Below are 137,581 nucleotides of genomic sequence, written 5' to 3' on the forward strand. Positions count from 1 at the left end.
TTGTTATTAGGAAGTAGCAAAAACATTGTAGGAAACATGGCAGTACAAATTGATAAGGAGTTGTTGGGAAAGTTATTAAGGAGTCCAAGATATTATGAAGACTTAGAGAAGGAGATAATTAGGGACAAATAATCTTGCATTATCCCACTCCGAACAGCTGAGAGCTAAAGAGGAGGAGAATATACGGGAAATATGGAAAGAAGTAATTTGGTGATTTTAGTGTTTACAGGGAACCACGACAAGATTTTGCCACATGATTATTTGCACGGGTTGCGAAATTATTAGAATGTTATGGAAATTTCGGATATATCTTTGTTGAGAAAATTCTTGTTGTTTCCCTCATGCATTCTACAGGTGGTTGGATTGGATTTTTTTACGTCCGTTTGAAGATTATTTCCAATGCTTTTTTTTATTTATTTCTTTCTTATTTAAGGAGAATACTATTCCTTGGATTGTAATAACGAAATACTGAGGCTGATATAGAATAATTTCAAATGAAGGAAGGGCACTAAGTACTGTATAATCGTCGTAGGAGGTAACTTTGTTCTATGAGGGTACTCTCCGATGGTACAGAGCTAGCATCGTCGCCTTGTAATCAAGGGGTCCCGGGTTCGATACCCGGTGAAGGCACATTGTGATTTGAATCCCACTTTAAACTGTGGGTTCAGTCCCGATTAGCCTTTCTGTAAATCAGATGAAGGAATGTTGTAGCTGTTATTTTTATTCTGTAAATTTAGCCTTCAAGTTTATGAGCAAAATACATGTAGTGTCTACTGTCTACTGTTACTAAACACATTTCACAAAGTAGTTTTATCGAACTTCAAATAGAAGCTGACAGCAATGTCAGTGTGGCGGGAGCTTGTTTACGACCAGGGTGTATTCCGAGACTATTTTTCGCCGTTCCCCACTGACAGAGGTTTCGCTTTGAACAATGGACACCGTTGCTTCAGGGGGCAAACACCAAACATAGGGCGAGGTTGACCTGCAGTAGCGGGTACGTGCCATAAATCCAGGCCTAAAGTAGGAATGAAAGTTGATGCAAGGGAGGGGCAATAAAAATTCTGTAATTTGGTTTGCTTGCTGACAGGAAGTTTTGCAGGAAAAGCTGAAAAGGAAAACGGCAGACTTTGAATGAAAGACGGACAGTGAACCCAAGTTCTTTGTATTATTCGCCGACACACAAGCTTCCATTTCGAAGCTGAGGTTATCAGCAGCGAAGTTGTTAGAGGGTTGGAAGCAGTGACGACGCCAGAGGGGGGCAGGGGGACGCCCCATGTCAGACACTTCGTCCCCCCGGGCCCCCCAACTGAAATTAAATAAATATTGAATAATAAGAGAGTTCATTTATAAGAGTATGACGATTTTCACCTTTTCAAAGTGCTGTATTCTGCATGATATCACTTTCCTGCTTATACATAATACCAACTTGATTAACAAATATTAATTTGTTTCGTCCAAGATTCGAGCGCCGACCTGGGCATAGGTGATTTCTCATTCATTTATGTCCTGTAATAGCCGAGATTAACCTAAGTTTTAACCAGTCTTAAGAACTGGGAAAAAGTGTTGAATGTGGATGGTTTTAAAACATCACGAATATTTTCAGGACCACAAGACATCATCTGTAGTACGCGCAAATTATTCTAATCGTGGTCGTTAGTGACAACGCTAATTATTAAAAGACATTCAAAGTTGATTCAAGATTTGGTTGGTTGGTTGATTTGATGTTTGAAGTCCACTTTATGCACAGTAAAGTGGACTTCAAAGCATTCTCTTATCTTCCCTTCAAGACATACTCTTCGAAGCATTATTTTCATCATTTATATTATTATCTTATAACTTAAATATTTATATCAGTAGTTTCATCTCAAGAAAGACGATGAATTATAAAATTATGAATGTCTTTCAATACTTAAATAGGCCACAAGAGACCACGCAACTTACCAATAAAAAAGAATTAATGTCTTTATTAAAACGAATCATGTGGAGATAAACTCGTAATCAAGAAGTAAATTTAGACAGTAAACGTCCACTCTAAATAAAAGACAAACACAAAACACTATACATGAATATAATAATAATTATTATAATAACAATTATTATTATTATAAGTATTATTATATAAGTATATATATGTGTAGTATTTTCGGGCGTTTTAATGTGACTGCCCCCTTACAATATTTTGTTGCCAGCCTTCCCCCCACCAGTCATATTTCCCTGGCGCCGTCACTGGTTGGAAGTAAATTTATTAGGACGAGGAAAGTAACATTAGCTGTTGACAGTGTTGCACCAAAGGACGTGATATGTGCTACTGTTTGTATAAATGATAGGAAATTTAAGCAAAAATTTATAATTGATGAGATTTGAGAGTTGTTTCCTTCATTTGATCGTAGGAAGAGGTTTTCTGAGACAGAGTGGGATTATTTTACACATACATTAGAAAGGGTGGTTGTTTAAAGATAGATACGTATTTTGCACATTTTTTAAAGGTTCAGATAAAACGAGAATTTAGCCTTACTGTTATGAAAAGAAATAACGCAGTACAAGGAAATAATAACTTCACATTTCTCGCACCTGGTGGGATGCAACACAAGCGTATTGCATGAAGTCTATGAACGAAGATGAAGAGGGATATGTGAAATTTGACTTACCTGCAGGTGAATTAGTGGATTCTAATATTCTTAAGGTTGATATTGTTTTTTTAAAGTTTTTTTTAAGTCCACTTGATTCAAAAATAGGCTAAATCGCGAACCGACCTACAGTTTCAAGTGCGACCCGATCCACTTTGTGCATCCATTGGGTTATCGAACGGGAGGGACCCTTGATAACAAGACCTCAACGTTATTACTACGAAATCGGGGAAGCACCCAATTTACACAAATATGTTGATTCCAATAACACGTTATATGCATAATCTGATAATGATGCACTTTTGGTGCATCTAAACATATTTTTTTTAAACTATAGCATGTCTAAAAGAATCATTGAAGTTGGGATTTTTATAACTTCAGGAGGCACGGCTCTGTAAATGTGCGATATAAAATAAATGCAGGTTTGCCTTCCATACGTGGTGGTTTTGTCACGGTTCTTCGCTTCGTAAAACATACACTTTTGCAGGAACGGCTTCTTGCATCCTCCTGGGGCCTTGCTCTAGCTAAACAAAAAATATATTTGTTTAGCATAATCGAGGGTTACATATTCCTGCCGAACTTACTAGAAAACAAAAATTCTATTGGGATCATACTGCTTTGAATGAAGATTTATATACGCTACTACTTATAATAATGAGCATAAAATATTAATCAGGAACTTTATTTTTCGTCAACTGGATGTAACATATTTTTTGTTATTCAGCAAATATTCAATTCATCACCTTTTTTGACAAATTTTCTTGCCAGGACAGCTGTTTTTATGCAGATTTTGACGATCTTAAATTCTTAACTACACAGCTACACAGCTAATATTCGTGCTGTTATATTACTATTCTTCTACCATCTTTGTAACATTTCATGCAATAACAATAATAGAATTGATTAATTTACATATTCAAGTGAATAGACCTATGAATTATATTAATGTATTAATTTAAACATTTGCTTCATTGTTGTCGTTAATGTTATTATTATATTTTTTCTGAAACACTTGGCTCGAACACCCTCCCCCGACATATATTTCTAGATGCGTGCCTGCCGATGGATAAATTAGATCAAGCGGTGGTGGTAGCTACCGGACTTAGAGGCTAAAGGGAAAACAAAGAAGTATGTGCGTCATAAGCTGAGCATAAGAAACAGCACAATATAACAAAGAAACAATTTTTGAAACTTATGTCATAGAAGATGTTTAACAATATTAAGAACAATAAATGCTATTTGTAATATACTAAATATTGAAATTTTAAATAGTCTTTTGTGTTCGTACTACATATTTAAAAACTTTCTTGTTGCTCCCCAGCGCCAAGTTTAGAATTTAAAGAAAAAATGTACATTTTCATAGTGCACGGAAGTTCGACATTCAGAAAGAAAGATGGTCTATTGGAAAACATTTCAAGACTTCCAAAAGGTATAGCAGTAATGAAAAAGAGCACTCACTTATACCGTGTTTGTTACAACCTGTCCCGCTTCCCACGCTAGCTGATTGCTGGTTTTTCTAGCATAAACCAAGCGGTGTTGCTGCTGAAGACCGCCTGAACTCCGTGCTGGGGAAAGCCAAAGCTAGGCAGCAAATTAAAATACGCAACGTGACAACAGCGTCTACGTAAGCTCCTCTCTTCTGGCTTCCATTCACTCCTCGCTGCTCAGCAGACGACTTTTCTCTCGTTTCTCATTGGCACCAAAACTGTCGAGCGATCGCTAGCGCGGGAAACGGGACAGGTTCTAACAAACTCGGTATAAATGTACGATGGATAGACAGTTGTATGAAGCGAGAAAAAGCACAATATAGATTTCATAAGATACCTAGCAATCAGTAACCAACAAACTGCATTTTTAATATTAATGTCCTCATGATTAACGAACCTTATTTATTCTCACCACGCAATGGGTAAAATGTTTGGAGCTTTATCCCATTTTCCGGAAGAATATTTCGTGTTTCTGCTACTTTTGACTCTTGTTGGCATGATATCCCGGATCACATTTACGAGACGAGACGAGACAAAACGAGACGGGACGAGACGAGACGAGACAGAACCCTTCGAGACTGGACACAAGACGGGACAAAGGAATATTTTCGAGACGAGACACGAGACGAGACAGCATTTTCACGAGACGGGACGGGACAGACCAAAGTCTCGTCTCGTCTCGTGGGCAACACTATGCAGCAGGGAGTCGTAACGTAACGAAATGGAACGGTATTTTCAATTACGTTTTCCGTTACGTTACAACCAGAAACAGAATAACTTTTTTCGTGAACAGAAACGTTACCTCAGGTATATGAACATTACGTTACAGGTGTGCATAACGGTACCGAACCATAACTGATCTCTAAAGGAGTAGGTCTTCACGTGACACTTTAACGTTACATCCATTGCCGGCAACCAGTAACGTTACAGAGTAAGAAAGAGGTTCGTCACGTATTGACTAGTAACTTTAGTGTGTGTGGAAAGTGATAGTAACGTTACAATTAACCAGTAACTTAATTGAGGTCACGGCTGTAAAAACGTTACACTCCTTTTTTCAAAGCAACAACGTTATTTATAGCTGGTATCATACAGACGTTCCGATGTGCAATACCGTGTCCGATGCCGTGTTCCGGAGAGAATAACATAGGTCTCTCGTATAATTGTGCTCGTTACTTTTGTAACGTTACAGTTCTTTTCCTCCACAAAAGTCTGTTTCGAAAAAGTGATACACATATCCGTTACGAATAGCAAATACCGTTATCGAAGGCGTTTTCGAAGAAGCTTCATAATTATGATCGGCAGCATATTAACATTACAGTACTTTGACCCCTTGAAAGTCACTAAGTTATAATACGTATTTTCGTTTTGGATGTCAGTGAAAAAATTAAATTCTAAAACAAAACGTTTGAAAACATCAGTAAACAAGATTCGGCGTGACTAAAGTTCTGGTTATTGAAATTTACTTATTAACTATGTATTTATCACAAATATATTTATTTTCTGCATACTTAATCGCTTTATGTGAATTTGTTCTAATTTGATTATTTATGCTAGATGAATTTTAACATGTACGTTCACTTTATACGATAGCAAAGCAAACGTTTGTTGAGGGAAAACGTTTATATCTATCTATCTATCTCTCTCTCTCTCTCTGTTTACATGTATTACATAATTTTTTTTTAAAAAAATACAGTTGTTTGGCGATGAGAATGATTCGTGCTTAGATTAAGTTGCTGAAGGACGAAACATAAAGGACCAACCATGGTCGAGCCAAAAAATTAACCGTGCCACGCGTTCGTCCACCTAAGCGAGAGTCAAGCTTTCTCCTATCGGAAGACGAAAAATAATTGATTGCTGCGCGACCTTGAGAAGGCGAACAGAACTGATAGCAGCAGCACCACGCAAAATCGGAAAATCTGAATCCTACGCTATGTCCAACGTGGATACGGGCAGCGCGGTGCGTGCGGTGCGATGCGAGCAACGCGGCAGTCGTATCCGATCAAACCTGTAGTCAGCAATGAGCCCGTCCTACGTGGACACGTTACGCGTGCGATTCGTCCGCTCGCAACGCACGCAACGTTTGATTTTCAAACAGGTTTGTTTTGTATCGCATTTGCCGTCCGGTGGCGAGTCGCCGAGAAAGATGGAAGGGCTTATTGCAGAAGTGCAAAGAAGAAATGTGTTGTGGGATAAAACAAACCCTCGTTACAAAGATCGTTTAATTGTTGATAAGGAGTGGGATTCCGTAATAGTTTTCACGTTTTAAGTATTTGAAAGTCGTGAGTGGATGAACAAAAACATCAAATTGTATTCACTGAGAAGGAATCACAGAATACGGTTCATACATTTTCTGCTGCTCTCGAAGCGCGGTTGTTTGCCTTCGAGAGCTGTAGTTCCTGTCCATCACATTTTCGTCCAAGACGTTTACAAGAGAATCTTTTTCTATGTCAATTATAACATTATGCAGAATGCGAATTGCTTTAACAATATGAACAGCATGCTGTACACTACTTTCAATTGGATTCAATAGGATCCTAAATTTCGCAGAACTTATGCCGAAAGCACACTCCACTGTCATTCGAACACGCGATAAACGATAATTGGAATATTACGCGGCTGCATTATTTGAACTCTTCTTTTAGAAAATGGACTCATAAGATATGTTCGTAATGGAAATGCTTCGTCTCCTACAAACACAAATGGGTCTTTTTGATGGAAGTTGGACAGCTTCAAATCTTTTGGTAAGAAACCATTTTCGACATTTTGATAAAGTGCTGAGTTAGAAAATACTCCTGCATGACTTTCTTTGCCATATGCACCCACATTGATCATTAAAAATCTGCACCTTGCATCAACAACGGCCAAAAGCACCGAACTGGAAGCCATGTTCGTCGCAACTGCTCATCACAATCGCACGCAGTAACGTTGGACACTCCCTGCGTTCACGCACACATCTGCGGTGCGGCGCTCGCATCACACCGCACGCACCACGCTGCCCGTATCCACGTTGGACATAGCGACGTGACCTTCGATCACAAAGCATCCGAGTAGACAACGCCTTGGGGCTATATGAAAGGCACTTTTGGCAAGTAGAAATTGCGTAGAAACGAAATGTTAGATGTAATTGTTGTACGAAACAAACGACACCGCGTTTGTGCAACTGGTCTGTAGCTAGACAGGGCCATTGGACTCTCAAGAAGGCAAGAATTGTATGGAAAGTGATTCTCAAAACTAAGCGAATAAAAGGACAGTATATTTATAATTTACAAGGGGCCTCATCCGCTTACAATTTTGAAAATTACTTTCAGTAATTCTTGTCTTCTTGGACAGGAGGTGCATTAAACTTTTTGGTGTAGAAACAGACAGAACGCCCGCCTACCTACCACGTTTGAAAGAAGGGCATAGACAGACAAGAAAGTAATTTTCAAGAACGCAAGAACGGCAGTCGACATGGACATTGAGCAACGTGTGACTGAGAAATACAATCGGAACAAAGGACAAGATTATTCAAGAAACAGTAATTTTATAAAACTTCCTATCATTAACTCAAACTCAGTTCATCCTTTTATCCTCTTTTGTTTGTTATACTTTTGTATTATTCATGTTTTATATAGTTTTTCTGCCACTTGTAGATAATCGCGACGATGAAGATGAATGATGATCATATTAAATCTATGAAGGGATGCTTACAAAAAAAACAGCCATGCCCAGATGTGTACTCGAACTTGAAATGTTTGGTACCGAGTGTATGAGTGGATCACTAAACGACTTCGGCCTTCGAGGCTACGGTTTCAGTTGCAACATGCAGTATAATTACGTTTCTACTACTCTGAATTGACCAAAGCATGTGGTATGTATCCTTCATTTTACTTAAAAAGCCCCCTTGATACATGAGATACTACAAATAATTTCAGGCATACCCTCGAATTCTGATTGCCTGGTACTTTTTTTTAAACTAAGTAATGAAGTGACGTTTATATTGATATTAGGCCTACGACTAGCTCGAACTAAAAACTCTTGTGAAATACTGTGTATATGTTATCCTTGTGAAGTGAGGAACTTCATATTTTGCTAACAAAATATGTATGAAAAATTATATTTGTAGCTACTACTTGAAGAATTCAAATTATTATTATGATGGAATTTCAACTTACGTATACTCTGCATATAATGTGTTATCGGAGAGGAGTTTTTGTCTCGCAGTCAATATATTTTTAGTTGAGGAACTCGAGAGTAAGTTGGAAATATATAATGACCCACGTTGTGGTGTGCTGTTCGATTAATCAGAATTGGAGTGAGAGAAATCTGTAGTTAACTTCATTCAACACGTCAATTTGTAACTGTGAATGCAAGTTTTCTTTGATTTAGCAGGAAATCAGTCTGCTATTGTTGTAAGTAATAAATGGAAATATATATATTTTCTGCTCGAGTAGGAATCCGCAGCCGTTATCCAATCAATCAGTTTCTGTGCGTGAAACTTCTGTCTAGGAAAGCTACATACAATTTGCTTTTAATAACAGCAGCTTCAAAATAACCTATCCATTCTTGTCATGCCAAGTAATGTTTGATTTTGATTTGTTATATTTAACTTTGGTTTTATGCCACTTTTGGCTAATCGCGAAGACGAGGATGGGTGATGAAATGACAAAATTGATGAAAGGACATCACAAAGAAAATAATGCACAGGCTGTGATCCGAACTCGGAACCTGTGGCGTCGTATTGCACTGTGCTAACCACTCCGCCACGGAGCTCAAAGTAATGTTTGACCATACATTGTTCATGAAATAAAAACATAACATATACAGTGGCTCACATTAGTAATCAAATACGTAGCATCTTGCTGCATTTCTTCACAATTTTTGAAAATTAACAACATGTACATAAATATAAACGATGGTGAAATATTTATACTCATTTCTTAAAGTTATATGTAACTTTTTTTTAAAATTTTGGGTGCGTCAGCACTTAGGCTATTTTGCACCCGCTACGTTATACGGGGTGCAGCCCCTTACCATAACAAATAACATAACTGCAATGTCGCATAACAAAAATATTAAAATATTCTGACAGGTTAAAAGCTGAGGGTGTAAAGAGGCACTCAGCGCATATGACAGAAAGCAGGAGAACACACAGAATTATACTGGCCATAGGGCCAGTCGCCAGAGTCTCGTTAGTCTGCAAAGAGCAGTCCAGGATGTACTACGTGGAATGAAGTTGAGGATTGGATGTAATACGTGGAAGGTCACCCCTTATACCCCTGTTACGTTTTCAAATCTGAAAATAGTTATTTATGTTTGGGTGTGAAAAAAGAGATCACTTTAATATTCAGACAAATCGTGAAAGCCTTCTGTTTCTGTTAAGCTACGTTACCATTCTGACAAGTTCCAGACCCATGACGCGCAACATGTGCCGGCGCATGTTGGGCGTCATTCAGTGCACTGTTTCCAATTCAAAACTACTTCTGCAAAATACGCCCGCAACAGCACCGGAGTGCAGGACTTGAGTGTAGCGTTGTTCCATTGTGCTTTAGAGTAGTCAGTGTTTCTTCTCTTGTATTGTAATAATTTGGTAGGGATTTAACTTGTGTAAAGATGAACAATACAACTATGGCGGGTTTTGTGGTTATGGCAGGCGCGTACCATGAACTTGTAAAAATAAGAGGCGAAAACGACCTAGATGGTGGATTAGAAGTTTTCTAGCGAAAAGAAATTCGGAAGGAGCATATAACTCGTTGATGAGAGACTTACGTCTTCAAAGTGGATACGAAAACTTTGTAAGAATGACTGTAAGTGATTTTGCATTGTTATTAAATCTTGTTGGACCACAGATTGTAGTCGCGTCGTCTGTTTCTACTCTAGTGCGCATGCCCCAGGAACTTGCTGCAGGCTGTTTCCATTGTCCGCGGCGCATGTTGTGTGTCTTAATCGTTGGGGCAATTTTGTCCCCGGCACTTGCGCCGCGGCATGTTGCAGACAGTTTCCATTTCAACAAATGCTTGGCACATGCAGCGTCGCATGCCGCGCGTCATGTTGCACGGCAAATTTGTGGTAATAGAAAGGAGACTTTACATAGTTTTTTTTTACTGGTCAACTACAGTGCGGGGAAGAAACAATTGATGCTACTTCCTGACTACATTTGTTACCAGTAGCTGCATTGCTCCCTGACTGAAGTACGACAAAAATGGGTAACAAAAACAAAAATACAACATTTGACGAATGGCAGCTATTTATGTTTACCGTACCTAACCAAAGGGTACAGGGAAATTGAAAATGTTAAGTAGTACATGTAAGCGTACCGTGGGTGATGCAATAAAACGTAATGAAAAGCAAAATGAGGTAGATTCCGTATCTCAGAAAATTCAACCAAGAGAAATAGGAGAACGAAATGAACGAGCTTCAGTATAAAAATCAAGACCCTTTCCTCATCCCCACCCCCTTTCCAAACCAAGAGCTCCGAAAGCAGCTGTGCAACTTGGAGCAGGCATTGGGACTGCTGTACGGTTCAGTAGCGTTTCGTCCGAAAGCGAAATTTCTGGAAAAATGCTACAGTTCGTCTGCGACGGTTTAATGAGTTGCGTTTCGTTCTAGCCTGGCTGATGATGAGTCACACCTTGACTAACCACTGGCAGCGATGGAATTGGTGACTAGTATACCTCGGTTTACAACTTTTAAAACTACATTGCATAGACAGCGGAGTGCAGACTCAAGACAAATTGTCGAGAGAGAGGTCCCGGGTTCGATACCCGGTGGACGCACAAGTGGTTCGGATCCCACTTTAAACTGTAGGTCCAATCCCTATTAGCCTTAATGTGCATAAAGTGGACTTAAAACATCAAATCAAAACAAATCGTCGAGAGGAAGTGAACTTGGATCTAGAAATTTTAGTCATGTCAGATGGCAACACTTTCTTACTATCTGACAACTATGAAGGTGAGATTTGCAATTTCCAGAGGGAAAGAAATATTAAAACAACAAAAAGATATTTTCTTGGATGGAGCATTTAAGAGTGTTAGCAAGAGTTTGCTTCATTAAACACTATTAGGATGGTAGCCCTCGGACGAAACGCTACTTGGTCAGGTAACCGTAAGTTGCCTGTTCCTGGAATTCGGACGCGAAACGCTACGCCACGTGCTGTACATCTGGCGGTTCAGAAAGCGAAGATGAGCATGAGCGACGAATGCTGAAACTGATGAAGGGACACACACAGAGAACACTCATGTGCAGGTCGGGATTCGAAACCGGGACCCCTGGCGTCGTAGTGCGCTGTGCTAACCACTCTGCCACGTAATATTTTTATTTACTCATTTTTAGCTACTTCCTTTTAAACTTACTAACTAACTAACTCTCTAGCTTTCTTAAACCCGAAGGTTCATGGCTGCAGCAACACCGGCCTTCCATCTGTCCCTATATTGAGCAAGATCTATATACTCTTTTCCATCCCTACCGATTTCCTTTAGGTCCATCTCAACGTTGTCCCTCCATCTTGGTCTTGGCCTTCCTATAGGTCTCTTACCATCAGGTTTCCCAACAAGAATCGTGGGGCGTCATTGCCTTGTAATCAAGGGGTCCCGGGTTCGATACCCGGTAGAGGCACAAGTGGTTCGGATCCAACTTTAAACTGTAGGTCCAGTCCCGATTAGCCTTACTGTGCACAAAGTGGACTTAAAACAGCAACTAAAATAAAAAAAACAAGAATCGTATAAACTCCTTTTTCCTCTCCCATTCGTGCCATACGGCCTGCCCACCTAAGTCTTCTTGATTTAATCATTCTAATAACATCTGGACATGAATAAAAATTATGTAGTTCTAAATTATGTAACCTTCTCCACTCACCTGTCTCCTCATCCCTCCAAATATTTTCCTAAGAACCTTATTTTCAAATACTCTCAATTTATGTTCCTCTTTCAATGTAAGGGACCAAGTTTCACACCCATACAATACGAGTACTGCATACAAAATTACTGTTTTGTATATTTTAACTTTTAGTTTCTTAGTTATTAAACTAGAAGACAAAAGTTTATGAAGAGAGAAGTAACATGCATTTCCTGAATTAAGCCTTCTTTTTATTTCCTCTTTAATATAATTTTCATTGGTTAATATTACTCCTAAGTATTTGAATTTGGAAACTGGTTCAAACGAGTTGTTATCAATAATTAGATTTTGATTATTACCTAACCCTTGGTTTCGGCCTGTAAGCATATATTTAGTTTTCTCTTTGTTAACTTCCAAACCTATGTCTTTAGCAGTTTTGAAAAGTATTTTAGCATTATTCTTAATTGTATTTATATCATCCCCTAATAAGTCTACATCATCTGCATATGCTAACAACTGAGTCACACCATTTAATTTTAGTCCTTCGTTAGTTTCTGTTACCTTCCTAACAGCATATTCTAAGGCAAAATTAAAGAGCAATGGATATAATGCATCTCCTTGTTTCAACCCATCATGAATTGTAAATTTGTCAGACACATAAATACCCACACGAATTTTACTTTCTGTTTCACTGGTGCATACTTTTATCATATTAACAAGCTTCTTAGGTATTCCAAATTCGACTAATATATTATATAATTTATCTCTTTTGACCGAATCATATGCTTTTTTGAAATCAATGAATACCTGATGGACATTTTGATTATATTCCCACTTTATTCAAGTGACTTCCTTTTACCTACGCTAAAAAAAAAGAAATTAAAAAAAATGAATATATCTTTTTTTCAACATGTCCATTGAGAATGTAAATGATCTGTCCATTTTTTTATTTTGTCAGGAAATCTTTAAAGTTTGACATTATAGTTATTGCACCTTTGTCGCCATTGCACTGAAAGTTTACATCATTGCAAAGGTTGATATATCTATCTACCAGATAGAACACTGGAATTGAATAGATTAGGTAGTTGTTCTGTAATGGAGGTAACACAATTCCGTTATAACTTTGTCATTCGGTAAAACAATCGATTACTTTGATTTCACTATTATTCAAAATGTATCTATCTGTTAAAAGCAAAAGTAAGAACCGAAGTCCACCATGCCAGCAACGCTACTACTTCTAAGCAGCTCCCACAATTGACTGAGGTTAGAATGAAAGTTTGTCTTGTTTTAAGTTCAGTTGTATGCACAGATAGGCTAATTGGGAGTGGGCCTACAGTTTAAAGTGGGAAATGAACCACTGTGCCTCCACCAGGAATCGAACCCGGTTAGAATGCAAGTGGTTTCTTATACTCAGATGGGAATTGTAGTTGATTGAGGGAAATTGTAGGCTGCAATTGTTTCATCTCTTATCGTCTGATGTCTACATACAAGCAATTTGGTATATTGAGTGTGTTTTTCGTTCATCTACGCAATATGGCAGCAGCCACGAGAATGCAAACTCAAGACAGGCGCACAAATTTGGAAGTAGTAAATACTGTATAGATGAATGAACAGGGCAAAATTTAAATTAACACACAAGTATTGCTTTCGAAAATCTTAGCATGCTGTGGAGCAAATTGTGGTTTTGCATTAAAGGGAAGACACGCGAATACCACTACTCACTCGTGGATGCAGTGATCGAAGTGGTAGTTTGTAGCTAGGGTGAAACGAGCCTTGGAAATCGGTCGGGAAGTTGTTTGTTATTGTTTCACATAATTTGTAGGTAGTCACACGTAGTGATGGGCACCATCGACTAATTTCCACCATCGACTAATTAGTCGTTAGTCGAAACAAAATATCGACTAATTAGTCGAAAAAATTAGTCGACTACTTTTTCGACTAATATTAGTCGAATTAGTCGTTCGACTAATATTAGTCGAATTAGTCGTTCGACTAATATTAGTCGAATTAGTCGTTTGACTAATATTAGTCGAATTAGTCGTTCGACTAATATTAGTCGAATTAGTCGTTTGACTAATATTAGTCGAATTAGTCGTTCGACTAATATTAGTCGAGAAAGTAGTCGACTAATTTTTTCGACTAATATTAGTCGAATTAGTCTTTCGACTAATATTAGTCGAATCAGTCGTTAACGACAAATATTAGTCAAAGTGGAACTATATATTTTTCTTATTATTTTCAAATTCCTCCACTCTTGTGCTGAGCTGAGCCAGGCTAAATTGGACTGTTTATAAACGAATGTTTACACACACACACATATATATATATATATATATGTGTGTGTGTGTGTGTGTGTGTGTGTGTGTGTGTGTGTGTGTGTGTGTGTGTAGGCGCACAGAGAATAGACCCGGGATCTCTTCATTACAAGGTCACGCATGAGAACATTGAGAACAGTCTATGTGGCCCGAAACGTTGAGTTGTGTACTCACGATGTCAGTCACCATCAAGGTTCCGGCTTCAAATAAAGACGTAAAGAAGACATAGGCAGGCCCATAGACGGGAATTATCATGTGTCTTGGGTGGGGGGGGACAAATCCTAATTGGAACAAAGAAAAGATGCGAAATGTTGTTTGTTGGAGTGTCAGATGTGACCGATAACTTTACTATAGTAGTATTACAGTTAGACATACAATTATAGAGATGCTACATTAAAATCTAAAGTAACGGAACAAATCAATCTCACTGATAGATACCTCGCATACGTCGTACAGCTTCATGTTTGATGTTTACATATATTCTTAGAAGTATTCTAATGGTATTCTAATAGTACTGTATTCCTTAACAGTGTTTTCAAATTTCCTTTAATCAACAGTGGAGGCGAGTTCTTGCTCCAATACTATCCAACACATATTGGTCGAAATTTTTAAAGGGGTGTGACCATTATGTGAAGCTTTTAAAAATATAGTTCTGATCAGTTAAAAATTATTTATTACGATGTAAACTGCCTTTGGTGCAATATTAGGATGAATGAAATACTAGCGAATAAGTTGAAATTGAATAGTCTAAAACGACAAACATAATTTATTTGTGACAGTAAGCCTTTTTTCGGTATGAAACAAAAAAGTAAGACATTAGTTGTTATTGATTTGTGCATTATAGTCGAAATATTACACCTGAGAAAATTTACCAGAGTATTGCGAAACTGTGTCGAAAGATCATGCGCCGCTATAATTGGTTTCGTTCTCTAACGCACCAATGCGACGATTACGAGATGAGAGATTATAAACCATTTTTTTGACTGAAAAAGCAGGGTGCGACGGTTAGTTAGAAGAAACTCGGGACAGGGATTAAAAATATTTGACTGTCCCAAAAAATGTGGATGTCTGGTAGACTTGCATCAATTGTTATAAAACTACCTGGGTACAATTACCAAATATGGCAGACTGGAGCCTGCCTCTCTCTGCGAACAACCCATTCATTTATGCAAGGACGAAATAGAATTCATTATATTCGTAAATTTTTATAGCTTCACATTAAAACGTATCATAGTTCTAGGAAAAAATGGCCCCATTGCTGACGTGGCTGGACATGAAGTTCTTTATCAGTCAAACCTCTAATTCACTCCTTTCCTAACTAATAAAAGTTGAACTTTTATTATTATTTGAGATTCTTTAATTCTACGTTTATACTCATGTAGGCTCAATGGGGCAGTATAAAATATGTAGGCCCCAGCATATAAATCCAGCGATCTATTGATTACAAAATGATAGTGTAAGACAACGCATTGTCATGGCAGACTCGGTGGACGAACGTGTTGAGTTCTGGATTAACGAAGTTACCACCGAAAGTTCCTGGTTCAAATAAAATCCATATCTTTTCATGACACTTTGCGATAGTATCTTCATCAAAATTCATCTGATCATGACTCATCCTCATCGTCGCGATTAGCCAAAAGTGGCAGAAATGCAATGCTAATTATCAAAACTGCAAATACAGGCAAAATTCGACACAATCCTTTAGAGTAATGAATATTCATTGATAGGAAAACAAGGGTTATAGGGAACGGATTGATATGTACCAAAAAATGTTCGTTATAAAGGTAAAGTGCTCCCCTGTGCTTAGCAACACGCCATAAAGGCGTATAGGGGGTGTGGGGCTAACGCCCCACACTTTCTTGATCCGGTCGTGAGTGGGGGTGATGTGATCAGCATCACGCCCCTGATCGCCTTTAACCCCCAGGCCCCAGGTACCCATGTCATTCGACGCTGGGTGGGCGCTGGGGCCGCTTCCAACGTTAGAAAGGTTCCCGGATTTGAACCGGCTGGGGAACGCACCCCGGACCTTTTGCAGGGTGGTCAGACGCGTTACCGACTGAGCCACCGAGGGCACAAATGTTCGTGATTATAATCGAAATATGAGGGAGTTAAGTATGGATTTATAATTGTGAAAAATGGCACTTTCAAGCAGCTCATCTTACTGAATAAAATGCATTTGGCCTACACGAAATTAATTTTGATGTAAAATTGAAATGCAAATGTGCTTCATTTTCTGTTAACAAATCAAGGATCTTACTTTTTTTGAGTGAGGAAACGCGTATCTCATCCTGTTGTGCCTAAAACAGATTAATATTGACTGAAACTGTGTTCAATATCGCATGAAGTGATGGGAGTATATTTAAAATAATTAAGGGATTTAATCGCGAAGTCTTAATCTTGTATTCTCTATTGTTGGTAAGAATGTAATTCTAAAAAAATGCATTTTCGATTGTCAAGATTCAAAATAAACAGAGACTATAAAACAAATACAAATGAACGGAAAACTTTAGTATTTAATACAAGAATGGAAAATGTAATAATTGCATCAATGGAAAAATGTTTGTAAAATTGAAAATTATATGTAAAAATAACAAAAATATGTAAAATGTGTGCCAAATGTAAGTATGTAAAATAAATATAGCCCTTCTCGATTCGATTTCCGAGATTCGAAAAGATAATAGAGAATGATTGATTGATTGATTTAGTTTATTTCACTTCGCGTTTTGTGCCTCTTGGCTATTTGGCGAAGATGGGGATGAGGGATGAAATGATGAAATTGATGAATGGACATTTACAAACAACCAAGCCCGAGCGGGATACGAACCCGGGACCCCTAGCGTCGCAGCGCGATCTGCTAACCACTCGGCCACGGGGTCCGGCATAATACAGAATGACATTGATTTTAGCATCATATGTAGATATGTATTTCCATGTAAATCCGTTCCCTTAAAGTATGAAAGTCTTTATTTTGTGAAGTGAAATATCAATATCACAATAATTTGATTGAACGTTTTGAATCACGATTAAGCTACTTGAGGAAACTTCGAGAAATACGAAGATAAGTAATTTTTGTCGCAATTCCCTGCAATGATATATCTCTCTATTCGTACATTTCTTATTTTACGCCACAGTTTTGTCTCCCTAGACAAATCGTGACGATGGAAATGAACGGTGATTAGATTAAATTGATGAATGGAAACTTACAAAAGAACATCCATGTATACACTGGGACTCGAACTCGGAAACGTCGGTGGGGAGAATGTGAATGGAAATTTCAATAAATAATTAAATGAAAAAAAAATACATTTTTTCATCGTGAATGCAGTTCGAAGAAAGTCGGGACGGGGATTTAAAACAAGGACACTCTGGGCTGAATCCGGGAGTCTGATAGATATGCATCAATTAAACCTTTAAAGGTTATAATACTAAAATTATAAAATAACCAAATATTGTAGACTGCAGAGTCCTGGAGCCTATCTCGCTTCGCGAACAACCCATTCATTTATGTAAGAATAAAATCGAATTTCTTGCAAAATCTGAAAAATCGTCAATGTTATTTTCGTAGGTTTTACAGCTTCATATTAAAACATTTCATAGTTGGAGGGGGTAAATGACCCCATTGCCCCACCCCTTGAGTATTAGGCTGGACATGGATGTTCTTTTTGATCAATTCGTCCTCATCGTCGTGGTTACCCAAAGTGACATACATCCTCTATCTTTCTTTATTATTATCCTCATTTGACATCGCTTTTATGCCTCTTTAGGCTAATCGGGATGATGAGAATGAATTGTGATTACAGGAAATGGATGAGTGGAAACTTACAAGAAACACCCATGTCCACCACAGGATTCGAACCCGGAGCCGTAAAAGGCGTGAATGTGAATGAACCACCCTGCGCGCTCTGCCACCGATGTTGCTGGCAAATTTGTACCCCATAAGGGGCAGAAAGGTAAATTAACATCTAGCGACTGCAGCAAGTTTGAGATCGTTCTGGATAGCGTATATTTTAGTATTTGCCCCACGAACATAATTAATGTTTATTTTTAATTAAATTAATTTTACCTTACCTTGCATCAGAGCTGGTGGATTGTAAACTCTCTTCTTATATTCGACCGGTTTTTTAAGTTTAAGAATATTTCCATTCCAGTAAAATGCATTTATCATAAACCCTCTAATCCATCTGAAGGTCAGAAATGGATAGTTTTGCTTTTAAAATGTTGCGGTGTCTTTCTTGCACCAACAATGTGCACTGGCCTGTGAATACCAAGAAACTCTCGGAACTATGAATGTGTATCCCTTCAGAGAAAACAAAAATAGCGACATGAATGACGGTAGGCATCGATCGCCCCCTGGAGGTAGGGGGCGATAGAGCTACAGCAGGGTCAGCTTTCCCTTTGCATACCAGCTCTGTCGCGGCATCAAGGGATAAAAGATTCCAGTCACTGACCTTTCCAAGAAATACCTACCTGCTTTGCTTCCCTTCTTGACAATAAGCCCTCTGCTCAAGTAGTCGATTGTTCGTCTGGAAATGAGACATGTTCGGTCATTTCGACTAATATTAGTCGGAATGTTCCCGACTGAAATCAGTCGAAATGTTTCCGACTAATATTAGTCGAAATGTTTCCGACTAATTTTAGTCGGAATGTTTCCGACTAATATTAGTCGGAATGTTTCCGACTAATATTAGTCGAACGACTAATCCGACTAATATTAGTCGAACGACTAATTCGACTAATATTAGTCGAACGACTAATTCGACTAATATTAGTCGACTAATTTTCATTAGTCGATAATTTTTTCGATGGTTTTAATAATCGACTAATCGACTAATATTAGTCGACTAATGCCCATCACTAGTCACACGTAGTCTGAGAAACAGAAAAGTCACACATACAAGAACCTTGCTTGCAGGCCACGGATAATAATCCTGGGGAAGTGGCGCTACCAGCTCCTATTTTCCAAAATTTGGCACGTTAGGTATTACACCAGATGTGTCATTTGGGTATGATACATTTTTATTATATTCCTGTGGAGATTCGAACAGTGTTCTCGGCTTGCGAGCCAGCTTAAATCGGCGTTAGCGTCCAATGTTTCGAGCGCATACATTGCTCCCATCATAAGGTAGAGAGCATCCTGCTTAGAGCAATGTATGCACTCCATTAGTTTGAGAAAATCTAAAATAAGAGGAATTCCTATCCCTGTTCTCGTGTTGATATTTCCTGGCAAATAAGAGGCTGTCGCGGTCTATTGCCGCGCTATACATTGAAGAAACAATGCTTTCTAACGACCGCCATGTCGGGCAGATTTCAGTTGTATATTGGCATTTATCTTATTCGTATATTTTCAAGTTTAGAACTTGGATTAAATTATTTATAGTTAATTGTTTTTATAATTCATGTATATATTACGTTTCTTTATATTTTATAATATCATTCACGTATTTTTTTTTTACTTTCTTTTTCGCGTATTTTTGCAACATTTATTCAGAATTTATAGGATCCCAAATAATATATGCAACGTTTTCATTGTTTTTGAAGCACAAGTTAAATACATTCTTTCTTAATATCGATTTTTGTTCAACAATGTACAAGATTGAAGTAATTTGTCTTCCTTATAAACTAAATCTTTATTTAATCATTTTTTTATGTACAAGGGCAAATATGATTTATTTGATAAAATCAGTTTAGTTATTTCTATATAGTTTAATATTGTAATATTATAGCAAAGTATTTCTCTCTCGTTTTCAATAAAATATCGTATTCCTATTGGCTGTTTATGTTAGGAGTAGGGGAACCACGCTTCGTGTTCTTTGCGATGTAAAAACTTCCACGTTGGCATTTTTAATTGTTGCCAACCTTAACTTTAGCTTACTATCGCTAATTAACATTGATGTGTTATATAAATTATCAGTTTTTCTTGTGTTATTTTATGTTATGAGTTTGTAGTAGTGGGATTTGACCTATAACCAGCACCACTTACAAGTGTAGAAAGTATGAACCCCCCTCAAGCAGAATTGGCTACACTTAAAACAAGCTCAACATGCCCATATGAGTTTTTTGCTCAAGTGTGGAACCCTGTCTAATCCAAGATTTTTGTAAAAAAGCCCTCATGGATTCCATGAGAAAGTATGACCCCCCTCAGATTGATGTGCCTATACTTACAAAAGGCACTTCTGTGAGATTGTTGTCTATAAATTTGTTAAAAATATGCCCCTCTTGATATTTTTTTTGGCCACACTTAAAACTAGGCCAAGACACACACACATACATACATATATACACATACATACACACATATTTACTTCTGGTTTAAGTTCAATTGGATACCAGCTTCAATTTGTTTATCTAATATTAAAACAATGTAATATGCAGAGACCCTCTAGAATTGCTCTGTGACCCTCTCATTTCTTACATCATAAACATATGATTTTTCTCCTATGAGAATAACACTACATATAGTGTCATCAGGTAATGCCTCATGGAATTCACAGATAATTTTAATATTTGTTCTGTCATTCACCACAACCTGCTTTCTTTTTGAAGTGTTGATTACAAACATGGGTCTCTGTGCTTTGAATTCATCTGGTGTGTAATACATGTCAGTATTGCCAGTAGTGACTCTTTTGTATGCTGTAAATGCTTCATATAATTTCAGGAAATCATCCTTGGACATGTCTAAATTGTAATTTTCTCTAGGAAAAACCTCATTTCTGCCATTTTTAAGATATATGTTCTTGATGTTGCAGCTATCAAATTTGCTTGAATTTTTTTCCTGATTGTTGTGTCTTCCAGTCTGAAACAGTACCACTACAAAATCAGGCATGTCATATTGAATACTGGAGAATGAATTTGTAGCATCAAACTCATAATAGGTACCAGATGCGGGCTTCTGTACGCATTGATATGTATAAAATTGCAGAGGAATCTGTGGATTTTTTATTATATCAGCTTTGTATTTAAGAGCATAACTGGCCTCATACTCAACAACAGGGATTCTTAACTCCATAGTCTGAATAATGCATTTGCCTGCATCAGGTAGGGTATTAGGCAGAGCTTCCCCTGTAGAGTTTATTGCACTGTACCTCATCAAAGCATTATTATCATTTGCAGCTCTTCTAAATGTGATTCTTAACCCACCCTTCCACATAATATCTTTGAAATCTGAGAAGAATCCTGGCAATAGGCGCATAGGGAACAGCACTGTGTGGTTCTTAGATAATATCTTATCACCAGCCTCAAATCCCCCGATTTTGTAATATGAAGCCTCGGTTTTGGATAATTTTAATGTGGCCAAAGCTGTGGAGGTAATGCCGGGATAATCCACTCTGTTTATAACAACGCCATGCTTTCTGATCTCAATTTCAGAGAATAGATGTGGCACAAAATTATCAACCAATCTTATATTTGAATTTGCCGGATAATCTGTACCATCGAGCTTTACAACATCAAATTTGATATATAGATCTGCTCTGTGGGGGTGTATAAAGCCATCCCCTACATCAAGATCAACCTCAATCTCTGTGTTGGGTTGATTTAAATTTGCAAATGTCCTCCTGTTTGGAGGGAATGATTGAAGCTCATAACTCTCAATATTTTCCATTTTCTTCTTGTATGTATTTTTATTTAAATATTAATCTCTATGATTGCAGTTGTTGTGGCTCCAGCAAAATCAACTAATTCTTCTTTTTCATTAGTGACCATCAATTCAATATAATCTATTCTATTATGACACACAGGAAAATATAATGTTGGGGATGGATTGTAGATGATGGGCTCCATGAATTCAGAATTAGGTTTGAATGTTGCAATAATGCCGGTTTGTTTGTGAGTGCCTATGCCATTTGATTTGGTGATCATACCCTCAGCCACATTACAGTGAATATTCAGAGTCTCTATAGCCAAGAATTTAGGTATATTCATAACAGTGTGTTTGATGCCTGGTTCAAGTTTTGTGTTGTTCTCAAAGCCTAACAGCTCTCCTATAGTAGCCAGATCCACTGTTTCTGTAGCAGATACAATCTCTACTCTGTGAGTGACAGAATTTTGACTTAACACTACACCTCTGGGTAATTGAGCATTTAGAGTGGATAGATTATACTGTCCTGGAGTGATGACAATTTTTTCATCACCAACTGCAATTGTGTTGTTGTGGTGTGTAATATTGGGGATCAGGTACATGCCATAAAATGCCCTGAGAGCTATTGTTTTGGGATACACTATGTCATCATGTAATTTGAGTTTCAATATTGAATTTTGGCTGGTGAGATGAAATACCCCCATGATGTTTCAGATACCACAAGGCTTTTTGAAAATCTTCAATTGATGGTTTATTTATTTGAGACGTATCTAAGAACTGATAAACACAAATGTCCGCAATTAACATCTTTGAAGTTTTGAACACGGGCATTATTGTAATAAAGATTAAGTGATTTTAGATATTTTATTAAATTTTCAGGTGGAACACCTCCAAATGAATCAAACACAAATGCCTCATTTTTTAAATATTTAAGATAACAGATCCAGTGAGTGCCCTGATTTTTGTACTTATCCAAATTAACAATGCCACACTCTTTGTTGAGTGGTTGTTCCGGTAAAGAATCAGACATGTACACACCTCTAAAATGTTTGATGCCCAGTGGCTTGATTAAAGCTTCAATATCTTTGTTTGTAAGCGGCTCTTGTTTTTTTAAACTTATTCATGGCTCTCTTAACACCTTTGCCTTGTTTCTCCATTGCCAGGTTATGGTGCCTCTGCTCATCTAATTCTGCCCTATTTTTCTTGGCATCTATTACTGTTTTTGCTATTGCAGCTGAACCCCTAGCCAAGCTCCCCACAGCCCCGAGAGCAGCTAAGATGGCAGGGATGGTAAATATAAATCCCCCCACATGTGATTTTTTTCTTGATTGCTGTAATTTTTTTAATTGGGGGGTACTAAGTAACAATTTCATACCATGCCCTTTTGCAATAGAAGAATTTTTTTTCTTGCGCTGCTTTTTGGTCAAAAGACTGTCAATAGTTTTAAGAGATTTGAGACCTGCATAAGGTATTTGATACATAACACCCTTGGCCTTCATTGTAGGTTTATTATATATATATTCACAACCCCCACCCCAGTTTATGTTTGGTGCTCATAGCTATGGTGGTTCCCAATGCTGCTATTTTTTCACTCAAAGATGCATCTTTACTTACAAATCTACCAAATGCAGCCTCTTCTAATTTCTTGTCTGCAACATGTCTCTTGTCAAGATCAGAATGTGTGTTGTATGCAATATCATGGTCTCTACAAGCAGCATCTAGGGGATTAACACCAGGATCACCTCTGTTTAATCTATGGTCCAATTTTGTACCGGGACCACAATATTGATAGCCTGGAATGTGTAGTTCAAATGGCAGCTTGTTTATAATGTCATTAACCAAGCCCCGACCCTCAGAAATATTCCAAAATTTAGGTGGTAGAGTATTAATAATTTTTATGAGATATCCAATCCCCTTAGTGTCATTCACTATAAAATTAGACAATTTGGTGCTTATCATGTCCATAATTCCAACCTTTTCATTGTAAAAATTGTGGTTCCCAGCATTTTCCTCCCCAGCTATCACCAATAGCCTATCTACAAGTTTCCTGACATCATCAACCCACACAAATTCTTTAGGCAGGGTGTTGTATTGTTTGATTCCACTGCCAGTCTTGATTTGAGACCATATGGGCTTGATTAAATTATTGTATTTTGCCCCACTGCTCGACTTAACCCTATTTTGTGTGGGATCATTGTTCTGGTATAGAGCATCTGATTTTATTAATATTTCTTTGTAATCCTCATAATCTTGATCTGTATAGCTGCCAGGCCTTTTCCTGGTCATCAATTCCCACAATCCAGGCGTGCCGGTGTACTTAACAAAAGCACCTTTTTCTCCAAGTCGAGATTCTGAATATACAATTATATCATCTCCCATAAATGTTACTCTGAAATTGCCAATTCTATGTATGATGCTGCCATCAAGCTCTGTGTCAGCATATAAGCCAAAAACCTCATCTTTATTGTCTTTAGGTGTTGTTAAATATTTTTGAGCAAGAAGCCCCAATTCAATAGGATCCTGACTAGCCTCAATTCTTCTAGGAGCAATAGGACTAGGTGTATGAATACTTGAAAGTGGGGTGAATGGATAATCTAATATGTTCCTTGCAGCTACAGGTACAAGCTCTGTGAGCAAATTTTGATTTTGCTCTGTAACAGTTTTGATATTCTTACCTAAATTATTAATAGCATCAATTACAGGCTGTTCTGTTTGTTTGTGTTTTTCATAAATTCCTCGGTTCTCTGATTTCCATCCCTTAAATCTTTTTACAAGATAATCTCTTAACTTAAGATCATCAATGATTGGCCTTTTCATGGTTATTTATTTATGTTTCAATGTCTAGAAAATTGTTGATTTTATTTCTATATTTGCCACTATTGGGTGTTCTTGTCATATCAATTGTGACAAACCCATAACTGTCTTGGTTCCAGCACCTGCTGCAAAACTTGGAAAAATCATTGTAGCTCAGGTCCCCACCTACATATTCATCATGTATGTGTTTGAGGTTGGTATGGTCTTGATGAAATATACATATAAAATTGCTGTTGTCTCGGATCAGCTGCTTGGGTATTTTTGAAAAAGTCTGTGCCAGGTAGAAGCAATCAATGTTTTTGTGTCGGCCCTGTGTAAAGAAGTTTCTAACCTTGTTTTGATTATCCAGTATAATGTCATCAAACACAACAACAGAATTATCGAGACAGTCATGAAGTGGCTTAACATCTGGTTCAAAAGTGGCAATATCTAATCCATCATATAGCTTCATCAGCTGCTGATATTTTAATTGTTCCAAGCTCTTAGAGAAGATATACAAGTGCCTGTTTTTCCAGTCTAACCAGTTGGGTGCCAATAAAAAATTATCAACCATTAGTGTAGTTTTACCACAAGCAGATGGCCCAACAATAAGACACCTAATATTTTCAGGCAGCAACTTCCCATTTCTCTTATTCTGTTGTTCAGGTTCTGGCAGCCTTTTTATAACATCCCAGGTGCTCATATTATTATTTTGTTTGCATCGATCCAGCTGTGTTCTGGGAGTCCTAGCCATTTGACAAGTAACTTGTTGCCTTTTCTGCGGATGATTTTTTCTATGAGATATGTGTCAGGCTGTTTAGTTTTGCTGAGCTCTTGTTCATAGAACCTGCCTTTGAGAATTTCTCCTCGGTGATCCTTTATTATATATGTGTTAAGGGTCCCAGGTTTAATTTGAGCCACTGTAAATAATTCAGTGCTCCAGTTTCTTGTAAAGCCTCTCTTGAATAAGTGCTTATATTTGCTGATTCTTACTTGATCACCCACCTTGTATTTGGCCTTTCTTGTTGTTGGCTGATATTTAGGATAATAAACAGTGCTGATCAATTTTTGCTCATCAGATGAAGTTACTTCAGAGGGTTTCATGTTGATTGTGGAATGGACAGAGTTGTTATATTTATGTAGAAGTTCTGGAAGAATATTAATCCATTTATAATTACCTTGCAGTGTAAATTGTTTATACATAAGATTTTTTAAGGTTCTGTTGAATCTCTCTACAATTGAGGCTTTGAGGTCACTGTAACTCGAGTAATGTTTTATTGCCTGGCTTTTAATAAATTGTTGAAACACTGAATTATAAAATTCTTTGCCATTATCTGTTTGCAAATAGCGCGGGGATCTTCCACTCTGATTGATGATTGTTCTAAAAGCTTCTGTAACACATTTTCCAGTCTTGGATTTGAGTGGCACAGCCCAGGCAAATTTTGAAAATGTATCTATGATAGTGAGTAGATACTTGTAGCCCTTGTTGATTTTGTCTAAGTTTTTCAACTGTCCACTTGCCATTTCAATCAAGTCGCTCTGCCATAAATCATCTATGCCTTTTGTGACCACTGGGAGTCTCTTAAAATTATGTCGGGCCTGTCTGTGTAATTCATCAACAATAATTTGTCTAGACATAATATGTAAACAAGAATATTGCAACTATGGGGTGTTCAGCAGCTGATACTGCAGGATTTTCTAAATATAATTTGTCCCCTATTTGTATTTTAAATTCCAGAGTGCCATCATCTTCAGTATAGGCTGTTTCTAATGTATTGGGATCTGTAAAATCCTCCAATTCTACACTGGTGATTTTCACTTTGTTCTCAGCATTTGTTATTGATAAGGTGGGGAAGTGGTGTGCCTGTGGTTGAAGCCAATATTTGATCTTGATTGGTCTCAATGTGCCCCCAACAAAAAATTGATAATAAAATTGTGCAGGGGACAGCATATATATTTTGCCACCTGGTGTAAATGGAGAATCATATTCTTTGTTGGGGATGCTGTACAATTCAAGAATTACTGAATGTTTAGGATTTTCAATTATGCCTGTTATTTCCTTTTCTGCTGTGAGCAATCTGCTTGTTACAGATTCAAGGTGCTCATTGATGGTTCTAACAACATCATCATGGCCTGGCTTGATTTTTATGTCCACAACAAGTTTTTTGTATTGTTGCACAATTTCTTGTAGCTGGGTGGCAAAAACAGACAGAGCATTTGCTTGATTGGATTCCATGGTTCCTAGCTGCTGCTTGATATTAGCTACAATTTGTTGCAAATTTTCAACAACTGCCAATTTTGAATTTTGAGCTGTAAGATCATGGACCTGTCTTCTGATATCCTCAAACAGGGCATGCAATTCATTAATATGTTGATTTGTTGGTAGAGTGGCCACTGTCTGTGTGAGATGTTTGATCTCTGCTTGGATATTCTTGATATCTTCTGATTTCAATATCCTATTCACTGCTCTCTTAATATTTTTAAGTTCCTGTGATGTGGGCAGATTTGATACTGTATTTTGCAAAAATTCAAGTGCCAATTTCACATTGTGTAATTCAGAAGCATCAGCCACATTTTGCATAGCATTTTGGAGCAGGGCTATATCTGCCTGAGAGGGTGTGGATTGTTGTAAAATTTCAAGCTTTGTTTGGATATCATCTATCAAGTGATGAAAATGAGACAGTTCAGATTCAGTGTTGAGGTTTTCAAGCTTTGTGATTTGTTGCTGGACACTGACAAGGGTATCTACAATACCAGGCAATCTGGATTCTAGTACATTTGACAAATCACTTTGCACTGCTGCTATTGTACCTTCAAGATGAGTTATGGAACTTTGAATTTTTCCAAAATCTTCATATGTTTCAAGTTGCAGCTTAATATTTGCAACACTCCGAGTTATTGCATTCAAAGCATCAGAAGATGGCAAATTGTTCATAAAATTTTCAAGTGTCTCAATTTTTTCTTTAACCTCGGCTATGGCATTGTTCAAGGGGTCCAGATTAGGTATTTGGAGTGACTGAATCTGTTCCTTTAGAGTGGAAATCACGAGATCAAAATCTTCTTGTGATTTTATGCTTTTGACAATTGTTTGGAGCTGTGCCTGGACATTATTTATCTGCTCTTCCAATTGTTGTTTCAATTGCTCCGAGTTGTTAGCCTGGGTCTTAAATTTGGCTTGAAGAGCTGCTACAGCCTCTTCTAAACTTTGAAAATTATCTAATGTAGCCAGGTCAGTATATTTCTGAAGCAGCAATTTGAGTTCAGAATCAATTTTAAGAAGAGGGTCCATGCATTGTGATTGCAAATTTGTAATTTCTAATTGAAGACTGGCATTGAGTGTTGTTTGTAAAGCTTGTAAATCACTTCTTAATTTCTTGACTCTGACATCAAGCATCAGAATCTCATCACTGTGATCTTCATGTCTTGTATGGCCAAAAATATCATTAGGCATTTTGTTTAGTAGTTATTTATTATAGAGTATCTGATTCTTAATTCTATAAAAAAGGGTATAAGCTTGTCATAAGATCCAGGGACTTCAATATATAAGCAGTCACCAGCAGAAACAGTATAAACAGTGCCAGAAACCATGTTTGAGTGCTTAATTCTGTAAATATTTCTCCCTAATGAAATTTTAACATCACCCTCAGGAGTTGTAATAAATTGCAATTGCCCACCTACAGGTAATTGGTAATGATTTAAATTATTGTTAAATATGTACAATATTTTGCCTGTTTCATCATCAACATCTGTAAATATGCTGTTCAGATGAATAATTAAGAAACCACTCAGTTTAGATATGATATCAGAAGAGGGTTGTGGTGTTGGCAGCTCCATAATACCTTGTTTTTTGAACCCAAATAAGTTCATAGGCATGTTTATTTATTTCAAATCATGCTCTGTGCTTGGGCATTGATTGCCATTTTTCAAATCACAATGACCCCATGGTAAAGTATGTATGCCACATGATAAAATGCATCTCTTATCATCATGTGGGTCCAGAGCCACTTTTCTTACAACATTTGAAGTCAATAAGTGATCCACACTCTGAATTCTGGATTCTGATGTTTTGATTAAATTCTGGGATTTGAGGCAATTTTTATAATCTTCAAATTGGAGCTCTTTTTCAACAGTTACTCTGCCAATGCCCTTGGCCTTTTTGACAACAGCACTACATGTTTTAAAACTGTACATCTTGGCACTTAACCCAGTAAATTCCACAATAACATCACCAAGTGTCTCATCTTTTAACTTGCCAGGCACTTTTTTGTTGTGGTGTTGTTGAATCTTTTTATGTTCACTGGTATCAAAGTATTTAAACAATTCAGGCTGGGACATATCTTGATAAACATCTTCTGTTTTAATATCAAGAATAAAACTATCCGTGTCCATGTATATCAATTTTACTCTATCACCATAAAAAGGTTTCAACACATCATAATACAATATTAACATATGTAATTTGGCCAATTCCAATATCGCAGCCCCTACATAAATAGGTTTATCAAACTTAATCTTTGTTTTTTTCATGTTGAAAAGTGCCATATTTTCATCATAAATTCTTCTGTAATTGAAATTAGGCTTTGCAACCAATTTTTTGCTCAGGCTGGGGTCAGTAATTATTTTAACATCGGTATGTTTTCTGACATTTTCAATTGTTTTGCCATATACTGAATTCACCATCAATTTAAACAAAGATTTATCAAATTGGCTGTTTGCAGATGTTCGAAGCTCTGTATTTGTATCAATGTATGGTTTCAACCATCTTGAGTGCCTGAACCTCAAAACTTTTCTAAGTTTGGTCACTTGAACACCATGTTTCATCAGGAACTGGAGGTTCTTGTAATATATGACATAGCCCTGTTTTGCCTCCATTGTCATCATGAGCTTCTTCTGTTTAGAGCCAGGTGAGCACTGAACCTCGGGAATTGGGGGCAGATCAGAAAATTTTTTGTGGAATTTTTTTGGAATTATCAGATCAACCTCTAAGATGAGGCCATATTCACGGTCATCATAGTTCTGAAGATCCTCAATATTGAAATCTTTGACCCATTCAAGCCCTGCATATGGCAATTTTTGCATCATAGCGTGACCATAGAGGCTGTTGGCATCTACATACACTATATAATTTGATGGCAATTCTGGATTATAATCACGCATATATTTGTTATTTGCTCTGGCATATCTCTGAGAACATTGCACCATACCTCCTTTTATACTTTCCTCCATAAACAGATACATATCTTGATCTTGGATCAGATCCAATGGCATTTTGGTGTTTAAAAACATTGCAGCCCATGCTAGGCCCGGGGCACTGTAAAAATACACTGGGTCCAGTTTATAATTTTGCATGGAGGATTTTCTGAATGCCTGCAATATATCAGCTAAGAGGGTCACATCAAGTTTCAAATATGCCATGTGATAATCACCAAATGTCTTGCATTTTAAATTGTTCCACATCAATTGGGCATGGTGATAATCATCATCAGTGATTCCAGATGCTCTGATTTTGCTGTAAAACTCTTCCTGTGGTGGCAGGGAGCACTCATCAAATTTAGAAAAATCTGTAACATAATCATATGGATATACACCCTTCCGCCTAATTAATTTCAGGTCCTGATTTGGAAACAAAGCACGTGTTAATTTGAATTGATCATCAGATAATTGAGTGGCCAGTGTGGCCAGGCTAGCAGATAAAATTCTGTAAGAATCAAGAAATCTTATGTGAATAGGAACACCATTAACTTTAATTATTTTGCTAATAGATATATATTTCTCATCATTTTCAGCTAAAATATTTAAATTCTGCTTGTCAAACCCCTCATATCTGATCAAATGATGGAAATCATAATTGGATGCTCCATGGCAAAATATGGGGACAAATCTTGGTCTCTTGATCTTAATATTACAGCTATTACACAGGGCCATTAAGAATTTACCATCTGTATGAGAATGGTGTTTCACCTTGATATTTGTATCTGAAAATTCAGAATCACATACCGGGCATTTTTCTGCATTGTTGAAATCTTCAATCTGTTTCTCTGTTAAAGGCAACATGGGTTTTGATTTTAATAAGATGTTAGATGCTATGTCACGGCACTCATTTTCTATTCTATGTGCAAATATTTTGATGACATCTGGCCCCATGTATGAATCTTTTTTGGTAACAACACCATCCTGTACAACCACATAATAAAAGCTGGAAGGTTCATGTAGCTGGTATGGTGTAATTGAAGATTCTTCAGGATCTGGATTGCAGGATGCAAGAGATTTGAGGATTGATTCAAAATCATAGACAATATGTGCTGGGTGTTCCAACAAGGCTTCAAACTTTTTGAATTTGCAATTCTCACTTGGCATTGGCATCACCATATGAACAGGTTTATGATTGCCACAATATTTCAGATGCTCAATTAACTTGTTTTTTGCAATTTCTGCATTTTTTTCCTGAACCCCATTCACCATTTTCCTACCATCAAATACACTTAAACATCTTCTGCACAACTTGAATATTGTATTGGATTTGTCTAGTTGTGTTCTCACTAAAGCTTCAAGATTATGTATCAGAGTGTAATGATATGTGCCTTCCCCTTCAATTAAAAGCAGATCAATCGGAACAGCAGAATCATCATCAAATGTACTGATTCTGAGAGGTTCTATCAAGCAATTGCTACGGCCAGTGGAACAAATAAATACATTAATAGATAATTGTTTATTATTGATATTCCTGGCCTTTTTTCCAAATTTATCAATATTCTGAACAGACATTGGATATTCTAAACCCTCCATTGCTTCATCAAAATCATGTTCATGTTGTTTGTAATAATTTATTCTCTGAGGATTCCTTGAAACTGGAAACAAAGCAGCTAATATACACCACAAAAAGCATTTCTCATCATTATTTTTTTATATTAACCACGGCTTGTTTGTTTTTTATATTGGCAGGTAATGGCAGATATGTAGATCCTTGTAATGGGCTGAATTCAGAAATATTAACATATAACCTGTGTGGAGAGCCGCATAGGCTCCATCCAGACTCTTTTGCTGCAAATTCAGAGTGTTTAATGTTCAATTGATCTATCAACCTGCTTATTATTGTGTCTGAATTTGCATTTGAATATACCGGTACAGTTGCTGTTATGTGGGGCTGTGTAAATTTTGTGCCATTTGGTTTCTTATATTGAGTATACAATTTGAGGGACAGCTTATAAGAGCCATTTTGTGCATTTAGAATTGGCTGTATATCAGGATTTACACTGTTCAAAAAATTGTTAATACCGCATCTTGGCTCTGATACAAACCGATAATCCCTAAGTTGGGCATTAAAACTGCTATGGATAGGTTCATAGCGTGGCTGCTTTGCTGCTCTGGCATTAACAGGTGCTTCATGCTTCCTTTTCAGACCAGATGTGGATGGTTGTGGGGGCAATTTTGATGACTGTGCAGAACAAGTATCTTTATGTGTATATGTGAAGTATTGCATGTTATATTTTCTATTGCATTTGGGGCATATTTTTGTGGGAGTTCTGTATTTGTCTGGGTCACAAATCTTTTGGTGCTTGGCCCAATTGGGGCTGGATATATTCTTATTGCATTGATTACAATATTTTTGACTTGGCATTTTTGTTGTTGTTTATTATATACAATTTCCTGGGATTCAAATCAAAACTTTATACTGAATAAAAAATATAAGTTGGGTTCAGCAGTGTGATTTGTGTGTATATATATGTGTGTGTGTGTGTGTGTGTTAATATTTTTGGCCTTGGTATTTTTGTTGTTGGTTTATTATATAAAATTTCTTGGGAATCAAATCAAAATTCTATGCTTAATAAAAAATATCAGTTGGGTTCATTGCAGACAAAAAAACTGCATAGCTCTATGTCAATTAGTTCTTGAGATATTGTATTTAGGAACCACTTTGGCCCCCCTGCCAAAAATTGGCTTTTATTGCATCAGTGTATATTGTTTCTATGATCAAAATTCTATGCTTAATAAAAAATATCAGTTGGGTTCAGTACAGACAAAAAAAACTGCATAGCTCTATGTCAATTAGTTCTTGAGATATTAATTATTTTGTATTTAGGAACCACTTTGGGCTTTCCCCCCCCTCTTCCCCCCCCCTGCCAAAAATTTGGCTTTTATTGTATTAGTGTATATTGTTTCTATGACCTTACTTGGGTTATTCCGCCAAATTATATGCTTCAAGTCTCCTATACTTTGGTGGAGCCTGTTCAGGTTCTGCCCCCCACTTGTGGGTTCCACTGCCGATCCAGCAATGGTGAAGAATCTGCACTGTGCCCTGGCTTATATAGATTTACAGAGCCAATAGAAACACTGCTTATTTAAACCAATCAGGAAACACCACATCATCACATTATGTCATAAGCATTTAATCAATTAATATTGCACAACATGATGCAATAGAACTGGACTGGGAAGTAAATATGTATGGATGTGGGTAGGTGTGGGTGGGGGGGTGTGGGGGTGGGGGTGGGTGGGGGTGGGGGTGGGGGTGTGGGGGTGGGGGTAGGGGTGGGTGGGGGTGCATCTTGGCTTAGTTTTAAGTACTGTGTTCAAAATAAAAATATAATAGCTGGTAGCTGTATCCAAGCCCTATTATAATTTTTGTTTCTATATTCTGTCACTAATTTTGATCCTAGGATAATTATATTTATGGGGGTGACTCTGCATGGCCCCCAGAGCAACATACTGAAATTTTGAAAAAAATCGATTATTTTTTTTTTTCAATTTTCACTAGTTTTGATCCTAGGCCAATTATATTTATGGGGGTGACTCTGCATGGCCCCCAGAGCAACATACTCAAATTTTGAAAAAATCGATAATTTTTTGAATTTTGATTATCTCTGGAACCATGAATGCTAGAGACATGGGGTTTGTTGCTTTGACCTGGGCATGTCAAGATGCAACTTTTTGATCTCTATAAATTTTTCAAAATATCTTGTTGTTCTCTAGATCTTAAATAACTTGCCTATTTTTCAAGATAGGAGCATAGGAGTTGTTTATTTGAAATCTAGAGGCTGTTTAGAAGTTTTGTTAAAAAATCGATAATTTTTTTAATTTGAGATTTTTTCAAAAACTATCAGTACTAGAGACTTGAAATTTTGTAGGCATATTCTATTCGAGATTCTCTACATTTTATGTCTCTATAATTTTTCTGATATTTACAATATTTAAGCTGTAAATCTCTGATTTATGTCTGTTCTATAAATAGAATTTTCTGAAAAATGCAATATTAACAATAATTTTGACTATCTCTGGAACCATGAATCCTAGAGACATGGGGCTTGGTGATTTCTCATGGGCATTTCAAGATGCAACTTTTTGATCTCTATAAATTTTTCAAAATATCTTGTTGTTCTCTAGATCTTGAATAACTTGCCTATTTTTCAAGATAGAAGCATGGGAGTTGCATATTTGAAATCTAGAGGCTGTTTAGAAGTTTTGTTAAAAAATCGATATTTTTTTTAATTTGAGATTTTTTCAAAAACTATCAGTGCTGGAGACTTGAAATTTTGTAGGTATATTCTAGGCATAATTCTCTACATTTTTTGTCTCTATAATTTTCCTGATATATGCAATATTTAAGCTGTAAATCTCTGATTTTTATAAATAGAATTTTCTGAAAAATACAATATTAACAAAATTTTGAAATCTATACCTGCTAGGGCACTATATCAGTCACTATACTTTAAGATATGATAAAATATCAAGAGGGGCATATTTTTAACAAATTTATAGACAACAATCTCACAGAAGTGCCTTTTATAAGTGTAGCCTCATCAATCTGAGGGGGGTCATACTTGCTCATGGAATCCATGAGGGCTTTTTTACAAAAATCTTGGATTAGACAGGGTTCCACACTTGAGCAAAAAACTCATATGGGCATGTTGAGCTTGTTTTAAGTGTAGCCAATTCTGCTTGAGGGGGGTTCATACTTTCTACACTTGTAAGTGGTGCTGGTTATAGGTCAAATCCCACTACTGTTTGTATTGTAAGTTAGAACAATCTGTTATGCTGCGCCTCGCGCTTGAGGTAGCAGTTGAGGTTTTGCTATTAACTGTGAAGGCGGTGCGCGGACTCTCGTGTTAAATAAATTGCTTATGACTGCCTGCGAGCGTGCATGACCCAATAAATTATAACTTTTAACTTGTGCGAATCAGTATGTACGCGCGCGATTCGTGATTAAAGATTTGGACATTTTAATTATAAAGTATTTGCAATTTTTTTTACTGTCACGTGTCGCAATTCGGTGGTTTCCTTCCTGGAGGAATGTGGATCGTCTTAATCCCGATCCCTGAGTGAGAACTGGTGCTCCCAACTGACCAGCCGGAACAAGGAGCGGTGTGTTGCCAATTCGGCATACCCTGGAGTTACGAGTGGTGGCACGTTGCAGCTTTATACTCCGAAGTCGATACCAAAGGTTCATGGACGTCTGCAGGATATTTTTTTTCCAGGGAGGGGCAAGCAAGGTAGTTTTTTTTTCCAGGGGAGGCAAACAAGGTGCATGTTCCCCCATAACAGTGTTGTCTCCTCAAAAACCATTGCTTTAATTTGAAGTTATCATGTTCATGCAATAATTAACATTATTATTATAGCTAAAATGCAATTGCGCGATATGTATAATTTTTGGTTGACTTTCCTTTTCCAGGTGGGTCGTGTCCTTGCCTCTTTTTCGGACATTCATGCAAAAGTTCTATTTTTATTTCGCGTCTACCACTTTCGGTTAATCGCGATGATAAAGGATGTGATAGGTGATGGAAGTGGTATAAAGACAAATGACCCATCCATATTTTCTAATCTGACATTAGACTTCGCAGTGTATTACGCTAACTAATTTGCCACGGGATCGGCTTCTTCGTGTCTGTCTGCTCATCAAATGATTGATTAGTTATTCAAACTATATAGGTAGCAAAGCTATATAAAATAACGAAACAGAAAAAAAATCCACTTGACGTCTTGTAGTACTATCATCAACCTACAATTTCATGCTCTCAAATACACACAGAAAACTTCTTGTGGCATTAGTTTTACGGAATGGCCTTCGGGAATAAAGATCGCACATTTCCTGGTTCAGCTCGAAACAATTCAGGTGCCTTATCGAAGCTGCTCTTGAGCACGCAGGGTTTCTAACCTACTTCGCCGTAATTCAGTTGTTGTATCTTGTTTAATATGATGTATTGTAGAGCCAACCGCAGATTAAATAGGAGGAAAAAGACTTTTTCCGACGGAAAATAAGTTGGCAATGCTGCGAACACCGAGGCATTCTTGATAAGACGCTTGACGAGGGTCGAGAAAACTTTCCTGAAAAAGCGCAACCCCAGTATCGAAGGATATCGTGGATTGGCAACTTTCGGGAGCATGCTGTCTGTCTACGCAATTCTACCCAAATACCTGTTTGAAAATGAATCTTCTGCTCGCATTTTATTTTTCAAATGTAGTTCTGACATTCTAGTCATTTTGCAATTATTTTTATTTGTTCTTATTTTGCTTTGCTTTTATGTCACTTTTATAATTAATCGAAACTATGAAGATGGATGATAAATAGATTAAATTGATGAAGAGACACCTAAAAAAGATATTTACAGACCAGGACTCGAACCCGGAACCTAAAGCGGATAGGTTGGGGGGGGGGGAGACCGTCAATAACTCCCGGTCACGAACTGGCTTATAATTTTTGTAATTTCTCAGGAGTATTTTTTGTTCTGTTCATGCATAATGCCTGCTTTCGGAAACTTAATTTATAAGTGACACACTTCGTTCGGTGGGGACAAGCCACGAATTGTTTGAGAGGAGGGACAAATCTCGTTCATATACTAGATACGATCATGGGCTATACTTGAAATGGCCTCCCCGATGGCGCAGTGGTTGCGTCGTCGCCTAGTAATCAAGGGGTCCCGGGTTCGATACCCGGTGGAGGCACAAGTGGTTCGGATTCCACTTCAAACTGAAGGTCCAGTCCCGATTAGCCTTACTGTGCATAAAGTGGACTCAAAACACCAAATCAATCAATCATATACTTGAAATGTGACGTGCTAAACACTACTTTCGGAGATCAGATGGACATGGCAATTTTGATATACAAGTTGCATTTTTTCTACTTAGATTATTTATGTCCAAATTTTATCCTAATAGATAATCTCGCAACAACGCAAAATGTTTAAATTAACTCGAATTCACAATGGCTCATATACAGTGTGTTTATAAATGAACGGTGCGGCTTCAAAAATTAATAATAAATCTATTTATTACCTTACACGGGCAAAACTTACACCGTAATCAGCAGCAACTGTCCAAGTTTATATAACTATTTTTAAATAAGTATAAAGATAGAAATCGAGAGGGGGCAATTGCCCCTCTGTGCCCCCTTGCAGGTGCTCTTGGCCGTCTGGAAGAAATAGTGCACGAAAGACGTGGAAACTAAATCCATCTTGAGTATCCTTTTGTCTTGCTACTCTTAGATTCTGCAACCTTTCTTTCTATAGTCCAATGTTTGCCTTCCTTACCTCCTAGAATTGATTTCTGTACAAGTTTGAGGGCTAATCTCCCCTGCCCCCTGTGGTTGTGCCACTGCATCTTCTTCCACCATTGTTGCTTTGTGAACTTTCATCGGCTTCAAAATACTTCATTTTCTTCAAGAGCACAATATCGTTTAATAACCGGCGATATGATTCCTCTACCCTAAATTTCTGGAATAAATTATAATAAAATAGGGGCATGGAAATCTGGAAGGGGGGCGAGGATGGCCACCTCTTCCCTTTAGAAAACGAATGTCAGCTAAAAGTATATATTTCACACGTATAATTTGATTTGTCATAGTAATTTACATTAATTATTATAATGGGGATGCAGGAATGCGATAATTTCGAATTCAAGTGGTGTTTCTTGAGGGGGCAACACTATTATCGGGTTAATATGCAATTGCATATGGCATATTTCCCTGCGTCTAAAATATCGAAAGATGTCCATGACGAGGGGGGGGCATTTGCCCCCCCCCCTTGCACCCCGTGCGCACGCCTATTGCTACTCATTTCTACACTAGTTGGAAGCTTTATTCAATTTCGAGTCAAAAATGTAATTTAATATCAAATCAGGGTTGTTAAACGTCCACGAACCCATAAATTCTAATGGGTTCTTCTATTGGGTTCCGCAACAAGACCGGAACCTTTTTTATCGCACAGTTTAAATTCGATCCAAGTTGCGTATTCTTTCATTTCAATATGGAACTTAGACCGTCTTTAAATTGATCCGGAAAGAAGGTCCCTGTGCCGTATTTCAATTGATCAGGAGAAAATGTCCCTGGAACGAATTGAAATACATAAAGAGGCTCTTTACAGTCCAGATCCATTTATGCTTGCTAATATTCCCTGCTGAACCGGAATTGAATTGATTTAAAATTCCTGACCCTTTAACAACCCTGGTTGAAATTCATTTTTTTACAAACAACCATATTTTTCACGGCTATTTCACATTAATCCCATACGATATACTGAGTTATTTTTCGCAATGTTCCAATGAAAGGTAAGAGATTTTGGCTATTCCTTTTTCTTCCTTGATGTTAAATAGATTATATTCGTCACGCGCCTATAACGTTACTAGCTAACATTTGTGAATTGTTCTTTCCTTGTAACGTTAACATCTACCATACTGAATTTATTTACGTTCCTTATGCAGATGGTATGTACCCAACTGCATTTTGTTCCGTTCCGCTACAGTGGTTTACATTTTGTTACATTCCTATGTAACGTTAGTTAACCATATTGCCTTTCACTTCATTCCGTTACGGAGGATTGCATTCATTACGTTCCTATGTACCGTTATTTACTACCATGTTGCATTTCGTTACGGTTTTGTAACGCTAGTATATACTATATTGCATTTCGTTACTACGTTCCTTGTAACGGTAATATATACCATATTGCATATTACGTTATGTTCCAATGTGCTCATTTCGTTAAGTTCCTTTATAACGTTAATATCTACCATAATACATTTTGTTACGTTCTCTGTAACGTCAGTCTATAACATATTGCATTTCGTTACGTTACATGGGTACCAGCAGCTGAACCATACTCTTCCTCCTACAAAATGGAACGTAACGTGTAACGCAAATTGGGTACGTTACGACTCCCTGCTATGCAGGGACAAACGTTGGGGGTAATAGCCGCCCTTTTTCCGCCACTGCTGAAGTAGGTTAGGAATCATATTCATCTAAATTTCTACAGTAAAGCACGCGTGTTTCTTGTCGCACAACAGTTTTGCTACCTTGTGCATACATAGCTAGCTTACCTAACCTAACAACGTAATTGAATATATCTAAACTTTCGTACGTTTTGAGTTTTCGTGCGTGTACATGAGATACTTGTATGTAGTATGCTACAAAATTGGCGGCCACAAAGACACGACATATTTTAATAATCTGCTCTGCAGTTGACCATCCGACGGATTCTAGACGTCCACCCCTTCATAGTAGAACTCTAACAAACTTCTCAGTTTATGTAGACAAAAGAAAAACAATGCGTACGAAGCATTGTTCCCAGCCAAGTAGGATTATTCTTTTGCATCTGCTTCCTCTGTTCTCCTCGTCAGTCGTCACGTCATATATAGACTGTGTTAAAAATGTAAACATAAACATTAGCGAGGTCTTGCCCGGTCCCCCCGGAACTTCCGGTTTGGGCCAGTCCCCGTTGTTGCCAGTGCAGATTCACCGGCATACGAAGTAAGAAATGGGCGTTTGTTTCAGTTGTGCGACGTAGGCATTTAGCCTAAAGCCCGCATCACACGGAACTGGATTTCCAGTAGGTATGTCCTAGTTGGCGCTGGACTGGCTACCAATTTGCTAGTTTTCGCCTCACACGATACTTATCAATGTACTTGTCGATAGACTTTTGTTCCCATACGAGGGAAGTTGTAATGGCAGCCGCGTGAGATGTAAACAATGTATCACTTCACATTTCTAAGAGCCGATAACTATTCAACCGAGAGGAATAACGTTTCGTATAAAACGTTATTAGGTACCAAACAATGGCGCTGCTTAAATACATACTTTACAACGTTTACTGTTCACGCATGGAAGAATTTTTTAGTTGATTCAAATGTAAACACCGTGCACTCAGCATAATAGATGGTGTAACTCAACGCGCCTTTCATGCTGTATACGTTATACATAGCTGGAGTAACACTTGGAAACCACAGATACAGCTCCTTGACTAACGTAGTGTGCAAAACGCACACGGTTCTGCGCTCTCTGGCTGGTTCCACTCGAAAATGATCCGCTAGAGGCGCTGGTGTTGACCCCGGTGCTTGGTGTTCGACTGCTTATAATGGAAGTAAATGGAGTTTTCGCTTCAACGTCTGATTCTTTTACATTAAGCATTTCTATGAATGTGATAATTGCTATGATATTTGGTACAGTGGTCGCGAAGATATTAACGAACATTCTAGACAGTCGACCACGTCCTGTTATCGTCATACTTTCGTTAATAATACGGGTGAAAAAAAATCCGCGTGGAATGCTCTTGGCAACTAAATTTTTGTGTATGAATTAGGTTCATTATCATCATCATTTCTTTTAAATATATACACACTGAAGCATTTGTATTTTTGATATTTACTGTCTCTTTTCTTCCGCTTTAAACTAATCGCGGCGATGATGATAATGATGATTGCATGAAACGACAAACTTTCTTTGTGCCATCGACATGAGTGTAAGGAAACTTTCAAACCAATGGGACAAGCGACACGGGATGTTCACACTGTCACACTAGTGACACACACTTCCAGACTGTAAAATAGCATTCATTGCACATGAGGGTCCAAACAGCAAACGACACGTTCATATGGCGTATTCGCCTGCTACTTGTTACTTCGGTCGGAAAGCTCCTTAAAGGAAAGGTGCTCAGACCGAAGCGACGCGCTACAAGGGGAGTTCCCAACTAAGTGACAAGCGACATGGTGCCTTCAGTCTATTGGCAAGCGTTCGCTGCTAATTGTGCGAACAACAGATAGGCGACACGAAAAACCGCACATTACAACAATAGATCTAGGCGACACGATAAGTCACACGTGTCGCTTTGTCGCTCAAACTGGGCCATTTACTCAATAGCTTGCAACATGTTGCCGTGGTTTGTTGTTCGCGCATGCGCGATGCAATGAGTGTCTTGCTTTAGGGAGATTGCGCACCAAAGCGACAAGGGGCACGCGACACTTGTCGCTTGAGGATTTCACCAACCGAACGCTGGCCTGTGCTTCCCGTCATGCCGCTACGATGTGAAATGTTGCTCTTGATTGGCTCGTTTCCAAGCAACATGTGTCGCTTTGGTGTGAAAGTTGCCTTGGACCGAAGGACCCGTGTCGCTTTGGTGTGAAATCCTCGTATCGTTTGCACTTGTGGTTTGTCGCCCCGGTATGAAATATCTCTTAGGATATTATTTATATTCTAATAACATAGAAAAATAAACTCAAATACACAGTCCAAGACCTGACGTCGGGAATCACATTGCGATGTTTCTTCTTGTGTTACGCACGCATGCTATTTATTTATTAATTTTATTTTACTTTTCTTTCCAAATTAATGCCATTTCGTGACTGCAAGTCACTTCACAAATATAACTGTTTCCATCAATTCACGTACCGCCTTTCAAGACAAACAAATCTACATCATATATTCAAAAAACTAACTAAGCCGCATTACTTTCATAAGAAAATTAGCACCGACATTGATCGCACTGCCATCTATGTTTCTCATCCGTCGGGGGAACCAGTTTCTTGGGTCGTTTTCCACACTACGTTATTCTAGGCGCTGTACCACAGATAAAAGAGCTCCTTTGCACACTCACAGATTATCTTCACATGGCGAAACTTTGCTCTGATTAGCTGTTCCACCGAATCCAGTCGAGGAAAGCAAGTAACAATTAGAACATGTCCTATTTCTCCAAACCAGTCAAGCAGTCAACCAGGCGGCCGTCATTGCTGCCTAGAAAGTTAGTTCAGCGCCAAGTAGGGCATTCCTACTAGAAATCCAGTTCCGTGTGATAGGGGCTTAAAATTAAAAGGCAATGTCTGCTGTCACGTCCTTTTTCTGCTGGAATCTCAAAAAAGATGCGCGTGGGAGTAGACTCTGTCTTTGTTTTATCGTGATTTCATCATTCTATGTATGCAATTACGTCTGTAACACATACTGTAAAGTTGTAGCGATTTATTTCACAAAAATGTTTTAAGATTAGGTCCATCAGCATTCTTCTAATAATAAACCTAAATGCTCTCGTAGTTAGGTTAGGTTAGATTTGTAACATAATCTTAGCAGACGAATTACGTGGCAGGAGCAAATTTGACGCTTATTCTTACTGCTGACACGTGCGTGGCAGCAGACTCGGCCAAAAACTAAATATGCTGACCAAGGAAGGTTTGGAATAAGGAGTATGGGGAAGACCACAGAAAAGATATGCAAAGTGCTTAGGAAAGCGGGAATTAAAACTTACAGGAAGGGAGGGAGAAGCATCTTAGGAATAGCGAGGAATGCAAACAAGAAAAAGGAAAACATAGAAGAGGAAGAGGAAGGGATTATCTACGAAGTGAAATGTAAAGAATGTCAGAGTGTGTACATAGGAGAAACGAAAAAAAGGCTGAAAGACAGGTTGAAACAACATAGGGATGATGTACGACTTAAGAGAGAGAGAAATGCAATATTTAAACACACGAGAGAAACAGGACATGGCATAGAGTGGGATGAGGCTAAGCAGATAGGAAGGGAGAAGAGAATGCTAGTGAGAAAATGGAAGGAGGCCAAGGAAATTGAGAAGAAAGGTGAAGAAGACACAATGAACTGGAATGGGGGACTGAAGTTAAACAAAGAATGGAAGAAAATGTTAGAAAGAGTGGAAAGGACAAGAGAGAAAGGGGAGAGGAGAAGGAAGAAAAATGAAGGGAAAAGAGCGAGAGATTAAAAGTACAACCACATTCTATATGGAAGTAATTGTGTTTAGCCTTTTAGGTGAAAGTAAAGTTGGCAAGTGAAAGTCACCTGCTAGAAAGTTCCAAACAACTTTCTAAATAGTCTGGAGGGAGTAATGTTTGTGTATATATAATACCCTGTTTTTGTATCTTGTTGCTTTTATACTTGATACAGAGTCTGAAGAAGACCTTGCTAGAAAGTTGAAACGTTACGTTTAGTTTATATTTTTAATAAAATAAATTACTGCCTTGGTCAGCATATTTAGTTTTTCATAATCATGGAAACAAGGCTTAATTGTGTTATAACTCAAGAGATTGTCAATTTTTTCCCTCTGCAATCCAAAAACAGTGTGAAATGGGAACTCTTGGGAAAGGGAAGGCTAGCAACCTGTCTCGATATTCCCTCTTGACATTATGGGTCCGTTCCGAAAGTCTTTACGAAACGAACGCATTCAACGAATATGACTGGGCTCGTGAATCTGGTGAAACCAGTTATTTTACAGACTTATGGGACACTCTAGGCGAAAGCGCAGGCGCAGCGTTTTGTTTAGATAAAGTTTCCGCATGGCGTCAGCGGAAGGAATGTCCTTATTTTTTTATTTGATTTTTTTTAAATTTTGGGTGCGTCAGCACTTAGGCTATTTTGCACCCTTCACGTTTTACGGGGGCCAGCCCCTTATCATTACAAATAACAACTCTAACGTTGCATAACTAAAAATCTTAAAATCTTCTGACTTCTGTTAAAAGCTGAGGCTGTAAACGGGCACTCAGCACACACAAGGACAAAAAACAGGACAACACAAAAACTTATACTGGCCATAGTGCCAGTCGCCAGAGCCTCGTTAGTCTTCAGTCCAGGGTGTACTATGTGGAAGTGAGGTTGACTTTTGGGCGCCTACGTGGAAGGTACCCCTAACACCCCGGAATGTCCTTATGAGAAAAATAAACTCTACTGTGGACACTGTTACTCATTTTAATCACATTCTAAGAACGGTCAAGGCATACTCATTGTGCATGTTGCTTCAAATCGGTCTCGGTTAAAATTATAATACATTTTCCGAACTAGTGCAGTTTGAATCCATCAGCACTCGCTTTGTCTGCAAGGAGCAGACGATTCTCACGGAACAAACCAGCCTCCTGGCCTGTGCGTTTGGTCAGGGTTGGCATGTTTACAACAAAAGTGTTTAAAACACTTTGTTTTAAACGTTTAAAAAACACACGGCTTTGTTTTTTTACAAATGTCTTAAACGTTTAAAACAATGAGTTTTTAACATGTTTTTTGGTAGTGTCTGCTGCCACGTTCTTTTTCTGCTGGAACCTCAAAAAAGATGCGCGTGGCAGTAGACTCGGTCTTTGTTTTATCGTGATTTCATCATGCTATGTATGCAATTACGTCTGTAACACATACTGTGAAGTTGTAGCGATTACTTTCACAAAAATGTTTTAAGATTAGGTCGCTCATCATTCTTCTAATAATAAACCTAAATGCTCTCGTAGTTAGGTTAGGTTCCCATTAAAATAATATCGCTAAATGCTTTCTAAAGAAAAAGGTTCTAAATTACCTTTATATTCATTCCCCCTAATCATAAACTTGCATTTCTCTCGTTTTAATATGTTCTTAAGATTTGTAACATCCTCTTAGCAGACGAATTACGTGGCAGGAGCAAATTTGACGCTTATTCTTACTGCTGACACGTGCGTGGCAGCAGACTCGGCCTAAAACATTTATGTTAAAGTAATCGCTACAACTTCGCAGTATGTGTTACAGACGTAATTGCATACATAGCATGATGAAATCACGATAAAACAAAGACCGAGTCTACTGCCACGCGCATCTTTTTTGAGGTTCCAGCAGAAAAAGAACGTGGCAGCAGACACTACCTTAGTTTTTCACAATCTCTTGAGTTGTGCCATCTCCCTGAGTTGGCAATACTGCAAGGACCATGCGGAAATGACCCATTAAAATCAGAAAACGATATCAACTCAGAAAATATGAACGATGCCACACCCGTGAAAATTTGATTGAACTAAAACGCTTCTAAGCGAAAGCAAGGAAAACATATCTCCAGCCGAAGAGAGCAGCATTGCAACATTTTTGCAATACATTAGATCGCAGCCATAGTTTAAGCTCCATCTGGCACAAATTTAATTCCCTTCGTAAACCCACCCAAAGTAAGCTGAAAACATTAGACCGAACTTGGGAAAATGACTTCATATCTTTCTTAACACCCCCTTCGGTTAGCTCGGGTTACAAACACGACGAAAGATTCATTAAATTAGGCACACACAAGATTACATGCAACATTCACAGATGACTTAATTTCTTCCTGGAAAAACTTGCACTTTGCAAACTTAGATGTTGGGCGAAATACATAAAATTGCCTTTCTATGTGCCTTAAAATTGAAACTTGTTATTACGCTTTTCAGAGGAAAAATAACCTTTATTTACTAATTAGATACATATTTAATTTTTTACAAAATAAATACTAATGTGCGCACAACTGAAATCATTTTTTTTATTGCGCGTGATGACGAATTCACACTTTAAATTGAGCCTATAATTTTTTGCGACCTACAATCTCAAATAATATATAGATTTTATGTAAATTGTATCAGTTTCTCGAAAAAAATATGGTAGTTTTGGCACTCGAAAGTGGAATTCCTGTACAGACCAAACCACAATGAACAATTACATTTAATATACTTACATTTAATATACACTCACAAACAGCATAATAATACAACCGTTTTGTTTCAAATTTAATTTTTTTGTTTGAAAGCTTATGCGAACATCAGAAAAATCAAGTTTTGATCCGACCAAAAATGGACAGATTTTTTTGAAAAAGTAAAGAAGGCAAGAGCAGGAATTCTGACATTTACTCCTTGGTGAAAATGTCTTAATTAATGAAACTAGACTTGTCATAAAAACACAACTTTTGTGTATATTTGTAAACAGGCTTTTGAAAATCATTTCACATTTTTGTGTTTTGAAGGAGATCAATTATTTTCCATTTGTAATAATTCGTTCTGGTTGTTTTTCATGGCGATAAAGAGCCTATACACCCACGCTCGGGTACATTTCAATTTCATGATAATTTCTGGCGAACCCCCTCCGAAATGTTTTCCTCTCTACGGCCATGATGTATATCCTATAATAATTCACCACACACATTATCCCCGCACCAGTCTTCAATGATTTCGTACCTTGGTCTACATACACGATTAGTGAGAAAAGTATGTATTTAAAATATACCATATGATAAGGTCGGATATCACATTTTTAAAACACGGCTTCCTATGTAGTCAGCAACAATGTACTTAGTTTTTCAAGTGTCATTTTAAGCAGTGCCGTAGCAAGGGGTGGGCGACCGCCCGGGGCCTCGCGCTTGAAGGGGCCTCGCGTCCTATGGGGTTCATACGAAAAATGTAATAAATAGAATTGAGAAAAATAGATGAAAATGGCTAATAATGATAAAATGAGAACAGTCTGTTTTTAGCTGGATTTAAATTTTAGTTTAACGTTATAATTTGAATGAATGCGTCAAATCACAGGCGTAACCTACAGGCCTAAGCCTAAGGGGGCCCGAAAAAAAGTAAAAATTATTTTAGTTTTTGTCATGTGAAACAATACGCAAAAATTGACGATAACTTGCTTGGACATTTTCATGTATTTAATATTTTCTTGAAAAAAACCCAAAAAAACACAAGATTTGTTTATATTAAAACCGATTGTGTTGAGGAGCCAGCCTATTTCTTAGCTACATATTTTGGCGCCCTAGGCAGGATTGTGGTTTAGTGCCCCCCCCCCCCTTACCCCCGCTTTACCAAACACCGACAATTTGTGTGTGTCCTTCGATATTTTCTTCCTTCAAATTCGGGCCCCGGGTTCGATACCCAGTACCCGGTAGAAGGTAGAGGGTACCCGGTTCGGATCCCACTTTAAACTGTAGGTCCAGTGCCGATTTTATTAGCCTTACTGTGCATAAAGTGGACTTAAAATACCAACTCAATCAATCAATGAAAAAAATCTTTCTTCAAATTTTGAAATGAGGAAACGAAGAAAAATTCATTAAAAATATTATAGGTTATATTTAAAGATTGCTAGTTTGCATTTCTGATTTTTTTTTTAAAAAAATACGACATTTATGGATATTTCAGTTATGTTAGTGCCTGAAGAACATCTTTAGGAACGTACTATTAATACTACTTTGGTTATAGAAAATTCCAGCAGTGTGTTACAAGAACATATCTCTGCCAAGTATAACTTTTTATGTCGCATCCATTTTTGTCAGTAATTTATTATTATTATTACAGGGTATGACTGAATATGATAGGACCCCTCTCAGATTTTCTTCATATTTGGCATACTTACTAATTGAGGCCTGCTAATGATGAATCTGAAGTTAAAATTTGTCGGAAACGTCTAGAAATTGCAAAATAATTGTGAACCATTGACGCTAGCCCCACGAACCATTGGTGCTAGCGCCCCACGAACCATTGGTGCTAGCCCCACGAACCATTGACGTGTGGTTAGGTTAGTTTCGGTTAGGTTAGGCAAACATAGTTAAAATTTCGTGTCGTGGTAGTTCAGGATCTAGAAATTGCAAAATAATTGCGAACCATTGACTCTAGCCCCACGAACCATTGGCGCTAGCCCCACGAACCATTGACGTGTGGTTAGGTTAGTTTCGGTTAGGTTAGGCAAACATAGTTAAAATTTCGTGTCGTGGTAGTTCAGGATCTAGAAATTGCAAAATAATTCCGAACCATTGACGCTAGCCCCACGAACCATTGGCGCTAGCCGCACGAACCATTGACGTGTGGTTAGGTTAGTTTCGGTTAGGTTAGGCAAACATAGTTAAAATTTGGTGTCGTGGTAGTTCAGGATCTAGAAATTGCAAAATAATTGCGAACCATTGGCGCTAGCCCCACGAACCATTGACGTGTGTTTAGGTTAGTTTCGGTTAGGTTAGGCAAACATAGTTAAAATTTGGTGTCGTGGTAGTTCAGGATCTAGAAATTGCAAAATAATTGCGAACCATTGGCGCTAGCCCCACGAACCATTGACGTGTGTTTAGGTTAGTTGCGGTTAGGTTAGGCAAACATAGTTAAAATTTCGTGTCGTGGTAGTATATTTGCTTGTGAAACAAAAAAAAAATCGCGAAAATGGACGGTTTCCATTCCGAAAACTAACGCCTTATTTTTGCTTATTTTGCAATTTCTAGACATTTCCGACAACTTTTAACTTCAGATTCGTGATTAGGAGGCCTCAATTAGTGAGTATGCCAAATATGAAGAAAATCGAATCCGGTCATCTTCAGTCGTTCCTTATTTAAACATGATAATCTGCTGACATATCCCTGAATACTTTGTATCAATTCACATTGAGATTTCAAATTCCTCGCATTCTAATCTCGCCAAGGGCCTCGCGATATGTTGCTACGCCACTGATTTTAAGTTCCCCAAACGGTCTATGTTGGACCCATTACTGATGACCGGATGTAGCTGCAGTTGAAGCTAGGTATGCACGTTAAACTGGCTTGTTTTATGCATACGAACCTTGAAGTAAGCGCGCAGTGGAAGATTTTCGACTTAAAGGTCTACTTATTTGCTATGGGGCAGCTATGCTATTCGAATGTACAGATACAACACAGATACAACACTGTTCCAGATTATGCGAGTTTATTTACACAATGTGCGAGCACAATTAGACTACATAAATAAAGTTTGTTTGACGATATCGCTGAAAGAAAAACATTGTCTTCTCACTTAGGCCAGTTTGATGGATATTCGTTTAACTAATTAATAATGAACTAAATCTGCCTTTTGACTGTCAAGTCACTTCTTCACGTAGTGTAGAAGAGAAAGATTATGAACAAAAAATAATTGAGTGAGTGAGTGCAAGATCGGAACTTGAAACATTACGGAAAGTACTTATCCTTCTCCTCCATATCGTGTTTCCTCGGACACCTTCACAAAGTGTCTACCTTGAGGAAAACAACTTCCTCTCTCTGGGTCAGAATCCAAATTGCGCTGCCTGAAGGGCTGCGAGGTCGAACCGAGGCACCGAGGCTTCCTTATTACGTCATTGCGTAACCGATTCTATTGACCTCTGGTGGCAAAATTAACAATGACTCCATCAATCTGGCACAAATCAAACAGAAGTATAAGAAAATAACGGCTCCGCGCGCACAACGGTCCATACACTTCCCCCCTTCCCCATTGGAAATCAAAAACGTTGACTCACTACGGTTCATATAGGCAGGAAAAGGATGGAACAGCTTTGGCAACCGAACATAAACGTTAATTTCATGTTCCATACGAACGCATACGGTCCAAACCCCCATGATCTAGGACACAGTCTTAGGTGTTCTAAAACAACTTAACGACCTCTATGGTGCAGTGATAAACGGTGCGGAGGTCCCGGGTTCGAATCGCGGCCTGGGCGTAGGTGTCCGTTTATCAGTTTCATCATATCATCACTCATCCTAATTTTCGCGATTAGCCAAAAGTGTAAGAAAAGCGAAGTAAAATAAACAAAATGTAACAAAATTTAGAATTATGTGCCACGATTGAACTGCACTAGAAAAGTTCTTGTTTTGATGTCTGTGTAAGCATCAGAAATTCCTGTTAACTTCAAAACTGTGAATAGTAAAGTTCTTTTATCACAACATATTTAAAAACTGAATTAAGAAACAATTGATGGTCTGCACACAAACACAATCTGGAGCAATTGGAACATAAAGGCAAACCATAAAAAAAATTGAACCAAATTCCGACATTTAAAAGTTATTTGTTTTTAACGATAATTGCCGGTGTGGTAGTTTAGCTCTTTCAAGTAATTTACGCTCTAGGAGACAACAATATGCTCTCCAAACATAGTATGTGAAACATATTTGGTGTGTTGAGAGCAGTGGTGTCTCCTCATCCTGAACTTAAGGCGTTGGCAAAGAAGGAATGTTAACCCCCCCCCCCCCCATCTCCTTTCTGTGAACAAGTATTACAAATTTTCTCCGAACATTTTTGGTGTAAATTTAGAAATATTTAGAAAAATATTAAATTGCATAAATTATTTTAAATGCAGTAAATACTTCATTTAAAATATAATTCAAATGACCATCGTATGTCTGGGCAATTCATTTATCCCCACACTTATATTTATCCATTATTTCATTCACGTGACTAAAAAGACCTCCTGCAATTTTATCGGCGCTCATGTCATGAAATCCAAAAAATCTTTGAATAACTTTTTTCTGAGGCCAAAGAAGAACGTAAGACGGTTGACACTTGAGATTTATTGCTAATGTCTGATGTTTCATCGACCATGAGAGTCACAAAGTCTGTGTTTTGAATTTCATTGTAGATTTCCTCTCTCAAAACATCCGAAACTGAATTTATTAAATCATTTTGAATGCTTGCCGAAGTACCGCGAAAAACTGTAGAATTTAATAAATGTTCTTTTAATGAGGGATCAAACTCTGCACTTGAAGTAAGGAATTCCATCTAATTGCCCTTATTTAGAAATGCTGCATTTTCCTTATGGCCTCGGAATGGCAGTTCTTGCTTTGCTAAATAGCAGACGGCGTTAATCAACCTCTTTAATATTTTCTTGTTCTTTTTTACTTTTTCATTGTGTAGCTCTATTTCAGCTTTTCGTTGAGTATCCAAAAGAACGTCAATTCTAGTAGGGGTGGCAACAAAACTACTAAATTTAAAGAAACTAGAAAGATGCAATTCAGACTCATTGTGTTTTTTCACTCCAGTATTGAGATGATTCAAATCCGCATACCCTTGATAATCCCAAACACTTTTTTTTATTCGAGAATAATAAACATGTCCAATAGCAAAATTTATTCACCACATCACACCCGCAAAGCCAGTGTGAAATTTCATAGAGTTCTTTTCGAAAATGTCTCTCAAAACCTTTTCCAGCACCACTTTTTCCTTTAACACATGTTGACATCGTGAGATTCGGACATGGTTGACCATTGACAATCACTTGTTTCTTTTCTGAATACGAAAGCGAAGAAAATGAATTATTTAAATACTTTTGCACAACACTTTCACTATTCTTCATCTTAAAATAACCACATCACCTCACACCACACGTTTAAAAAATAATGCACAACAAAACAACACGGAACGCGGGGTGAATGAAAGCCTAATGGTTGGGGAAAAAATACAACTCCACGAGAAGCTAACCATGGTGGGGGTGGCAGGTGCGCATGTGCGGTCATCCTATGTTTTGCCAGTGGTAAGACGTTGGATTTCCTCGCCAACGTCCTGCCCGTCCTGAACCGATCTGCCTGTCTGACAACCACTGCGCGCTGCGAGGCGTTCGAAAACTATCGGGCGCTCGAAACTGACAATTAAAGAAAAACGCTCAAAATCGTAATTTATAAAAGTACAGATACTTTCTTCTTTATTTCATTTTCCTTTGGGCGTTGACACACGACTTAGACACCCAGAGAAATCGCCACTGGTTGAGAGCTTGGCAACGCTGGGCGACTTAAAATGGAGCGCCTCTATCGGCAAATGTTTAATCTAATCTCCGAAGTAAATGACCATCCTTCGTACTTAAAAAAATTCTTCGCTTCCATGCGGAGAAAAACAATCATTGGCAGGTATCTTCCAAGTGTCGGTTTTCATCCAAATAAGAAGTCCAGTAGACGGTAGAACAGATGAAAAACGCGGAAGGAAACAAAACTATGGACACCCTGTCTTCTTTGGGCCACTGATAAATGCCTTTGGCTGGCATCCGAATATTGGAAACCATTTTCTTCATCCAACGCCGCACTTTATTTGCTTTTGTGGACTTGACCTGCAAGAGATGGAGATAAACTTAACAACATTACAACGTATTGAAATATTTACACCTGCTCAGCAAGTTTTAATGCAAATTCAAGTTGGAGGAAATATATTTTGCTGATGTCCCATCAATTGAAATGAAACACAAGCGGAAACCAAGGTAATTGGAAGGGAGGGAAATGAAGAGCGAATTATATATTTTACGTATGTACACACACACACACACGCGTACATATATTCATTCATTCACCTTTTCTGCCAGGCAGTTTTTTTTTCACCTCAACCTCCAGGATTCATGTCAGAGTCAGCGTAGGATCAATTTAATTTATTATCACTAGAGCCCGGAAGTTTGGCAAAATGCCTCTTTTTATCTACTGCATATATTGATAATTTTTTTCTGGATATACGTTTCTTACGTTGTTTCGAATGTTTTAGAAGCCTTTTCATTTTGCCTATTTTGCCTATTTGGGACTTCACTGCCTATTTTTAATTATAATGCCTTTTTTTGCCTTTTTCAATGAAATTTGACAATTTTTTTAAAAAAAATGTGTATATAAATTATTTTTCTCCCAAAAAACGTTGTTGGTATTTATTTTTCTTCCGTTTATTATGTGAATAATTTTCGCCTTATTTAAGTAATATTGAACTCACGCATGTTTCAACATTGCTGAAGGAGAAAAGTGTGAGAAAAAAGTATTTCATGCTGAGTTAGGATATTGCCTCTCGGTTAACATTTCCTTGTGCATGATTGACTGCTGAAGTGGACAGGTTGATTTCGAACACAAATAACATATTTGTGAAATCTCCCTCTCGAACCCGAAAATTTCAGGAAGTTGCGCCTGAGCTTAGTTTACCTCCGCAACCAGTCTTGACGAGATGGGGAACCTGGATATCAGCAGCTATATATTATGCTAACAACCTTGAAAAAATCAGTGAGGTGATCGATGCTCTTCCAGAAAATGAAGCGGCTTCAATTCGTGAGTAAAAAACTCCTGTGCTATTCAAGTTTACTTTTGCACATTATGATGCATAGCCAGAGACAATTACAATTATAGCATCCATGAAAATCTTCGAGGAATCTATGCAGCAGATGATGGAAGTGCCAGGAGAAAAGGGGTCAGCTGTTGCGGAAAAGTGCAAACGGGTAGTGAGTGCAAATGATGACTTGAAACAATTAAAAACAATTTGTGATATTCTTAAAGGTGAAAATGCTGTTACCAAAATGAGTTCAGCTACATTAGCTTGTTTTATGTATGCTCCAATAACTTCTGTCGAAGTAGAAAGATCATTTTCTATTATGAAAAATATTCTCTCTGACAAGACGACTATCAATGAATGTTGAGAACTTAAAAGAAACACCTTGTAGTTATGTGCAATCAAGACGGAGAAAATTGAAATGCTCTTCCCAATGTAGATTTTAATATTTTGCCAGAAATTATAGATAAGAGTAAGCGACTTCCATATGTGCCTTTTTCGGTTTATTTTGCCTTTTTTCATTTTTAGTGCCTATTTTCCACATTATAAATGCCTTTTTGCCTGCCTATTTTAATGAAAATAAATGCCTGAACTTCCGGGCTCTAATTATCACGTATAGATTGATAGAATCTTCCCCAGATCTGAAAATATGGAACAAAGAGAAGATCTGAAATGTTGTTGGATCGACTGAATTAAGTTATTTTACATCGCTTTTCTTCCACTTTTGATTAATAGCGACGATGAGGATCATATTATCACGCTGCGTCGAGCTTGGATTTTTAGACGACAAACAACGATTTCTGCAAGTACAGAACGTACATGTATATGTATATATGTATATGTATATATATATATATATGTATATGTATATATCTATATGTATGTATGTATATATATATATATATATATATATATATATATATATATATATATATATATATATATATATATATATATATATACAGGGTGATTCTAAAGGTATAGTACAAACGAAAACCACAAATACCTCCCATGAAATAGAGACGAAAGTTCCCCTTCCACTTTGCCGAGAGATGCCTCCGTGAGGAGCTAGACAACGCCGAAAACGTGTGAAAATGAACTTCACACCTCTGTACAGCCAGTACCAGTGAAGATAGAAAGGCGGAACAAACGAAGTCAAAAGGAACACCAAAGTCGCCCATCCGAAAAACACTAGGCGGCAGCTGCGCAACGCATGCGCATGGGGTTCCACAAAGGAAATAGGAGTGTCCCGCAAGACAAGTGAAGGGAAAGGGTAGCGATCGAGAACGGTAGGGAGAAAAGAAGCTATGAAGCATGAAGTAACAATTGCACAGCGGGAAACAAACACATGCAGCGCGTGGGGAGTCCCCAAATACAGTGGGGAGACACCACAGCAAGAACAAAGCACGGTTCAACAAAAGAGAAAGAGGACCGGACGGGGAATGGTACCTGTCAAGGAGACAACAAATGCGGGACGAGGGATTCCCCGTAGCAGCACCGAGGGGATGTCACACAGAGGTCGTGCGCCAGCAGGACAAACACAGCAACTACGGGCACAGGAGGTTTATTGCCACGCAAAGGTGCACTTACAGATAGGAATAGTACGTAGTACGTAGTCGTACCCCGGACTGACGTTGTTACAAAAGTTGCTCAAATTGACGACCACCACATTCAATGCAGGCATTGCAGCGTCGCAGGAAATTCTGGCGAACCCTATCAAAAATCCCTGGCATGGTACACACCTCGGCCGATGCTGCAAGTATCCGCGCTACCAATGTTTCCTTGTCAGGCACCGGGGTCTCGTAGACGAGTGTTTTCACATGGCCCCACAAGAAGAAATCCATTGGTGTGAGGTCAGGCGAACGGGCGGGCCAGGGGACGGGGCCCTCTCTGCCGATCCAGCGCTGTGGGTAGGTATGGTGCAAAAGGGTTCGCACTGTGCCATCAAAATGTGCAGGCGCTCCATCTAATTGAAACCACATACGATGTCGCACGTTGAGGGGTACATCTTCTAGCAGCTCTGGAAGGTCTGATGCAAGAAAGGTGCGGTAGAGGCGGCCATTTAAACGTGGTGGCAGCAGGTATGGACCGATAATCTGTTCATCGATGATACCTGCACAGATATTCACTGCAAACTGGGTCTGATGGTGCACCTCGACTGCTGCATGTGGATTTTCATAATCCCACACATTTTCTGTTTCCGCAATTGAAGATGCCCTCACGGGTGAATGTTGCCTCGTCCGTGAAAAGCACATGGCGCAAAAAACGGGGAACGTCGGTACAAAACTGCAAGAGTCGTTGACAGAATTCCACACATCGTGGGTAATCCCCAGCCTGCAACGCGTGGACACGCCACACTGTCGACTGTGATACTCCCATTGCACGTGCAATGCTACGGGTCCTAGTGGACGGTGTGTCGTCCACGCGAGCAAGTACGTCCTCCTCGACCGCCGCGGTGCGCACATGTCTTGGGTGACCGACATGATGGCCTGCACGTAACAAACCCGATTCACCAAGGGTACGGTGCACGTTCGAAAACAACCTGCTGTCGGGTTGTCGCCTCTCCGGATACCGTCCGCGATAAAGGCGTGCAGCTGCTCGGCCATTGCCATCTGCAAGGCCGTAGACAAAATGCATGTCCCTCAGTTATACAAATGTGTAGCGTTCCATGGTACGGTGAGGATAGTGCCAATTATGGAATACTGTACTGCAGTGCACAGGTGGCACACACACACACACTGGTCACAACGGCTTCGAAACAACGTACTCAATTGTCGTACGTCAAGCACACCACCACTGCACCGGCTCTTTCACTGACACGCTCCCTGACGCTGCACTTCCAATCAGCCCACACGTCCGCACGGCGCTGTGGTACAATCAGCTGACGTTCCTGAGCCACCCGTGCCTGTGCTCTTCACTACCTGACCACTGCCGTCAGGTGGGGCCATGTACTCTGGGGCCTTGTCATCGTGGAACACATGTAGCGTCCTTCATTCTTGCCCTATTCACCCACAACACGTACTTCGTCCGTCTTGCTCGAGCCGACGGGGAGCACTACGTACGATCGTGTGGTGTTTGTGTACACCAATGTGGGGTAACCCAGCAGTTGAACAGACGTGCATACCCCCACGTAGCTTCATTACACGATTGTCCCACGCAGTTTATCTGTCCAACCTTGCTCGGCCCGTTCTCACACCCACGCGGCAGTGTGCGGCTGCGGTGGTGTGAGGCCACGCTTGGTTTCGGAGCGGAAGGCTGCGGCCGAGGAGGGACTCGAGTTCTTCGCTGGGGTTGCGCTCGGAAGCAAGCAGCCGCGTCAGGTCTGGGAACGGTGGACCTGGTGATCGGGATGGAAACATTCCGACCTCGTCCATTAGTGTCGTCCACCGTACGGAGTGGTGGGGTCCGTACGACACTCCAGCAGCCTTTCGCCCGCTCCCACCCAGCGATGTGCCTCCGGCTTCATTTCTAAGAGGCTGATTGGGCCCCATCACGACGTTTATTACAACGTCAGTACGGGGTACGTGGTCCTATCTGTACGTGCACCTTTCATTAGCAATAACCTCCTGTGCCGGTAGTTGCTATGTTTGTCCTGCTGGCGCACGACCTCTGTGTGACATCCCCTCGGTGCTGCTACGGGGAATCCCTCGTCCCGCATTTGTTGTCTCCTTGGCAGGTACCATTCCCCGTCCGGTCCTCTTTCTCTTTTGTTGCACCGTGCTTTGTTCTTGCTGCGGTGTCTCCCCACTGTGTTTTGGGGACTCCCCTTGCGCTGCACCGCCAGCGCCGGCATTTCTGCCCCTAACCATGTACGCGTCTGTTGCCTGTCGAGTGTCACGGACCACTTTGCTTGCATTCTCGGTGTGTTTTTGCATCTTACGTCGTCCTCCCGTGGTTCTGCAACCCCGCACTACTTTTCTCGACTTCACTGCTTCAGTCATGGTGTTTGTTTCCCGCTGTGCAATTGTTACTTCATGCTTCATAGCTTCTTTTCTCCCTACCGTTCTCGATCGCTACCCTTTCCCTTCACTTGTCTTGCGGGACACTCCTATTTCCTTTGTGGAACCCCATGCGCATGCGTTGCGCAGCTGCCGCCTAGTGTTTTTCGGATGGGCGACTTTGGTGTTCCTTTTGACTTCGTTTGTTCCGCCTTTCTATCTACACTGGTACTGGCTGTACAGAGGTGTGAAGTTCATTTTCACACGTTTTCGGCGTTGTCTAGCTCCTCACGGAGGCATCTCTCGGCAAAGTGGAAGGGGAACTTTCGTCTCTATTTCATGGGAGGTATCTGTGGTTTTCGTTTGTACTATACCTTTAGAATCACCCTGTATATATACCGCGTGAGGCACCTAAAAGTACCACCTGAAATAGCGAAGAAACCAGAAACAGTACCGATGTGAGGTTTGCGGGAAACAATAATATCGAATGGGGCTCGTAAATCGGAGGTATAGGGTGTGTCGAAAAATATCGACAAATGGAGCATCTGGAGCAAAGTCATATTTTTTTAAATGGAACGATATACAATAACATGCATAATATAAAAGAGCACACGCAGAGAAACACAACGCCTTTGGTCTTATGCATCTACTGCACATAGGAACGAAGATATGGCCATGTGAAAATATGTAAACAAACTAACAAGTGGCCCACTTGACCGTCAGTACCACGGCATGTACAAGTATGAGATATCGGAAGCCATTGGACAAGATGAAGACAGAACGTGTTAAAGGAAGAAAAAATACAGTAGACATCGTCAGCACCATGTATTTGACAGTGTTACAGCATACTGAAAATGACCATGACAATATGTCGAAGAACCACTGCGTAAGAAGCGAAAACCTGTCAAAGTGTGTGTTCAAAGTGGTGGCCGTCAGCTGCGATACAGGCAACGAGGCGCCCACGCAAAGATCGTTGCACAGAATGTACCATCTCGTAGGGAATGTGCCTACAGGCCGCAGTAATGCGGTGTTGCATATCCTCTGGAGTTGTTGGCACATCCCGGTAGACAATGTCCTTCAGCTTTCCCCACAGGAAAAAATCTAAGGGTGTCAAATCTGGGGAACGAGCCGGCCATTTGACAGGCCCTCCACGTCCAATCCAACGATTTGGAAATGTATTTTCCACACATGCTGTAACGTGTCTTGCACTGTGAGCTGGGCATCCGTCATATGGGTACCACATTTCCCTCCTTGTCTGAAGTGGTATGTCCTCCAATAGTACAGGCAGTTCATGTTGTAAAAACTGTATGTATCGATCAGCATTCAGTGTCCCTTGTATAAAAAAAGGGCCAATGAGATGTTCACCCTCTATACCACACTCACGTTCACACTCCATGGGCGCTGGCGTTCCACTTGGCGAGGCCAATGTGGATTTGTCAAAGACCAATAGTGCATGTTCCTTAGGTTGACATTTCCATGATTGGTAAAAGTTGCCTCGTCAGTGAAGAGGATACGTGACAAATCGGGTGTGTCGTGTCGTAACATCCATGTGCAAAACCGAACACGGCCCACAAAATCATTCCCGTGAAGTTCCTGATGGAGGGAGATATGATATGGGTGAAACTTGTGTGTGTGCAGAATGCGCAATACACTTCGCTGACTCATCCCAGCATCCCTGGCAATTTCACGGGAGCTAACGTGCGGATTCACAGCAACAGCGGCGAGAACATTTGTTGCACCTGCCTCACCTGTAGTTGGCTTGTTCCGCACACGTGCTCGTGGTGTTACACTTCCGGTGTCTCTTAATTTAATAAATAACTTACCAAACAGACGTCGAGATGGCTGTCGTCTGTCCGGATATCTCTCTGCGTACACACGGTAGGCTTCTGAGGCATTCTTTCGGCATTCCCCATAAATCAGGATCATGTCCGCTTTTTTTGTTTGTGAACACCATAATCTTTGCTCTAACCACTACGACTGCTTGCTATGAACTAACACGATCTCGTGGACCTGCTATCAAAACTTGCTCTGCGTAAAGGCAGTTCTGTCAGGCACCTGAGAAGTCTTACATGCCGTGGTACTGACGGTCAAGTGGGCCACTTGTTAGTTTGTTTACATATTTTCACATGGCCATATCTTCGTTCCTATGTGCAGTAGATGCATGAGACCAACGGCGTTGTGTTTCTCTGCGTGTGCTCTTTTATATTATGCATGTTATTGTATATCGTTCCATTAAAAAAAATATGACTTTGCTCCAGATGCCCCATTTGTCGATATTTTTCGACCCACCCCATACCTCCGATTTACGAGCCCCATTTGATATTATTGTCACATCGCTACTGTTTCTGGTTTCTTCGCTATTTCAGGTGGTACTTTTAGGTGCCTCACGCGGTATATATATATATATATATATATATATATATATAGGCTTCAGGTAACTGTGATGTCTGTTGCTGCAATGATCGAGAGAATCTCCAGCATAGCTTGCAACTGTAAATCGTCCACGGGTCGGTTCTATGAGCATTTATCATGTTGCATGCAATGCTGGCTGGCTATTCGTGGTGATAATATGCACCACCTCTTGTCAATTGTCCAATTTTGTCTCACAAATCGCACACAATTTCGATACTTAGATTCCTAAAAGGCAAAATATAATTTGACACAACAAGAAGACACAAATTATAAGTAATAATACACAAAACATTAAAAATTATTCACAAATAAATATAAAATAGGCAGTCCGCCATTTTGAAATTCGTTTGTGAGGGTTTTGCCGTGGACCGATTTCATCTGATTTTGAATATGATATTCAGCAATGATTTCTGAGCTAGAAATTGTTAAAAAAGCTTCTGAAGCAATTTTGCCCAGGTTTGAGGGGAAATTGCTTTAGTTTGCCTGGACTAACAGTGCAAAGTCTGCGGGAAACAGAATTTCATCAGTGGTTGACTGCCTTTTCTTTGGGAAGTTCTCTTGTTGACTTCTAACCACATTTAAAAACTTGCATTCTGTTTCTTCTTCTTTTTTTTGCCTGTCCGGATTGAGCGAAGTCCGGCTTATCGGGATCCGGATTAACAAGGTTTTACTGTATAATGATACGTGTTAGCAATGATTATTAAAATAAAGGACATGTGTAAATGTGAGGTAATAAAAAAAAGAGACATTTTTGCATCACGACTGCAGTTCGAAAAAAGTCGAGATAACGATTGAAAGATTGTTGGACTGTCCCGACTAAATCGGGTAGCCTTGTATCAATGGTTATAGGACTAAAATCACTCAATATTGCAGAATACAGTCTTCTGGAGCCTGCTTCTCCCTACAACAAATCCATTTATTTATGCAAGGCTGAAATCGAAATTCTTGAAAATCTAAAAAAAGTTAGTTATTTTGGCAGGATTTTATTGAATCACATTAAAATATTTCATACTTGAGGGGGGGGGGTGGCCCTGCCCTGGGTACGGACCTGCTTACCCCATTCCTGCCGGTGAGTCTTTGAGTAAGTTGTTCCTTCTTAGCCAGTGTTCCAGCAGATTTATTTTCATTTTCTTGATCACTTCCAGCATTGTTCTTCTAGGAACTCTTTCCAACACAGTTTTATTAATTGTTTTTTTTTTCTGTCCATCTCACACGCTGTATTCTTCGGCATAAGGCACATACAGTTGTTCCGGCCAAGGAATGGACTTGGAAATTATATTTTTATGTTTTCTGTCGAAAGCCAAAGAGGGTCACATGAACCGCTGAACCAATCGGCTTTGTCCAGTTGCCGTGGTGACGCGTTGCTAAAATTTTACGTTTCGACTAGTTTTCAAAGCAGGTGGCACCCTCTACAAGACCAAGCACAGCGGTGCCTAATGGTTGCCCCAGCGCAGCAAGCGAAGAGGCCTCCGATTCTCTGCCTCTCCCTGAAATGCGAGCGAAGAGGTCAGGCATGTTGACAGGAAGAGGTGTCGTGTACCAGTGTTGCCACAATCTGTAAGCACAATTTCCCTTTCCAAGGCGTAAAATTTCCCTTTTTCGCCCATTTTTTCCCTTCATCTAAAGAATTATTATTATTAATAATAATAATAATTAAATATTATCGTTGACCCATGTTCGTATGTATGTATAAAATGTTAATCAATTTAACTTTTAAATGCTACGACGCCAGGGGTACCGGGTTCGAATCCCGGCCTGGGCATGGCTGTTTGTGAGTGTCCATTCATAAATTTCATCATATCATTACTCATCCCCATCTTTGCAATTAGCCAAAAGTGGCAGAAAAGCGGTAAAATAAACCAAATCAATAACCTTTAAATGTTTTTTTTGGAAGATTTAGATTTTATTTCTAAACCAAGCAATTTTTTTTGTTTTGAGGGGAAAGCTAAAACTATATTATAGTTGGCAACTGAAGATTTTCATCAGTAAAAAGCAAAAAACACACAAACAGAGAATGGATTTAGGGAGGCCAATGCCCCTTGTCTTCCTCACACCATCAGAAGAAAATTAAAAATATTCTACAGAAATATTAAGGTGCACATATGAAGAGTTTGTGTGGAAAATCACATTTTTGTGATCCCCAAACGGTAGCCAGATGTGGGTCAACCAAAATTCCACCCTTCCTCTCAGAACAAAGTATACGACAAAATAAAAAAATAATAAGTTCTCATTTTCAAAACTGGAATCTGTTATAATGTTTAATATAATTAATGTTTAGTCTGCCTTAAAATTTCCCTGAAAATTCGCTATTTTTCATCGAATTTCCCTTTTCCCTTTTCACTTAAAAATAGCTCCAAATTTCCCTTCAAAAAGGGAAATTTCCCTTCATGGGGCAACACTGTCGTGTACGACTGGACAAAAATCAGGCGTGTAGCAACCGGTAGCAACACTGCTTTTCTCTCCTTGAACTCAAGTCCATTCTCTGGCCGGGCGGACTTTAGTCACTTTTCGTTACTTCTTCGTAGAGTCCAGGTTTCTTATTAAAAGGTTCACAAAACACACATATTTTGTCATTGCTATTCTCACTTTGACTTCCTGACTGCAACTCAAGGCACACTACTACATACGCGTACATTCCAGGTATCTGAAGCTGTCAATATTTTGACCTTGAATTCTCATGTTAATTTCCCTGGGATTTCTTTTCAATAACCAATGACTTTGTCATGTGCACTTTATTTTCAACCAGAACTGGACACAGTGGGCATTTAAGTCTTCTAAAATATTATTCACCGTTCTTTCGCCTTCTACTAACAAGGCCAGGTCGTCCACGAATCTTATGTACTTATATATACTTTATTAATAATAATAATAATAATTCCTTTATTTAGCGGGCGAGGTTCAGCCGTAGGCTGATATATGAGTACAGATGGAAAGCTTGATTACGCTAAAGATAAATAAAAAATCACATTACCTACAATTACGAATATTCTCATTTCAGTAATATTAGTCATAAGATAATATAAATGTGAAAGAACAAGAAAAGATTTAAAAAAAACGGATTGACCATTACTGGTTTTGGTATATTGTAATAATTAATTACTGGCCAGCTACGAGGTGTAGGGTTAAGTAATATGTTTCCATGAGTGTATTTTTATGTTATTATTGCATGTAAGTGTATATGCTTATTGGATTGTGCTTTGCTGGATGTTAGATTCCCCTGTTCCTTACATCTCCGGTTGGGGGAGCTAGCAGTCTTTCAAAAGACCGTTGTAGTGGAATTTTCCATCGCTACGGGGTCCACGTCCACGGACGTTTACCCCGACTATAAAAAGGCCAGTGGGCTTTAGCAAAAAACAGTGTTTCCCCATTGATCGACGAAAGAGGAACGTCTCCTCAAGTTTAGTCCACTTATGGTGGCTAAACTGGATATAATAATGTAGCATCTGGTTATGCCAGCCCCTGTTGCTGTCCCAAGTCCCCTTTTAGAAAAAGCTTTGAATATGTGGATATTTCCGTATTGAATAATTGATGCCCAAAGGAAGGAGTGAAGGCGTAAGGAAACGCATTTGTAATGAACGGAATATCATTTAAGCTGAGGATAGGCCCACCGAGATAGTTATGCTAACTCGGTGGTAAGGGAAGTGCCGATGGTTATGCCATAGGTGCGCAATTATATTGATTTAGAGATTTGGAAATTTGGTCTATGCAAGACACTCATGGAAACGCTCCGTAAAATATGTATATATATAACTACGTATAATAAACCAATATATCCTACGAGAATGTTATGATTTCAAGAACAACGGTACTGTCCATTTAACCAGTTGTATATTCACTTGCTGTATATGTGTAAACGAACCAGGGACATAAAAATATAAATTGTTATGTGAAACCCCCCTTTTGTAATTCCGGCGCAAATATAATCTGCTCGCTTGGCACCCAGGGTGAGATGAAAGGAGAGATTGAGAGATTAAAGTAGGAAGTAATCCAGAGGGCCGGATAGAAACGAGGGATAGGGGGGCCGACACCTTCACAAGTAATATTAGTCATAAGATAATATAAATGTGAAAGAACAAGAAAAGATTTTTAAAAAATACAAATGTGAAAAGAAAAAAAATATAAATGTGAATGTTAACATAAGGTTGCATTTAAGTAAATAATAATAATAATAATAATAATAATAATAATTTGAAGATATTAATAAAATTCCAATAGTTCCAGTTATAGAATATGAGTGTTTTGTCGTTTGTTGAGTGCCAGTTCACTTCTAGTATGTGCTACTGTTCTCCTGCTGTTCCTGTAGAAGCATTTCTTTCAATTTAATTTTGAAACTCTTATTGAGTTTTATGGATTTAACATTTGTTGGTAGTGCATTCCATGCTTTCGGGGCAGATATAGAAAAGGATGAGGTATATAGCGTAGTCGAATGGTGAGGAATGTCAAGTTCGTTGTGACGACGTGTCCCGTGTCTGTGAATTGTGTTGCGATTACATAATTTTTCAAATAAGTATTCGGGTTTACGTTCAGTTTGCAGTTTGAATGAAAGATAGATAGTGCAGTAGCCTCCTGTTGGCCAATGTATGTAGTGTGCCGCATTCTGTCCTTTACTAATTTTTGTAAGTAGATGTTGAATAACGTAGGTGATAGGCAGTATCATTGTCGTACTCTTCTCCAAATTTTATTTTCCTCTGTCATTTGAGATAGATAGAGATAGATAGATAGAGATAGAGAGAGAGAAGAGAGAGAGAGAGAGAGGACAGAGAGAGAAAGAGAGAGAGAGAGAGAGAGAGAGAGAGAGAGGCAAATCATAAAAAGAAAGGGTGTGGGGAAGAGATATACCCACAGAGAGAAAGAGAGAGAAAATTTGTGCGCGCGCGTGTGTGTGTGTGTGTGTGTGTGTGTGTGAGAGAGAGAGAGAGAGAGAGAGAGAGAGAGAGAGAGAGAGAGAGAGAGGAAATAAATAACTCAGAAAAAGGAGAGTAGGCAAGAAGAAAGAGATAGCAAGACTAAGAACGTTTATATGTTCAGAAGATCAGAAAAGAAATACAGATCAAATTGAGAAGAGAATACTCTTTCTTCTCTTTTTGATTTCCATTTCTCTTCTTCTTCTTCTTCTCCTGTGTCTTCTTTCCAGGGGCGATAAAGTGCCCCCTTGACTAACATTACTTCCAAACGCAGGATGTGATATTTACCGACCCCCAAAACAAGTTGTCAGTGTGCAACCCGCCTAAGAAAGGGCATAAACAGACTCACCTCTTGACGGGACTCCGTGCACAGTGATACGATCTTTACTGAAGTGGTGCTGCTCTTGACTCTCTCAGAATCCGATGGCTTCGATTTCAAGTGACATAGGATCACCGTATATTCCAAGAGCGCCGAAAAGACAAACAATATACAAAGAAGGATCCAGATGTCTAAAGCCTGGATTTGGACCGATGGAGGTGATTTCGTTCTAAAACAAGAGAGAGAAAAAAACATGTCAGAATTGGTTTAGTTAGGTTGACTTGTGATCGTGATAAAATACACAACGTGTCTGTTAATACCACCGAAGTCATCAAGTTTATTTGTATCGACGATAATAATGCATATTTTATTATAGAGTGGCTTAAATTTTGTGTGTTTGGAAAACACTAGACTAACTGGCTAGTGACACTCTTGAGACTGGGGTGTAAAGCCCCTATCACACGGAACTGGATTTCTAGTAGGAATGTCCTAGTTGGCGCTGAACTAACTTTCTAGGTTGCAATCATGGCCGCCTGGCTGACTGCTTGACTGGTTTGGAGGAATAGGACATGTTCTAATTGCTACTTGCTTTCCTCGACTGGATTCTGTGGAACAGCCAATCAGAGCAAAGTTTCGCCATGTGAAGATAATCTGTGAGTGTGCAAAGGAGCGCTTTTGTCTGTGGTTTCCGAGTGTTACTCCAGCAATGTATAACGTATACAGCATGAAAGGCGCGTTGAGTTACACCATCTATGCTGAGTGAAGGTGTATACATTTGAAACAACTAAAATAGTCTTCCATACGTGTACAGTAAACGTTGTAAAGTATGTATTTAAGCAGCGCCATTGTTTTGTACCTAATAACGTTTTATACGAAACGTTATTCCTCTCGGTTGAATAGTTATCGGCTTTTAAAAATGTGAAGTGATACATTGTTTACATCTCACGCGGCCGCCATTACAACTTCTCTCGTATGGGAACAAAAGTCTATCGACAAGTACGCTGATAAGTATCGTGTGAGGCGAAAACTAGCAAATTGGTAGCCAGTCCAGAGACAACTAGGGCATACCTACTGGAAATCCAGTTCCGTGTGATGCGGGCTTAAGATGTGACCCTTCCATGTAGTGCATCAAATTGTCAACCTCACTTCCACGTATTACACCCTGGACTGCATTTTGCAGACTAACGAGGCTCTGGCGTCTGGGCCTACGGCCAGTATAATCCTCGTAGGGCTGTGTGTGTGTGTGTGTTGTCCTTCTGTGTGCTGAGTGCCCCTTTGCAGCCTTAGCTTTTAGCCCAAGTAAGAATATTTTAGTACTCTGACATTTCAGCTATGTTAGCTATATTCTAGTTATGGAAAGGGGCTAGACCCCGTATAATGCGACGAGTGCAAAACAACCTAAGGGCTGACGCACCCAAAATTTCAAATTCAATCAATCTTGAGACTGTAGAGCGTGATGTTGGTCTTCGTACCTGAAGATGAGAGTGACGGCAGCTCTCTAAAGTGAAGATGAGAATGGTGTTAGTTCCTAAAGATGATGTATGTTCTCTAACTTCAAGAAGAAGTGACGTTAGTTGTCTAAAACATAAGATCAAAATGGCGTTAGTTCTCGAAATTGAATTATTATGAGAGTGATGTTAGTTCTCGAACCTGAAGATGAAGTGACGTTAGTCCTGCACTTAAATGATGATGATGTTCGTTATCTAACTTGAAGATGAAGTGGCTCTATAAAACTTAAGATCAGAATCACGTTAGTTCTGGAACATTAATATTTATGAGATTGACGTTAGATAACGGCAGATGAGAGTGGTGTTAGTTCTCGTACCTGAAGATCAGAATTCAGAATGAAGCTAGCTATCTAAAACTTACAGAAAGAAAAGTAAATGCATCAGCTGAAACAAAATATGCAGAAAGGCTGTTGCTCAGACTAAATGGAAAAGTGTATCATCAAGAATGATGATGGAAGATGCACGAGAAACGCATTAATTGATGCATTATTCTATAATTATAATGATGAGAATGAAAATAATTATTATTGCTTTTAATTTTACTATCAAGTTCTATCAGTTGCTTGACTCCATATAAAAGTTATGGCGACACCCATTGTTCCGGACTCGAATCTTGGCTTGGGCATGGGCACCCTTTGTGTGTCCCATAAGCATATCTTCATCACCCATCCTCATCGTCGTCATAGCCAAAAGTAGCAGAAAAGCGACGCTAAATAGCAAGAACCAAATTAGAAACCTGATCAGGGATCAGTCGACGTATGATTGGTTGATATAGTACGTAGGTACTTACGTAGTTGTCTGGAACAAGGTGATGAGAGACAGAAGGCTGGTGACTATCATGATGGCCCTCCCAGGAACTATTTCGGGGTTCACGGTAAAGCTGCACCACGACACGAGCACAAATATGCTACAGGGCACGTACGTCGATAGCACGTAGCGCTTCAAGTCTCTGGTAAGATTGATGTTAGTCACCAGGCGGGAGAAATTCCCTGAAAAATGAAGATAACATATTGTTTTAGCCATATTTATTTAAACATTACAGCTATTTTCCCACTTAAAATAATGATTTACATGTCTCGTTTTTCAAGCCTTAAACGTTTTTTGCAGCTTAACTTAGTAGTAGACTTAGAACTTTATAAAAGACAAGCAGGTGCCATGTGTGAATCAGACTGTTGTTCTGCCACGGACACATCAACAAACAAAAATATAAGTGATAGAAACTTACATATAACGAAAACGAATCGAAATCAACAACGTAAAACAAATATCGACATTGATACAGCGTTCTTAATCTCAATAGTTCCCTGTTAATTTTATAAACTTGTAAGCAATAGAAATCAAGTAAATATTAGTTATTTGTGAATGTAGAAGACAGTCACATAGTCCCCCCACTCTCTATAGAAAACTACTCGAGGGATCAAACATTCATCTTTTTATAACATTCACAATTAAGTTGTATTAATGATAAAAATTTTTGATAAGAAGAAAGACATTTCATTATCACTGTTACTGTTCTAATTATGTATTATGGGATATAGTGTAATATACCAATTCGTAAGCAGGGGGTGCTCGTTGCTTTGTGAAGTACGTATGCATTACGTCATCTGGGAGGATCGGGTTTGACGGTGCTCGTTGCTATGTGCAGTAAGTTTGATGCGGGGTACATTTAGCTACTAACACGTCGCAAAAATCGGAACAAGAACGTTGTTGATTTTGTAGCGTTCGATTTATTTTTATTGTATTTTTGTACTTGTAGACTGCAATCATGTCTAATTGTGCTGTAGCAAGCTATGAAAACTATAACCAGAAATCGAAAGGAACTGACATAAAACATCATAGATTTCCAGTCGATAATTGCGTAAGTAAACAGTGGATTCATGCTTGTAGACGAAATGTAAAAAATGATAGTGTGCAGTGCCAATTATTGTGAAGAAGACTATGTGCGAGATCTAAAAGCAGAATTTCTGTATTTCCCACCAAAGAACGTGCTGAAGCCAACTGCAGTGCCATCGCTAAAATTACACCCAATTTAAGAAATTTACCTACTTTAGTACCAAAAAATCGAGGAAGACGTGCCCTAAACAAGCTAAAGACTATGCTGCCAGAAAAGAGAAAAATATATAGACGAAGGTATATACACAAACTGCAAGCAATGTTTCGTAGTTGGAAAATATATTCGATCGTTTACAAAGGAGAAACACACGTCTGCATTCAGAAGCAAATAAATTAAAGATTACAAACAACCTCTATCAACCTGCTTTAACTAAATAAAGAAGTTCAAAATCTAAAACGTAACCTAACCGACAGTACCACAAGGAAAGTCATCAATATCTTGAAAATGTGTTCATCTAGTGCGAAGTACGTAGTGAGCCTAACTGATTTGTTATGTACATTTTATGTAAGTCGGATTTATAATTACTAACAAATTCATTTATTTAACACAAACCGATGTTGATTGAGATTTGTATGTTCACATTATTGTGAAAAACGTTGTCGAAAATGTGCATTTCGAAGATCGCGTACTAACTTCCACGCTATTGGAAATTAAATTCACTTAGTACATCTTCAATTCGAGTTACATAGAGTTGTATGCACGATGGTAAATATTGCATGAGTGAATATTACACCCATCATTGAAATTAGATTGTAAATAATTTTGTACCCTTGTACTCAATATAAACCAATGGATGTTACATTATTTCTTTGTAGTACATTTCTGTCAAAAAGAGCAAGATCTAAGATTAGTGTAATGCAAGTTAACGTTACTTCGTTAATGTACAAATGTGTGTCGCATATCAGCCTTGGAGTATATTTTCCGGTTATACAACTCAGACACACATGGAAATGGAAATGAAAAATCTGCGGACAAAGTCCTTTAACGAATATTAATAGGTACACTTGCACAGTCAATCATTGTGAGTTCATGTAACTTTTCTCCTTTATTGTTTAATTAAACTAAGAACTAAGATATTTTCATCGATATTCTCAAAGCGTTTCATTTACCGTGTGATCATAAATCTATTTCTATAGGCTTGAATTTAGTAGGTTAAGACATTTAAGTTTGATGTTCCTAGCACTCATCAAGTATTTAGAGTAGGTTAAGTTAGTTAAATTAGTACTTGTACACTTTGGCTCGTCTTCTGCACGCGTTTGTATGTAAAGTTCTTAAAAGTTCTTAATACGAAAAAATACTTCTCAGAACTATGACAACGATAACTTGCAGCCAAATTTGAACCAGAGAAATTTAAAATATTTGCAAATTACAAACTGGAATTGCGTTTTCAAAGTCTGAAACTACTATCTTACAAACTATTTCGTCATTCTTCCTCCACATAAAACTTTCCAAAAAAATTTTGTATGTGGAACTTTGATCCGTAAATTATTGTACAGTAAATAAATATATGAAGAAGGTTGGGGATTCTTTCGAATTCAGAGTAAGTTTCAAATGCAGAGTAAAATTTTATCTAGATTGTATATTCCATCTTTCACTTGATAATTTGAAAATTAAGTTACATTATGGAGAACGGTAAAGATTGGATTTTAAGTATAGCCTATCAGTATAATGTTAATACTTTCTAATGTTATGTAAAATTTGAAATGTTCTTGGAAATGATTGCAACGTTCTGAATGAATAAGAAGGAACGATTCAGTCAGAAAACTAAATATTAGGCTTTTGTACTGCGTTGTGTTAAATGTTGTAAATTGATTATACCGGACTACTATCGGATTCAAAATTACGGATATTCAAGTTTGGACTCAATTAAAAGTTAACCAGTAGAACCACATAAAAACGAGTTACATCAAAATTCAGCTTATTCAATTCTGTGTCAATCTATAGTTACCAATTTTTTTTTTTTGATTATGCCTTCTATTTTTATCGTCGTGAGAACAAAATATGATTGTTTTTAGTTTGGCTAACTATCGCTCTCTTTGAAATTCTATAAATAAAGAACGTTTTTTTAATTTATAGATTATATATTATATAATTTATTTATTTATTATCCAGTGGCCGCGGTGGCTCAGTCGGTAACGCGTCTGACTACCATGCTAAAGGTCCCGGGTTCGATCCCCGGCCGGTTCAAATCCGGGAACTTTTCTAACGTTGGAAGCGGCCCCGGCGCCCACCCAGTGTCGAATAACATGGATACCTGGGGGGGTAAAGGCGGTCAGGGGCGTGATGCTGATCACGTCACCCCCACTCACGACCGTTACCCCCACACCCCCTATACGCCTTCATGGCGTGGTGCTATGCACATGGGAGCACTTTACCTTTACCTTTTTTTTTATTTATTTATTATCCAAACTCTAATATCCATAATTTATAATCCGATAGTACTCTTGTGACGTTCTGTGAGACCCGTAGTACCTCTGAGGCCTCTGTCGATCTCCGTGAGGGAGTTGTTAGAACAGCGCACTACGACGCCAGGGGTCCCGGGTTCGAATCCAATCGGGTAAGACATTGATTTGTCCTTAATGAGAAAATTGAGAATTTAGTAAATGTGATAGTATATGTGGAAACAAAGATTGATTGATTGATTTGCTTTACTTTACTTCCCTTCTTGTGCCACTTCTGGCTAATTTGCGAAGATAGGGTTGAGTGATGAAATTATGCAATTGATGAATGAACACTCACAAACATCCATGCCCAGGCCAGGATTCGAACCCGGACCCCTGGCGTTGAAACACGATGTGCTAACCACTACGCCAAGGAGGCCGGCTTGTGGAAGCAAAGAAAGAGAACGACGGTGGGGGGGGGCTACCTCTTATGGGTTTTCCTTTCATATTTAAAAAAGACAGAAAAGCAAAAATAAACCAAATCTGTCAATCAATTCTTTCTTTGTAACTCTTTCACTATGCAATTCTTCTTTAGCATGCAACGTTTTTTATTCAAATCATAATACGATTTATGAAATGATGAAATCTGAAATGCTAATGAGAACACGGACAACCTTCTTTGTAATATATCGATCAGGTTTCAGAAACATGAATTTTACAAAACTTTTGCATGCGCAATTTTACCTCTTTTAAAAGTAGCATGTTTTAATTATGTTACTAATCATTAAAGGAATACCTCAATACCATCCCGAAGTATGATAATTAATATTTACCCCTCAAAGTAATGAAATACTTTTCCTCTCTGAAACTCGCATAGAAAATATAGCGGCCGTTTGCTTCGGCCAAGCCCCGAGCGAACATAACCGAAGGGGCACCGAGCATAACCGATCCTCTCACATGACGTCACGCTCTCGTGCATGATCGGCAATTTTCGGATGGCGCTACCTTATATATTAAGTTACCTTGATTCGTAAGTAGATTTCTGTATTTTCTTTCTTAAAACAAATAATATATTTGTACTAGTTGCTAAAAAAAAACTAACTGCAACAAGTATGTCGACCTTCAGCCAGGATTCGTGAATATACTCTATGTGATCAGAAGTATCCGGACACCCACCTGAAAATAAAGTACAAGTTTGAGCAACCCTCCATCAGGACCACTGGCAGTCAATACTGTGTGGGCCCACCCTTAGCCTTGATGACAGCGTTCACTCTCACAGGCATACTTTCAATCAGGTGCTGGAAGGTTTCCTGAGGAATGGCAGCCCATTCCTCGCAGAGCGCCAAAATGAGAAGAGGCATTGACGTGGATCGTTGTGGTCTAGCACGAAGTCGGCATTCCAAAACATCCCACAGATGTTCTATGGGATTCAAATCAGGACTCTGCACAGGCCAGTCCATTAGTGGGATGTTGTTGTCGTCAAACCACTCCCTCACAAGCCCTGCAGTATGGATGGGTGCTCGGTCGTGTTGAAATACACAATGGTCATCCCCAAACTGGTCTTCGATGGTAGGCAGCATGAAAGCTGTTAAAATGTCAACGTAAGCTAGTGCCGTGACATTGCCATGTAAAGCAACAAGGGGGCCAAGCCCCCTCCAGGAGAAACATGACCACACTGTAACCCCGCCACCTCCGAATTTCACTGTCGGCACTATACAGGCTGCTAGATCTCTTTCACCAAGCATTCACCACACCCACACTCTACCATCGGATCGCCACATTGTGTACTGTGATTCATCACTCCACGCAACGGTTTTCCACTGTTCTACGGTCCAGTTTCGACGTTCCTTGCACCACACAAGGCGGCGTTTGGCATTTGTCTGTGTGATGTTTGACTTATGGGCAGCTGCTCGGCCATGGAAACCAAGTTGCCGCACCTTGCGCCAAACAGTAATGGTGCTTGGAGTAGATCCTGATGCATTTCGGAATTTCTGTATGATGGTGGCGATGGATGATTGATGATAATGCTGTATGACCCTCTTCAACACTCGATGGTCTCTGGGGGGGGGGGTCAACATGGGAGGTTGGCCTGCACGCTTTTGGGTTGTACACATCCCTTCACTATAACATCGGAAATAGTGGACAGAGGGATGTTTAGGAGGGTGGAAATCTCACACAAGACTTCTCACACAAGTGGCACCCAACCACCTGACCACGTTGAAAGTCCGTGAGTTCTTCAGACTGTCAAATACTGCTGTCTCACGCTGTCTGCAGACTACTGAGTTCGCTGACTATGTGTTCCACGCGGTAGATGGCAGTACTGTGTCGCCCTCTATGATAAACACACGTTTCGTGGTGTGTCCGGATACTTTTGATCACATAGAGTATAGTGTGGAAGTTATCTTCTGATTACTTTAAATAATGGATCGGAAGCAATATTCTTACAACTTAAGAACGGGAGTTTTCTTAAGATCCGATGTCATCGATAGTTTCAGGGAAAATGAAACTATTGAAGAAAATGCTGACCCAATGAAGAATATTATTTGTTGCAGTAACATTGAATCAGATTCCCGTCTTGTGAAGTGCAATGGCTGCAAAGAATGAGAACATTTGGAGTGCAGAGGTTTGACTGTAATGCACTGGGTAATATTTAGTTCTTCTAATGAAAGCTATTTCTGTAAATCTTGTAAACCAGATTTTGACCCACTTTTGTTAAAATCTTATACAAGTACAGTGAATCCCAACTTGAACAAGATTATTGCTGCATTTCAAGTTACGGTTACACAAATTTTGCAACAAAATAATGAAAATCTTCAAGAAAGGTTGCAACAGAACATTCGCTGTGAATTGCAACAGAATAATGAAATGTTGCAAATGGAGTTGCAAAAGGATATGCAACAAAATAATGAAATGTTGCAAAAGGAGTTACAAAATGAGTTGCAAAAGGATATGAAACAAAATAATGAAATGTTACAAAGGGAATTGCAAAAGGATTTGCAACAAAATAATGAAAATCTGGAAGAGAAGTTCCAAGCCATTCAAAATGAATTACAGCAGCATAATGTTAGGTTTAACGGCCGGCTTGATCATATTGAACATTCGTTACAAGATGTTGCCCAAACTTGTCAAAATGTTAGCAGTGAGTTGAGGTGTAAATTGGATGAGGGTATTAGTACAATGCATGTCGAAATTTCAGATATTCAAGAACAAATGAAGAGTCATAACGGAAAGTTGGCAAGGTTGAAAGTCTGCAATGACGAAATTATGGACAAATGTACTCAACATGAGGTTAGGTTTGAAACATTAGATGCGGAATTAGATAGAATGAAGGTGGTTCAGACTGTTACATGTAGCTCTGAAACCTTGGTAAATGACCTTAGAGATAGGGTTATTTCTTTGGAGTGTTGCTAACGAAACTTTGAATGGAAGACGAGAACTGAGCGAAGAGGATGGAAATAGTAAACAAACTGAGCATGTGGCTTGTCAAACAAATAATGCTAATTCAAATCGAAGTTAACGAAATGTTAAATTTCGGGCTAGTGCTCGAAGTGACAAACGTGGTGTTGGTTCTTCCGGTTATGATTCATCTGATATTGATGTACCTGCAATTACTAAACGTAAATCGGGTCAGAACGCTACTTCTTTAGGAACTGATTTTACCTATAGGCTTTTCAATACAGCTTATTTGTGGGATCCTCCATCACGTGACGAATCACCTGCTCATTTCACTACACATCCGTTGGCCAATAGGGACTTCGCACTTTCGGAGAATACATATAGAGTGCATTGCAATGAACCTTGTTCTACTAACCATTATGGTTATGGAAGTCCTTTGAATGCCAGTTGTCATAATGAAACTCAGTGTTGTACATCGAAAGCTTATTCAAATAATCCAATTTCACAAATGTATTTTCAGCATACACCTTCATGTGAGAAGCCAATATATACTACTGTGGCTGGTAATACAAATGCTACAACTTCAATGAGTCCGATGTCTTGTAATCAAAATTACATTCCCAGAAATGACATTTTGAATGATCCAATTAACATTGCTTCTAGGAATTCTGAGTCTCCAAACTTTGAATCAAACCAGTTTTGTAAACCTGCGCGTGCAGAATGTAATACAAATATTTCTGCAGGAAACCCATTTAGAGAATGCCCGGGTGAACTTATTCGTGTAAATGAGCTAAGCCAGTTACCACGTTTTGAAGGTGACGTCTCGAAACAATCAGCTAGGGAGTTTATAGACCAGCTGACAACAATGTTAAATTTAATTGGTGTATCTTCTCAATATCGCCTGCAAGTTATTCACAAATGTTTCTACAATACTGCAGCGTATTGGTTCAATAGTGAAAGACGGAATTTTTCATCATATGATGATTTTGTGTGGAAGTTTCTTGAACAATTTGCTTCGAATGATTTGTTAGAAAGCCAACTGACAGTTTTGCGTTCTCGTAAATACAACACATCTTCTGGTTTATCATTAGAAGCGTACGAATTGAAAGTATATTATACGGCGTACGCTTTTAGAAGGAACATGAGTTCAGCCAATACGCAGCCAGTGCTGTCGCGCTGCTGCCAAACCAACTGCTAGCGGAAAGGAAACGCAGAGATTTCGCCGTGTCCAATATTCAGCACGTGATATTTGAGTACAATGAAATATATAGTGAAGAATTCTACACAGGATTATATCATATCACTGCAGCATATAAGAGAGACTCGTACCTGAAAGAAGTTTGAAGGTATTTATTATAGAGGAACTGGAAGACCATCATCATCACTCTCGTCTCTGTTTTCTGGCATGTTTCCCAGAAGATTTGAATAGGGGTTCACCGATTTCTGTGGTAAATACGTTACCCTGTTTCATAATACGCAACACAGTATGCACACAGACACTACATGCATTAGCCGCAAGTTCTCGACTCGGAGAAAACACTGTTTCAGCACGCACTTCTTCGGACGCCAATTCTTTGGAACAAGAATACACTAGATTTCTGTCTTGTGAACGTAATATTTTACCCTTGGTGCCTGTACTACTTGTAATAGGTTTCGAGAGCATTATGAATTTGATTTGATTTACTTTATTTTATTTAACTTTTCTGTCACTTTTGGCTAATTGCGAAGATGGGAATGAGTGATGATATGATGAAATTGATGGATGGACATTCACAAAATCCATGTCTACGCCGGAATTTGAACCCGGGATCCCTAGGCGACAAGGTAACGATCGAAGTTTGTACTTTCATAATAACAATCGAAGAACAAACACTCAAAGGAACGCTAGTAATGGCAATAATACAGATGCACCTAGACACAACAGAAATAGATTTCAAAGTCCGACCAATACAGAATTGCAAGGTGACTCCATTAACACTAACTCAGAGATTTCAGCGAGGAACAATGAAAATTTCCGAAATGGAATGAATTGCAATGACATTAGTTTAAATCAAGAATGTTCCTCAGTAACTAATGTTACTATTGGGAGCCCTCCGAGAACATTAAACAACTAAGGCGGAGAAATGCGCTCCAATTCGCCCTGCCAAAGGATGACCACATGGAGCTTAATTGTAATTATGATCCTTGCCTTTTGCATGTTAAGTCTTGTCTCGGTGACTTTAATTGAGTTAAATATTTAGGCGTTGATAAAGAAGATGTTTTACCTGTTGCATTTTTGCTGGAGTGGTTTGATTCAGAACCTGAGTGGACTGTTACAGATAAAGGAACTCCTACACCTTTACTTGAAGCACCAGAAATACAGGGAAGAATTTGTGACTTGTTTCTTAATTGTTTAATTGACACTGGTAGTCAATGTAATTTGTTGGATTACAATGTTTGGATCACTCTAAGTTCTTTATTGCCAAGTATAAACCTGGAACCAATAGAAGGAATTCAGTTGGCTTGTTTCGCTGGTGAGCAACGTATAAAAGTTGTAGGTTTTAAATATGTCATAATGCAGTTAGGAGATGAATTTTTCCACGTGGGTTTATATGTAGTTAAACAATTAAATGCCGATTTGATTTTGGGAGCATCATTTTTGTGGCAGTACAAGGCTATAATTAATTATCGTATGTCTACTGTTGAACTAATTCATTCACGTGGTAAGGAAGTATCGGCTCCATTTGTTCCGAGTTCCACAAATAATACTAAATTCCGAAATTGGATCTTGTAAAACTTTGACATTTAAATCTTCTCATCTAGCTTCTGAAGAAGACATCCATAAGAAAGTTTATGGCAACGAATATTGTGAAGCTGGAGTTGCTGATAATTTATTTAATTTATTACTGAAGTATCAAGATGTGTTTTCGGACAAACCAAAGGCAGCCAAAGTGGAATCTTATGACATAGAGCTAGATACGAATGAACCTATAGTGGCATCTACGTACCCTATTCCATTCGCTAGGCGAGATGATATGGAGAAAGAATTAAATAAATGGAAAACGTGGGGAGTAATTCATGAAAGTACTTCTCCATACCGGAACCGTCTCCACATAGTTCCAAAGGCAGGTGAATTGTGGCGTCCTGTTGTTGATTTTAGGAAGCTGAATGAACATGTAATTTCACTCATGACACAGGTTGAACCTATATCTGAACTTTTGCCTAGATTGAGAGGCGCAAAATTCTTTTCGACGATTGACCTAACTTGTGGATATTTTTAAATACCACTGACACGTAGATCCTTTAAGTTCACATCTTTCTCATATCGTGGTATTTTAATGGAATTTCATTTTTATCCTTTTGGTATTAAGAGTGCTGTTAGTGTTTTTGTCGACAGAATGCATAAAGTGTTTGGCAATGATACTAGTTCATTCCTTATAGTGTATGTGGATGATATTCTTATATTTTCATCATCACTGCAAAGTCATTTAAAACATTTGGACTACGTGTTGAAAACTTTGAAAGAAGTTAATATGTCCATTAAATTATCGAAATGTACATTTTGTAAAACTGAAGTGAGGTTTCTTGGTCACATAGTAGAAAAGAAATCTAGCAATAACTGAATATCCTTCTCCAACAAATAAAAAAGCGTTAAGAAAATTTTTAGGAATGGTAAATTGGAGGAGAAAATTTGTGGATAAGTTTGCAATGATTGCTGCTCCTTTATACAATTTGCTTAGAATGAATAAGAAATGGGAATGGAATGAAGCACATCTCCAGGCATTTAAACGTCTGAAGGAATTGACTTTGTCTCCGGGGATGTTAGCTCAACCTAACTTGAACAACGCTTTCCATGTAAATACTGATGGCAGTAAAATAGGAATCGGTGGAGTCTTATGGCAATATTCTGACGATGGGTGAAACTTTGATTATTCAGTATGCGAGCAGAGTTTTACGAGGTTCAGAATTAACATATTCTGTGCATGAAATAGAATGTCTTGCCATCCTTTCTTCCGTGGAAAAATTTTCAATATATCTATTGGGCAGACCATTTGTAATACACTGTGACCATCAATCACTTTCTTGGTTAAATTCAGCAAGATCGTTAAATCCAAGGCTTAATAGATGGGCTTTGAAAGTGCAAAATTATGATTATACAATTCAGCATGTTAGTAGTTCTGAAAATACGGCCGCGGACGCGTTAAGTAGATATCCAATTAAGTCACAAAACAATTTGTTTCCTTCCAATTTACATGTAAACTACACAGATATTGATTTACTTGAAGAAGAATGCTTTTTGTATTGGATGAAAGTACAACAAAACGATGAATTATGTTAACGTATAATTTCTAAGTTAGGCAAGGGTGATGACCATTTCGAAATTAAGGGAATATTTAAACTACATAAAAATATATTGTTTTATAGATCTACCAACTCGAATCATTGGAGAGTTTTTGTGCCTGAAGCAGCTGTCAAGAAAGTTTTGTATGAACAACATGATTTGGCTGGCCATTTTGGGTTTTCTAAGCTTTATAAGAAGTGTTCTAAATTCTATTTCTGGCCTAAGATGAGAGGAAGTGTCAAGTCATATTTAAGTGATTGTGTGGAATGTGCAAAGACGAAACACAAAACACAACATATTACCAAAGAGGAGCTCCAGGTGATTTCTTTCAAATTACATCAGTTCTTATCTTTAGACTTGATTGGTCCTTGGCCATTATCTCAAGGATATCAACATATTCTGACTATTGTAGAATTGACCAGCAAATATGTTATGGTTTATACTCTCAGGAAGGCAACAACTCGAGAAATTATCAACAGAATTAACTTAGGTTATTTCCATCATTATCCTATGTGTACAGTTATGTTAACGGATAATGGATCACAATTTAAATCCAATGAATGGGAAAATTTTTTGAAGTCAATTGGTGTAAAGTATATTCTCACTTCACCATATTCGCCTCATGCGAATCCAATTGAAAGATATAATAAAGAGATCATTCGTTTGCTTAAACTCTTTTGTAAAACCAAACACAGATCTTGGTCCAAAGTTTTAACAAATGTTATAAAAATACTAAATTACTCATATAACGAGGTTTTTGGTTTCACTCCGGCTGAAATTTTTCTACACGAGGAAGTTCGGAATAAAATAACTTCTGTTATTGACTGGGCAGAAGAGATGAACGAATTGTCTTGGACAGCTAAATATATTCAGTTAATTGAAACAACTAAACGTTCAAAATCTAGAAAGAAGACTCATTCAAACGCAGAAACCCCTACAATTGTTCAAGGTGATTTGGTTATGGTTAGGAATCATGCAAGAAGTTCTGCCTTGAACAAACCTATCCATAAATGTTATGACTTATATGTGGGGCCATTTTTGGTGGAGGAAGTGAAGAACAATTTCGTGAACTTGGTGTCTTTAGATGGACAACAGATAAAGTGTAGACACAATTTACAAAATATCAAACTCTTCCACTGATCATTGGAGAAGAAACACGAGTTGTTGTTGAACGTTAACAAATAGGTGCGCAAGGGTAACAACATAGTTTCGAGTTGATTGTCCTTCTTTGAAAGATTTGTTGTAGCTAGTATTAAATGTTGTGTTGAATGCTGAATATTTTAAAGTTATGTAACTGTTCGATGTGTATATTTAAGATCTTGTATCTTTTTAAGCCACCAAAGTATGATGTCTATATTCTCTTCATCCCAGGAGGGGAGGTTATTGTGACTGTCATATTTTTATAACATTCACAATTAAGTTGTATTAATGATAAAAATCTTTGATAAGAAGAAAGACATATCATTATCACTGTTACTGTTCTAATTATGTATTATGGGATATAGTGAAATATACCAATTCGTAAGTAGATTTCTGTATTTTCTTTCTTAAAACAAATAATATATTTGTACTAGTTGCTAATAAAAACTAACAGCAACAAACATTATAAAAGACAAGCAGGTGCCATGTGTGAATCATACTGTTGTTCTGCCACGGACACATCAACAAACAAAAATATAAGTGATAGAAACTGCCATTTTTTAAGGGCTCCTAGCAGGGAAAGAATACTTCAACGAGCCTAACCTTATTAAAAAACGTTTTTGATCCTGATGTTTTGTTGAAAATTTCAAAAGTCCACTATATTTTAGCTTCGCGCCTAACTGAATTTAACACGTTCCCATTTTTGTTTGGCGACTAAGGTATAATGTAAACTTTCCAGGATCTAATTTTGTTCATCTTGACTGTTACTGACATCTACCGGGCCCAGAAAGGAAATTAGTTAATATAAGTAGCTATTATTTACAACATTGTGCACATAAGTGTCAATAATTATGCTCATTAAATTGCAGATAGCTCAAACTTCATGGTGATAATTAAAATTTTACGGTTTCCCCTCGTATATAAATACAACATAATTACCATTTGTTCCGTGGTATACAGCTGCTTCCGGGATGGCGCATATACGAACATTGTACGTTGGCAATTGTTCCTCTATTGGTCCTTTGAAACTGTCAAATGCGATTGGACGCTCTCTTCCCCATTTCAACTGGACATCATTTTCCTCATGTACCCCTGTGTCGAAGCAAAAGACAATTTAACAACTTGTTTCATAATATCTGCTTATTTGCATCGACCACAGTAGTCTAAAATTGAGTTACGTAAATTATAATACTCTACCTCTATCTATCGCTATTTCTGTCTCTATTCTTGGTTCGAATCCTGACCTGGCCATGGGTGATCTTTGTGAGTGTCCAAATTTCATCACATCTCTCATGCTCGTCGTCTCGATTAGGCAAAAGTAAAAGCGACGCTAAGTAATAAAAATCAAATCAAATCTCTCTCTCTGTCTCTATCTGTCTGTGAGTAATGCTTCATATATAAATTATTCTGAAAATTTCTCCCCTAAGGCGTCGCTCCCGGCCAAAGAGACAAATCGGCTCAGAAAGACCACACCAGTAATGCTTGAAGCCGCTGAGACGCGGAAAAAACGCGGCAGCAGACCAGTTTCCGGCGTCTCAATGGACAACAACCTTTAAGATAACCTGAAAACTTCTGGCACGGAAATTCCCGCTTCGTTTCCGCGCATTTCGCTGTAGTTGGTGTTACATCATTTGATTTCAATAGAAGTAGACAGCAGAAGTTCTGTTGCTTTCTGTTGCCGCGTTTCTCAGCGTCTCAGTGGGCTTTAAGCTTTAGGAAGGAAGGCGATCGGCAAAAAGGTTCCGGCCAAGCGAGCGAACTTCCAAAGAATAGAATTGGAGCTCTGTTGTCAGTTCTTCAACCTTATTTATTGAGTGAGTTTTTGTAATTACAGGAAAACACAAGGAATTAGATTTGTCTTCAAATATTCTTTGGTAACAGTGTTAAGCCTTGTTTCCATGTTAATAAAACATTAAAATGCTGACCAAAAACTTTTATAGTATAAAAATATACATAAAAACGAAACTTCACAAAAAAAGTTTCGTCTGAAGAAGACCCTGTTAGATGGAGGAAACGTTACGTTTTTATGTAGCAATATTTTTATACTATAAAAGTTTGCCTCCGTCAGCATTTTAATGGTTTATAAATATATTCTTTACTAACCACAACAGAACGAAAGATAATATCTGTCTCTGTGTGTACTTGTGAGTGTTGCATGCTCTCTCTCTCTCTCTCTCTCTCTCTCTCTCTCTCGCTCTCTATTTCTCTCTCAAGAGACCATTAATAGATCTTCACAAATAAAAATATATATTCACAATAAAAGTAAAACAAGAATGCAAGACAAATATGAGTATGAAATCCAATTGCTTTGTAACAATAGAAAGCATTAACTTGTAAAGGGTGTCCCAAAAGAAACGCAGAATTTAATTTAATAAAGAAAACATTTAATATATTTATTAGTTGGCGAAGTTATTACATTATTTGAAAGAGTAAACATTGCTATTAAAAGAAGAGGATATCTGACAAATGTCCTCCACGACGCATTTGACACACTCGAATTCTTTTGACAAAATTCTGAATCACTTTATCGCATAACTGAGGCTCAATGCCGTCGATAGCTCTTTGAATTCAGAAATCGTTCTTATTTTCGCAGCATAAACTTTGGACTTGATGAATTCCCAGAGGAAAGAAGTCGCACGATGTGAGGTCGCACAGTTGTTTCATTTTGGGCGCTTGCCTTATCGAAAATGCCAGGTAATTTGCCCACTTGTATTGAATTTTAACGATCGCTCTTCCGTTGTGTAGCGCTCCATATTGACTCACCGCAATGTTTTCACTACAACATGTGACCTCTCAGAACGCTGCCAACCATTCGGGAAAAAATGGCGCACAATCTAAATCCTGACGCCCTTTCTAAAAAGAGGTCAAATGCTGGAAATAATTTATTTTTACCCCTTTGAGTACACTTATGCTCGGTACTTATCACCCTGATTTTAGATATGCATATTTAGATATTTAGATTACGATAACTTTATACTTACTCATAGTGAGATTCATCTGACACTTCTGTATATCGAAGGGAAAATCTCTGAACTCGAAAGGACATGGCAGCACCAGGAGAACCCTGTCGGAGAAAAGTATTAATTTAGACATCGTGTTTAAAATACGATCGAGAATGTATAGTCCAGGTAACGAAGGCAAAAAAAGGGGGGTTGTCGGAACTTATTAGGGGAAAGCTGAATTTTGGTGTATTGTTAGACCATCATAAGTGATGTATTTTCCCAAAAGTCCCCACCCCTCCCCCCGTAGCTTCCCCCCTACGCCCCCTGAACATTCAATATTCAGTGTTTTAGGAAAACTTTCATATCTCTGAAACCAGTGGACATATCGGGACGTTCTTTTTTAAATTTCATTGTCAACATTACTCTCTATAAATTTGGTCCTCTTCATGTTTTAAATATTCCCAATGGTTTTTGAGTAATTTTAAGATTTTGTCTTAATGTAAATTTTTATACTTACTTTTTTCTTTTTGGCATTGTATTTAAGTTACGAATGATGATATTGGAAAATTACCCGAACAAAAGTTGTAGAGTATAAACTTTGCTTTCATTCGATACCAATAATGACAAGCTTGCTACTAAAATTTGACCTGTAGCGAGTAAAGTTTGAACGCGCGCGCACTTTCTCGATGCTTTACGCAAAAATGCACATATTTTGATGTTTTTTGTTCATATGTGCTACATTTAAACAAATATTTTTAATATTTTGTAACATTTTAAAGTAGCCCATGTGCTGTAGATGGATATAATATACAATTTTAATTGTCTCATTTTCAAAATTTTAAGACGACCCGTATGCAAATATTTTCATTAGTTAACTTCAGAAAAATATCATTCCTGTCTGTCTGAATTAAAAAAAAACGTCCCGATATGTCTACTGGTTTCAGAGATATGGACGTTTTCCTAAAACACTGCATATTGAATGTTCAGGGGGGCGTTGGGGGGAGCTACGGGGAGGAGTGGGGACTTTTGGGAAAATACATCTCTTATAATGGTCTAACAATACACCAAAATTCAGCTTCTCCCTAATTAGTTCCGACACAAATCCTTTCTTTACTGGGCTAGTAACACGATACACATAAATGAAAAAATGGTAGATTTCTTCCCCCACAATTATAGTAATTTAGCGCGAACACTTGCTTACAGTAAGGCAGATTTCAGACCGAAGTGACACGGCACGGGGGTTTCACACGGAAATGGCAAGCAACAAGCGGCACGGGCTTCTCCAGTCTATAAGAGACCATTCACTGTGCATGCGCCACGAAAAAACCGAGGCGACACAATGCAGCAGTAACAATGATAGTGATTTTCTTTCCAAACGAAGATGTGTATCAGAAACTCGACAGCGTGTTCCGTTCAAACCTCCAACATTTCAATTCAGCATTGCTGTACACTAGACGAAAGAAAAACTCAAAGAATTTTATTGCATGACCTCGAAGTTCACTGTTCTCTCACTATGCAGCGCCACAATCGCATAAAGCACAATGGTGACTCCGCAGCAGCGCGCAAAATCTGTATTCTGGTATGCAGAGACCAAATCAATCATTGCGAAGTTTTTGGCGACTGGAAGTGTTAATAAACAATCCGGAGGTTCTCGTCGACGTGTTTCGGAGGAGAAGATGGAAGAAATTCGGGCGGGATTTCAGAGAAGTCCGCGTAAATCATCTCGCCAAGCAGTTCAAAGTTCAAACTTTGCACACTATGCCTTAATGGTTTCCCCATCAGGTGCTTCACCTAAATATTCTCTCCGGTAATTTCTTTGCACTGTAATGATTGATTTGGTCTCTGCATACCAGAATACAGATTGTGCGCGCTGCTGCGGAGTCGCCATTGTGCTTTATGCGATTGTGGCGCTGCGTAGTGAGAGAACGGTGAACTTCGAGGACATGCAATACAATTCTTTGAGTTTCTCTTTCGTCTAGTATCAATCGCATTCCATTATGTTTCGTAACCGTTTAGCAATGAGAATTTGTTCATTTGATCATGAACGGACAGTTTTAGTTTAACAACACTGAACTTCGTATGACAAGAAATGCCAATAACATACCCATACATGTAGCGAATCCAGTGGCTTTCAGTTACGAAAAAGTAGATCATTTCTTCTATGGCGACCTTAGGGGCCATGGACTCCATGTTCATGACAACAATCTTAGGTCTCCAGAACAGCTTCATGTCTTCCTTCTGGAGGCCAACGGACTTCTTCGCTGTGCTCACCTTGAAGTCCCTCCAGCGGAGGAAGAAGTACAAGTTCAGTTTTATGTTCTGAAAGAAAAAATAGAGTCTGACGAATCTATAGGCAGAGGAGAAATTTGCATTTGTATTATTACGCCGCATTTCTTCCGCCTTTAGATAATCGTGACGTAGATGATTGGATAAGATTTGATAAACGGCAATTTGCAAAGTTAAGCTTGGTTGGCCCACGTTGCCTAGCACACGACACACCGGCTCGGTCCACCCCGAAAGACCAAGACCGGGCGTCGCTGCCTACCAATTATCTTTCTGTTATAATATATGCCACGACTAATTCTCAGTTCCTGCGGGGCATGAGAGCCCGCATCCCAAAGTTCGGGTAAGGGCCTGCTTTTGAATAAAATAAAATTAAGTTTACTTAACCAAGAACCTTAACTCTAAGTAGGTAACCTTCCTTACGCTTAAACTTCCTTCGTGATCGCACCCGCATCCCACTGAGCAGTGAGGATACGCATGCGAGTCGCGAGCGAAATCAGCATAATCCAAACTGACATCTTATGGATTGATAAAGCCTCCGCCTCACTGACCAGTGACGGCGGGACACCTCATCAAACCAAAAGGAGGCCAGTTAATTTGTACTTACGAACCAAATTTACTATAAGGAAATACCCATTAACGATTACAAATTTATTTACATCTCAAATTTCCAATAAACTTTCCAAAATTAACATGAGAAAAGGTTCTCCGTCTAAACCTTAACCAACTTATTCACAAATCCAAACATAGTTAAGTTAAAAGAAAAATATACAAACTTCTGATCAAAAGGAAAACTACAACAATGCCAAGATAAAATTTAGATCAATAACGACTTCCGTAACATAGACTGAAACTTGCTACAGAGTAAACATAAAACCCAGAGAGCACTCTCTTATATATTATGTCCATATCCCATCATAGAACTAACACAGCTGTAGCTTGGTTTCAATAAACAGGTGGCAAATTATTAACTAAAGGTCGACAAAATTACTATTAACCAAAACCAAAGAAAAAATTTTCATAACATCTTTCCGTAAATTTCTATTCGTGCTTCTGTCATATTTTCACATCTGCATTATGTTCTCTAGAACTCATGAGGTAAACTACCATCTTCAGGGTCAACCTCCAAAAACATTCATAACAAAATATAAGGTGAGCCTTTCTCTACCCAATATCAAAGCCATATCTCGGCCACAAATTACAAATGTCCACGTGGAATTCCTTAACATAATAGGGGACTCCATGTCTACCCTTTTTGGCTACTCACATTGCAAAAGCAAAACATTAAATGATTTCTAGAAAAACTTATATACGACCGGTCACATATTATAGCTGTTTCAAAATTACATCTAACATAAAACCTAAATAAGAGAAACCATAAACCTTCCTTAACGTTCCGGATACTCAGACTTTAAAACGGACATGTAAACTATATAAGCTATCAGATTTAAACGACACCCTCTGACCAGAGGTATGCTCCGGATTAAACTAAAAAAGAATCAAATTTATTTAATTGAACCTCCTGACCAGGAGAATTCAGAATGATTTAGCATAAAAAAATTAGCTCGACGAGAAGGATGTATATCTTTGATGAGCCTAATTTATTTAATTTGAATTTACATCGGAGCCACACTGACCAGTGCCAACTTCGACAGAATTTAAAATGTATGAATAACTTCAAAGTTTAAATTATTAAGATTAAATATTTATATATGAATTAATTATTTATAAGCCTGCCAAAATCCCCTTTAAGGATCATGCTGACCAGCACAAATCCTGAAAGGTGGCTTACGGAAAACCTCGGACATTGTGGAAGGGAGAGCTGACCAGCCACTCCCCACACAACGCCCGTATTCTCCCAGCCCCGGACCTCGACAAGCGACTTAGTCACCTAAAGATTCCGGAATATACTGATATCAGGGGGTGCTTCGTTCGGCGGCGCAGGTCGTATGCGCAGTTGTCCGTGGATGCATGACGTCATCATCGAAACGCTCCGAACGGAAAAGGCTGGTTCCTTATGCAAATATTGAGATATTTGACAAGGAATATCTTCTAAAATATAGTAGCAGGGGAAAAGTTACAACTTTTACTGTTAAGATTCATCCTTTCCAATCAATTTATCACAAAGTTGATTCAAATGTGTAAAATGGTTTTCAAGAAATCGTGTTACGAAGGAACCCCTGTTTTGTTCTCTCCAGGCTTCCAATGTAAGGGAATTTTAATTTAAGCGCGTTGGATTTCTTTTTGCTCTATGTTTTGAAATAAGATTATTTTGTTCTTGTCAACTGAAATCATGCCTAAATGCTATGGGAAGCTGTGAAAACTATTATCAGAAAACTAACGGAATAAATCTAAAATATCACAGTTTGACTGATATAAAAAATGCGGTATTGCCCATTTTTGTGAAAAAGGCATTGTGCGAGATCTGAAAGCAGAAATGTTTAATATTGTATATAAATGTAATGGCGTAATAAACGTGACTGCTTCCCAGGCACGTATCCAAGGGGGCTCGAACGCCCCCCCCCAAATTTTCGGTTTACACTAGATAAAATGAGATTTTTTGTTTCTTGTGGTGTCAAATAAAAAAATGTGAAGTTAATTGAAGGAGAGAAATAATTATCGAGGCAAGACGGAGAATGTTCTATAAACCTGTTATTGTTAATGGCACGTATCCAAGGTGGGGATCAGGGGTTCGAGCCCTCCCCCGTTTAGGAAATTGTTTTGTTTACACTAGATAAAATTAAGTAGGTTTTTGGCTTCTTGAATAATGTGATAATAATTTGATATATATAATTATCGACGCTAGACGGAGAATGTTCTATAACCCTGTTATTGTTAATAGTGCGTATCCAAGGTGGGCATCAGGTGTCTCGAGCCCCCTCCCCCAGGAAATTTTTCAGTTTACACGAGATAAAATTAGGTTTTTGTCTTCTTCAATAATGTGACGACAATTTAAGAAGATAAATAATTATCGAGGCAAGACGGAGAATGTTCTATAACCCTGTTATTGTTTATAGCTCGTATCCAAGGTGGGGATCGTGCCCCCCCTCCCCGCACGAGGATTTTTTTCAGTTTACACTAGATAAAATTAGGTTGTTGTCTTCTTGAATAATGTGACGATAATTTTAGGAGATAAATACTTATCAAGGCTAGACGGAGAATGTTCTATAACCCTGCTGTTGATAATATTGCACGTAAACTTTTCTTACGCTTTTGGTGTTGTCGTAGCGAACTTGAACTATATGTAGAGACTTGTCAGCATTTGGAAGCTGCACAACAAAGGTAGAGCCGCAGGTAGGACGATTCGGATTCATTGTAATTTTTTAATCTCTGGAAAGCGCGAGAGGGAACGTTCTTGAAAAAGAGAAGTAGTCAAACTACTGGCAATATTTACGAATCGTTTTATCTGCGGAACGTTCTAGAATATAATGAGGATATTAATACGCGGCTCAATTTCCCGGTTGATCTGTACAACAGAATAGGTGGAGACTTCAGAGGTAAGTATGACAATTCATACAGTCGATTAGTGATCAGTCAGTGTCCATTGGTTGCTTTATAGGTTCTAGTAATTCGAAAATGAAAAGGACTATATACCGTAAAGTAACGAAGTCTACTACTAGCTCCAGTTCGGTTCCAAAGCTAAAGACATTGACGACAGCGGAACTTCGAGTAGTGCTACGAGTAGTTCGGGTCGAAAGACGAAGAGATCGAAGGTCTCTCCCTCTAAAGTGAATATTTCGGCAGTATTGGGCTGGGCATTGGAGCGATTTATTAAAAAAGAAATAAGCTGCACAGATCAACTGAAAATCAAAGTTTTGAGTGATGATTTGGTTGTGCGAGGACCAAATTTTGTGTATACAGACCGAGATAGACAATTTTGAACACTTGCGAGTGCTTAGGACTGAATATGAACAATTTGGTGGGTTTCGGCTTTTATAAGAGCTGCAAACATGGGAGGGCAAGACACATTAGTGGTGTTCAGGCTCGAATGAGAGAGAAATATTCGTGAACTGTTTGCGTCCAGTTCCCAGCACACAGTTTGAATCTCGCGTTGTCGAGTGGATTGTGCATTCCGTGCATGTGTAACACCTTCGTAAAAATACTTCTGGCACATAGATGTTTTGATGCTTCAACACGTTGTCCTTTTTTTTATATATATTTGTCACATATTTGTTTTAATTAGTATTCTGCTCGTTCTGAACGCAGCAGCTAGGGCTCAAAGGGCAGTGCAGTTACAACGGAAGAAGGCTCGGAAATGGCAGGCTTCAGAAAATAACTCATCCAAATTAAATGTGCTCTCTCTAAATTTAAATCATAGTTCACAAATAATTTGATTAAAAGTTTTAAAAGTATATGTTTTATTTAATAGTGTATTAATTGGTGCATTCTTCTCCAGCATAGCACTAGGCAGTGACCACACTACAGGGGGGGGGAGGCAGGAACGCCCCCCTATTCTCGTTCGACAATTTCTCTCTCTCTCTCTCTCTCTCTCTCTCTCTCTTATCTGCCCCCAGTAAAACGACAAAAATAAATAAATGAATAAATTCTATTTTAGCCAAAATATGCATTTTTGTGTCGTATGTAACGGAATAATAAACATGATTGCCCCGGGAAAATACGATTTACCCCTCCATCTTTACTATTGCGCCGTCACTAGCTACAACATATTTTGATTTCTATTGTTCCCACATATTTATTTTAATTTTAGTATTGTGAATCATATTCCACTGTGTTACCTCACGTAGCCCCCCCCCCCCAAACACGTACGATATCAGTTGTAAGTTTTAGACTAAGCTTGTCAAATGTCCACTTATATCTTTGTATTCTTAAGCCATTTAAAAGAAATCATTTTGCCCCTTCTTCTGGACTATTTCATATCAATGTTTTCCCACTGGAAGCCCCTTTGCAGATCGAGATCCGGGGCTATAGCTTTCCCAAGCCGCCGTCCCCTCCAAATACTCTCTTGGCTTAATGAAAGAAAAATATATGTATTTCTACGAAATATTAATTTGACTTGGCAGTTTCTTTTTTCGAACAGGAATAAGTTTTAAATTTTAATAGCTTATAAATTTACACTAGCAATTTTGAGTAAAGGTTTTGCGTAACCCTAAAAGTACATTTAGAGACTGCAAGGTCAACTCTCAACATTTCAGATATATTAATAATTTTCATCACAACGTCTTGTATAATTATTTGTTACTTCAATAACCTCCTCGCAAATGTTTCTCGCATATTAAAACATATATGCCATTTGTGTTTATTTCCTTGTAATGCTGACCTCCGTGGCGAAGTGGTTAGCACAACGCTTTACGATGCGAAGAGGTAGGTTCGAATCCCCACCCGGGCATGGGTCTACTTTCCTTTCTTCAATTTCATCATATCATCACGCAACCTCATCTTTGCGATTAGCCATATGTTGACAGACAAGCGAAGCAAAATAAACTAAGTCTATTAATCAATTATTTTTTTAAACTTTTTAATTCTTCTTTAGCATCCAACGTTTTTGTTAAAATTATATTACGATTTGTAAAATGACGAAATTCTAAAGGAGAACACGCAACTTTCTTTGTAGCGCATCGGTCAGAAGTTTCAGGAATATGGATCTTCAAAATACATTTTTTTCACATGTACTTTGCCCCGTTTTAAAAGTAGCGCGTTTTCAATTATGTTACTAATCATTAAAAGGATGCCTCAATACCATCTTGGAGGATGACAATTAATATTTTCCCCCTCCTAAAAGTAATAATATACTTTCGCTCTCTGAATCTCCCATATAAATGCTAGGTGCCGTCTGCTTCAGCCGAGCTCACTGCTTCTCCGGTGACGTCAAGCGTTCGTTCAAGATCGGCAATCTTCGGATGGCTTTACCTAATCTCTATGTACCTTGTACTGATATACTGATTATTTGCCAGCGAAACGGCTGGTATTTATACTCGCGGGATTGCGAAATTCTTTTCCCTGAACAAAGTTTGGACATACTCAAAGTTATTTTTAGCCTAAACAATTACCCCTTCCAAAATGGCATATCGAGAAACACGATGAAAGCTAAACTTACTTACAAAACCGCGCAGCGCCGAACGAAAAAGAACCCATTGTTGATAAGAAAGAAAAAGAATGCAAGCTTCAACTTGCTTTGCGTTCTTTTTTTTTTGCTTGGCAAAAACTGCGTTACAATTTTAACAAGGATAAAATATACATTCAAAAAGATTAGACTACAAAAGAATTTATACGAGGGCTGTCAAAAATAAAAATGAAAGTTACGAAAATTTACCAAAATGTCTTGATCATAACAAATTGTAAACACGCATGGGAAAGCCACAGAACGCAACCTCCACAGAGTCAGGGGGTGCTCGTTCGGCGGCGCAGGTCGTATGCGCAGTTGTCCGTGGATGCATGACGTCATCATCGAAACACTCGGCACGGAAAAGGCTGGTTCCTTATGCAAATATTGAGATATTTGACAAGGAATATCTTCTAAAATATATTAGCAGGAGAAGAGTTACAACTTTTACTGTTAAGATTCATCCTTTCTAATCAATTTATCACAAAGTTGATTCAAATGTGTAAAATGGTTTTCAAGAAATCGTGTTACGAAGGAACCCCTGTTTTGTTCTCTCCAGGCTTCCAATGTAAGGGAGTTTAACTTAAGCGCGTTGGATTTCTTTTTGCTCTATGTTTTGAAATAAGATTATTTTGTTCTTGTCAACTGAAATCATGCCTAAATGCTATGGGAAGCTGTGAAAACTATTATCAGAAAACTAACGGAATAAATCTAAAATATCACAGTTTGACTGATATAAAAAATGCGGTATTGCCCATTTTTGTGAAAAAGGCATTGTGCGAGATCTAAAAGCAGAACTTTTTAATATTATATATACATGTAAGGGTGTAATAAACGTGACTGCTTCCCAGGCACGTATCCAAGGAAAGGGGGGGGGGGTGGCTTAGGGGGCTCGAGCCCGCCCAAAAGTTTTCGGTTTAAAAGTGCTCCCCTGTGCATAGCACCACGCCATGAAGGCGTATAGAGGGTAACGCCCCACACTTTCTTGATCCGTTCGTGAGTGGGGGTGATGTGATCAGCATCACGCCCTTGACCGCCTTTACCCCCAGGGTTTCGCCCAGGTACCCATGTTATTCGACGCTGGGTGAGCGCTGGGGCCGCTTCCATCGTTAGAAAAGTTCCCACATTTGAACCGGGCGGGGATCGAACCCGGGACCCTTAGCATAGTAGTCAGACGCGTTACCGACCGAGCCACCGCGGCCACTTTCGGTTTACACTAGATAAAATGAGATTTTTTGTTTCTAGTGGTGTCAAATAAAATAATGTGACGTTAATTTAAGGAGATAAATAATTATCGAGGCAAGAATATTCCATAACCCTGTTATTGGTAACAGCTCGTATCCAAGGTGGGAATCAGGGGTCTCAAACCTCCCTTTAGAAAATTTTCAGTTTACGCTAGATTAAATTAGGTTTTTGGCTTCCTGAATAATGTGACGATAATTTAAGAAGATAAATAATTATCTAGGCAAAACGGAGAATGTTCTATAACCCTGTTGTTGTTTATAGCTCGTATCCAAGGTGGGGATCGTGCCCTCCCCCCTCCCTCCACCAGGAAATTTTTCAGTTTACACTAGATAAAATTAGGTTGTTGTCTTCTTGAATAATGTGACGATAATTTTAGGAGATAAATACTTATCAAGGCTAGACGGAGAATGTTCTATAACCCTGCTGTTGATAATATTGCACGTAAACTTTTCTTACGCTTTCGGTGTTGTCGTAGCGAACTTGAACTATATGTAGAGACTTGTCAGCATTTGGAAGCTGCACAACAAAGGTAGAGCCGCAGGTAGGACGATTCGGATTCATTGTAATTTTTTAATCTCTGGAAAGCGCGAGAGGGAACGTTCTTGAAAAAGAGAAGTAGTCAAACTACTGGCAATATTTACGAATCGTTTTATCTGCGGAACGTTCTAGAATATAATGAGGATATTAATACGCGGCTCAATTTCCCGGTTGATCTGTACAACAGAATAGGTGGAGACTTCAGAGGTAAGTATGACAATCCATACAGTCGATTAGTGATCAGTCAGTGTCCATTGGTTGCTTTATACAACCTCTGCCAATGAAGTTCGGCGTAAAAATCACTCATCAAGACGATGCTTATCACTTTGACAGTGATGTGATGATCCACAAGGAATTCCTGCCGGAGGGAACAACAATTTTTCCGCCTTGGCCTTCTTCCGACGGGGTGATGTAGGAGAACGCCATTCCATGCTTTGGCGTTTCGTTTCAGGGTCGTACCTCCCACACCAGCTCTCAAACTCTGTAGCAATGATTTGCAAGAAATTTTGATCTGAATCCTCCAGATTTCTTTCTCTTCCCACGCCTCAAAATCGCTTTGAAAGGTCAGAGATTTGAGGATATTCCGGACATCCAACGGAACGTGACGAGGGTCTTGAACACCATCCTGAAATAAGACTTTTCTAAAAGTTTCCAGAACATGTACAGCCGTTCTCAACGGTGCATAGCCAATGGAGGGGACTACTTCGAAGGACAGTAAGATAGGTTTCATTAGGAATTCGTCTACTTTCGATATTCAGGATCATTCACCGAACTTTATTGTCAGAGGTTGTAAGTTCTGGTGATTCGAAAATGAAATGGACTAAATACCGTAAAGTAACGAAGTCTACTACTAGTTCCAGTTCGGTCCCAAAGCTAAAGACTTTGACGACAGCGGAACTTCGAGTAGTGCTACGAGTAGTTCGGGTCGAAAGACGAAGAGATCGAAGGTTTCTCCCTCTAAAGTGAATATTTCGGCAGTATCGGGCTGGGCATTGGAGCGATTTATTAAAAAAGAAATAAGCTGCACAGATCAACTGAAAATCAAAGTTTTGAGTGATGATTGTGTTGTGCCAGGACTAAATTTTGTGTATGTAGTCCTAGAATTTCATGGCATAAAAAAATCTTTTGTTTAAGGCTACTGTGTTCGACACACACTCAACAGACAATTTTGAATAGGCGAGTGCTTAGGCCTGAATATGAACAATTTGAACACACAGTTTGAATCTCGCGTTGTCGAGTGGATTGTGCATTCCGTGCATGTGTAAGACCTTCGTAAAAATACTTCTGGTACATAGATGTTTTGATGCCTGATGAGAAGAAATGGACAAACATACATACTGAGATGGTTCCGGCACACAATATTAATGCATGGAAACAGAGGAGTTGAGTGGTAGAAAATGTCCCAATTTCACGTTCTGATTAAAATGACAGCCTTAAACAGTGGCGACGATTTAGGAGATAGTTGCTCCCCATTCTTTTGCCTCCACACTATCACACTATGGCCTCTTAATGCTTGTCTCCTTGTCCATCCCCCCCCCGCACATTTTGGAACCCAATTGCCACCACTGGCCTTAAACATACAATTGTGATACCCCTTTCAAAAATTGTGTTCAGCCTCCCCCCGAAAGGAATCCCTTGGATACGTGCCTGCTGCTTCCCGTAAAATATCACTGCACTCTCCACGTTTCTCTTCTGTCTTTTCTTTGGCGCCGTCAATAGCTTCAACACGTTGTTTATATATATATATATATATATATATATATATATATATATATATATATATTTGTCACATTTGTTTTAATTAGTATTCTGCTCGTTCTGAACGCAACACCTAGGGATCAAAGGGCAGTGCAGTTACACCGGAAGAAAGCTCGGAAATGGCAGGTTTCAGAAGTTAACTCATCCAAATTAAATGTGCTCTCTCTAAATTTAAATCATAGTTCACAAATAATTTGATTAAAAGTTTTAAAAGTACATGTTTTATTTAATAGTGTATTAATTGGTGCATTCTTCTCCAGCAAAGCTCTAGGCAGTGACCACACTACAGGGGGGGGAGGCAGGAACGCCCCCCTATTCTCGTTCGACAATTTTTCTCTCTCTCTCTTATCTGCCCCCAGTAAAACGACAAAAATAGATAAATGAATAAATGCTCTTTTAGCCAAAATATGAATTTTTGTGTCGTATGTAACGGAATAATAAACATGATTGCCCCGGGAAAATATGACTTACCCTTCCATCTTTACTATTGCGCCGTCACTAGCTACAACATATTTTGATTTCTATTGTTCCCACATATTTATTTTAATTTTAGTATGGCCTCATGAAAGAAAAATATATGTATTTATACGAAATATTAATTTGACATGACAGGTTTTTTTTTCGAACAGGAATAAGTTTTAAATTTTAATAGCTTATAAATTTACACTAGCAATTTTGAGTAAAGGTTTTGCGTAACCCTAAAAGTACATTTAGAGACTGCAAGGTCAACTCTCAACATTTCAGATATATTAATAATTTTCATCACAACGTCTTGTATAATTATTTGTTACTTCAATAACCTCCTCGCAAATGTTTCTCGCATATTAAAACATGTACGCCATTTTCTGTTTATTTCCTTGTAATGCTGCCTCCGTGGCGAAGTGGTTAGCACAACGCTTTACGATGGCAAGGGCTCCCAGGTTCGAATCCCCGCCCGGGCATGGGTCTACTTTCCTTTCTTCAATTTCATCATACCATCACGCATCCTCATCTTTGCGATTAGGTGACAGATAAGCGAAGTAAAATAAACTAAGTCTATTAATCAATTATTTTTTTAAAATCTTTAATTCTCCTTTAGCATGCAACGTTTTTGTTAAAATTATATTACGATTTGTAAAATGACGAAATTCTAAAGGAGAACACGCAACTTTCTTTGTAGCGCATCGGTCAGAAAGTTTCAGGAATATGGATTTTCAAAATATATTTGTTCACATGTACTTTGCCCCCTTTTAAAAGTAGCGCGTTTTCAATTATGTTACTAATCATTAAAAGGAAGCCTCAATACCATCTTGGAGGATGACAATTAATATTTTCCCCCTCCTAAAAGTAATAATATACTTTCGCTCTCTGAATCTCCCATATAAATGCTAGGTGCCGTCTGCTTCAGCCGAGCTCCCTTCTTCTCCGGTGACATCACGCGTTCGTGCAAGATCGCAATCTTCGGATGGCTTTACCTAATCTCTATTTACCTTGCCACAGAGTATTATACTAGTGGCGAGTCTAGGCGACAGAGCTTCGTTAGCCTGCACGAATGTCGTTTCCAGAGTGCACTTCGTGAATGAGAGATGGACGCTCCTAACTCTCCAGTAAGTCCGTTAAATAAAGTAAAAGTGGGTACCAAGAAAACAATGATGTTACACTACTTAACCCAGTAGCTATTTTGGATCTGTTCTTATAAAAATAACCAAGTTTCGATGGAGGTCTGACTGCTACATGGCCGATTCCTAAGGTGGGTTATCTCATGTACGAATGTTTCTAAATGTATCTGCATAAGCGACTCTGAAGCAGCGGCGTGGTGCCCACGTAAGGCTTGTAAGTCCACCTTACAAGTTGAAATTATTGAAGAAAACGTATTTCATTCCCGTATTTATCGCTTGAATACACATAGCAATATCAGACTTCAAGTAGAACTTTTAACGAAACAATTGAGGACTTGTTTTGATTCGAGTTGTTTCTCTGTAAGGCTTCTTGGGAGGACTTACGTGCGTGTGAATGGAAGAAATGATTTGGACTCGCCCATGGCGGGTGTGTTTGCTTACGTAGTATCTTCTCAACCAATGACAGGGCGCCCCGATTCTCACGCACTGTAAGGCGCATTACGAGTGGGTGCTAACTGGCGAGATTTCTGTCCCCGCTGCGTCTGTTTGCACAGTCAGATGAGAACCAAGAAAATCGACTCCCGTGTTGTTTCAACAATGCTTGACGCGAGGTGTAGCTAACAGAACTGGTGTTATTTTAAATGCGTAAACTAACTATTAAGTTCACAAAGAGATGGTTTAATGTTGGATATTACCTTCATTAGAAGCAGCGAAGTTAAAGATAAAAGAGGAATGTCTGGCAATCCTAGATCCGGCAGCGCCCGCAAAGTTAGGCGCGTGCATCCCAGTTGCCCGTAATGTTAAAAGCATACGCGTAATACTTAGCGTTATGATTTACAGATTTGTTTTACCTTTTCCTTTGACTAAGTTGCTTGATATGCTTTTCAAAATGTGCGCAAATATCGTAACCATGATAATGAGTAATATTCTCGAATGCATTTGCATTTGCAAATTGTATTCTACTCATTTCCCACAAATGGCTTTTTAGTGAAAGAAAAAGAATAATGAGAATAAAAAATATGATATGGCCTTTCCAGAAGAAGAGTTTGTGTCCTTAACTAAGCTCTATGCGCAATTTGTCAATTGCTACCAGTTGAAAGTCTAGCTACAGGTAATTTATTCTGAAGCCGAATATCGAGTAAAGAGTGTGTTTAAACTTCGTGAGTACTTGCGTACTACCCATTTGAATGAAGCTGTTGAACAAGTGTACAAACTAACAGAATTGTTCCTCACTGTTCCTACCTCAAGCTCGTCGGTGGAAAAGTCGTTTTTTGTACTGAAGAGGATTAATACATTTCAACGCAGCACACAGACGCAGGCAAGGAAATCTGACTTTGGATGCGTATCCATTGTGCTGCTAAAGACATTGACCAAAAACTCTCGATTCTACGACGACGTTGAGGTTTTCAGACTAAAGGATCGTCGGATCGAGTTACATATAAATGAGAATTTTCAGTAAGTAATACATATGCTATTATTGTTAACATAGAGTGTGTGCATTTTGTGTTTGAAATTGAGTATGCCCTGACTTACATTCAAATAGATTCTATTTAGTTAAAATATCTTTGGGTTTTCTTTATCCAATATTCAGATCAGGTTTATCTAAGGAAGCCTTACACCTTTCATACAATCACGCAACGCCACTGCTCTGAAGGCTCATATAGCTCCTCATCAAGGGTGCCTGAGGCAAGCCTGGAGGGCTAAAAGCAGGCAGAACGTGTTACTGATCACAACACGTTCACTATGGCCGAAATGCACATGGTGCAATATAACCTTTTTAAACCTTTCGTGTCCATCATATGGATTTACGGCGCCTATCTGTACGTGTACTCATTGAGTCCAAACCCTACATAAACATTTTTTATTGATTGAATAATCGCATCAACGGTTGGCCAAATCATTATAATATTTGGAATTCTTTTTAAAATATAACTTAGTTTAGAGGTGATCCACAGACATGATGAATGTCTTTTATTCTTTATGTACAATAATAAATATAATAACTAAACTGTAAAATTGGAATAGCTAGCATACATTTTCAAAAAAAGTTTAAAACTCTCTCTCTCTCTCTCTCTCTCTCTCTCTCTCTCTCACACACACACACACACACACACACATGTGTAATTTGTATATATAATTTGAAAAAAATAAAAAATTAAAACCGGTAGATTCACCGGCAATAAAAAAGGGACATCTGTATCCTGAAATAATCGCTTCCTGCAAGGCGTTATGTCAATGTGTATTGCCTAACTCAACTTCGTTAGTAGAAATTTTCATTGAAAATTTGCTATTAAAATTGCCGGTGACTGTACACAACGAAAAATAATATTGCAATTGTTATATAATTAGTGCACGTCGATATTTACAAATATTAATGCAAAACTGTTCAAAGCCAGTAATGTAATTATTAACCAGTTTACCATTAATGAATAACATCAATAGTTATTATTAATATTACTGGTATTTAAGTTTCACTTTTCTTTGACTACTGAAACTGGAACCCTTCTCTTTATTTCTATATAAATACGTTCGTGCCCTTGATACTTACCCTATTACTTTCGTTGATTTCAGAAATCTGATAGATAAGTATCTGCACATAGACGGTCACTGGTTGATCTAGTGAAGTTCAACAAAGAGAGAAAAGAAAAACGACGTGTTATTAAATTTGACAGCGAAAATTAATTGTTTTACATACACACCCAAGTATTACTGTAGATTATAGGAGTCAGTGGGGATGATAGGAGTGGCTTCGAGCGAAAGTGTATGTTTCATTTAGTGGATCAACTCATAGTGTGGACCTCGAGTTAGAAGATTTAAAAAAAATACAGTTAAAATTAAATATATATCATAGAGCACATGTAAATGTATTATAATAAAGGTTCTCTTACCATTTTCAACCGGAGGCGAGTCTATGCTGTAGTTCTGGAGAAGCGTATACGACTTTTTCAATCCACTTTGGCAACGCCTCGGCATGAACCTGTAAATATGGGGAACACTGTGAAAAATTCTGCTCCACAATAATTGTTCAGCTAGAACACTACATATTGCAAAGCATATTGTTACTATAATAACCCGTACCGTAACAGGCCGTGAGGGCCAAGGCCTACCTGCCGACTGCCGGTGGGGTGACGTGTGGTCAGCACGACGAACTCCCAGTCGTTGTTGCAGGTTTCCATGATCGTGTTACGCTAACCATTCGTAGCTCCTCAATTTCTTTACGATGGTAGGTTTTCACCGGTCCCATACACACATTTATTTTTTATTTTTATTTATTTACCAAAGATCCTTAATGGAAGATAGTGTTCCAATTATAAAGAATCATTAAAAACATTTACAATAACAAATAAATATACATTTTAAAAATTACAGAACTACAGAATTACAAAATTACAAAATGCAAAGAAAATGATACGGAAAATAGAGAATAGAAATGGCTGTAGGTATGTTATACAAAGTAACAGAACAAAATACAAACACAATATAATACAATCACAACGGAGTATCGCTAAATACTTTCAGATACAAACATATTATACATCGCACAATAGTCGATGAACACTAAGATTAATTACATAATTTGTACAAATAAGGCATGACTTTAAATACATAGTATCGACAAGCACAGCTTCAATCAAATTTAGTATGAATTTAAATGTTAGGCAATGACAATATATTTGTTTTTATTATTGAACTATATGTTATAAAAGGAAGCGCGAAGTCTACTTTAATTCCCTTTTGAAGAAGTTTGTTATAATTTGTGCATAGTCTGATAACAACTGAAGATTTATGTATATTATTTTTCGATTTATCAATAAAGAAAGGAAGCAGACACCTAAAATTTATTGGCTTAACACTAAGTTTAAAATATTGGAACACTTCAGGCGAATATATTAAGTAATTCATAATCTCGTCGAAATCTCAAGAGAAAAGATGTTACGCTTCCCCCAGGAGATTCGAACCTGCGTCCCGTAGCCGGACCCAAAAGCATAACGTGACCACACGGCCACGGTGCGGGTCAAATACATACTATGCGAGACTTAATTGAATAGCTGTAAAATGCATTTCAGAACACGCCTGAATGTCAGTCATACCTTTATCGTTTAGAAAGGGTGTCTTAAGAAACCAGGACTTTTTGAAACGGAAGTATAGACAAGAGAAAAATAGTTGGAAGAGATTTAATCATGGAAATGAATAGTGCAAAGGATGTCATTTATTACATTAAATGCCGCTGAAGAGATCAGTAGGTTTATGACTTGAAGATGACGTCCAGTAGATGATAACCTTTTCTAACAACCATTCCTGCAGTCGTCGAGGAACATCTTGCATAGCTCGACGTAACATGTCCACAGGAATCTGAACGATTCCTTATAGCCCAGTCAATAAAGGTTTCATATCGGGAATAATTCCGTAAAACCTGAATTTTGGTCAGTTGGTAGAACACAACAAGTAGTGCAAAATAATAATAAAAAAATCACCGGCCCCTCATCGCTGCTCCCCCCCCCCCAGCTCCCCCAAACATCAATTTCGTAGATTCTCAGTTATTATTCAGGAATTATTCCTGACATTTTTTTGGCCTTCGTTGACTGGGTGAGTGGTTCCCGAAGTGTGCGCCGCGAAATGTTCCAAGATTTTCAATTGTAAATTCAATCAATTATATGATTGTTCCAAATATGTGCTTATTTAGTACTTTTTACACATATTTTTTTTTTCTGAATTTTGAAATATGTGTTTATATTTTAACTTAAGGAAAGCAACCTAACTACACTAACCGAGCTTTGAAAGTGTTAGATACGCCTACATTTTGACTTGGGCAACGCGGAAAAATCTTGAAACATTTCGTGAAACGAAAATTTTGGGAACCCCTTGACTGGGCCATTAGTTATAGCAAATCGAGTCGCAAGGATCCATGAGGAGAATTAGGCAACACAGACAACGCCTTGCAGGGAAGAGAGTATTTCAGAAAAGAGAGAGAGAGAGAGAGAGGGGGAGAGGGAGAAAGAGAGAGAGAAGGTACAACATAGAAAGGGAAAGAAAGCTATTATTTCAATTTTCGGAATGAACATTGTTATTTCTAACTTATTTCAGGCGTAGTTTTAACACCCAACCCTCCCTCCTTACTGCACACCTCTGTTAGGAAGCAAATTTTAATATTACATTCCTTTGGATTATATATATATATTATAGATGTGACGAAGCTGATACCGATGCCGATGTACTCACCGATAATTTTTGGAACCGATACCGATGCCGATATTTAACCGATTCCGATACATAAGATTATTAAACAGAAATGGGATGTTATTTTCTGCATGACAAAAATAAATTTGCTATGTACATTTCTATTGCATATCATATGTATATACATATATATTCTCAAGAGATGCAAATGTACAAAATGTTATGTGAACCTTTAAGAAGAACATGGATTCTCAAGAGATTAAACATTAGTACACAAGCAGTTCTTTGAAATGCAAAATGAATTCCTGTTCTGCCAGATTCAACTTCAGAAACACGAGATTTGGAAGCACTTCAGGAAGTAATCTACTTCTTCTCTTATCTCAAATCTGTTCAGCAACACTGAACACTCAATCACTGAATATTGATGCAGCAGGTATGCCCAAGTATTTTCTCAAGACTTGCTTCAGGTTTGAATATTCATTTTTGAATTTCCAATACAACAGCAGATCCTGGTTCAGCAATGTATTGTTTTATTTCCGATTTCTAGTTAGGTTGATCCTCTGAATGAGTTTGCAATAATTTTATTACAAAAACTCTACAATAATGACGAATCATAACCAAATTTTCAAAAACTCTTACAAAACTAGAATATAAAACTTATTAGAAGGTAAAAACTCTAGGATAATCTGTACCGGTTTAAATATCGGATTTTTGCCGATTCCGATGCCGATTCCGATGTGTCAATTTCGGCCGATTTTCATACATCTGTAATCGGCTTCGGCACAGCCCTAATATATATATATATATATATATATATATATATATATATATATTGAATTACTATATAGTCCAAGTAGTTCAGGCGTTATGGCGTCTGACTACCATGCGTCAGAGCACTTTACTTTACTTTGGATTATTAAGATGTGAATATTTATAAATCCACAGTAACAATATCTTCAAATTATATTTTATTTGTCCCTTTTCAGCCACACACACGCACACGTGCGCGTGCACCCCCCTCCCTCACACACAAACCACAGATAAGGGGGTTATATATATACACACACACACACACCCTTATCTGTGCACAAACCGTGCTTTATACTTACAAGAAAATCGCTATTTTAAAACAGCACATTACGAGCTTCATCTTTGTTGCCTCTTGCACTACAAGACTCGTTTGTGTCGCTACTTATAATCGATGCAAGCTATTTTGTACAATTCCTTTTCAGCCATCACTAAATAACTCGTTCAAAGTTTTAGTATCGATCGGAATGAATCGATATAGTTCATTCTAGATTTCGGTTTTGATAACAAACTTTGTTGTACATGATCGAATTGCTTTGAGCACTGTTTCAAACTCGCAGGAAATATCTCTGACCTTATGGATTTTTATCCAACTTTCTAGTCGGCTATTGTAGTAATTTGAGCGACTGCGTTCTGCTACTACTGACCTTGGGCATGCATAATGGTGATGAGATGAAATTGAGGAAGGGACAATGTCAAGCACTTAAAACGAAGAGTTCTGTGTGAGACGAAAGTACTCCCAATATTCCTGCTACGTTCGAATTCTACCATGTTTAAATATAGAAATCTTATAGCATTTTGATGCAATAGCATATTCCGTGGCATATTTCATCACAGAATCGGTTCTAAATTCCTTAGCATTTCGCGTAGCATAACCAATCAGATGCGAGCTCTAGGTCACGAGTGCAGATCTAATGGCGGCCGAGTGAGATGTAAACAATGCATCACTTCACATTTTTAGTAGCCAATAACTATTCAACCGAGCGGAATAACATTTCCTATAAAAAGGTGTTGGGTACAAATCAATTGCACTGCTTAAATACATGCTTTATAGAACGTATAGTACACGTATGGAAGAATTATTGAGTTGTTTCAATTGTAAGCACCGGGTAATGCCTAGTGTTGCCCACGGGACGAGACGGGACAGGCTTTTGAAAATTTGAGACGAGACGAGATTGACCATGTGTCATGAGACAAACGAATATTTTCGAGGCGAGAAAGGCCAAAGTCTCGTCTCGTTGGCAACACTAGTAATTGCCTAATGGACTGGGCTTTTGCAGGCTAACGAGCCTCTGGCGACTGAACTCACAGCCATTATAATCCTCTGTGGGACTTGTGAGCACGCGAAGTGAAATAAATCAAATCAAATCAATCCGTCACAGAGAAGCAACGACGTACATTCGCAGGCCCTCACGAAAAAGAATCGTAAAAAAGCACTCCATGACGTCAGCGGTCCCGGGTTTGAATCTCGGCCTGGGCGTTCTTTGTCAGTGTCATATCATCAATTTCATCGTATCATCACTCATCATCATCTTCGCGACTAGCCAAGAGTGGCAGACAAGCGAAGTAAAATAACTAAACCAATCAATCAAACCAACGACACTGGAGGTAGTGAGGTAACAGTGGTTGGCTACACTGATTGCTGTCGCTGACTTCCGTGAACCAATGTTCAGAACCAACAGGAAAGTTTTGAAAAACAAGCCTATGCATGTACGTTAGTCCTTATCACGATCTAATATATTTTTCATTGCTATAGGAAACTCGTTCGTGCACAATATAATTCCTAGCTTTCATGTTAATTTTCGAACATGTGTTGCTATCTCTAGATCGGACTATTGTTTATCTATTGTCATGCACAAAGCTTGGCCAATGTGCCCTCCCCCGATTCCGAGGAATATAGATCTACGACCAGGTATATGGGAGTAGGTTGGCAAGATTGACAAAAATATGTTTTTTAATTTATAATGTATACACATGGACGTCCGCAGGATTTTTTCCAGGGAGGGGCAAGCAAGGTAACTTTTTTCCAGGGGGGGCAAAGGACACATATTTTCCTTCAAAATAGTGATGCCCTCTCAAAAAACACTATTTCAGTCTGAAATTATCATGTTTCTTCAACGAATTTATAATAATTAACATAAATTACTGTGATTGAAATGAAACTATGTGAAATATATAATTTTTAGATATACATTCATTTTCCAGGGGGGGGGGGCGTGGCCCCCTTTGCCCCCCTTCTTGACGCCCATGTGTATACATCTCTTGAGGAATTTCGGGGAGGGACAGAAAGTGGAGCCTTGCTTCCCTAAGTCGGCGCCTATGTCTGCGACTAATATATCTGTATCAGGGTGGCCACTGACCTGGAATTCCTTGAGTTCCAGGAATTCTACGTGAATTGTGCCTGAATTTTTCTCCCTAGACGTGAAAAATGGTAACTTTTATTAATCCAAGACCTATTGAATTTATACATATTTATAAATAACCCGAGGAAAGTTTTTTACAGTTTAGCTTTTATTTTTTTCGAGGAAGGGAAAAAAACTGCATGGAAGATAAACACAGAATTCTCTCAATCCGTTTACTTTGTTAGGGTCCTTTGCAGAACAATCTACCTGACAGACGAAAGATTATTGCAAGATAAGATATCTTGAAGTTGATTAGGCAAATTTGAGTTTGAAATTCTTGTACAATTAACTATTTTTCATAGATTAGTATATATCCCGTAACATTTGTGACTTGTGTTTGTAGACGTCCGAGTTACAGTCTGAGTATGTCAAATTGCAAATGTAATCACCGCACATTATATTAAATGTTCTAATATATTACATACGGTTTAATTGAATTGAATTAGAATTTTTGGCTACATTGGAAGCACACAGATCCTGATTACAAACTTTATTCATATCCGCTATATGTAAGGTAGAGATGTGAAAGTTTTTTTGTTGCAGGTTTGAGTAACGTGGCTATAGTGTAGCAGTGCCAGTGCCCAGGAAACCGGAAATGTTCACAAATCAGGAAAAAGCTCAGTGTGTCCCCTGGTATCATTAGACAACAAAGCCTGTACAATTTGCACATTGTATGCACGAAAGAATAAACGTTTGTGTAAGATATCATAAAGATAACTTTTTGGCTGATGTTTTACGTGGTTTGAAATCGCTGAGGTTGATTGTTCGGCCACTTCTAGGTAAGTCAGCAACAGATTCTGTGGTCTTGAACTTGTCATACCACGACTTAATGCTCTCGACATCGGGCGGCATCTTTCCATAAGTTGTTTGAAAGTTCCTCTGCACTGTTATTGGTGACCGGGTCTCGTGACACACTGAGAGTTTTCCTGATTTGTGAACATTTCCGGTTTCCTGGGCACTGACAATGCTACACTACAGCCACGTTACTGAAACCTGGAACCAAAAAACTTGGTTAGGTTTCCAACAATTGGCACCACTTTCACATCTCTACATTGCATATAGCGGATATGAATAAAGTTTGCAATCAGGGAAAGACTTCTGGGACACCAGGTACCATTTGTGTTTGTGTGTGCGGGGTGGGGGGTGGGGGTGGGGTTTAGAGGCAGTAATACGTAATAGAGAAAACATCTGCTTACTCCATTGAGTTTTTGGAAGGTTCCCCACTCTCTCACTCAACACGGTGTTTTCTTCCTCATGCTTCATGTGACACAAACCTTGCTTGTTTGCACACCAACGCGGTTAACTACCTGAGTGCCAAGCAAGACATGGATGTCGTTTACTTAGATCTTTCTAAAGCCTTTGACTCTGTCTCTCATACACAACTCATCCATAAACTTTCAAACAGATTCAACATTCACGGTCCTCTTCTTAAATTACTCTCATATTACTTGCACAATAGAAAGCAAAAGGTTATCATATCTGGTTGCTCTTCGTCATGGCTCCCTGTAGTTTCCGGTGTGCCTCAAGGAAGTTCTCTAGGGCCCCTGTGTTTCACTCTTTTCATGGACGATTTTCTTGAATATATTTCTCCAGAATGCTCAATTTTATTGTATGCTGATGACTGTAAGTTATTTAGAAACATCGCTTCAGTTGAAGACACTTGTTCTATGCAAGACAATCTCAAACACATTGAACGCTGGTGCCAAGACTGGAATCTGAAAGTAAATCCCGAGAAATCTGTTTTATGAGATTTACCCTCAAATCCAATTTTACAGCACCATTCTATAACATTCTATATTCCATTCTATATTCTGTAACAAAATCATCCCGTTCGTACAACAGCACAAAGATCTTGGAGTCATTTTCGACAGCAAACTCACTTTCAGCCACCATATAGATACATAACTTCGAGAGCCATGAAAACCCTTGGGTTGATTTACAGATTAACAGATATCACACATCTTTCTGCCCTCAAAACCTACTTTACATCGTGCGTCGTACCTATTCTTGAATATGGTTCCTGTATTTGGTCAATGGCCTGTGATAGCAATATCAATATCAAGAGAACAAACAAAGTGATAAATTTCTTTATCAGAATAGTCAAACATAGATGTCCAGCCCTTGCAAACTTTTCCAAACATGAAATTCTATCCACCCTTCAAATTCACGATTCTTCCCTTCGCCGTCAAGTTTCAGATCTAATATTTCTTTTCAAAATCATGAATGGACAACTTTTCGCTAACGAACTCTTGCCACTTCTTCGCATCTTGATCCCACGTACCAACAGCAAATGCAACAACTTCTTTTACACAAAAGCCTCAAGGCTATCCCTAGAACGAAGGTCATTTCTCTATAGGATACAAACAAGGTAGAATACACTAAATGATCCTCCAGGCTTCCATCTATCTAAGCAGGCTTTCAGTGTTTAAAATTGAAAAAGCTAAAATATTCTTCCATACGTGTACAGTAAACGTTGTAAAGTATGTATTTAATCAGCGCCATTCTTCTCTACCTAAAACCATTTAATACGAAGCGATATTCCTCTCGGTTGAATAGTTATCGTCATTTAAAATTATGAAGTGATACGTTTTTTTACATCTCACGCGACCGCCATGATATTTGCACTCGTGACATAGAGCTCGCTTCTGATTGGTTACGCTACGAAAAATGCTACGGAGCGAGCCTATCAGTATCTGAAATGCATAACATTTCTTACTTTACATGGTAGCATTCTGGTCATGGCACAAATGTTAAGAGAAATGCTAAGGAAAATCCTTTCGTCTAAAGCGGGTCTTATATTCCAACTTTTTGTTGCGAGGGAAGGATTGCTGGGTTAGGGGTTCTGTTCGATGCTACAAGCCATAAAAAAATAAAAATAACCTTCTCTATCCTGTTTGTAGGCAACCCCACGGATAGCTTTTAGGTTGTCACTGTCCCTTATTTCTAGAGTCGGATAAGATTCAAAGAGTGATATTTGCTATGTCAACAGATGCGCTGTCAGGTTGAAGTCACCGATTCTTACCCCTTTCCTTCAAGCCAGCCCCCGTAGCGGAGTGGTTAGCACATCGCGCTACGACGCCAGGGGTCACGGGTTCGAATCCCGGCCTGGGCATGGATGTTTGCGAGTGTCCATTCATCAATTTCATCATATCATCACTCAATTTAGCCAAAAGTGGCACAAGAAGTGAAGTAAAATAAAGCAAATCAATCAACCTTTCCTTCAGACAATGCATTTATCACTGCATACACGTTCGTTGCCAAAGTTTTCTTTAAGCCCACCTTGTATTCAGATAGGCTAATCGGGACTGGACCTACAGTTTAAAGTAGGATCCGAACCACTGTGCAATGCACCTCCACCGTGTATCGAACCAGGGCCTCTTCATTATAAGGCGACAGCGTTATCACTACGCCATCGGGAGGCCAAAGAAGTTACTCTTCACGTTCTCTACACCCTGTGAAGGCTTATCCGTAATGTGCGGTGACATCCTGTATACACACATCAATCAAATGCTATTTTTATTTTCCATATTATTACATACATCAGCTTTCGCACTCTATTTTACATATTGCAGTTATTTTTCGTATAATTTCCATATTTTCAATCGTTTCTTTTATATATATTCATATTCATGCTAGGCATTACCATATTTTTCTTCTCTTGTTGAATACCAAAAGCTTTCCGTCAGTACCTTTTACACTTTCTTCATTTTGAATCTTGACAATAGACAATGCATGCGTTATTCTAACTCAAGCTTTCCTTTGTGAAATCCGTTGCACTCCCAATATGCGACATTGAATGCAGTGGATGTAAATCTGTCTTTAAGGATAACAGGAGGAGATTCACGACTCAGCACTTAAAACAAAGTTTTTAAATCCATTTTTTATTAACAAAAAAATAAAACAGATTTTGTATTTAGATTTTGCATTAAAATTAATTCCATGTAAGCCTAATGCATTTTATTTAGCCAGGTGAGAAGCTCGCTTAATGAAAATTGCCATTTTTCACAATTCTAAGATCATATTTAATTCCATATTTACATTAATATATATATATATATATGCATGTGATGCAACACACATATGCCAGCGTTTTTTCCAGTCTTAGAAACACTTTTTATAAGCGCTATCCGGTATGGCCCTCAGCGCCTTCCACGAATTTTGCTATATGGCTTCAATCGAGTCAAAACGGGTACCCCGGAGCGGCAATTTTAGTTTTGGAAACATGAAGAAGTTACACGGGGCCAGATCTGGTGAATAAGGTGGTTGTTCGATGGTATTTATTGTGGTTTTGGCCTTAAATTCGGTTAGAACTGTCGCTCTATGCGATGGCGCATTATCGTCGTGTAAAATCCACGAATTGTTCTTCCACAAATCTGGCCGTTTCTGACTGATTTTCTCACGCAAACCCTTAAATACGGCCAAATAGTATTTCTTTGTTGACCGTCTGTCCCCCTGGAACGAATTCATGATATACCAAACCACGAATATCGAAGAAAACAATGAGCATCACCTTGACGTTTGAGCGACTTTGACGGTTTTTTTTCGGTTTCGGCTCGTCTTTTGTCCTCCATTCTGATGACTGTTGACTTGTTTGCATGTCAAACTCGTAGACCCATGTCTCATCACCAGTTATGATGCGTTCCATGAATGTGGGATCAGAATTGGCGCGATCCAGCATGTCTAAAGAGACCTGCTCACGGTACTGTTTTTGAAGAAAATTCAGCTCTTTCGGAACAAGCCGTGCGGCGACGCGTCTCATGCCCAAAATATCCACCAAAATCGAACGAACAGACTCGTGAGAGATGTTAAGGTCAGTAGCTATCTCTCTTAAGCTGGAATGGCGATTATCGAGCACAATTTCCTTAACTTTTTCGATGTTTTCATCGGTTGAAGAGGTCGAAGGTCGTCCAGAACGAGGCATGTCTTCGACGATCTCTCGGCCCTCCTTGAACGCTTTGTACCAATTGTAAGCCCGTGTTTTTGATAAAACTGATTCACCATAAGTCTTTTCTAACATTTTTAGCAAGTCAGCACACGAAACTCTGTTCGCAACACAAAATTTAAGGCAAACTCTTTGTTCAATAATTTCATTCATTGTAAAAATCGTGATGCACTACTGAAGTGGACTGATTCAACCTCCTGCTGTAAACAAACTGGTTGACAGATCGCGCTCATGTTTGGCATAGTAATTAAGTACAGAGCTACCAACTTACGGAAAAAAAGATTTTTAAAAAATCATTTGTGCGGGCCTTTTAAATTACACATTCCTGGTACTTTTTTGACAGAAGGATATACGTGGGTTAAGTTATAAGTCATGGCAACTATTTTTTTCTCGCGAACAGGGCACAACACGAAAAATCTAAGATATACGTTTGAAAGTGTATGGCATGTGCTTTCGATAGAAGCCACCAGATGGTGTATGTGAACAACGGTGGGGTAGTAAACACGCACACAAGTTCAGTTGGTGAGTGAGAGCGTTCGAAAATGGAGGTCATGAAGTAGAAGCAATGTTTGTACGTTAAAATAGTACTTCTCCGCGGCAGAAATTCATGTGAATACCATACAGAGCTACGGGAAGCACTGGGTGTGCATGCCATGCCCTATCGAACAGTGGCGAGGTGGGTGGAGGCCTTCAAACAGGGCAGAGTGTCAACTGCCGATCTGCCTTGCAGTGTGTCCAAGGACAAAGATGTACGGGTGATGGTGATTGAACAGTGTTTACGAGAGGATAGGTGCCATGCCATAATAAAACACAAGCGGATAACCTGGGTGAATACTTTGAAGGTTGTTGAACAGTGTAGTCTTGTGTACTTGTTGTTCATGCCATAATAAAACACTGTTGTCCAATGTCCTGTGTTCTGCCTCTTCCCTACAAGAGTCTCCTGCATCCAGACTTCATCTGGTGGCTTCATTCGAAGGTACATTCCATTCAAACTTATATCTTAGATTTTCCGTGTTGTCCCCTGTTTGCGAGAAAAAAATAGTTGCCATGACTTATGTCTTAACCCTCGTATATTTACATGTACATGAGAATGTCTTCACTTGCACGTGGAGGTAACAGTCAGTTGCAGGTGTGTTCTTCATCCAGCTGACGTCTCCTCTGTAAGTAAGAAGTCCAGTAGATGGTGGCACAGACGATGAAGGTGGAAGGGAACAGAAATATGGATACCCTATCCTCCTTTGGCCACTTATCAGTACCGGTGGCTGGCATCCGAATATTAGACGCAATCTTTTTCACCCAAGATCGGAATTTATTGGGTTTTGTGGTTGAAACCTGTAAGGGATGAAACTGCATTAATCCCTGCCAACTTCCACATTTTGCTAACATTCGACTCTAAAGATATGAATGTACAGAGCGTAAAGCATGGCAAAAATCCGAATAAAAGTAAACGTTAAGGTCTAATATAACACTTCATAAACTAGCAATCTATATAAAGATGTATGTGTGTGTGTGTGTGTGTTTGTTCCGGCATAACTCTCGAACGCCTGGAGCAATTTCAACCAAACTTGGTACACATATCACTTGCAACCTGGAAAGGAATTTTGTCGGGGTAGGACACCCCTGGCACCCCTGGTGGTGGGAGGGAGACATAAAATAGTATTCTGTTGCGTGGCATTTTTCGTGTGTCAGATCCTGAAAGTTATGCTTCCCGCTACACACACGGCGAATTTGGTTGCCTACACAGAAGGTGCGAAATTGCTATGTAAATGCCGTTCAACTCCAAGTTCACCACCTATCGGCATGGGGGGTAAGAGGGGGGTGAAAAATGACCTCCATAGCTTTCGGAGTCGCTAAGCTAATTGGTGACATTCACGATGATAAAATATAGTTATAATTCATTATTTTCCTGTCTAATAGAAGATTGGGATAAATAACGGCGAGCAGGACTTCTCTCTTCATAAACTTTTGTCTTCTCGTTTAATATCTAAGAAACTAAAAGTTAAAATATACAAAACAGTAATTTTGCCTGTAGTATTATATGGGTGTGAAACTTGGTCCCTTACATTGAAAGAGGAACATAAATTGAGAGAATTTGAAAATAAGATCCTTAGGAAAATCTTTGGACCTAAAAGGGATGAGGAGACAGGTGAGTGGAGAAGGTTACGTAATTTAGAACTACATAATTTGTATTCATGTCCAGATATTATTAGAATAATTAAATCAGGAAGACTTAGGTGGGCAGGCCATGTGGCACGAATGGGAGAGGAAAGAGGAGTTTACAGGATTCTTGTTGGGAAACCAGATGGTAAGAGACCTGCAGGAAGACCAAGACGAAGATGGAGGGACAACGTTGAGATGGACCTAAAGGAAATCGGTAGGGATGGAAAAGAGTATATAGATCTTGCTCAAGATAGGGACAGATGGAAGGCCTGTGTTGCTGCAGCCATGAACCTTCGGGTTTAAGAAGGCTAGAGAGTTAGTTAGTTAGTTGAGCAGGACGGGATTTACCTCTTTGCCACCCCTAGACCAAACAAGCTCTGCCGGACCCCCATACCGTTTATCAAGAATGTAAAAAACACATTATTTTCTGTATTACTATTTTTACTATTAACGGCATGCAGTATTAATTAAACGATGTTACAAAAATGTAACAAAGCGATATGACATAAATTATATAAATTACATTTTAACATTTACCTTGTTTTTCAGAGAAGATTTTTATTTTTACTTCATTTAAGTGATAGGACAGAACACACACTGAGCTCATCAACGACAATTTACTCACTTATTTCCTGATTTATCAAGAGTGGAGGAGGCATATAGTGATACGGATCCCACATCAAATTGTAAGTCCAGTCCCGATTAGCCTTCCTATGCATAAAGTGTACTTGTGACAGGCTGGGCGTGTCCCAGAGCCTTTGTATACAGGGTCATTTTCGAAAAAGTTCCCACCGGAGATCACCTCTCCCCCACCCTTCCGGCAATCTAACTGGATCTCCCTCGTTGCAGTCACGCGCCTGTATTCCTGCACGGAATACTTGACCTAATTTAACGTCCATCTAACCTAACTACAAGTTTCTTGAGAACTACGTATAAAATATCAGCATTATGTCATGAAAACTTAAGAGGGAAAGAACCTGCTGTTCTGGCTCGGTGCGGTTGATCAGTTGCAGAATGGTGTCCTTAAATCTACAAGGCTGCATACTTCTCCGCAGGAATTCTTTCATGACTGAACCATTAATGGATACGAATGTATTTTCAATTGTGTTTCTTACATAGTTAAGAAATGGTATACTACAAGCAGTGATGTGCCGTAGACTATAAGTTTACGCCTACATGCGTTGTCTACACGTAATCTACGCGTAGATTACATTGGGCTGTAGTTTACATAGACTACGTAGACAATCTAAAGTGCATTAAAATTAATTTTCAAGGGTTTCATGAAAGGAAAGTGACATTTTCAACTATATTGGTTACTAACGAAATGAAAAGAATCCTATTTACAACAAAATTTCTCTTCTCTTCTATATCAACTATGGAAGAAAATAAATAGTATGCAAAAAACAACAACAGATGGCAGTCGTGAGGCAAAAGTGCTATTTTCCCCATAAAACACTAGAATATTTCCTATATTAGGTTTCTTCCTAGGTGAGAAATTGTTCGAATTTGGAAGAAAGAGTATGAAAAGTTCTCTTCACACATCAGCAACTGATATGCAGTATATATATATTTTTTTTAAATCCACGACGCCCTTTGATAAGTTATCACCTTTCGCCATGTTCTTTACATAGATTACGTAATCTACGTGTATAAAATAGTCTATGTGTAGAATGTAGACTATCGTTGTTTACGCGTAGACGCACATCACTGACTATAAGCTTTCAATCTCATTTTCGTTGAGGGGGTGGAGGGCCTCCCCGATGGTGCAGTGGTAGCATTGTTGCCTTGTAATCAAGGGGTCCCGGGTTCGATACCAGGTGGATGCACATGTTGGCTCGGATGCAACTTCAAACTGTAGGTCCAGTTCCGATTAGCTTTACTGTGCACTTTTCTTTTGCCGGGAATAAAATTGCGTGTGACTAAAGGCCGGAGAAACTTCACAATGTATTTTTGAATTATTATTATTATTACATTAAAAGAGGGGTGCTCTTTCGATACATACGCACTAGCGATATTGAACAAATATTGTCCAGGCGATATAAACTAGACGATATATCGATATCGTCACGATATTTGGCAATATGTCGTCACGATATTTTAGCAATATATCGCCGATATCACGATACGGGGGAAAAATATCGTTCATATCGTCTGTGACGATATTTACTTGACATTATATTGCGACATCAAATTTCCGATATCGTCCATACCTAATACGCACCCTTCGTCTGTACTGCCTGTACAATGCCAGGTGTTTTATTGGAGTAAATGCACTCTTGATCCCATCAGAATCTGCCGGTCTTGATTTTAACTGGTAGAGGATAGTCGCATATTCCAGAAGTGCCGCAAACACGAAAGACATGCAAATGATGATCCAGATGTCCAGAGCCTGGATTTGGACAGATGGCGGTGATTTGGACCTGGAAAAGAAATAACCACAGTTATCAAGTTAATGTGATGTTCATGTTAGTAATCAGAATGTGCTGGAATAATGTTTAGGTTATGTTCTCATAGGAATTTTTTCGGTACTACAGCGTGTCCCGCTTATACGTATAATAAAAAGAAAAATGCATAACTTCTAAACAAACTGTCAGAATGATGTGATTGTTGCTTCATTTTAAAGAATGACTCAGAAATTTATTTTAGCAACACATTCAGTGGTAGTTGCGCATGCGCAGTATCCAGAATGTCTTGAATACTGATATTATCAGTTTCTCAGTGGCCATTCGTCATGTGGTCGCCTCAAGAACAGGTGTTTTGTGTTTTAACGTTGCCTGAAGTGAAGTCTGTGACACTTGTGCAGAGACGATTTCGTGCACGTTATGGTTTAGGTGCTAAAGAAGTAGTTCCATCGTACATTTCAATAAAGAAATGGGAAAAACAGTTACGCGAAACCGGTTCATTTCTCAAATCTCGTTAGAGACTTCCTGGACGAGCATTTCAATGGAAAATGGATAGGAAGAGGTTCGGATTTTATTGAATGGCCCCCACGGTCACCAGACCTCACTATGTGTGATTTTTTGTAGTGGGGGTGTGTTAAGGACGAAGTTTACTGTACACCGGTTAGAGATTTGCAAGATTTGCGTGAAAGAATTGTGGTTGCAGTAAGCAACATTACCACGCACATGCTTCAAAACGTGTAGCTTGAGGCTCACAACCGGTTTGATTTGTAAAAACAATTTCTGAGTTGTTACATGTTTGTACAAAGTTTGGACAAAAAATATTGGTAAATAAAAAAGTTGTGATTTTTTCTTTTATTATACGTATAAGCGGGACACGCTGTATATCGTTCAGTGATTTCTACTCAATGTCACTGACCTATAGTCTGTCCCTGGAATCTCGAGATGGCGCTCGAGCAATGAAAACGTGAGAGGGAATGGGATTTCATGGAGGGGAATAAGCGACTGGTGTTCCCAACCTTTGCAGCAGCATGTACTGCTTCGCTTGCTGCACTGTACTCGCTATATCCCCTTCTCTACTGTTATGCGCGCCCTTACTCCAAAGATTCCCAGGATATAGTATAGGAAAGTAAGGAAAACATTATAATAATATGCACCTCAGTAGAACGCACTCACATGTATTCTTAACACAATACTGTAATTAATATTCGATGTTAAACTGAACAGAAGATTCAGTTCGTACTTAGAACAGCAAAACGTTGTTTTCATTCAATAAAAATCACTTTTGAAAGGTTTTAACACTAGAACCGCGGGCTTATTTTATAACTAGAACCGCTACAGCGGTCAAATTGACCGCCATGGAAAAAGTGGGTTATATTTATAGTTTGTTTAAATTTTTTTAATTGTTTCAGTACACATCTTTTATTTTGTAATACATCTCCCGAAAGGAGGTTTGCATTTTTCTGTTTACCTTTGCATAAAACATGGAGGGTACTGCACAGCGGTCATTTTGACCGCTCCCGCGGTTGGAGGTATTTCGATGAATAACTTCATAATAAATTTATATTTTAAAATTTTTAAGTCAAAAATATATTCACAACGTAAAAAGAACAAAAGTGAAGGAATTTCAGATGATTCGAATAGATATTATCGACTTCACAGCAATTTGAAATTCAGCACTGACCGCTTACGCGGTTCTAGTGTTAAACCAATTTCAATCCACCAAAATTAAAAGTTATTTGCATCTCTTCATCCATTGTAAGGCTTAATTTGTCTTAGTAACAAGATGAAAAAGGATGTGTGTGTGTGTGTGTGTGTGTCCGATTTTCACTTAAGCAGTTTCAACCAGGATTGTTAAAGGTGCAGGTACCTATAAATTCTAATGGGTTCTTTTGGGCTCCACAACAAGACGGAAACCTTTTATCTCGCACAATTTCAATTCGATCCAAGTAGGCCGTTGTTTCATTCAAAAATGGTTGCTGGACCGTATTTAAATTGATCCGGAAAAAAAATGTTTCGGGACCGAATTGAAATACTTTACAGATAAAGAGGTTCTTTACGGTCCAGAAACCATTTACGCTTGCTGAGTTTCTCTACTGGACCGGAATTGAATTTATTTAAAATTCGTGAACCTTTAACAACCCTGGTTTCAAGACAATCATCCACCTCATTTGCATCAGTATTACAGTACAGTTTTCGCAATTCATAAATATCGCTATTATACCAGGTGGTTATAATTAAAGTGACGGTGTTCAGAGTGGTACAGCACGGGCTGTAATGAGAGTAGCACTCTGAAACTTCGTAGATATGCTAATGAAGCAATGCGCTCGCGAATTATGCAAAAAAAAAAAAAAAAAAAAAATAGTTCCAATTCTCGCCACCAGGGTAAAAATGGCGCTGTAAGCAGTCAAAACTTGGTATAGTTACAGGAAAAACACTATAAATCGCAGAAAACAATACTCTTTGTAATAAAATATCGCTACAATTTCACTATTCGAAGTACACATGAACATTACTAAAGGAAAAAGCAACAAGCGTCACCAACAACAACCAGGGAGCTCACACAATGGTTAGGCAATGTCACCGACTTTGACGTCAGAGTTACAAAAAATTCCACGTTTTGACTGCTTACAGCGCCATTTTTTACCCTGGTGGCGAGAATTGGAACTTTTTTTTCATAATTCGCGAGCGCATTGCTTCATTAGCATATCTACGAAGTTTTAGACTGCTACTCTCATTACAGCCCGTGCTGTACCACTCTGAACACCGTCACTTTAATTATAACCACCTGGTATATACTCAGTTATATACACATTGAGATAGTTTCAAAGACCTACAAGACAACAATGTTTTATGTTGTAGTTATGTATCTGGTTGCCATCACAAAATTGGGTCAAAATTGAACATTTAGGATACAAAAGTGCTTAGTTCCAAGCTTGTTCAGGGGCTCAAAAGAAGCATCTAAATGTACATCATGCAACTTTCACATTAGCATATAGTTCTATATATTTAGGCTTATTTCGTACTCATATAATTAGTAAATATAATAGTAGAGGCACCAGTTAGAAGTGAAAAGTGTTCAAGGACGAATTTGAGACATTTTAGGTTAATTTGTCAGGAAGTTTTAGATTTCAGGAGTAAAATAAAGTACAGTCTCTTGGAAACCACCAATTGTTTTCTTGTACGTGGTATTTGATTTATTTTTGCTATTATACGCCGCATTTTTGCCACTTTTGGCTAATCGCGACGATGATAATGGCTTATTACATGATGAAATTGATGAAGGGACTCACATAGAACAGCCGACCTCCGTGGCGGAGTGGTTAGCACAGCGCATTACGACTCCAGGAGTCCTGGGTTCGAATCCTGGAACTGCGTGTTGTTTGTCAGTGACCCTTTATCAATTTAATCTTATCGTCACTCATCCTCATCGGGCCTCCTCAATGAGGGAGCGTAGTTGCCTTGTAATCAAGGGGTCCCTGGTTCGATACCGGTGGGGGCACATAGTGATTCGGATTCCACATAAACGGACTTTAAAACACCAAATCAATCAATCAATCATCCTCATCTTCGCGATTAGCCAAAAGTGGCAGAAAAGCAAAGGAAAATAAAGCAATCAAATCACTCAATCTAAACTCACAAAGAACACCCATGCCGGAATTCGAACCCGGGACCTCTGGCTGTCATAGCCACGAAACCCAGGTTTGATTCCAGGGTGTGAGATTTCAAGAAAGAAAGAACAACATTATAGAATTCTGTACTTACGTGGTTGACTGGAACATTGTGATGAGAGACAGAAGGCTGGTGACAATCATGATGGCTCTTCCAGGAACTATTTCGGGGTTCACTGTGAAGCTGCACCACGACACGAACACAAATATGGTGCACGGAACGTACATCGTGAGGAGGTAGCTCCTCAAGCCCCTCGCAAGGATAATGTTGGTCACCAGTCGAGAGAAGTTGCCTGCAAAGACAAGAGGATGTTTGTCCACTGAAAGAACGAAGTCAGAGTACACGAAACCACGTGACTTGTAAGGAATAGTTGGGTGCAAATCGGTCAATTATTAGCTCTTTCGTAGGTATATTGATTTTATATGCATAATTCGTAAGATTTGGTCACAAGCTTGACTGCGGTTGATTAGTTCAGTATGCATTATTTCCGACGCACAGACGTTCTGCACAATAGATGTCGCTGGGATTGGCCAAAAGGATTTCTAGCAAGTCACGTGTCTGACTTTGGTCTTACTCGAGATTTGTTACTTCTAAATAGTAATGAGTGAGTTAGAAATATGAAAGACTAATTTTACAGCTTCCTAAGTCTAATTCATTCTTCATAATCAGTACACTACCGACATTACACTTCCTCTTTGTACACTCCTGTTCACATAAAGTGGCACATTTTTACGGTTGGACAGTTGAAGTATGTGCCACTTTAACTGAACAGAATTGTACATACAGAATTCTAAATGCGTCAAATCAAAGTTGATGCACTTTTGTTGTATGAATTGGTACAGTTACAAGTGTAATCTTAATCTCAGCCATTTGCGAAAGTGCTTTGATCTACACCACGCTCCGGCTGCCCTAAACTTCCAGGGTTGCTTCCCAGTCACACGCACAGATAAGGGTGTATATATACCCTTATCTGTGGTAGAAGTGTATTACAGTCTAGGTGAGAGACTCTGCAAGCAGGCGAAGTTTCAGGGTTGGAGTCCCTTCCTGTCCATCAGATTTCCTTTGCAAGTGTCCCTTCTTCACTCTTCTGTTAATCTGTCATCCTCATCGTCGCGATTGGTAAATACGAGAAATGCAAATAATAAAATAATAATCGTCATTACCACTTGCTCCATAGCGGACAGCTGCTTCCTTCACGGCGCATATTCGAACATCGTAAGTCGGCAGCTCTTCCTTGATTGGTCCTTTGAAACTGCTAAAGGCGACTGGATGCTCTTTGCCCCACTCCAACTGGACTGCGTTCGTTCCGTGTACCCCTATGCCAAGGCAAGAAAACATAAACACGTTACATCACGTTGCCTGTTTTATTTCGATCTACTACTGTCATGGGCGTTGCCAGGAATTTTTCTAAGGGGGGTCAGCCCCCTTATAAAACTTGAATAGCAGAAATAACAGTAATAATTATTATTTTCATGGTTAAGATTATTTACAATAATAACTGTTATAAACTAATGAATTCAACTTCATGAAAATAATTTATTATTATTATTATTATTATTATATCATACGGGAGACTTTTCTGTGAATATCCATCACAACTGTTTTTATTATTATCCTTTTACATTTCAACCAGTTAGTGCACTGAAATGCATGGTTATTTTATAATATTTTGTTATTAACTTTTACATTCCTCGTCCAAGAAAAAGCTTTAAAAGTTAGATGGGGGGGGGTTGAATATTTAAATCATAAAATTTATTTAATTTGTTCTTTAACATAAAACTCTAACTTTTGGAATTTTGAATTTCTTTGGATTAAATGGTAGAATATGAACAACGTATATTATACTCAATTTTTCATTCTAAAACATGTTTTACTTTGGTTATTAAAATGTAATTATTGTTAACCATAAAAATAACACGCTTTCTGCTCTGTTGTAACTTGCCAATTTCCTGGGGGAGGGAGGGGTGTTGGCGCCGGACCAGTTCGACCCCCCCCCCCCCCCCGACGCCTATGACTACAGCAGAACTACAAAAACCTAACGCAATCTTACGATTCGGTACCAAAAACGCTCTGCATCACATCTGAAGAGAGGTAGTATGATATCCGACAAAAAATAATAAGAATACAACTTCGTCCTCGAAAAGAGAGATAATATTTATAATTATACTACAAATATTGTAATTGATATTATAAGTAAATTACAAACAATATTGTAGATTGTTAATATTATGAATATTCTAGTAATGGTAAAAATAACAAACACAACTTTCGAAACATTTTAAATCAATTTATCAACTTATGCTATTACGAATATTTATATTAATCGAAAGAAACACGATTGATATTCTAGAGAAATAATGAATGACGAACTTAACTAATCACATCTGTAAATGTCTGATAAACAGTTGACCATATATCATTACAGCGCAAATTGAAAACAATTAATTTTTCAATTTTAATATTCTGTCTTTTATTGAAAATTAATACATATAATGCGCGTGTTTGTGTTCCTTAAAAAGATAAAAAAGAAGTCTATGCTTTCTCTGAGCTTTTCTACACAACATTTTGTAATCATACTTGAGTACACTGAATACCTTGCCGATACTTACTCATAGTAAGATTCATCTGACACTTCTGTATATCGAAGGGGAAATCTTTGAACTCGAAAGGACATGGCAGTACCAGGAGGACTCTGTCGGGAAAAAGGAAATAATTTCTTAATTTACGTTTAAAGTAGACATTTCATTGATGTATACTTAATATTAGATCGAGTCTGGAGCCAGACCTGGATATATTACCTCCTAAATTAACTGAATGTTGCAGGAACTTCAAAGGGAATAATCTAGCTATCTTGAAGTGTACAAATGTATTATCCTGTTACCATACGCGGATCCAGAATTTTGCCATTGAGGAGCGTGATAGAATGTAACGTTGGGAATGCCCTTATTTTGTGTATGCATTGTATTTCGATTATTTTACGACGCATTTCTGACAGTTTAGGCTAATCGCGACGCTTAGGATGAGTCATGATTAGATGAAATTGACGAACATAGTACATTACTAACCCAGGACTCGAGTCCGTGAACTTTGGTCCCTAATATGTTTTGATAGATTGATTTGTTTTATTATACTTTGCTTTTTGATTGATTAATTGATTGATTGATTTGGTGTTTTAAGTCCACTTTATGCACAGTAAGGCTAATCGGGACTGGACCTACAGTTTAAAGTGGGATCCGAACCAGCATGTGCCTCCACCGGGTATCGAGGACTTCGCTTTTTTTGTGCCACTTTTGGCTAATTTGCGAAGATGAGGAAGAGTGATGATGATGTTATGAAATTGATGAATGGACGCTCACAAACATCGATGCCCAAGTCAGGATTCGAACCTGGGACCCTTGGCGTCGTAACGCGATGTGCTAATTACTCCGCCACGGGGGCCGGCGAATATGAACGTGTCTCCACCGAGAATTGAACGTGGAACTCCTTGGTTACAGATGCAACGTTACAGAACTTCCGTTAACAATGATGTTAGAAAAGAAAGGAGCAGGTTAGAGAATTCACTTCTTCATGTGAAACTGACGACGCAGTGGAGAGAATTTTGTGTCCGCCAGTGAATCGTTAGTCTTTGAGGGCCTCCCCAGGGTGCCAGGGGTATCTTACCCCCACAGTATTTCTTTCCAGATTTGTAAGTGACATGTCTACCAAGTTTGGTTGAAATTGCTCCAGGATAGCAACATCGCACCTTATGTGTAGGCAACCAACTTCGCCGTGCTGTGTAGCGGGAAGCATGACTTGCAGGATATGACACGAAAATGCCACGCAACGTAATACTATTTTATGTCCCCTTCCCAGCCTCACCCCTAGGGGTTCCATCGGTGTCTCACCCCACAGCATTTCTTTCCACATTGCAAGTGATATGTGTATTAAGTTTGGTTGAAATCGCTCCAGGCGTTCGAGAGTTATGCCGGAACAAACATACACACACACACACACATACATCAATTTTTATATATTAGATTAGATTGGAGAGTGTGCTCAAAACATTGTGAGTGATAATAAAGTGGATAGTTTTATTCATGCCCGTTGGAGTACTTTCTTAGTTTCATTCATATCACCAAATTATTCTCAATTGCATTTTCGTTTGAGATAATATAGGGTTTAAATTAAGAACTTGGTATGTAAGAAATAGGGTAACATACCCGTACAAGTATCGAATCCAGTGATTTTCAGTTACGAAGAAGTAGATCATTTCTTCAATGGCGACTTTTGGAGCCATGGACTCCATGTTCATGACGACCATCTTTGGTTTCCAAAACAGCTTCATGTCTTCCTTTTGGAGGCCAACGGACTTCTGTGTCGTGCTCGCCTGAAAGTCCTTCCAACGGAGGAAGAAGTACAAATTCAGCTTCACATTCTGAAATAAGAATTTTGTGTTTTATAACTGGTACAGGTGACAACAGAAGGCTTCATTTTTGTTTTGTTAATTTTCTGCTGATTTTTGCTGTTTTCGTTAATAGCATATGCTTATTGTTGAGCCACTGCGACGTGGAAGATAACTCATATTTTGACTGAGTCCAGAACCAAACATTATTCACATGCCAAGTACAGTCACGGACACTTCTGAGTATCAGTGGGACTGTTACAACGCAGAAATGTCTATGACTGTACACAAAAGTAGCCTACATCTTGGTTGGTTGGTAAGGGAAATTTGGTAGTTAACACCTAAAGAAAGAGATAAGGAAATCGCCAAGATTTTAAGAATAGAAGATTAAATTGTTGGTAGAAGTAAATCATTTTTCTTTCGTATCATACCCTACGGTATGGGAATCGAATTCTGGTGGCGTAGCTTAATACTACTCGCTTGGCTATTGAGGGCACAAACTGGCCCAATACGAGAGTTACACAAATAATGGAATGGCAATACTAAACATGGAGTTCAGACTCTTCAAGACTGACTTGGCATGATAAGGTGAAAGGTAAATACCTGTCTTTGTTGTAGATGAAAGAATCTGCTCCGTACTCAACTCAAACTCCAGTCTTTTTAAGAGCCCCAATCCTACTCCCTCCTCCTGGTCGTTCCAAACAAAAAGGGCCCCTCATTTACTTTCAATTTCCTATTTATTCAGTCCCCTGACATGTCCTGACTCCAAGTCATTCACTCCTCACATTCCAATCTTAACCAAGCCTTTAACAATTTCCGCATACCTGTGTTACTTTAATGCTTGCTCAACACTAATATCTCTTGCTACTAGAATGTAATGTTGATGCTTCCTTACTTACAAACATTCCTATCTTACTATTAATGAGTGACATATATTTCATTATTTCTAAGTTAGTCTACGCTTTAATAATATGTTAATGATTTAAAAACAATGTGTTAAACATACATGTGAGGGTTTATATAGTACATGATCGCAAGAGTTCTTTATTTTGTTTCTATATTTGGTATTCGTGCTTATCAAAAAGATTTTACTGCATATGAATTGTGTTTCTTCTTAATTTTCACAGCGAGATTAGCTATCAGTACAATGTAGCAAGACCTCTACATTTCATGGGGCCTCCCCGATACCAGGAGGAGGCACAAGGGGTTGGGATCCCACTTTAAACTGTAGGTCCAGTCCCGATTAGCCTTACTGTGCATAAAGTGGACTTAAAACACCAACTCAACTCCAGCTCTACATTACATATTAAACACATGTATTTACCCTATTCCTTTCGTTGATTTCTGAAATCTGATAGATAAGAATCTGCACATACACTGTCACTGGCTGACCTAAAAATAAGAAAACAAAGAAGGGTAACACATTATTTCAATGAAAATCACACACACAACATGCAAGATTATGAAAGGTAGGTGGAATCAACTCCTTCCCCCCTAGCGTTTAGATTAACATTTACAACACACACACTAAACTTTCATTCAGAAAAAAATGTCCATTGGTGATCTCTTTCTACCTTTCTTTATATTTTTTCAATCATCCCTGTGTTTCTCTCCACTTCGTCTTCATCTTCCTTTTTTTCGATTTTTGAATCGTTATCTTGTTTCTCTCATGTTCCTCTCCTCATCCTGTCTTTCTCCCCATCTTTTTCGTGTTTCTCTCTCTTCTGCCTCTCTCCATTAAATCTTTCACTTTCTGCCTAGATTTTTCTATATTTCTGCTCTTTCCATCCATCTCTACTTACTCCTTCTCTCTGCAATTTGTCTCCCCTCCGTTTTTTCTATCTTTCTCTGCATCCTCTTCTCTACAAATATCTTTCCCCTTCTATTTCTCCTCTTTCCAATCCTTTCTTTCTTTTTCTATTTTAACTACCCCTCTCTTTTTTTTGTATTTTATCTCCATCTCTCTATATTTCTCATTCTGTATCACCTGCAAAGCCACCAGCAAATATTCCTCCTCTAAGCCAAGCGTCAAGCTAAGTTTGCAGCAGGTTTTATATATCAATCTGCGCGAGAACTGAGCTCAGAATCTTCCGTGTCAGTCTTGCCTCAACCGCCGCTGCTTACATCGTAGACACTGAGAAAATCCACAGTATTGCCAACCGCACAACACATCAAAACCCACATGCATGTCAAGCGGAATGTATTTTTGCTTCTTTTTGTCTCTTGAAACATAAAATTTTAGAAGTACTTTCTGCGCATAGACTATTTAATAAATGTTTCATTACTTAATATAAATGCGAAATAACTTCTAAACATGAGAGCATGTGCGTATATTTCGAGCACACAAAAAGAAAAATAAACAAAGATAAAATTAAACAAGGATAGGCCCCTCTTGAATTTAATGACAAATTATTGTTTTTGGTTTAGAAAGAAATACATTTATGAAAAACTTGGTTGCTTCATTCGCAATACATCCGTTACTGTAAGACACACGCACTTCAAGTTATACCAGCAAAAAAAGCATGATTTGTTATTGGTGACAATCAGGTGCATTGTCTGCTGCTATTACTCTGGTTTCAATTTATGAATCACTTAACTAAACCAGGATTCAAATCTTGGTCTGTCCATTTCTTGCTGATAATCACCCTTCCTTTGCACGGAACAGTAAATATGCGCCTTCAACAAAGACTTCATTGTCGCCAGTGGGTGAAACAATAAGCCTCCCCCTTCCCCTCTTCCTTTCTCGTCGGTTTCTTTAGCCCTGGCGGTGGTTTTGCACGGTGGTGTCCTTCAATTAGGGTGACCAGATATTTGTTGACCAAAAAGAGTATAGTCTATAGGTTGAAGGTGTGCATGCACGAAACATAAAAAGAAAACGAAAATAAGGGTGGTTATTTGTTATTGCTTCTATTATAGACCCTATAAAATAGGCCTACACTCTACAGATTCAAATTACTTATGGGTCTAATGTAATTAGCTAATTACAAATACTTCCTCACCAATGGGCATCATCATTCATACTTCTGGGATGATTTTGCTTTCTTGAGTATGTTTAAATCGTCCTTTATTGCCAGTCTAAACTCTTCACAGGTCATGTCCACATTGAATTTCACTTTCAATACTTGTTCGAGTGTTGACACCAGGAGTGTACTTTTTCCTCTCGCCAATAAGTTTTAATAACACTGAAGAGTCTTTCACAATCAACATTTGAACCAGGCAGAGTAAACAAGAATTTTATAAGAGGCACAATCACTTTTAAATTTGACCCAGCCTGTACTGACCTCCACTTACCCATCATTGTTTATTTTCTTTCCCCCCAATCTTCAATATGTTTTTCAATGGTTTTTTAAATTGAACAGTAAGTGTCAAAAATATCATTATCATTAAATTCCAATGAATTTGAAATATGTTTTGCTGGTTGATGGAATATGAAAATGACTTGAAATTGTTCATAGGAAATTCTTGAGTCATGGAGTAAATACCTCAGTTTGTTGACATCTTGACGTTTTCAGTTCTGTGGATTTTAACGCATATTTAAGCGTAAAATAATGAATGAAATTAAATAGCAAGGAAAAGAGTATATTTGGGGATTTTTGCCCTTTGAAAAGAGTATAGAGTATATGAACCTCTAAAAGAGTATAATACTCTTAAAAAGAGTATGTCTGGTCACCCTACCTTCAATGTTTGATTCAATGTATGCCCCCCGGCCCCTCCCCCCACCGAGTTAAAGCACGTCTCGTCCAAATACTAAACATGTTTCTTATCACGGCGATATCTTTTAATACCGCGGAGATTCTTTTGTCGTCAAACAACAAACAATCGTGTCATCTTCCTAAACTTAAACTGCAAATCATTCAGCACCCGTGATACAGTTCGTGCGAACATTGACGGCAAATCACCTCACGCCCTGTTTTACTTTGATCATGTTGTCGTAAGGAGGATTATGCATTTAAAACAACTTGCTTGACTTGAAGAGCTTTTCCCTTCGGATGAAGCCCAAAATAACACTCCGGTAAAACCGCGCGTTGAACAGGAGACCTCGATTCAGCCATTCTCGCTGCTGTATATCACCGTTATTAATCATTCACATCACAATAAACACAGGGTTAAAATAGTGGGATGTGCAACACTGGTATCACGGATTCCACGCGCTCTGCAACGTATTCAGTCTTGCTCTACTCGCTCTTGATCTTCAGCGATTCTTCATCGCAATACAAACTCCAGTTGGCGAATCTGTGGATCCTAGTTCGTCTGCACAGTGATTGCAACCGATCAAGTCCATACCTGCTAATGGATGTATTATTTTGTCTGTATTTTACAAATTAAATAACTGTTTTCTTGCAAGTATGCAGTTGTGTCGGAATAGAACCCGTCTCAGTGGAACTATATTCTTGCGCGAACGTTTTTATCTAGATATGCGAAAACCTGCTGCAAAGTTGACTTGACGCTTGGCTTAGTGAACAAGAACAGGGAAACGAGTTTACATTTTAATTATGCAGGGCCGTAGCGAGTGGTAGGCTTCGCGGGCTGAAGCCTAGGACGCCATTCAAATCTTATTTTTTAAGATAACAAAGTCGGAATATTCGATGAAGAAATTTACACTTGGCAGAGGTATATAGTATTCTTGTAACACACTGCTGGAATTTTCGGTTTCACAGAGTAGTAGTAATAGTACGTTTCAAATGATGTTCTTCAAACAGTAACACGTAACTGAAATATTCTTAAATAAGCTAAACGTTTTTAAAAACATCATAACTGCAAACTACAAAAGTAAGGAGTCACGGTTTAGATACCCAGTGGAGATATATGGTGCTCCGGATCACACTTTAAACTGTAGGTCCAGTCCCAATTGGCCTATCTGTGCATAAAAGTAGATAACACCATTAAACTTTGTTTCCAAGATAACCAAAAACTCAATATGCTGACCAAGGCAGAAATTTATTTTATTCTGAAACATAAACTAAACATTACGTTTCAACCTTCGAGCAAGGTCTTCTGCAAACTCTTTACTAAATATAAATGAAACAAGGTACAGAACAGGAAGATATATATACACAAAAATCACTCCCCTCCAGACACAAGATTATTAGAAAGTTGTTTATCTAGAACATTCCATTCCAGCAGGTGGCCTTCTCCTGTCAACTGTTGTTTCATCTAACAGGCGATTTAGATAAACATTTCCTTTCATCTGGAAAGTGGTTGGACTCCTTATCTCACGCTCTTTGCCTTATCCTTTCTTCATTCTTCTTCCTTCTTCTCTCCTCTTTCTCTCTTGTCCTTTCCACTCTTTCTAACACCTTCTTCCATTCTTTGTTTATCTTCAGTCCCCCATTCCAGTTAATTGTGTCTTCTTCCCCTTTCATTTTCTCACTAGTATTCTTTTCTCCCTTCTATCTGCCTAGCCTCATCCCACTCTATGTCATGTCCTGTTTCTCTCGTTGGCTTAAATATCGCACTTCTCTCTCTCTCTCTTAAAAGTAGACTTAAAACTCAATTATAACCTATGCTATTTTTAAAGAGATTTTCTTTGTTTCATCGTTTCAAAATTTGTATGATGTAAATACGGCATGAAGAAACATGAAGTTATCATAAAATGAGCTCCAATTAGCTACTATTTTGGCTTTTGAACAACTTTTAAAACGAAGGTTAAAAATATTAATTATGAAATATTTCACTGTGTAATTCGCCTCCCCCTTGAACGTAGCTATGTAATATCCATCTTTACAATTTCAGCCCCCTCCGAAATAAAACACTGCGTCCGGCAGTGACGTTGGCCATAGTTAACGCGGGGAAATAATGAGATTATGACGTCAGCATCGTTCATCTTCCAGGTGACAAAATGAATGTTCCTAAGTTCAGGAAAAAACAGTTTGCGTCTGGTTTTTGTAAATTAACAGGCCAAACTGTTAAATTTTAACTGTAGAATATTGTATATTCTACTGTAACTTCTCGTAGTGGGAGGGTTTGCAGCACACATTTAGGAAACTAATACATAGCATGTCTAAAAGTACTTACATAGAGATTCACTTACCATTTTGCAGTGGAGGTAAGTCTTTGCTGTAGTTTTGAGGTAGCGAGAACGGCTTCTTGGATTCGCTTTTGCATTGTCTGGATACGAAACTGAAAGTAGAAGAAAGATGGCAAAAATTCACCAATATTTCTCATTGCTTGCTTTTAATGTTGCAAACAGATTATTTCGTTTCCTAACCCATTTTCCCCCTTTATCTTCTCTTGTTTTCTTCATTTGTCTTCAGTGGCGTCACCAATGGAGGGGCGAGGATGAGCTCAAGCCCAACCAAAGAGTCTGCAGCCTACATCCATTTATATTACAGGGCACTCTGATGGGACGAAGAGAGAGAGAGATAGAAGTGGAATGAACGAGACATAAGAATAGAAGTCAAAGAAGAAGATAGAGAGTGACGGTGGAAGATGTAAAGAAAAGCAGGGGAAACATGGAAGAAATGAAAGACAGAAAGAGATTAACACTCCCGGTAGGCGAATTTTTTTTTCCAGTCAACTTGTGAATGCGGGTTCATTTCTTGCTCTCTGATTGGCTGTTGGAATGTTACGGTGCTCTGATTGTGAGAATATCTTATTTCCTATTTTCAGCGCAAATTTGCTGCTTTCTAATCTAATCTAACCTAACCTAACCTAACCTAACCTATCGTACAGCGCAAATAAGATATTCTCACAATCAGAGCACCGTAACATTCCAACAGCCAATCAGAGAGCAAGAAATGAACCCGCATTCACAAGTTGACTGGAAAAAGAAAAAGCGAAACCAGGTAGATAGAAAGATGGAAATAATGAAAGGGAAATGAAAATCGAAAGTAAGATATAGAGAAAAAACATATAGGGGAAAGCAGAAGCGGAAACATAGAAAAAGAATGATAGAAAGAAACATAATAAGAAAGAAGGAAAGAGAGAGAGAGAGAGAGAGAGAGAGAGAGATCGAGAGGAGAGAATGGGAGAGGTAGAAAGATGTAAACAAATACAGCAGCAAGGGAGGAAAGAAAGTAAAGAAGGAAAAACAGAATCAAGAATGAAAGCAAGAAGGGAGGGAGAGGGAGAGGGGGATAGAAGCACTAGCAAGGGAAAAAAATAACAAAACATAGGAAAAAGGAAGCGACTGTCGAATTTAAATATAGACACTTGAGTTTGTACTCTAGATGAGAATTAACCAGTAGACCTACATAAATACGAGTTACATCAAAATTTAGCTTATTCAATTCTGCGTTAATCTATGCTAACCAATTTTCTTTCAAGTATGCCTTCTATTTTTTTTTGTTGTCGTGAGAACAATAAAAGTACCTTCTTTTTAGTAGTTGTCCAGGAAGTTAGGTGGCCAGGAGAAGGGAATTATAAAACTAAAAATTATACTTTTTTCTATGGTGGTACTGAAAATCATAATTTTGGAACAGGCTTTTTCATAAATAATAGAATTATCTCGGCTCTTAAAACAGTAGAATTTATTAATGATAGGATATCATATGCAGTTTTACAGGGTAGGTGGTGTAAATTTTTTTTAATAAACATACATGCACCAACGGAAGATAAAGATGATAATACTAAAGATGATTTTTATACAGAGTTAGAACAGGTCTTTGATAAATTTTCTCAGTATGATATGAAAATTCTGTTAGGTGACTGTAATGCACAGATTGGCAAAGAGGAGACATTTAAACCCACGATTGGTAAAGAAAGTCTTCATGAATTAAGTAATGATAATGGTATAAGATTGATTACTTTTGCAACCTCAAAGAATTTAATTGTGAAAAGTACCACTTTTAAACATAAAGATATCCATAAATATACCTGGTCTTCTCCAGATGGTAAAACTCATAATCAGATAGACCATATTCTCATTGATAAGAGAAGGCATACTAGTATAATTGACGTTCGTACACATAGAGGTGCTGACTGTGCCAGTGACCATTATTTAGTAATTGCTAAATTAAGAGAAAGACTCTCAGTGATAAATCATAAGCAACAAAATCTAAAGGTTCTAAAGTTTGATACAGGAAAGTTTACTGATGAAAGAATTAAGAAAGATTACCAAATTAAACTGTCAAATAGATTTGATGTTTTGCAGGATTTAAATGATGATTAAAATATAAATGAAACAGACGTAAATAAGAATTGGGAGCACATACGTAATGCAATAGAATCAGCAGCTAAAGAAAGTATAGGATACCATAAACCGAGAAAAAGTAAGCCATGGTTTGATAATGAATGTCATAATCTAATAGAAATAAGAAATCAGGCTAGACTTAGGTGGTTAAATATCTCTGATGGTACAAATCTAAACAATTATAATAGAATAAAGCGAGAAGTTAACCGCACGTTTAGAAGTAAAAAAAGAGATTACTTGAAAAGCAAAATTAACGAAATTGAAACAAACAGCAAAAATAAAAATATCAGAGATTTATATAAAGGTGTAAATGAATTTAGAAAGGGGTGGCAACCTAAAGTAAACTTGATAAAAGATAAGGACGGTGATTTTCTAGCTGACCCAAGCGATATTCTAAATAGATGGAAGAACTACTTTAATGACCTTTTAAATGTCCATGTAGGAGATAAATCAGAAGTAAATGAAGTCCACACAGCAGAACCTTTAGTTCCAGAACCTAACTTGACTGAAGTTAAAGATGCTATTAACAGGCTAAAGAATAACAAAGCACCTGGCATTGATTTAATACCAGCTGAGTTAATTAAATATGGTGGAAATTCATTAACATGTCAAATTCATAAATTAATTTGTTTAATATGGAATAAAGAAGAAATCCCTCAGCAGTGGAAAGAATCCATAATTGTTCCTATGTTTAAAAAAGGTGATAAAATGAACTGCAATAATTACCGTGGAATTTCTCTACTCTCAACAACATATAAAATATTATCTAACATTCTTTTAACAAGACTAACCCCATATGCTAATGAAATTATAGGTGATTATCAATGTGGATTTAAACATAATGATCAACTACAGATCAAATTTTTCACATCAGACAGACACTTGAAAAATAGTGCGAATATAATCAAAATGTCCATCAGCTATTCATTGATTTCAAAAAAGCATATGATTCTGCCAAAAGAGATAAATTATATAATATATTAGTAGAGTTTGGAATACCTAAGAAGCTTGTTAGTATGATAAAAATATGCACCAGTGAAACAGAAAGTAAAATTCGTGTGGGTATTAATATGTCTGACAAATTTACAATTCATGATGGGTTAAAACAAGGAGATGCATTATCTCCATTGCTCTTTAATTTTACCTTAGAATATGCTGTTAGGAAGGTAAAAGAAACTAAAGAAGGACTAAAATTAAATGGTGTGACTCAGTTGTTAGCATATGCAGATGATGTAGACTTACTGGGGGATGATGTGAATACAATTAAGAATAATGCTAAAATATTTTTCAAAACTGCTAAAGAGATAGGTTTGGAAGTTAACAAAGAGAAAACTAAATATATGCTTACAGGCCGAAACCAAGTGTTAGGTAATTATCAAAATCTAATTATTGATAACAACTCGTTTGAACCAGTTTCCAAATTCAAATACTTAGGAGTAATATTAACAAATGAAAATTATATTAAAGAGGAAATAAATAGTAGGCTTAATTCAGGAAATGCATGTTACTTCTCTCTTCATAAACTTTTGTCTTCTCCTTTAATATCTAAGAAACTAAAAGTTAAAATATACAAAACAGTAATTTTGCCTGTAGTATTATATGGATGTGAAACTTGGTCCCTTACATTGAAAGAGGAACATAAATTGAGAGTATTTGAAAATAAGATCCTTAGGAAAATCTTTGGACCTAAAAGGGATGAGGAGACAGGTGAGTGGAGAAGGTTACATAATTTAGAACTACATAATTTGTATTCATGTCCAGATATTATTAGAATAATTAAATCAAGAAGACTTAGGTGGGCAGGCCATGTGGCAGGAATGGGAGAAGAAAGAGGAGTTTACAGGATTCTTGTTGGGAAACCTGATGGTAAGAGACCTGTAGGAAGGCCAAAACGAAGATGGAGGGACAACGTTGAGATGGACCTAAGGGAAATCGGTAGGGATGGAAAAGAGTATATAGATCTTGCTCAAGATAGGGAAAGATGGAAGGCCTGTGTTGCTGCAGCCATGAACCTTCGGGTTTAAGAAGGCTAGAGAGTTAGTTAGTTAGTTCTTTTTAGTCTTGCAAACGATCTCTTTCTTTGAAATTCTATAAATATAAAACGGATGAACCGTTTGTGATTAAATTTGAGTACTGTGCGGGCAGAAAGGTTTTAAATACAGTTCTTAATTTTCAGATTTTTAAAATTTGTCTGTTCTTTTTAATTTTGCGAAACAACATTTTCTTAGTATTTGGTAGTCCTACAAATACAATATTGGTCTTTTTTTTTAAGCTCTTTGCATCTGTTATTATAAACCATTAGCATTGTCAATTTACATTGCGAAACCGATTTTTTACAGATTTTTATACAAGGAAGTAAAAATGTACGTACGTTGGACGTGGCAACACTGCATATCCGTTGAACCGTGGAAACTGAGGGCTGTCACTTATCTTAAGACTCTTATGTAAAACAACCTCCTCGATGACGTAGTGGTAACGTTGTCACCTTATATTTGCGGATTCGATCTTCTTTGGAGGCACGCACTGTGATCGAGATTGACCTTTAAAAATGTCCAGTCTCGATTAGCCGATCAGGTCATAAAAGTGAGCTTAAAACGAACTCGAACAAGTATTCTCGGTTCTGCAGTCCTATTAAATCGACGTTCGATTGCATACATTCCATGAAGATGAGGGCAATGTATGCTTTCGAAACGTTGGAAGCTAACGCCGATTTAACCTGGCTGGTAATCCGAGAATACTTGTTCGAATCACGTTGCCAGTAAGGATACATTTCCTGCTTGAAACAAACTTGTTGAGAACACAGCCAAAGATGTTTGTGATGACCTCTGAAGGGGAGAGGTTAGCACAGCGCGCTACGACACCAGAGGTTCAGGGTTCGAATCCCGGCCTGGGCATGGGTGTTCTTTGTGAGTGCCCCTTCATCAATTTGATCATATCACTCATCCGTATCGTCGCGATTAGCCAAAAGTGCAATAAGAGTGACGCCAAATTACAAAAATAAATCAAACCAAATTGTTTGCCCCTGAAAAGTTGCACGTTAAGTAAGTAAAAGTTGGGGAAATTCGTGTAGTTTTTTTGCCACCATTTCCTACACCATGAACCGTACAAATATAATCCTCTTCTCTGGTGATACATGTATACAGTAAAACCTCGTGAATACGGACCCCGATAAGCCGGACTTCGCTTAATCTGGACAGGCAAAAGGCAAAAAGAAAGAAGAAAAAGCAGAATGCAAGGTTTTAAATGTGGCTAGAACTCAACAAGAGAACTTCCCAAAGAAAAGGCAGTCAACCACTGATGAAGTTCTGTTTCCCGCAGACTTTGTACTGTACTGTATAGTGTATTTAGGCCTATGCCCTTTACATACACCATAATAAACGTGTCTTGTTGCTATAAACGGAGTTTTAATGCACTTTCTACTGTTCTTTTAGGTTATTTCAGTTAATTTGGACTTTCGTTGTACCGGTCAACTTATCCCCCCATTAGTCCGAATTAACGAGGTTTTACTGTATTACATTTTTCATACACTTTCATATTGAACTATTCATGAACACTGTCTTCTAGGGTTGTTAAAGATTCAGGAACCTCTAAATTCTAATGGGTTCTATTGGGATCCCGCAACCTGCGTATCGTTTCATTTAGTGTTGCTCACGAGATGAGACTTTGGCCTGTCTCGTCTCGTGGAAATGCTGTCTCGTCTCGAAAATATTCGTTTGTCTCATGACTAGAGACCGGATGTTAGGCAAAATGCCTATTCTTTCCTGTTAGAGATATGATGGAAACGAATGTTGCGAAGGCCAGGGGGGAGGGATTAGCTTCATTTAAAGCCAATTTAATTTTGCCTATTTTGCCTATTTCATACGATATTGCCTATATTATTTCATAAATGCCAGATGTTGCCTATTTTAGGCATTTTCTTTAAAATTGGGACATGACTGAACTCTGTGCATACAATTTCCTGTTCCCAGGATTAGTTTCCGATGCTTCCAAGAAATTTAAAAATAACAGTTAGCGAGTTATTGCAGCTAATAAGAACTTGGACAAATTAAGGGTAATTCAACAAGTTCTGAAAGCTGAATATATACAAACTGAGTTAGATCCACATGTTATCGCTTGCTTTAAGTATGCTCCGGTAACATCTGTGGAGGTTGAAAGATCTTTTTCAATTCTAAAAAATGTGTTGTCTGATCGCAGACATAACTTGTCGGTTGATCACCTGAAGAAATACCTTGTACCGCAATTAGTGCTTCTTATTCATGGACTGCCAAAACGTACATTACAAACTTGAAATGCATTTAAACAGTTTCGAACTGCTGTGTGGAATATACAGTGTAAATTTTTTAACTGAAATAACCCTGTGTGCAGTGATAAAGTGTATATTTAAATAATTTGCGTACTGGCTGGGAGTAGCCAACAATTTCTTTTATCAGACTATTGTGTGTAGCCATTATACAATGGAAAATTTTGGGCTGACGTGACTCCTGTTTGCAGTGATTTATTAAGTACAATATTGAACTGCTGTCTCTAATGATGAGCTCCTGATTTATTTTAAGCAACTATAAAGAATGTACAGGTAAGTCTTTATATTATTTAAACACCTATTTCTTTTTGTATGTCTATCTTCATTATTTTGAGTTAAATTTCATTGCCTTTTTATTGCCTATTTTGAAAATTATAAGTGCTTATTTGCCTGCCTATTTTATATGTTTTTAGTGCCTAAACATCCGGTCTCTACTCTCGTCTCGAATTTTTAAAACCCTGTTCCGTCTCGTCCCGTGGGCAACACTAGTTTCATTTCAATGCCGAACTTGGATCGTATTTAAATGTATCCGGAAAATAGGTTCAAGGACCGAATTGATATTACTTTAAAGATAAAAAGGTTATTTACGGTCCAGAACCCATTACGCTTGCTGATTGTCTCTCCCGGACCGGAATTGAATTTGTTTACAATTCCTGGACCTTTAAGAACTCTGCTTTTTCCTATACTATGAAATATAAATATTTGAGTTGCTTACGTGAATATGCTGTCTTCCTCTAATCTGACACAAAAAATTAACTCACCTGAGAATTGCTATCTGAAACCAGTAGAAGCACAGGTTCATGTTTGATATTAGTTTATCCTTTCGAAAGTTCACGATATGCCTCTTGCACCAGAAAACTAGCTCCAAGCACCACGTCTAATCCATAAGCTACATTCTAGTTTGTACACGAAATATTCAATAGCAAAAGAGACGAAAACGTGATATTCCTCTTTGTTTATTTAAATCATTGACTGCTGTCGAAACGCTAGAGTACCTGATTGAATCCGTCAATGTTTATTGTTCAGCTTGAGATCTGGAATTCGATATCAAACTTTGTTAGAGATGATCGTGCTGCCATGATCACTGTTTCCAACTCACATTAAATATCTCTAAGACTGGACGTGCTAGGCCAGAAAAAATCGAGAGTTTCAGATTGAGGGTACTCAAAAATTCCTCTAAGAAATGTTTTTTATGACATTTTTCTTGATATTGAGTGTGGATGTGCGCGCGTATGTAGTCCGTATGTACTGACATGACGTTCAATAGTTCCAACTTACTTATTTTATTAAAATAGCATTAAATATTATAAACCGAATTGGTTTCATAATACAATTAGGATCAATATTCTTACTTATCTCTGTCAAGCATATCATTTTTAACTCAAATGTTACAACATGTGAAAAGTTGAGGTCGATTTTAACAGTGTTGATAACGAAATAGAATCAGAGACTGCTCAAGAGAGAATTTTCACCAGGACGAGGTGGAGTTTTGCGCTCCCCTCCTAATTTCTACCCTGCCACCCCTCTACATTTCCACCCCAATCTACATACTTTCCACCACCCTTCAATCTAAACCAAGTCCGCATTACATATTTACGGTTTCAACGAGGATAAATAATTGCTTTGTTTTTAAATACCTTAAGTACTCTTACCAATTCCCACCGATACCGATACTCTTACCGATTCCCACCGATATCGATATCGATACTCTTACCGATTCCCACAGATACCGATACTGATACCGATACTCTTACCGATTCCCACCGATACCGATACTCTTACCAATTCCACCGATACCGATACTCTTACCAATTCCACCGATACCGATACCGATAGTCTTACCAATTCCCACCGATATCGATACCGATACTCTTACCGATTCCCACAGATACCGATACTGATACCGATACTCTTACCAATTCCCAACGATACCGATACCGATACTCTTACCAATTCCCACCGATATCGATACCGATACTCTTACCGATTCCTACAGATACCGATACTCTTACCAATTCCCACCGATACCGATACCGATACTCTTACCAATTCCCACCGATACCGATACCGGTACTCTTACCAATTCCCACCGATATCGATACCGTTACTCTTACCGATTCCCACAGATACCGATACTGATACCGATACTCTTACCAATTCTCACCGATACCGATACCGATACTCTTACCAATTCCCACCGATACCGATACCGATATTCTTACCGATTCCCACAGATACCGATGCTGATACCGATACTCTTACCAATTCCCACCGATACCGATACCGATACTCTTACCGAATCCCACAGATACCGATACTGATACCGATACTCTTACCGATTCCCACCGATACCGATACCGATACTCTTACCAATTCCCACCGATACCGATACCGATACTCTTACCAATTCCACCGATACCGATACTCTTACCGATTCCCACCGATATCGATACCGATACTCTTACCGATTCCCACAGATACCGTTACTCTTACCAATTCCCACCGATACCGATACCGATACTCTTACCGATTCCCACCGATACCGATACTGATACCGATACTCTTACTGATTCCCACCGATACCTATTCCGATACTCTTACCGATTCCCACCGATACCTATTCCGATACTCTTACCGATTCCCACCGATACCGATACTCTTACCAATTCCCACCGATACCGATACCGATACTCTTACCAATTCCCACCGATACCGATACCGATACTCTTACCGGTTCCCACCGATACCGATATCTTACCGATTCCCACCGAAACCGATATCGATACTCTTACCGATTCCCACCGATACCGATACTTGAAAATTGCAATTATTAAAGTTTGTTCAAAATATTGATCAATGTTGGTGTTTAAATATTATCTCCAATTGTACACACAGAACCCAAAACGTGTCAATTGACACATACTCTACGTGATCAAAAGTATCCGGACACACCGCGAAACGTGTGTTTATCATAGAGGGCGACACAGTACTGCCATCTACCGCGTGGAACACATAGTCAACTAACTCAGTAGTCTGCAGACAGTGTGAGACAGCAGTATGGGATGGTCTGAGGAACTCACAGACTTTCAACGTGGTCAGTTGGTTGGGTGCCACTTGTGTAGGAAATTCTGTGTGAGATTTCCACCCTCCTAAACATCCCTCTGTCCACTGTTTCCGATGTTATAGTGAAGGGATGTGTACAACCCAACAGCGTGCAGGCCAACCTCCTATGTTGACCTCCAGAGACCATCGAGTGTTGAAGAGGGTCGTACAGCATTATCGTCAATCATCCATCGCCAGCATCAGATAGAAATTCCGAACTGCATCAGGATCTACTCCAAGCACCATTTCTGTTTGGCGCAAGATGCGGCAACTTGGTTTCCATGGCCGAGCAACTGCCCATAAGTCAAACATCACACAGACAAATGCCAAACGTCGCCTCGTGTCGTGCAAGGAGCGTCAAAACTGGACCATAGAACAGTGGAAAACCTTTGTGTGGAGTGATGCATCACAGTACACAATGCGGCGATCCTTTGGTAGGGTGTGGGTGTGGCGAATGCCTGGTGAACGACATCTACCAGCCTGTATAGTGCCGACAGTGAAATTCGGAGGTGGCGGGGTTACAGTGTGGTCATGTTTCTCCTGGAGGGGAATTGGCCCCCTTGTTGCTTTACATGGCAATGTCACGGCACAAGCTTACGTTGACATTTTAACAGCTTTCATGCTCCTACCGTCGAAGACCAGTTCGGGGATGACCATTGTGTCTTTCAACACGACCGAGCATCCGTCCATACTGCAGGGCTTGTGGGGGAGTGGTTTGATGGCAAGAACGTCCCACTAATGTACTAGCCTGCGCAGGGTCCTGATTTGAATCCCATAGAACATCTGTGGGATGTTTTGGAATGCCGACTTCGTGCTAGACCACACCGATCCACGTCAATACCTCTTCTCATTTTGGCGCTCTGCGAGGATTGGGCTGCCATTCCTCAGGAAACCTTCCGGCACCTGATTGAAAGTATGCCTTTGAGAGTGAACGCTGTCATCAAGGCTAAGGGTGGGCCAACACTGTATTGACTGCCAGTGTTCCCGATGGAGGGTTGCCCAAACTTGTACTTTATTTTCAACTGGGTGTCCGGATACTTCTGATCACATACAGTATATACTATATATATATATATCTTGATTTCAATAACACTTTAACGTGCATAAACT

General features: G+C 38.5%; 2 protein-coding genes across 2 annotated transcripts; both read right to left on the reverse strand.

The window, feature by feature from the left end:
* Window positions 1-51,191: 51,191 nt before the first annotated feature.
* On the reverse strand, window positions 51,192-98,173 carry LOC145999155 (glutamate-gated chloride channel alpha-like). Its single transcript, XM_083136088.1, has 9 exons — window positions 98,076-98,173; window positions 97,886-97,974; window positions 97,546-97,613; window positions 83,620-83,834; window positions 81,555-81,637; window positions 79,513-79,665; window positions 66,232-66,430; window positions 63,964-64,162; window positions 51,192-51,398 (listed from the first exon to the last, which is right to left on the reverse strand). The coding sequence occupies exons 1-9, from the start codon at window positions 98,171-98,173 to the stop codon at window positions 51,192-51,194; spliced, it is 1,311 nt and encodes a 436-aa protein (XP_082992214.1).
* An 11,202-nt stretch (window positions 98,174-109,375) lies between these two features.
* Window positions 109,376-134,171, reverse strand: LOC145999156 (glycine receptor subunit alpha-3-like). The gene is made up of 9 exons (XM_083136089.1): window positions 134,131-134,171; window positions 126,970-127,058; window positions 122,263-122,330; window positions 120,757-120,971; window positions 119,167-119,249; window positions 117,721-117,873; window positions 116,651-116,849; window positions 112,708-112,906; window positions 109,376-109,658 (listed from the first exon to the last, which is right to left on the reverse strand). The coding sequence occupies exons 1-9, from the start codon at window positions 134,169-134,171 to the stop codon at window positions 109,446-109,448; spliced, it is 1,260 nt and encodes a 419-aa protein (XP_082992215.1). The 3' UTR covers window positions 109,376-109,445.
* Between the last annotated feature and the right edge of the window lie 3,410 nt (window positions 134,172-137,581).

The sequence above is a fragment of the Lepisma saccharinum genome, chromosome 15 (assembly GCF_977018435.1).
Source record: "Lepisma saccharinum chromosome 15, izLepSacc3.1, whole genome shotgun sequence".
Taxonomy (NCBI): domain Eukaryota; kingdom Metazoa; phylum Arthropoda; class Insecta; order Zygentoma; family Lepismatidae; genus Lepisma; species Lepisma saccharinum.

What these genes read in the sequence shown, in the direction of transcription:
- LOC145999155 (XM_083136088.1), bottom strand. Translation starts at nt 98,173, where the DNA reads ATGGAAACCTGCAACAACGACTGGGAGTTCGTCGTGCTGACCACACGT. An exon ending in TGTATACCACGGAACAAATG is followed by an intron (nt 66,431 to 79,512) that starts GTAATTATGTTG and finishes TTCATTTTTCAG; the next exon opens with GGAATTTCTCCCGCCTGGTG. An exon ending in ACCTTGTTCCAGACAACTAC is followed by an intron (nt 64,163 to 66,231) that starts GTAAGTACCTAC and finishes CTCTTGTTTTAG; the next exon opens with AACGAAATCACCTCCATCGG.
- LOC145999156 (XM_083136089.1), bottom strand. Translation starts at nt 134,171, where the DNA reads ATGAACCTGTGCTTCTACTGGTTTCAGATAGCAATTCTCAG. An exon ending in CTTACCTCCACTGCAAAATG is followed by an intron (nt 122,331 to 126,969) that starts GTAAGTGAATCT and finishes TCTTATTTTTAG; the next exon opens with GTCAGCCAGTGACAGTGTAT. An exon ending in AAATCAACGAAAGGAATAGG is followed by an intron (nt 120,972 to 122,262) that starts GTAAATACATGT and finishes TTCTTATTTCAG; the next exon opens with AATGTGAAGCTGAATTTGTA.